The sequence below is a fragment of the Rhipicephalus sanguineus genome, chromosome 10 (genome assembly GCF_013339695.2).
Source record: "Rhipicephalus sanguineus isolate Rsan-2018 chromosome 10, BIME_Rsan_1.4, whole genome shotgun sequence".
Lineage (NCBI taxonomy): Eukaryota > Metazoa > Arthropoda > Arachnida > Ixodida > Ixodidae > Rhipicephalus > Rhipicephalus sanguineus.
This window is the reverse complement of record NC_051185.1, coordinates 14930353-15070605: the sequence shown is the minus strand read 5'-3', so window position 1 is coordinate 15070605 and position 140253 is coordinate 14930353. Positions and strand designations below refer to the sequence as shown.

At 47.0% G+C, this 140253-nt stretch overlaps 2 protein-coding genes across 4 annotated transcripts; one reads left to right on the top strand and one right to left on the bottom strand.

The window, feature by feature from the left end:
- The first annotated feature begins 21088 nt into the window (after positions 1–21088).
- Positions 21089–117300, top strand: LOC119407095 (galactosylceramide sulfotransferase). 3 transcript variants are annotated; one of them, XM_037673931.2, is made up of 5 exons: positions 21089–21641; positions 106899–107002; positions 107986–108333; positions 111269–111604; positions 112532–117300. In XM_037673931.2, the coding sequence occupies exons 2-5, from the start codon at positions 106917–106919 to the stop codon at positions 113004–113006; spliced, it is 1245 nt and encodes a 414-aa protein (XP_037529859.1). In that variant the 5' UTR covers positions 21089–21641; positions 106899–106916; the 3' UTR covers positions 113007–117300. The 3 variants fall into 3 exon arrangements, with proteins under 3 accessions (XP_037529859.1, XP_037529860.1, XP_037529858.1); XM_037673932.2 differs by having other exon boundaries at positions 21089–21645; XM_037673930.2 differs by lacking the exon at positions 21089–21641 and adding an exon at positions 77471–78004.
- A 7449-nt stretch (positions 117301–124749) lies between these two features.
- Positions 124750–139535, bottom strand: LOC119372364 (uncharacterized). The gene is made up of 11 exons (XM_049419879.1): positions 139467–139535; positions 136569–136743; positions 135731–135836; positions 135105–135109; positions 134656–134752; positions 132944–133162; positions 132033–132206; positions 131563–131676; positions 127042–127179; positions 126812–126940; positions 124750–125778 (listed from the first exon to the last, which is right to left on the bottom strand). Exons 2-11 carry the CDS (start codon positions 136724–136726, stop codon positions 125236–125238), a joined length of 1683 nt encoding a protein of 560 aa, XP_049275836.1. The 5' UTR covers positions 136727–136743; positions 139467–139535; the 3' UTR covers positions 124750–125235.
- Between the last annotated feature and the right edge of the window lie 718 nt (positions 139536–140253).

The following is a 140253-nucleotide window of genomic DNA, read 5'->3' as shown; positions in this document are numbered from 1 at the left end:
GACATCATGCGTCATTCTGCGGAGAAGCGAGGTACCATGTGTAAGGCATTATGCGCACTTTGTTGATGCGACGGTTGATGACGATGAAGAATTATGGCTGAGCCCTTTAATTGTAATGGGTTGGAAGCTTTAAACGACCCACTAGTTACGTAATTCACATTGTGTGACACGTAGTCGTTATTTAATTCTCCAACGACGCTTTATAACACGTTAACGCGAGAAAGAGAGAGAGGGAATTAACTTTATTGAGACCCTGAGGAAATGGATAATGGGAACATTATGGGATTCCTTGGCAACTAATAAAAGTGCACTTGCGAGGAACCCAAGCGGCGCAAGAAGGGTGTTTTTAGGGGCGAAACTCCTCTTAGTCTAACCTTGTCACGTCTCCGTTGTCCGGCGTAACCACCTTTGCAAACTGCTCACTACTTCGTCTTTGCAAACATCCCACTATGACCCATCACCGATCCCTTGCAAACTGTCCACTACTTCGCATTTGCAAACATCCCACTACGATCCATCACCGATCCATTACTTCACCATACATGGCTCTGTTCGATGCAATATATAAATTTTCATTATATCAGCAGAAGCACTGCTGTATAAACATGCTAAATATTAATTCTTATCTTACTGCTTTGCTCGAATATCTTATTTACACTGACGTGTTTAGAACCTGGGCCTTCAGCCCAGTCAAACTGTTGCTAACACTTCAGCCACCGAGCAATTGTATCCTATTGTGTTCTCGAAGATTGTAGTGAATGTACTACATAAATAAATGTTAGCTTTTTCTTTTCACATCCTTTGATTGGTAGCCGACGCAAAGCACAGTGAATGGGAACAGCGCAGGTACCGAAGGCTAACAGGCACACAGAAGACAAACGCAGCTCTGACTTTCAACAAAGTGGTTATTTCGCTTGTGCACAGCAATTCATACGGCACACTTCACAAAAAAAAAAAAAAAAAGTTATCGTAGCTGCGCACAGCTTCTTCTCAAGTCGCTATCGCCCTGGTATACCTTATCAAGGAAGCTCAGCCCTTTTTCCCACACGGCTACACTGACAGGCAGCTAATGCAGTTCTAACCCATATGTAATATGGCCGGTGCATCGATGATTTATCTTGTAAGAGTTGACTGAGATCGAGACAAAATCTTGCAGATAATATTTTATCTCGGTGTAAGTCAACTCCTCAAGTCATCAGATGATGTAAGCTTACATGTAACTTCATCGAGGCAGCCGCTGTATGAATGATTGATGGGAGAAATTGCAATGAAAAGTAGCGTTGGCGCTGAGCAATGATTGGCATTTATTCATCGTGCGTGGCCTCGATATCTATTATGTTGCACTTACCTAAGCAGAACACCGTGCATATGTTTACTGGAGTCATGAGCGACTGAAGGAAGCGTATGTGCCATGTAACAAGATTTATATCTCGGACTTCCAATATAATAAGTCAGGCGTTTATACAACAAGATAGGAAAGAGGAAGGGTGTAAAACATAGTGAATGAAAACACAACGCATAAGTTCCCCACCTCCCTGCCCCCCCCCCCCCCCCCCCCCCCCCCCCCCCGAAGGAACTCACTTTTCGTGGCTGCCACCCCCCTCCCCCCCCCCCAGTAAAAAAATCCTGGCGCCGCCCCTGGTTGAGCATTACCTAGCCGTCAACTGTCCTGAGAGTCGGCACCGATTTGACCTGGACCCATTGTGTCGTTCATAATCGATCGCATACCGGGATCGATGCTGCAGGCACCTGCTATATATAACGTTTCCGCAAGCTATGTGTTTACAAAGTTCTGTCATTCTTAGGGCAGGTGTCGGAGATCTTACCAGAAAAAAAAGAAATAAATTGTGATGTCGATCAGAATTTCGCGCAGGCAAACAAAAAATACGGATCAAATCGAACGTACGCAAGGCCGCACAACGGCAGGCCTACCATACCATACTTAGTTCCGGAGTGTTATTCTGGACATTACTACAACATTACCAAATTCCGCCATGTTGTCAAATTCCTCCATTGTTCAACCCTGATTGGCCCAGAGGGCTTATACGGCCTCTCTCATTGGCTTAAAATGCCGCCATTGCAAAATTTGACAAGATGGCGGAATAGTGTCCAGAATAGCACCCCTGGTCGGGCATGCTTTTTCATAGGTGGCGCTGCTTCTTGGCACGCATCCGCGCTGGCACTGGGATTTGAGTGAGTCGGCTGAGACCAACGCAACGATGCAGTATCGGTTGCAAAGTCCCGTCTACGAATGTGGTAGACATTAGTGAAACGATGACCGCAATTTCCGCCCCGTTCTGTCTTATTTTTTCCCCACTCCTTTTTTTTTTTTATTTTTCCTCCGGCCATAACGCAGTCATGCGTCCACCCGATCTACAGTCGGATACAACTTAAGAAGTCTGCAGAGAGACTCCGCCCAGACGACTGAAGCGCGGCAGCCGATCGCCTCCGCGACTAAAGAAATAGTCCCTCTCATGAACTCAGCAATGTTCTCCGAAGGCGTGGTCACCGGGCGTCCCGCTCATGACATCATGTTGGAGTGCGCGCCCATTGGTGCAGGCCTGTGCATCCGCCTTTTAGGAGGAAACGCCGCGGACTTCTAAAGCTGTATCCGCACCGCCACAACTCACCACCATCATCATCATCAACGGTATACACAGTTTTCATTGACGTCACCGTGGTCGCCATCTTGGAGTATTAGCTGGTTGAGATGCTGCGTGAACTGTTGCTCGAACACGCGGAGAAAGAAACGGTGACATCAGATTAGCGCTGGTTCCCCTCGCGTTCATTTGGCTGGCGAACAGAAGAAAGCGGGGAGAGCACAAAAGAACGCGGGGACCGAACGACAGTGTGTCCTCCGGCTCCCCCGCACTGACACTCTCTAATGAGATAAAAAGTCACCGGTGGCCGCCATATTGAGGTAACCCAGCGCAGAAACCTGTCTCTGACGTCACGTGAAAACTGTGTATAGCGCGTGTCGTTATGATCTCGCTAGAGAAATTATCATTGCTCTTCTCAGTTTTCCATAATTGCACCTTGACACTTTGATCAAGCACTCTTTTTTTTTTTTAAATCTGAGCAACAGCAGCGTTAGCTGTGCTGCTCCAATCTTTGTTAAAAAGCGTGTTAAAATCTTTGAGTGTTAAAAAGCGTGTTTCCCTGGCAGATAGCAAGAGAGACGGAGAGCTGACACACTCAGAATTATCGCAGTCCCATTGCTGCAGTTTCCGCAACCTCGCAGGTGCACTGTTCTCCTTGACGGCAGCTGGTAACAAGCGCCGGGTAACGTGGTGACGTGATCAAGTGATTGCCTGTATTTTTCTCTTTAAATTAGGTGTGTACGTTGTATATATCTGTCCTTATTGCGACTTCTGCGCTAAAGAAAGTTCGTAGTACGGAATATCAACTAGCCCAAACCAACGCCCTGTCCTCTCTTTCCTTTTACGAAAATATTACTACAAAACCTCGCCATAACGAACATTGACATAGCGCAATACCGTACACAACGAAGTAAACTCGCTTTTAGAAATGATACAGCCTTTACATTTATAACGAACGCTGACAAGTATTGTTGATTGGCCGAGAAGGTGCATAGAGCTGCGGCGGAGGGGGGGGGGAATCTACGACAATTGAGTTCCTTCGTGAGGAGGGCAGGGAGGCGGGGGGAACTTATGCGTTGTGTTTTGACTGTTAATATGCTCTTGGATGGGCAAGGGGGGGAGGAGGGCAGTCCCCTCCGTGGTCGCCCCCTACTGGCGCTGCTTCTGACACAGGCACGGAAACGCGGCGCTCGGAGTCTCACAACGAAGTGTGTCGCTGCTCTCCGACAATTAACCGACTGCCTTCGCCCGCAAAATGGGTTAACGAAGCAACCCGAGAGGGAGCAGCGCAGCTCATCCATCATTCCGCATGGGAGCCAATGCCGCAGCCTCCTGTCTAGTATCGGTATAATGTGTGGCTCAGGCTGTGACAAAGCTTCGGTTCCATTCTTGAAAGCAAGCGCAGAAGACACGGTCGAGCGAGCGGACGACACGAGCACTCATTTCGTGTGCTCGATCACTTAACTGTACGCGTCTTTTGCAGTGTGTTCAAGTACACTGACCTCTCTAAACACCTAAACAAGAGACAAAGAAAGACATCGCGCATCCTTGATGAAATCGAACTAGCGCGAGACACCGTGGGACAAATAGTTAGACAGGACACCGCAAGCGCTCAGCAAAGCATTGTCTACAACTCTCTGCCTCTCTTGTTTCGCGCAACCATCATTTTATCAAGGAACTGCATCAGCTATTATCATTTCCTGCGACTATCATTTCGTCACGGGAGCTGATACTGCAGTGACAACGCACATGATAAGTACCCATGACGCGTCACCTCCAACGCCTTGATTTGTTGGCGATCACGAGAAAATTAAGCCTTCAGGGCGTTCCCAAAAAAGTAAAGTGAGATTTGGTTTTCTTTCTTTTTTGTTTCCATGTTTTCCGATTCGTTTAGATGTTTCAAATGCAATTATATCACTGAACCCTATTGGAAAAAGTCAAATGGTGGACATGGTGGAAACCACCATCCACCATTATAGTGGATTAATGTAGTGGGTGGATGGTGGACGGTGGTGGATGGTGGGTGGATAGTGGACGGTGGTGGATGGTGGACGGTGGTGGGTGGATAGTGGACGGTGGTGGATGGTGGACAAGGTGGGTGGATAGTGGACAGTAATTTAGGTGGGCAGATGGTGGACGGTAGCCTTGGTGGGTAGAAATTATGCTGTGTACAAGGTACGTGGCAGGTACGGAGATGGCGGGCATATTTGTTAATGAACTATTTCCCTTTCAATGCTATTTCCGTTATATTTCAAAACATATTTGCCTGTTACACAAGGCATACAGGTTAACCACAGAAAACCAACTGGTAACTCTCGGCTTTGGTTCCAAATGTGTTATCAGGCAAAACAGGCACAATAATACCATGTTTGCACTAAGCAAAAGACAGACTGGCTCAGTGAATGAGTTTATTCCCTTTTCTACATTTCTTGGCGTTATGCTTACTCCTTTGCCTCGACGAGCAGCTTCTGCAGAAAACCCTCGTAGAAAACCCTCACCACGACATCACGGTAGTTCCTCGGTGGCTATAATTGAAGCGGCTACAAAGAGATGCATTTCTCCAAGCAACCTGAAAAATATTTAAAAAGCATCATTAAAAAATATAAATGATTTGTTTAGAAATCAATATATTGATGCGTCTTACACTGCTCCTTTCAATCAAATAAATAGATACTAAGTGAGTCCTTGTTGCAGGTATGACATGTTCTTGGGCTAGTTAGTTCATAGATACAGCAGACACCTTTAAAATGGGCGAAGACAACCCGTTAGAAGACAGAAATAAACAGACCCACACGAAGCGCACGGTGTGTTTGTTCTCTGCGCTTCGCTCGTCTTCGCGCAGTTTATACGTTTCTGCTGAACTTACGACTAAGTGACTTTTGAATTAATACAGTAAAATTGCACTACAAATCACTACAGCTGGTGAGGTACTACCGGCTGGTATATTATTTTTTCGCGAGTTGCCGTAAGCGAAATAGTGCCGGCATTCCGTGCGGGGACAATTACTTGCCCTCGCAACAGGTCGGCAGCGTTCACGTGATGGTAGCCCTTGAAATAAATCTTATTAAAACCACAAGTGGGTCAGTTCTCGCGGCAATTAATCTATCCCTCGAAAAATGAACGCGCGATTCGCTAGCCCGCGTTGAGAAAGAAAAAAAAGCACACCGAAACCACAGCCTAAATTTTCAAACGTTGCAGCGGCAAAAGAAATCCACATTGGACGATGCCGGCGGCCAGCCAACGGGGATACACAGCCGGCCAGTTGACGCCAGCGCTGCAGTGCCGAACCCCCACCCCTTCCGCCTTCCCCAGAAGCCCACCTGCCACATTATGTCGTCCTTCAGGGGCGGATTCTGAACAAATTCCCGCTATTTCCGAGTAAAACATTATGAGTACACAAGGGTGCTAGCATAATCAGTGTTGTTTATTGCATCACCAAATGAAACTTATCGCGCCTCACCGATTCCCAGTCACAGCACAACCCGGTGGCAGTAGCAATAATTTTTTTAGTTTGGTTATTACAAGTGCAGTGACGATTGTTAAATACCTGTGTAAGACGAGAGCCTTTCTGTCGAAAATTTGATCTATGCTTTCAGTTTTACGGCGGGTAGTGCGCCCGTCTCACATATCCAAGCACTTTGTAACAGTAGCGATTAAGCTGTCCACAAACGTCGGGCGGGAGCAGCTTCAACACAACTGCAAAGACATTCAGCACCACCGTATTCAATATCCCTTGGCAATACGCATACAGCTATAATAATGCATAATGTGCACAGAGTAGCACTCACAGCCACCTACCTTTCGCAAGAGAACATGCTGGCAGCGTACACGTTGCGACGTCCGCCGGTCTTCAGGTGATGTAACGAGTCGGCGTTGGCTGACCACCCCGTTTGCAGGCATCCGTCGGTCTAGAGGCAATATGGTGAGTTCCCATGTGCACGAACTGTCACGTCGATTCTCCATGCCACAGCGCGCGTTGCGAGAAACTATTCCGGCACTCTTCATCGATGATGATCGCCAACAAAGGAATCGTACTTGGGAAGCTGGCGCCTGCAGCTCACTTAGTGTGCCGTGTACCGCGCATCATACTGATTCAAGATGTTCCGCCTAAGTCAATGACCGCAACATAAAACACAAAGCACGGGCACGCACGAAAATCAACCGCATCAGCACAAACACAATCACCACGCCATGACCACGTTGACCACGTTGTAAGCAGCGCGCCGCCATGTCAGGAAAGAAAAATCTGGGAGGACGACAGCGGCGACGCCAGTGGCCACGGCCTAAACGAATTTCACTTCCGACGCTGTCGGACGTGACGTCACCGCCGCCATTGAGACAGCGCTTATGGCGAACACGGCCTCAGAGATGGGCAGTAGACATTAATCTCGGAGGCTAGGTTGTAAGGCGCTACCAGCGCAGCGAGGAGGAGGGAGCTGGGAAGCAGCTGCTCGGCTCAGATAATAATAACTGCTGGGGTTTGACGACGTCCCAAAAGCACGATATGATTTTGAGAGACGCCGTAGTGTGGGGTCTCCGGAAATTTCGACCACTTGGGGCTCTTTACATGCGCCAAAATCTAAGTATACGGCTGTGCTTTGCACCTTGCCCCCGTCTAAATGAGGTTCTCGGCTCAAGCCGCAAATTGTTTTTGCAATACAGTACATTGTCAATCTGTTTACGCGAGGTGATTCGGTTGCAGCATGCATTTCACGGACCTTTTTCTCAACGTTTACATCCGTAGCGCACATGATGTTGATGTTTGCTTCCAGCCTTATCAAAAATGTGAGCGAGCAGCAAATTCAGCGCGAATGTTAAAGCGCAATAGGCGTGGTCTCAGGTAGTTACATCCCACGGAAGTCCAAAAATTAACTGCTATCCAGTGATCACTAATTTTGCTTTTTCTTCGTGCTCGAACCAACATTCTCAGCCAAGAAAATCGTATTAAAATTTACTAATAATCAGGCAATGCACTCCTGAGCATTTTTTCGCGATCAATACAATAGGTACTGCAAAGAAATGTGGCATTGAAAACGAAAGCTCAAGGGGCTCGACCACTCACCACAAAAATATAGATTTATTTCATGTCAATCAATAAGAAATAAAGAAAAGGCATGCTCACAAGGGGTGTATTACAAATACAAAACAAGTTCGATCCTGTCTATTGAGTTTTACATTGCTCCATTAGGCATTACCAACTCGCCCAAAATGCTGTTCGTTTGCACTGCAATGATATGTCACATTATACTCATCATAGATGCCACTGCTTTCGAGTATAATGACGGTGTTTGGCGCAGCTTCTCCAGCATGGTGCAGCATGGTACACCATCATTTTCGTCACCCACCATTCCCTCGCTGCTTTCCACCATTCGCGCCATAGTGGGCGCTGTCTCCTACCCCTACCCAGTATTTTGCTGCTACTCTCCACCATCGTCCACCATCCTTTCCACCTTACCCAGCTAACGTACACCATGCCACCCACCACTGTCCACTATAAACACCATGATTTCCAGCATACCCAGCATTATTTCCACTATATCCACCACCTTTTCCAGTATCCACCATGGTAGTTTTTCCGATAGGGAAAAGGATTAATTTCAGCCAGGGGCGTATAGCCAGAAAATTTTTTCGGGGTGGGGAGGGGGGTCAACCACCCTTCATGCATGTTCGTGCGTGTGTTTGTATGTAACATGCACACATTTGTAGGTAACATACACATGTAAAATAAAAAAAATAGTTCGGCCGGCTTAAACCCCCCTCCGTCTAGCCAGTAATTTCAGCACACATGAAAAATTGGTAAATTATTGCTGCGATTAAAGCGTCTTCTGCAATACTAAGTCACTAGACTGATTCACGGCGCCCATGAATAAGCTGCAGGTATTTTATACCTTCATAAGCTCTATAATTGTGACATAAAAAACGAAAAAAAAACGCCGGGCGGTTCAATATGGCGCTTGGTTATGCACAGTACGGCGGTCGGCTCTGTAGAGTAAGCTTCGTCGCATTACAGTAATGCTATGCGGTAAAACATAAAAACTTTATTTCAGTGAAGCGCATAAAGAGTGGAAGGGGGCGCGGTCACAGGGCCGTAACATAACCTAGTTATAAGCAGTTGTGGACGGGTGACTGCGATGTATAGTTTGTAGGGGTGTGCGAATATCACATTTTTCGAATACGAATCGAATACGAATATCCACCTTCGAATATCGAATCGAATATCAAAGGAAAAATGCCGCCACAGTAACGATATTTTATTTAACATGTAGCTATTTGAAGAAAAAAAAACATTAACAGCCTGACTGGCAACACAGCATACACTCCAGAACACAATGTCCAGGCTAGCACCATGCACATCACAACACAAGCAAATATCAAGGCACAATGAAAGTAATGACTAGATGTTATCATGAAGAAATATGAGTTGCTCCACATGATCAGGCAGCAGGCGCTCCCTTCTAATAGAGACACTCCCCCCTGCCACTGAAAAGGCACGTTCGCTTGGAACAGAAATGGCTGGTATAGGGAGTTACATGGGGCAAAGCTTTGACAGACTTTGGTATCTGAAGGTGCCTATACAGTCCGCCACCAGTCCCGTGGGTCACTGTCTTTCTTCAGAAGTGGTCCCGAATAGTGAACGAGTGGTAGTGTGGCACGTTACGGCCGCATAATATTGAAAATGTACGGTTACATGATCGCCAACAGCGCTGCACGTGGGAGATGCACCAGCAATAAATCATACGTATTGGGGCGCTCGTCGCAGGCAGATATCGTGCCTCCGCGTACTTACGATGTTTATCGCTCCTCTCGGCAACGTTTTTAGCGATACGAACACAGCAGAAATGCGGAAGACGAGTTATTTTATGCATGATAGTCGAATCGCATATTCGAATTTTTCGAATATTTGAAGTTATGGAATATTCGAAACTTTTCGAATACACGATTTTCGAATCGAATACGAATATTTCGAATGTAATATTCGACGAATATTCGAAACATTCGAATATTCGCACACCCCTAATAGTTTGACGTAGCTTTTGATATAGAAGCCAAAGAAATAGAGATGAGGATGTGCTTATTATTCATAATAAAAACACCTGTGCGTGTGGAGCAAGTTCTGCAGCAGGCAAGGAGGGAGGACTTGACATTTTTATTTTTGCGCTACGAAAGACGAACACAAGAGAGAAGAGACAGGACGGACGCTACTAGCAACCGGTTTATTGCAAAGGTTGCAATGAAATACATAGCACTGAGATGCGCAGACGTACTGAACGCATATCAAAACAACACTTATCAGGCTAAAGACATGTGACGTCAAAAAAAAAAAAAACTATAATCTCGCTCTTATACAGGCAGATGGGCGTATCGCTAACACAATGAGTTCCTTTTTTTCTTCACGTGATACGCCTCCCAGAGTTCTCGGGCTGATTTGTTCCGGCTTCTACCTATAGAATCTTGGCCTCAAGATATCTCGGCTCACACGTGCATTATGCGCAAAATCTAAAGGTAGACGGTGCCCATCTTTCGTCCCACTGCCGAAAATGCACGTGTGCGCCGATATTTCGTGAGGCCAAGATTCTAGATAGAAGCCGGAACAAATCAGCCCGTGAACTCTGGGAGGCGTATCACATTAAGAAAACTCATTGTGTTAGCGATACGCCCATCTGCCTGTATATGAGCGAGATTGGGTTTTTCGATGTCACATGCCCTTAGCCTGATAAGTGTTGTCTTGATATGCGCTCGGTGCGTCTGCGCATCACAGTGCTATTTATTCCATTGCAACCTTTGCGATAAACCAGTTGCTAGCAGCGCCTGTCCTGTCTCTTCCCTCGTGTGTTCGTCGTTGGTAGCGCAAAAATCAAGATGCTAAGTACTCACGAACTCGCCCAACAACAAGTTATTAAGGAGTTATGAGGTGACCTTTAGGCGCAAAAAAAGGATAAAAAATGCACTGAATTTCCCTGAAGATTATTTCATCACATTATCATCGGAGCGGATAGCCAAAAGGAGCCAACAATTCGCCAGGGTTAGCCGAAACCTGATACTAAACGATACATCGATGTTTCAAGTACATATGATTGGCTGCACAAGCCAGGCTGCCGGCAAACTCACACACTTTATCTGTTAATACAGATTTCAGCTTGATTACAGCTTTACACGATAGTCCTTATTCCCTGATTCACATCACTAGAGGATTATTTCTCAAATTTCATCTTGTAAAACAGTTTTCTGAAGCTGACCAAAAAAAAAAAAAGGCTGTCCAAAGAAATCCCAGCTTACTTCCTCTTATAAGATGCTTCACGTTAACAGGCAAGTCGTACGTCATGTCAGTGCACTCCATGAAAATGTTTACCCCCTTGAGGGTGTTCAGTCGTCTCACAGGTCGACGGAACACCCTCAAGGGAGTGTTCCGTCGACCCTTATCTTTATGGATAAAGGAAAATTTTATTGCACTGAAACATCGAGTTTAACAACATGTACGATGAGAAAAGGCGTTGTTAAGAACTTTGCACTATTTGTGACCACCAGGTATGCATGGAAGCATCTGACACGAGAATTAGGCATGTGAAGCTAAGAAAATTTATTTATTGCACGCTTCTCCTCATTTATTGCATACATCACGATATTGATGTGCAATGAAAATGCGGCGAACTAAAGACTTGTATTAGTTTTTATCTACGATTTGATCTTATACTCAATTATTGTGAGGGTGTTACACTCTTAAGAAAAAATCGAGTATGTGGGAAGTATTTCTGCCATGCTACACTCTAAGAAAAAAGCGAGTATTTGGGGAGTATTTCTGCTACACAACAACAATCGTCATCTGGCTTGCTCGTGTTTCCTTTCTTGAAAACCCGGCTCTCGTCACTTTCCTATCAGGAATGCTATGTCACGTTGAAAACGCGCGCGACGTTCGTGACCGGCAAGTGCCGGGACCGCGGTGATAACGCGAGGAAAGTACGCGAGGTGGATGACGATTATTGTTGTGTAGCAGAAATACTCCCCAAATACTCGATTTTTTCTTAGAGTGCAGTATAATCACCACCTACCTCGCATACTTTCCATGCGTTATTACCGCGGTCCCGGCTCTTCCCGACCACGTACGGCGTGCGCGCCATCAGCATGACACAGCATTCTTGATAAGAGAGTGGCGAGAGCCGGGTTTTTAAGAAAGGAAACGCGAGCAAGCCAAATGATGATTATAGTTGTGTGGCAGAAATACTACCGAAATACTCGATCTTTCTTAGAGTGTAGCCATGGAACGGCCAGACGCCCTTTTTACACCAATAGGGTTGTAAATTTTTTGCCGTGTAATTGCTTCAAATCTCACATGGCCCCCGAGGATCGGGCGGTGCGCGGAAGTCCATGACCCGCATATCTCTATTCTAGATCCGGCCCCGACAGAAGCAGGTGCCGTTTGCCACAGCGTCTGTCGATCAGAAATCGGTCGGCTTTGACGCCACGTCCGCGATGAAACAATGCAGCGAACCGCTCACAACGGACGAACGCGTGACAGCGAAAGAGACCGAGTGAACAAAGTAAGACAGGCCTGCGGTATATATAGGAAAAGAAAGGGTAGTGACCCGAACGCGTGATGAGGATGCCATGTCGACGAACTCTTAGGCGGACATGCGTTGGATGTGTGTAAACGGCAGACGGCTGGGCGTCGCCTGCTGACGTCACAGGGAGCTTCCCAAGATTAAATTATTGTAGCCCATGCAGCTGTGATCTTCCAGTTACGGGGGTTATATATACCTTTGACGCCGACGTACGTCATATTGTTGCACGGTTTGCGGCTTCGACGGTGCTAAGTCTATTAGACGGTGTTCTCGGAGACAAGCAGATCGAGATAAAGCAAGCTCACCCCCCCCCCCCCCGGCACCCATTCGTGCTCCTTCGCCCGACGAAGCCGGCCGGCACGTTATAATCTCTGTTTCAACCGCACCAATCTGCAGCCTTCGCAAGCTTTCACACCCGCATATATAGAACATATACGATGCGCGGGGCGATGTTGTCGATTTGGACGTTATACGGAACATGACGGCGACGGCAGGATTGAGCCTCGAGTGTCTATATAAATGCTATCGCAATAAAGTTACGGACGAACCAAAGAACACAAGAACAAATGCAGCGATAACGATCAGACCTTCGCCTTCTTTCCCTATGCAACTGACTTCTCACAACGGTATAGATTACATTTACAAACATCGATCCACGCCACTACATCACACCATGTTCCGAAGCAGCTCACACTGCCCATCACTACATTGTACCGGGGCCCTTTACTGCGCAAACGAGCAGTCATCACGCACACTGCAGTGGCGTGATATATCGTTGAGCAATCCGTGGCGTCATTACTCTATAGGCTTGGGCTTTGCCTACGGACGCCACGGAAGCCGAAGTACGCAGTGAGGCACGTTGCAGGGCGTGAATTGTTTGTTTTCTTGGCCGCTTCGTAAATAAAAACCGCGCCGACGACGTCGATCTGGTTTTTAAGTGTCTGTCGACACGCGAATGGCTTCTGTCCTGTGGGTCTATACGAACGTTTCTATTTGCGGTTCACGCACGCGCTGTAATGACCGCGGAACGGTCCGGCCCAGTACGCCAATCGACCTGAACGCGAAGGCAACCGTAAACACAGGCCGGCGCGGACCCAACTCACTCCACGCACGACAGCGGCTGCGGGACTTTATTGAGTATGCAAATTGAGTCGTGGTTGCTTTGTCGCCGCCCCAACTGGTGCACCTGCGGAGATTGCCGAGTCCTCGGGCCCTAGTCGCTACTACTATATAGAACAAACTTATACAGCGGACAACGCCGTACTGTTTCAGTCATCGAGAGCTTATGAAAGATTCAGCAGGCGAATATAGCTGCGACGAATGAGAGGGGACGTGTCAAGTCGCACGTGTATTGTGTGCCGTTGTCGTCATCGTAAACGACGGCGTTATAATGAGGGCGACAACTTACGGTGGACCTAACGACGCGACGTCTCACCTGACTTACGGTAAGTGTGGACTTTTTACTCGTCACGTCGAGGTCCTGAGCTGCGTGGTTATGAATGTAATTAAAGCAGTTTGCTAGAACGCGCCCCCACATGCGGAGGCGTATAGGCAGGATTTTGTCTTGTGGGGTGCAAACCCGCGTTGCATCGCGGTGGGGAAGGAGGGGGGGGGGACGAGCGCTGGCGTGGCTTCTAGGGGGAGGGATGTACAGTACCCCTTTTGTACCCACTCTGCCGACGCCCACATGGCTGAGAGAGAAATTCGTGAGGGACCAGCAACTTATTAGACAGCTAAGAACTCTCTTCGCGTACATGTGGTGGCCACTCCTTTGTCTTGTGATCTGTAGTCGTCGCATTTTCCGGGCAAGCTATGCAAAGTTTCCTCAAACGTCGACTTTGTCGCCATATACATACTTATGCGGCAAGCCTGGCCGGCAACTGCTCCATCTCTGCAACACCCTACAACACGACTAAAGGTTACTCACGGGTTGCTGGGCGGTCACGGGTTGCTCACGGGTTACGTCCACGTGCCTCTCCAGGAGGAAAGCCGCCAGGAGACCCTGCAGTAGGAATTATCTTTGTTATAATTCTTATCGCTGGGGGTCTCTGTCATAACATCATCTGGTAAAATATCATCTGGGATAATTAAACCTCCTGTTTCCCTCACTGTTGTAACATTTGAATCATCTGGCCCTGTCTCTGCCATATTTACGGCCACAGCTGACCGACAGATGTAGTCGCGCACTAGAGTTATGGAGCGACCACAATGATCCTCTCTTCAATCAATCAATCAATCAATCAATCAATCAATCAATCAATCAATCAATCAATCAATCAATCAATCAATCAATCAATCAATCAATCAATCAATCAATCAATCGCAGCGTTCGCCTCGGTGGAACAGTCGTTACGGTGCTCGGCTGCTGACCCGATGGTCGCGCGTATGATCCCGGCTGCGGCGGTCGCATTTCGATGGAGGCGAAATGCTCGAGGCTCGTGTACTCTGCGACGTCAGTGCACGTTAAAAAACACCAGACGGTCGATATTTCCAGAGCAAGGGCGTCCGCAGAACTTTTTCCAGGGGGGTGCATCATCAAAGGGTGGGGGAGGGGGAGGGGGCATACAGCATAGGTAGCTTTTGTTTCATTGCCGTGACATGACCGGCAAGATTCGTCCATAGCAGTAGGTAACGTGCAAAGTTGGCTGGTAATCCTGAATGACGTTTCACGCGGATATGCGGGACTGGAGTGTGCTAATCAAGCTGTGTAGCTTACTGCTACTGCACAGAAAATTATTATCCAAAATTCCAAGGGGGGGCAGCTGCCCCCCCTTGCACCCCCCTCCGGACGCCCATGTTCCAGAGCCCTCCACTACGGCGTGCCTCATAATCATATCGCGGTTTTGGCACGCAAAACCCCCGATATTATTATATTAATTATCAATCGCAGCGTAAACACTTCCAAAAGAAAAAGAAAAGGCTTGGTCGAGGGTTGTGCGTTACCAACGTCATTGCGTGAACACGGAACTTATCTAGGGGGTGGGTTAGTGCCCCCTCCCCCTCCGAATTTTCAATTTTGCATGTGTATATACACACGCACACATCCAAACGCATGCACGAACATACATAAGGATGGCCCAATGGTGGACTTGAATGAGTTGAGCGCATATGAGGACACGGACAGAAGGAAGAGACGTATACACACTGGCGCTACCGTGGCAAGGATGGCGACAGTGCGGCTAGGATCTTGAAACACATATAAGAAAGGGCCCGAAGAACGAGAAATGAAGTCGACGAGGGTGGCGATGCGGGCTTGTTGGTTGGTCATACTTGAATGAGTTGAGCGCATATGAGGACACGGACAGAAGGAAGAGACGTACACACACTGGCGCTACCGTGGCAAGCATGGCGACAGTGCGGCTAGGATCTTGAAACACATATAACCCCCTCCCCCGCCCCCATCACGGAAAAAAATTCTGGCTACGCCCCCGGCGCAACTATATGTCCAATTATTTTATTTACTGGGTGTGCTTTGAGGACACCGCGAACGTCGCCTTTAGGGTACACTGTGAGATCCCAACGTGGACACTATAGTTTCAACGGGCGCTGATTAATTGAATCCAGAGGTATATAGCAGCGAGATGTCTCGACATGACTTCGCGATGCGCGTGTTATTCGCTATAAAGGGGGCGTTACATCGCGTGAATGAAAAGGGGGGGGGGCGATTCGTGAAAGTGGTGAATCCACAACACACTATACATACAGTCTAACTGACATGGCCCACTTAAGAGGCATCGACTACGTTTCACTCGTTTCAACATAATTACCAAGCCAGTTCTTATAGACCAGGGGCCTCAAACTCACCTCAGATAGCGGGTCGCAGTCACAAAATTTAGTCCCGCGCGGGCCGGGACAGTGAAGAAGGTAGAAGCGGAAAAGGGGGGGGGGGGGGGGGGGAGGGGCTTGAACAGAAGGTCACCTAACGCTGCCATTTGAAGAAACGCGTTTTCCGTATCTCATATATGGACCATTTCTAAAGGGGACATGTCGATAGGATTCGAGAAACATATCGGAACTGCTCCCCAGAATGACTCAAACCTGGACGACGATTCAGAAATACAGCGATTTTGTTCCGCGGTTATGTTTCAACGCACGGTGACTGCATGGGGTGACAGGAAAATGATGTTTGAGACCTGTCCCATCTCTGTAGCTTTAACCCGAACAAAGCACTGTTAATCGCGATAGGCGAGTAAATATTACAATGCGCACAAACATTTTATTTCTCGTGAAGCCGCGAACCGCTAGCGGAGAGAGGTATCGCCTCCTTTCTGGACTCTTCACACAGTCTCGGCAGTATACATTTCTGGGGGTACGCGCATATTAGCAACAGCCCAGAAAGGATCATGGCGGCGCTCAGGGAGCCTTCATGCGCGAGCGCTCTATCAATCGACAGCACTTTGCAGGGCGCGAATAACACCCTTCGGAGTATATATGGTTTGAGCACTCAACGCGCGTCAAGCTGGCCACCAAATTGCTGCCTGCAGCCTGCAGAACAACAGCGCTTAGTAGTTTAGCGCGGTTCGGTGTTCCATGCAACCTGCGCCGGTTGTAGTATTTGCGTCGCGTCTCTCTCTCTCTCTTTCAGTGTGTGTGTGTGTGTGTGTGTGTGTGTGTGTGTGTGTGTGTGTGTGTGTGTGTGTGTGTGTGTGTGTGTGTGTGTGTGTGTGTGTGTGTGTGTGTGTGTGTGTGTGTGTGTGTGTGTGTGTGTGTGTGTGTGTGTGTGTGTGTGTGTGTGTGCACGCAACTCGGCCAACTAGCGTGAGCGTGATCCGCGTGCGGAGCCGCTCGCTCACTCACGCGTATACCCGTATACCCCTGCGGCATTCTCAACACGTTGCTCGTTCGGCTCCACGCTACGCCAGCCCGATACGGAGCGCTGCTGCATGGTGATGAAAAGAAACGACTGAAAAGAACAGCGTGAATCCATTCGCGCACTAAACATACAGAGGCAAAGAGAGCGCGAAGGAGAGCCTCGAGTGCGGCGTTCACGTGAAGAGAGAGCGTTCTCGTGAAGAGAGAGATAGTTCTCGTGACGTCACGTGAAAGGAGGTGACAAAAGGGAGCGTTCACGTGAAGAGAGAGCGCTCTCGTGACATAACGTGTAGGCAGGTGACGAAAGGGAGCGTTCATGTGGAGAGAGCGTTCTCGTGACGTAACGTGCAGGCAGTTGACGAAAGGGAGCGTTCACGTGAAGAGAGAGCATTCTAGTGACGTCACGAGCGCGATGGAGAGACTCGAGTCGGGCGCTCGCGTGGCGAAACAGAGAGAGAGAGAGCGTTCTCGTGACGTCACGTGAAGAGAGAGAGAGAGAGCGTTCATATTTCTGTCCTAGAGTTACTGTATATGTTCCCTTTGCTACCGTAGAAAGCGTATACTCTATCGTGTCCTATTCATAACTTGCCCAGCGCTGCTGGAGATAAGTGCACCCAAATAAAATGTCTTCACGTTTCCTACGGCACGACGTCATGGCAGTTGCGATGACTTCGGTGTACGCTTATGAGGTCGTCGTCTGTGGCTTACCCTCAGAACTGCGCTCTTCGGTGAAACAGCAATATTATGACCACACTGCACTGATATAATTAATTACTGAGTTAAAGACGGACTACAGTTTACGCTAAAAAACATTTAGCTTACGATAATGGAGGCCCAGATACCGCGAGAACGCATCCAAATTAGTGACGTAACACTGACGTGTACAGGTGTTGGGGTTTCGGCGGGAGATTCAAGAAATCAAAGCTGGGTAATCATTTCTGATTCTTGATGCAGTACAGTCGATCTCTTGCCGCATTATGATGAAAAACGAAACTATAGCACTTTATCTAGTAATTCAGCGCTCTGTTTGGCATTAAACTGCTAAAACTCACGTAAACTGCAAAGTTGCAGTACAACCTGTTCATATCCATTTATTCCGTGTTTCTTGTGTGTGCGTTTATCTCTGGTAGTCATATTTAATGTCTGTATTACAAGTTTGAGTTATATTTCATGTTTTAGATATATGTCATGCTTTCCTGTGAACTGTTATTAGTATAGTTGTACATCGAGCGCTAGTGTCGTATTTTGTGTGTGTGTGTGTGTGTGTGTGTGTGTGTGTGTGTGTGTGTGTGTGTGTGTGTGTGTGTGTGTGTGTGTGTGTGTGTGTGTGTGTGTGTGTGTGTGTGTGTGTGTGTGTGTGTGTGTGTGTGTGTATCGATGTCCCCCTCCACTACGCCCATGTAATGCAGTAACCTCGCATGAGGGTCTATCAAACAAACAAACAAACAAACAAACAAACAAACAAACAAACAAACAAACAAACTAACTAACTAACTAACTAACTAACTAACTAACTAACTAACTAAATAAATAAATAATGACGATTATTGTTTGGCGACAAGAAGGCAAGATCCCCAAAGGATGCAAAATTTATTCGCTAACGTTATAATTATTATTTAGCATGCGGTGCCGTGGACATTCTAGCGTGCTTTCTTGACCCGAAAGACCGAAACACTGTGGCACTGTACGGGCTGTTCCGCATCGCCGGTTGTTACCAAGAGCGCAGGAAGGCCACGTCGGGAGACTGACACGCCCTTTACGCTTTTATCGGAAAGCCGCCGAGGGTTGTTTATGCGTTCTTCATACGCCGACGTAAGGACTAATGCCGGGCCTGACAAGTAATCTGATAAGTTCAACGTTCTCAGCAAATTCCAAGATCGTCCCGTTAACGCTGTCGAAGCGCAAAGGCTACAACCTGAACAGTGAAGCGTTGATATGGCGAGCTGACGTCATTTCATCCAATGAACTGTCAAGGTTTTATGAAGGGCCCCATCACGCTGCACACTAATACACACAACGGCGAAGATTTAAACAGATATTCGTTGCTTTCTAGGCACATATTTTGGTTCTATCCCTGATGACGACGGGCGCACATTGGGGAAAAGCCGTGTCGGTGTCGATATATAAGGATTTGATGATATCTCGTAATGACTCTCGCAGTATCGGTCATTGGAGTTATGTTCGAGGACCTATAGGGTATATAACTTAATATCTATTACTATGTGGAATGTTTTCCTCTAGCTGTACAAAAATTTAAAAATTTCGAAGGCATCACGATGATAGTGATGCCATTCCAATCTCCAGATTGATAACCTCTATAGACAGAGTAATTTACATATATTCGAGAGCAATTAAGGCAGCTTCAATATTGGTTTTAGTATTGATATTGATATTACATGGTTAAAGCGAATGGGTAGATTAGAGCTCACTTACGAAATGATCGAGCTTAGCCAAGAAGTTTCGTTCAAAGACACTCTCTTTGTAGTGTCGCCATAGAGTATTCTCCTCTTCCATTCTTTCCCACCCCCTTTCCCCTTCCCAAGTACAGGGTGGCCAGCCGGAGATTTCCTCTGGTTAACCCCACAGTCTTTCCCTAACATGTATGTGTGTGTGCGTGCGTGCGTGCGGGCGCGCGCGCGCGCGCGCGCGCGCGCGTGTGTGTGTGTGTGTGTGTGTGTGTGTGTGTGTGTGTGTGTGTGTGTGTGTGTGTGTGTGTGTGTGTGTGTGTGTGTGTGTGTGTCGGCTTCGGAGGAAAGCCAAACCGACATCCAGTATTACAGTGTTTTAGCAAGTAACGGAAATACACGGCACGCAAATACGGTAAGGCAGTACGGTACCGCTCCTCCTTCCCCGGTCGTTGAGCGGCCAAAGCAGAACCAGCGGGAAAGGAGGAACGCTACCGTACTGCCTTACCGTATTTGCATACCGCATTTGCGTAACTTGCTAAAAGACTCTGTTGTTACACCCGGCGTATTTACACATTACAATGCCTTTTGGTGGAGTGAAGGGTTACTGCGGATTTCCATCATGGTGGTAGCATTGGGAATGGAGAAGTCGTCTTGATCGGTACCATCTGACAGAATAATGAGGTTTGTTGCCTTAAAAAGTTATATCCGCCTGTAGGAAGCGGATCTTTCACTTACCCAGTCAAGTTTTCTATGAAAGCATTCACAGAACATTGCCCTGTAGATAGCGTCCAAGATTAAGCACCCCACTGATCCCTCCGAGAGGACGGTCACGGCCAAGTCGCCAAGAGGTAATAGAGGGTAATAAGGGGCTCCCAAGCAATAAGAGCCCCCACGCCTTCGCGTGCTTGTGTACTCGCTTTGCTTTCTTATGTTCTCCAGTTGTTGTTCTTGCTACCTTTTCTTGCTTCTGAGTTGCTATGCGCAACAGCCGACATGCGAAACGATACATAGACCAAATGGGGGTAGGGGTGGGGGGGGGGGGTCTCTAAGCTTCGCGTGACGCCGTTTTCCATCGCCTGTAGCCACGGTCCGCCCACTGAGCCGAGCGAAAACCATCAACACCCCTCCGGCGGTGGGAAAGTAGGATGTGATACAAACTTGCCACGCGAACCCCAGAACCATCGCCCGACACGTGATCCCCGTGTGAGATAGTAGGCAAGGAGGAAAGGAAAACACCGGGAGAGAGTGAGAGTGAGAGAAACATACAGAGAAACACACACACGCGCGCGCATGCACGCACGAAATGTGAGGTACGACTAGAATGGCGGCATGTTAAAGTTGCGCGAGCGGTTCGACAAGTTGCCTAACTTTTGTCCAATAGTGGAGAGAAGGGTAGAATGCCAGAGAGAAGGAAAGTGGAGAAGAGAAGGAGAGAGAGAGAGTGTGTATGTGAGAGAGAACGGGCGGATGGCCGACGCGACTTCACTTTTTTTGATCTCGTCTCTCTCCCTTCTACCTCTCTTTACTCCCTGAATAGCCGAGCCAAGCCCAAGCCAAACCGGCGGAGCAGGATGAGAGAGTGAGATAGAGAGAGAGAGAGAGCTGCGGAAGGGCTGTGGGGGAGGGTGCATCGCTTGGATCGGCCGTCGCGCGCGATGCACAAACACTCGTTTTTCCAACACCGCTCACAACGCGACGCGATGATGCCTCCGTCCCGCTGCAGCACGGCGGTGTGTGTGCTGCGCGCGTAGCACGTGTTGCTGTGTTTGATCGAAAACTCGACTCGTAGGGAACTCTTTGCTCAGCTTCGATTACGCGTGATCGACCCGATGGCGAAGAAAAATCCGTGTCTCTCCGTCGAACTGTAAGGCCGCGTGCATCGTATCGTCTCTGGAGAAGCGTGGTAACGAGCCAGCGAGCGTGGCTGTATTTGTGTGTGTACGTCTTGTGCTGCTTGATCGTGGTGTTTCAGCTCGTCACCCTAGTGTCACAGAAGCGGTGGCCACCATTTTTCTTTTTTTGCTTGAAAAAAAGTGTGACGGTTCTCCGAAAGTTGGCGACGAGGGGCGCTCGCGGTTTGCTGCTCGTCTCTGCCGGCACCGTGTAGTAACGTCGGCCAAGCCTTCCACAGCAGAAGCAGCCGTCAAGTGGTCGCCAATTGGGAGCGGCAGCCGAGTGATTGGTGGTGATGGATCGCGTTCACGAGCCGTCAGCCAAGCGGAAGCCCAAATCTACTCGCTAGATCGTCGTCTCATCTCGATGCTGTGAGTACGTGCGCGCTTTTCGGTCGATTTCTCTCAGACTGTACCGATCTATCGGGTGTATCTTACTTGCTACTCGGTCAGACAAGCGAATAAAAGCACCGTTCTTTTTTTCTTTCTTGAGTAGCGGCCGTTAGGATAGGAGGGGCACGTTTTGACCTTCATTGATGTCTGCGCTGTTTATTTGGGAAAAGGGGGCGTGGCATATTTGATATGGCATGCAAGCAGCGCTGTAGACGGGAGTTTATATCGCGAGAATGCATATATATAATATGAAAATTTGGAAAACATGAAAATTTCGGGGGAGGGGGGGAGACGAACCATTGGCAACGCCTAACCGTTCAACAAAGCAACAGTGTGTTGACTCGGCTGGTTGGTGCATCACAATAATAATTGTCGGGGTTTTACGTCCCAAAACCACGATATGATTATGGGGGACGCCTCGAGAGCGTCGGAAATTTCGACCACCTGCGGTTCTTTAACGTGCACCTAAATAAAAGTACACGGGCCGCAAGCATTTTCGCCTCCATCGAAATGCGACCTTCACAACGGCCGGGATCGAACCCGTGTCCTTTGTGTCAGCAGCCGAGCAGTGTAACCACTGCAACACAGCGGTGGCTTTGGACAAGACGACAGACACGGCTGCGTGTCTGTAGTCTTCACTTAATCCTGCCCAATTGTTCCCTTTCAACGAAGCAGTACTTACATTTATGGGTGAGCTAGCGTTTAACGGGTGCGCCGGTGCTCCTCACTGTCTTGCTTATATTTCTTTTCTTTTTTTTTCTTCTAGAGATCTAAATGACTATTGAAATACCTCTGTTCCCTGACATCTAAAGCGTCTGACGCTGTCTTATCGGTGGCTAAGACTGCTTTATCGTTTACAACTTCATTCGCAGGATAAACACGTACGGTCATTTGCGCAGCTTGTTAAGAGCTCAAGGAAAAGGTGCAGTCGCCTTCTGATAAGGAAGTGATGGTCAGGACAATTGCATTACGGCCAGGGGCGCGGCCAGCTTTTGTTAATTTGTTTTTTTTTTGTCTTTTTTGGTCGTTGTTTGGAGGGGGGGCGCTGTCAGCCACCCCTTATGCATGTTAGTGCGTGTGTTTTTATGTGTATTTACACACATGCAATGTATTTACACGCATGCAAAATTTAAAGATACCGCGGAGGTTTGAACCCCCCCCCCCCCGCCCTCCCTTCATGGCTACGCCAATGGCGACGTTACTCATGACCAATTCGTTTACTTTGCCAGTGGAAAATTTTCACTTGTCACGCGTGTAACAAATTTCTCGGCTCACCAAAAGATATAAAGAGACGCTTGAAAGAAGAAAGAAAGAAACCTGCTAGTGTTTTAGCGAACAAAAAGTTGCCAACTGAGGATGTGCTGCAAGTCAGCAGTAGGATTAGAGAACATGAACAGAGACAGTTGCTTTTAAAATGTAGTTGTGGGTTCATCATTACGGCATTACCGCTTGTGTTGTCCTTTTGTTTTCGTGTTCCTCGTTTCACCCGATGTGCGCTGCCACATGGCGTAAGGAACAGTTGAACACGTGAATTTCCTGCTGAAGCAGTGTATCCGCAGTTGCTTCATAAAAGCGCTCTGCTAACAGAAAGCTTGATAATTGGGAACAGCTTTGCGTACGCAATCATATTTACAAGAAAATATTGGGTTGTCACCAGTGCGCATGCGGCAAACTCAATGGCGTAACCAGAAATTTTTTCCGGAAGGGTGGGGGTTTCAAAAACTTTCTGAAGGGTTTTGAACGCTCCTCAACCCCATGCTTCCGCCAGTCGTCAAACTGTAGCTGCGCTACGGGTAAATGCATTGGCCCCTGTTTTTTCGAAAATAATGTTCGCATACTAAAAAAAAAAAAAAAAACTCAGGGCCCAAGTACCCATTTCTAAAGCTCTCTTGTGTCTCCGTGAGCAAATTTCACTGTCTACGTTACGCATTCCACGTAACGCTTTTAAATTTACCACCGCACTGCGCATGCGCCGTTGCTGGGCAGCGAAATATCGCGTCGAAACGAACAGAAACTGCTGAATTCACGGATTTCCTGCTGAAGTAAACCATTACGCTACATTTGATACATCTATAGTGCAAGCCAATACGGCGTTATCAGTCAACGCCCGACACGACGTTTTGATTCCGCGTTTAACGGATGCGTGTCGGTTTATCCCTTCACGGCAGGATGCCAGAAGCGGCTCCGGAATTACGGCTCTTCGTGGAATCTCCATCCGCCGCGGTTTCGCGTAAAAGCCGTCGTACCTTCCGTCCGGGAAACTCAAGTGCGCGCACAGAACAGTCTATCTCTTCTTCTTCTTCGTATGTTATCCGCGTTCTAACTTCTTTTTTTACTGATAACGTCACTCTGTCGTCATGTTACGGCTTTGTCAGCGCTCCATCCATTATCGTATCAGTCGTGCTTAGCGCTAGTCTTCTGCGCTGCGTTGACGCATGCAAAAGCAACAGATTGTACCATCACTTTTCAGACCATACGAAACCAGTAGCGTAGCCAGATTTTTTTTTTTTTTTGGGGGGGGGGGGGGTGAAGGGGGTTCAATCATGTTTTGTGTATGTTTGTGCGTGTGTACAGCCTGACCCGTTTATAAGAGACACTGTGTGACAGACAATTGGGTGTAAGAGACATCGTGTGCCTACATCGAAATAGATGTTGATAAGAAAATGCAAATGCGGCACCAAAAGACACCTCATATAAAAGACAAGAATTGCTCCCCGTGGTATGTCGCTTATAAATGGGTTCTACTGTATATACAGTGTATATACACATGCAAAACTGAAAAAAAAAATCAGGGGAGGGCCCCCATCACCCCCACTGGTTACGCCAGTGTATGAACAGTTAGCGTTAATTCTGATTTAAAGGGCCAACTTGAACGAAACTCTGGGCCACGCGATGACTCAGTTTACGGTAGTGTAGCTATACACCTTTTCACAGAAGGCTCGCTTGGCGCCGCCATAATCCACTCTGGGCTGTGGTAAGCAGGCATAGTAATAATTAATACACTCGTTGTCAGTCGATAGATGCATAGACATGAGAAAGGTAAAGCTTAAATATCACCCCCCCCCCCCTGCGGCTCTTGTGCCTAAAAGCCACGAGTACCACAGCACAGGCACAACCATAGGCGTGCGCACAGGGGGGGGGGGGGGGCAGGGCAGGCGGCCCCCCCCCCCCCTAATCACCTAAGAGGGGGGGCGCAAAATCTGCCCACGTACATTGGCCTTTCCAGTCACCTAAGAGGGGGGGGGGGCGCAAAATCTGCCCCATACATTGACTTAGTTGGATGAGGGGGGAAGCGCTGCGATGAACCTTCGCCCCCCCCCCCCCCCTATGATGGGGAACCCTGCGCACGCCTATGGCCACAACGCTTTATGTATGCCTGCCGTCGACACAGGAGTCGGGTGCTAAGACGCCTTGCATGGTTGTCACCTGCAGCTAGATTCCTTGGCCCAGGTGAGAGCAGATGATAACCTAAAGTGCAGTGCTCACGGATTGAAAGGCGACACCATTTTTTTTAAAGGAGAAGGCCTTAGACGCCTCACCAAATGCGAAAATTCACCGTCGGCGGCGTCAACATGAGTGCTGCAAAAAAAAAAATCCAGTGATGACGTCACCACATGACGTTATCATGACGGCTGTCTTCTTCATGGGGCGAGGGGTATTCTTTAAGAGCGTAGCTTGGATCTCCGTCCATTGACAACGGACTGTTGGCCGTCCTGTCCGGCAGCTATTTCACAGGGGACACTCTATGACCGCTTCTTTTTCCTTTTAGGCTTTTAAAGTTTGCATCAGGGCCAAACATTCAGTGGAAAATCGCCCTCAATCGGATTTGTAGGTGCAGAATATGTTGTGTTAGCTATAGCAAGTTAAAAGAAATCTTGAACATTGTAGCGACTGGTTTTCAGAAAACAAAAGTGCTTCGGAGAATACACAGCATCTCCGACACAGTCATTTAGTGAATGCTTTCGCACAGATCCTTGCTCGTCAATAAAAAAGTGTAATTTCTTGGTTGTATCAAATGGGTATACCTTTCGACATGCCTGCCTATAAAGGTGCCAAGAAAAGATGGCACGCGTTTTTTTATTTATCAGTACAGGGTTTTGCTATCAGTTCGGTCACCGAGGAGCAACTCAATTACTCGTCCAGAAAACAACCTCTGGCGGAAAAATTCGTAACCGCAGCTTCGCACAAGGTGTAGTGGTAGCAAATGGTATTTGCTACGATATGAGAATTATTTTTCGCCATCTTAAATTGAATTCACTGGCATAATTAAAACTTTCTGTGCCAGCATTAGCCCAATCTCCTGTCTCTTAGGTGCCGGCACCGCGTTATCATAATGAAGATCTCTAGTGGGAGACTCCATATTTATTTTTCAGTTTGCACAAAGACGTCGATCTACCTCTTAACGCTTGGCTCAAAGCAAAAAAAAAACAAAGTAAGCAATGCATGACAATAAAAAAACTCGGCCGATCTCACGCGTTGTGAGATTCGATTTCATACGAAGCAGTCGTCGAGTAGCAGTCGATGCGGCATTTTTTTTTTTTTTTTTTGCTTTGAGCCAAGCGTTAAGAGGTAGATCGACGTCTTTGTGCAAACTGAAAAATAAATCTGCAGTCTCCCACTAGAGATCTTCATTATGATACTGCGGTGCCGGCACCTAAGAGATCAAAGTTATATTAACTTCTTTAATTTGGAAGTCGGACTTTCTACCTTTCTCTTTACACCACACAAACACACACACACGGGCCCCCTCCGGGATAATGAAAACTCTCCGCCTACGGTCCGCTTCACCTTTTTGTCACGCGAATCTGTTCGGCCGCTTCAGGAGCGGCAGCGCTTGCAACGTGCACTACAGCCGAGTGACTAGCAAACACATACGAGATTTCGATTCACGCGGGCAGACACTGATGTTTACGGCCGCTGCAAATGGGCACTCTCGGCATCGACAGAAGGGAACCAATCGATCTGTGAGCACGCCGATCGATCACCAAACGGCGCAAAGAATTGGGTGACCAAGTGAATGTTTCATGAGAATCTGTATCCGCGCGACTGTCTGTCTTCTTTTAATCTTTCCCTAGCACGACTACGCGTGCAGAAGCGATGCCATGCACTTCACTTGCACGTAATAACGAAATCTTTCTTTCAAGCGAAGCTTTAATAACTCGCACATTTCGGTGGCGGCGTCGTACGCGAAAAAGAAAAAAAGAAAGAGAGAGAGAGGAGAGAGAGAGAGAGAGAGAGAGAGAGAGAGAAAGAAAGAAAGAAGAAAGAAAGATAGATAGATAGATAGATAGATAGATAGATAGATAGATAGATAGATAGATAGATAGATAGATAGATAGATAGATAGATAGATAGATAGATAGATAGAAAGAAAGAAAGAAAGAAAGAAAGAAAGAAAGAAAGAAAGAAAGAAAGAAAGAAAGAAAGAAAGGTCATGCACGCACGCGCCATGCTTCACTTGCCCCCATTTTCCCGAGAGGGCAAAGGCGCTGCTGTTTTTTTTTTTTTTTTTCTCGCAATATTTCCTTCCTCGTCAATATTTTAAGGCGCATTTGTCGCGTTGCACAATCTAATGGCGCATTCTACTGGCCACTTACGAGCACGTTATAGAGCACTCTCGCAGTGCAGTGCGCTACACCCGGCTGTTCGAAATCCACGTGTACTCGGGGTCGACTGAGTCGGGAACACATTCGATTGGTTTATTCAGAGCATTGTGCACCAACTCAGAGCATGCTTGTCATAAGTCTTATAAGTTCCAGCTTGTAAGATGATATCCTTTTAATGCTGATTCAAGAACTGCTTCTAAAACTCCGGTCAAATTCACATATAGCGCCTTTAATTAAATTAAAACGAAGACCGGACATGGTACCTTAGCAGGTAACGTGTCGCCCTGTTAAGCTCGAGGACGCAGTTTCGATTCCCGGCCGCGGCGGCCTCGTTTCGGCGGGGACGAAATGCGAGAACATCCGTGTACTTAAATTTAGGAGAACGTTTAAGAAATCCAAGGGGTCGAAATTAATCCAAAGTGCCTCGCTACACGGCGGGACTCGTGATTAGATAGTGGTTTTGCCACGCATAAAACCCCATAAACAGTAAAGGAAAAAATGGCTGCCTATACCGTAGTCAAAAGTAGATGTAAGCAATGGCTACCGGCAAAGCAGATGCGCCGAACGCAGCGTGGCGCTAAAACCCGCGTCGCGAAACTCTTTGAAGTGGTTACCCGTATGTTATTGCACGGTTCCCGCAACGATGCCCGGATGTTCTCGTTTGAGTGCCCGGATGACGGCTCTGGCTTTTGGCTCAAGGTCACTTGAAAGTCGCCGGCAACGGGAGCTCAAACTTTTCATGCTTAAAACAAAGAAATATGCACAACTTTGCTGGATCGTCTTTTTTTTTTTTTCACGGGATGTTGCTTGAAAGACACATTCGTGAGTCACAGAACACGTGCGCGCCCGACAAGAGCAGTATTGGTTAGCACGCCGGCTCTAGCTTAACTCTTGTTTACCAGAACTCGTACGAGAGGAAGTCGACACTTGGATACTTTTAACAGGCTCCAGCTAGTGCGCTGTGTTCACAGCTGCGCACTCGACGTATAGACGCGCTTGCAAAATAATATTCAGCGCTTCACACATATGGTACAGGCACGGAATCTCGCTACCTGCCGTTCCGTGCCCATTACGATTACGCATAGCGATATCTTCGAAGCAGTCACGTTTGTTTCGTGCATTTACACTGAAAACCAACATCACCTGATATCCGATGGCACTGTTTTTCAACGAGTCGTTCACGTATTAACGTATGTGTTGCCGGGTGATATGTTCATTTCACTGAGTCCAGTATATATATATATATATATATATATATATATATAATATATATATATATATATATATATATATATATATATATATATATATATATATATATATATATAGACGATTTTACGTAGGACGCATGGGCGCCGCCACCTTGGGCTGTTTAACGAACGTTTGCTTATTTTTGGATATCGCGACGTGAATTAATAGGGTCACGAAACGTCGAATGTACGAACGCAACCGTTTTCATGCGTATGCGTCTACTGTAGCACTGTTCGTTTGGTGTTAACGCCAAGTCTGCAACAATACGCCGACAGCGAAACCCACCCGCGAAACAGTCTATATAGACCGCCTGCGTGTCTATTAGTTCGAACAGACTTTTTTTTTTTCTTCAATATGGCCTGTGAAGCATCGCGCACTTCGTTTCATTCGAGTGCGATATATAATTGCAATGACTCACTAATTTTATCCCAGATTTAAATTACCACTTAGCTGATTCAATTATGCAGCAGTAGACTTCAATTAATGAGTACACGTTGAAAGTGCGAAGTTATAATCAAAACGTGCTGAAGTCTATCCCTACCAGAAGCTACGTTACTATAGGATTTATTTAAACATAAGTACTATATCATAAAACGTGCTAAACTATGCGTTGGCGTTGCTCTCATTATGTCAAACTGAGTTGGAAAACGTTTAGAGCTGCTATTTTTTTTTGAAATTGTTTAAATGAACGCCGATATTCTTCCAGCACATATGTTGAAGATGCGGGTTTCAATACTGGTGCTAATTTTAGAATTTACTCTAAGCAAGCGTCATTTCACAGTTGCTAAATTTCACGATATCAACTTCTATAGGTCAAGCCCAGCGAGCAGCCCGTGCCGGTGGAGCTCTGGAGACCTTCCTTTCTGTCATTTCCCACATTCAGTAAAGCTTTCCCACGGCCACCACCAAAGTTTATTCTAGTCAACTGAAATGTTCATTCGTGAAAATGTTCTGTCATATATCTACCTCGAGACTGCAATATATCGTACAACCTATGCGTCCGCCTCGTTAAAAGACCCACCTGAACGAGAAAAATCGCGCTTTCAAGAGTACAGCCAGACCTCGTCATACCGAAGTAACGTCGGGACCACAAGCTAGTTCGTTATATTCGACATTCAGTATAGCGGTGGAGATAACATTCGGCTCTATAGGAAATCGGCTATCTGGCTCGCGCTAAAACTTTATATACAAGAACGTAGGCATTATTCTTGGCTTCAAACCCATACTGTAAACGAGGTGTAATGTTTAGCTGTCTCCTTTTAGCATTTCAAACTTCGGTTAATATGGTGGCAAAACCAGTCAAATTCGCTTTTTTTTTCGGCGCTGTATGACCGAAATTTCCGCAACTTTCTCAAAGGAATGAAAAAAATATGGTGTTCTGATTTGTCTTTCAATATTTATTTTGCTTTTTGTGCTACCTTTCGAATTTTGAGCGTCACGCGAAGCAAATATCTCTTCCGTCACAGCCGATATCACGGCGGTTCTCGCGTTTTTAGTTTCCTTGTAAAAACACTAGGCCACTGAAATGAAGTTTCAGCAACCAAAGTTCGTAGATAGTTCGTTATAACCGACAATTCGCTATATCAGTGTTTGTTATAATGAGGTTCCTCTGTAGTTATCAATCAATCAATCAATCAATCAATCAATCAATCAATCAATCAATCAATCAATCAATCAATCAATCAATCAATCAATCAATGCTTATTCAAACAATGAATAAAAAATGGTTACAAGACTATTTGGACCGTTAGTCTGTGTGGCTAGTTATCGCTCCGCTCTAGTACCTAAGTTTTCTATGTATACATGTTAGGAGCAGAGGTGTGGTTAAAATATGATTATGGATGTGTATGCAAATCAATATATTCACGATAATTATAATTAATTAGCAAATAATTAGTTGATTATAATGCACGGCCTGCAGTTAACGCGCCTTGAGCTTGATATACGGCTTGACGTGCGAGGAAAGCGGTACAATATACCGACAAGAGAGAAGAACGCGGTATTCCCCATATCCGGTTGCCCGTTGAGCAATCTCTTTTTATTTTTTGTTTTTTTTTTTCGCGCCACGAACGTGGTTTACCTGTATCAAGAGCACGTATTCCCAGCACTCACCTGGGGCCCTACCTTTCATCTGCCGATTTTGCCCTAAGTGGCCGTAATATTTATGGCCGGAAGACAGCAAGGACCTGTGCTAGCTAGCTCAGCAAGTATACTATACTAATATACTCCCCTCCCGTGTGCGCCATCTTTTTGTCTGTTTTTCAAGTACTGTATCTCTCGCATATGAAGAAGGAAAAATCAGGAAGGAGCATCGCGCAATAAAATTGCAAGAAAAGAAAAAAAACAAGAAAAACGAAACGACTATTGGCAGGACACGTGATCACCTCGTCATTGCGTGGCTGCAGGCATGAACACACGAGACTTTGTTGGTGCAGTGCAAGCAGAGCGCAGCCGAATAAAGATTATCAGCCAATCGACGTTGCGTCTTAGTTGTCATGTGTTGCACGGGCGGCCGCCTTCCAATATCATCGCTTTGCTCCCCCCCCCTCCCCCCTCGTACAATGTAGGAACATCCTGGCATCTTTCGCTAAATCCCGGCGGCGCCGGGAGGGGGCGGGGGAGGGGAGGTTGAATCTTATCGCCACAGGACGAGGGAAAACAAGCTCTATTAGGCCATCATGACCATATAGGTCGGCAAACTCACTCATGAGTCGACTCACTCAGACTCACTCAGGCTCAGATCGAGCCGTGAGCCTGAGTGAGTCAGGGTGAGTAATATTTTGGTGGGCTTGAGTCCGAGTGAGTCCGGTTGAGGAAAATTTTGGTGAGTCTGAGTTTGAATGAGCCCTAAGCGCAAAATATACTTCTTGAGTGAGTCTGAGTGAGCTCCACACTTTTTTGCCGACATATCATTCTATCTACACAACTTCAGCATTACTGTCAGCCTTATGTCGGCTCACGTTTATAGTCCCGTCGACTCACACATAATTCAAAGCACTAGCGTTCGTACGCCAGCTCAAGATTTGTTAATGAGGGCGTGAGTTACGGAGAAAGGGGGGGGGGCAGATTGAACTCCCCCCTCAATATCATTCACAGGAAGTTCTTGATAAAAATATCTCTTGTGAGTCACCACTTTCAATAAAAATGTCATTTGTATTGCTACCCCTTACAACTCATATTTGAAGATACGAGATCAAAAGGCGCCAAGTAGAGCACCATTTATGCGAGATATTGGTGTAAAAGAGCATTGACACCAAGTTCGAAAAAGGAAAGAAGATGACTTTTAAGGGCTCGTTTTACTTTGTTAAACACAATAATAATGAGAACTAACAGACAATAATGCCAAGGAAAGTATAGGGGATGTCATTTGTAGTAATTAGGATATAAATGTGAAGAAAGTAAAGTGGACGAAAAGACAACTTTCCGCCGGTAGGGACCGAACCTGCGACCTTCGAATAACGCGTCCGATGCTCTACCACTGAGCTGCGGCGGCGGTCATCCTCCCGTCCACTTTATGGGTATATATGTGCATTTTAAACCTGGGAGCGTTAGTCAGCGCCGAGCGCAGCCATGGCGGCGAGTGTGGAACACTCTTTTTCTGCCTTTTTTGGCGCCCCGTACCACGTGATCTTTTTATGAGCTATACCCATAAAGTGGACGGGAGGATGACCGCCGCCGTAGCTAAGTGGTAGAGCATCGGACGCGTTATTCGAAGGTCGCAGGTTCGGTCCCTACCGGCGGAAAGTTGTCTTTTCGTCCACTTTACTTTCTTCACATTTATATCCTAATTACTACAAATGACATCCCCTATACTTTCCTTGGCATTATTGTCTGTTAGTTCTCATTATTATTGTGTTTAACAAGTCTGAGTCGACTCACTCAGACTCAGATAGAGCCGTGAGTCTGAGTCCGGATGAGTATTTTTTTGGAGAGTTTGAATCCAAGTGAGTCTGGCTGAGAAAAATGCCAGTGAGCCTCACTCCGAGTGAGTCCGGTTGAGGAAAATTTTGGTAAGTCTGAGTCCGAGTGAGCTCTAAGGGCAAAATATATTTCATGGGTGAGTCTGAGTGAGTTCCACATTTTTTGCCGACCTATGATCATGACTAACCCTTCAATCCCCGTTCACGATGGCACAGTAAAATGAAATACATTTGTGTACAATGACAGTTCAATTTAATTCAATTCAGTGTTATTGCTTTTCAAAGAAGTATTACAAGATCACAGATATGCAGGCGAGGTTACCAAGGTAATAAAAATGTAATGGGACCCTCTGTTAATTATGCAAACATGGATCCATACATTGTACAATGAAAACTGGTTTCGTTTTTGAAAGGGGGGAAAGTAGTGCATATTTAACACAACGTTTTCAATATAGAGTTATTAGATAGTGCGCGTGCACTTTGATTCCAAATTTGGTATTTAGTTCGTGCTCTTGGACATGACGTCAACGCACGCCATATGATTTACAGCTTGCACTTCTTGAGATAAATAGATAAGGCGTAGGTATAGCTCTTCACTGCGCGTGCTGCACAACAAAATGGCAGGATCTATGACGTCACTGCGTACCTCGTATAGTTTATATTTCCCTATTCATGGTCTCTCAGAAGGCGATATCCGGTACACCGAACCGGCGTCATTTCGATAACGTCGCTTCGTGTTTGCGTTTATAGTCCCGAAAGCGTAATTACTTCCCTGCTCCCGAAGAAGAGGGCACGTGCACGACGTTGAACGCAGATGCTCGCTCGTCGCCGACTGACAGCTGTTCGTGCGGCCAAGCCGTCACTGGCGAGGAATTCGTCGCGACCCAATGCTCGCTCGCGTGGCTTATTATAGGTCTGGGCGTGCGTGTTTTAGTACGCAGTTTCACAGATGCACACGATCGCTTCCATCACAGTTTTCCTGAGCGAAGACTGTATTCGCGTCAGAACCTAAAAAAAAAAAAAAGTCAGGAGCCCTACCGGGAAAATGGGGGCAAAAAGTGCTTGGTGTCTGCGTGCCTGACGTACCACATCTTTCTTTCTTTCTTTCTTTCTTTCTTTCTTTCTTTCTTTCTTTCTTTCTTTCTTTCTTTCTTTCTTTCTTTCTTTCTTTCTTTCTTTCTTTCTTTCTTTCTTTCTTTCTCAATGCCCCCTCCTAACTGCTTCATTCCTCCATGCCGGGAATTCCATGCCTTAAAGGGACAATAAAGAGAAACAATGAATTGGTTTAGATTGAGAAATTGTACTTTCATAACTATAATGTCGTTAATTTCACCATCATAGGTGCATTAATAAAGGAGAAAATGAAGTTCAAAGTTTCATTTTTAAATTTCGCGCCATAATCTCCATGCGTAACGTCACGGATTTCAAAGTGTACTTATCGTATTTTGGCGCCATTGGCTCAACAAAATTAGCTCAAACTTGGTATGTTAACTCTTTCTTTTTATTTAACTTATGCCGTAGGGCATACTGGCGCCAATAAAAAAAAAGAACTCTATGGCCCCCTCAGGAGGGCAGTGTACTTCATTTTTACCGTTTAGGAACTACGCAGGCCCTAGTGGGCGCCATTAAAATATGTGACGTCACGGCGAATGGTGCGGAAACTTCAAGGTGGTGTCGCCACCCACATTTTCGTTTTACGCGATTTCTCGCTTACTAAGCGTCTTCTCGCAGCAAGCGTGGTGTTTTAAATGCGAAGCATTTCTTAGCGAACTTCTGCGAGTTTGAGCGTATCTATCTATCTATCTATCTATCTATCTATCTATCTATCTATCTATCTATCTATCTATCTATCTATCTATCTATCTATCTATCTATCTATCTATCTATCTATCTATCTATCTATCTATCTATCTATCTATCTATCTATCTATCTATCTATCTATCTATCTATCTATCTATCTATCTATCTATCTATCTATCTATCTATCTATCTATCTATCTATCTATCTATCTATCTATCTATCTATCTAGCCGCCTACGACTTTGTGCTCTCCTGGCCGTTTCGTTAATCGGATGTATACCAAAATTGGTATGGAATAACAAGACCGTATTACGAACATAAATGACAGGTCATAACAGGAAAATCATGACACGCATGTCATGAACAGCATGATTTACATTCCACGGCCTTGGGGCTCTTGCGGCCATTCCGTTAATTTCATATATACCAAAACTGGTATGACGTGACAAGAGTTCATGGCGAACATAATGACAGGTCCTAACGTGCAAATCATGACACGCATGTCATGTGCGGCATGATTTACATGACATGGTCTCAGGGCGCTCGCGGCCCTTTAAATGAATGGATATATACGAAAACTTGTATGACAAGACATTTCGACATGACGAACATAACTGACACGTGGTAACATGAAAATCATGACACGCGTGTCATGCACGTCATGATTTACATGCCACGCTCATGACGCACTCGCGGCCGTTTCGCTAGGTTGATATACACCAATTGGTATTGTGCGATGTGACTGTATGACGAACATAAATGATAGGTCCTAACATGCCAATTATGTTATGCATGTCATGTACGGTATGATTTACATGACACTGTTATGGTGCGCTTCCGGCCGTTATGTTAACTGGATATATAGCAAAATTGGTATGGCATGACACGAGTGCGTGATGAACATAAATGACCGGTCATGCTGTGTATACACCAGAATATACGTTTCATTGGCATGGTATATACCACATTGTGCATGCACGCGTGCATGGCAAACATGCGATATATGGTGAACTAGATGGCATGTCCTGAATGATTTCATTTGGCTCAAAGACAAACAAGGCGATGTATGCAGCTCTTGCTGGCTGCTTCGCATTACATCGATTCCCACGGTGCATGGGATCTTTACTAACACGAGAAAAATCGTTTTGCTCTTTAGTGTCCCTTTAATCCGCGTTCGTAGCAGCGCTACAGTTCATGCTGCTACGGGCAACGACGACGGTCGTGCGTTCATATCCAGGCAACAATGAAATGTGGCAACGTGAAAACGACAAGTCACCTCGACAAAAGATGAGACAGCAATATCAGAAACGGGTGATCACCGACAACCTCACGATCGAGACAGCATCAATTATTGAAAAACGAGGCATACAAACACGCGTGGGACCGGCGAACCTTCGAGGGCCGCCGGCGCCGGGTTTTTCTTGTACAACGCCGCCACCGGTATCTGCGAGTTATAGAAGATTCGCTCGAAAAACATGTGCACCAGCGCACGCCTGTCAGTAACCTCTTTAACAGAGTTGCGCCAGCTGGTTATGTACGAAGCTCAAGTGCATTATTTCTGCTGACGTAAATACGATATTCACATTTGAAAAACAGAAGTTCACCGTTTGTACCTCAAATGTTATGTTTGGCTGAAAACTAATGTCAGAATTTCTAAACAAAAATGCCGGAACGTTGAAGTTCCCGACGCAAGAACCAGCGGCACATGCAGATATCTGTACGGCAAACTTAACTCTCTCAAAACCGAACAAACGCTTGGCGCCATGAAAACCGAAGCTAACGTAACTGGAAGTAAGATGCTTTAGTTAACGTGTTTGTTGTATAGTTGCTTGGTAGCGTAGAGTGTATTACCGCAGTCTGCATAAAGTTTTGCGTCTAGCGCTTGTGCAAGTTACACTGACGCAATTTATATGCATTCACTTTATAAGCGTCTCTAGCGCTTGCGTGTACCGGTTCAATAAACTTTCCTTTGTGAATGTAGCACTTATGGAAATTATCATTGGTTGAAACAGCAACGCTTGTGGGCGGAGCTTATATTCGTTCCTAAGTTGTAACCGACGATATGAACGGAACTGTGGCGCTAACGATCGTTAAGCTGCACCGAAAGATGGCTCCAGGGCGACATAAATTTGTTTAATTTCCGTGCTTGTGGCTTATTATGGCGATCATGACTATCGCCCCGGCAGTTTTGATATATACCTTCGGGTTATATACGACGGTTTATTGGTCAGCTACCAGCACGTAAAGAGATCACGCGACGTGACGCCAGCTGGCAAAAAAAAACAAACAAAAAAAAAAAGCCAGACTGTTCCACATTCGCCGTCAGGGCTAAGAGAGGCACCGGCTAACACTCCCAGGATAACACGCACAGAAGTACCCAATAAAGTGGACGGGAAGACGACCGCCGCCGTAGCTCAACTGGTAAAGCATCGGACGCGTTATCCGAAGGTTGTAGGTTCGGTCCTTACCGATGGCAAGTTGTCTTTTCATCCACCTAAATTTCTTTACATGTATGTCATAGTTACTAATTTACAGTTAAAGAGTACAAATAGTGTCCCGCATAACTTCCTTTGCTCCAATGTCTGTTGGTTTGATTAGGGCGGTTGTGTCTATCAAAGAAAACAAGCTCTTGATACATGCTCATGTTTTTCGTTCATCATGACTGCCCGTATTTTATGAATATGCGCGTGTAATGAGCATGTTTAATACTGCAAATAAGGCGAAAAATATTGCGACTACCTATTACTATAATAATAATAATTGTTGTGGTTTAACGTCCCAAAACCACGATTTGATTATGAGAGACGCTGTAGTGGAGGGCTCCGGAAATTTTGACCATCTGGCGTTCTTGAACGTGCACCTAAATCTATAAAGTACACGGGCCTCAAGCATTCTCGCCTCCATCAAAAATGCGGCCGCCGCGGCTGGGATTCGATCCCGCAACCTGCGGGTGAGCAGTCGAGCACCATAACCACTATAGACCACCGTGGCGGGTGCGATTACCTGTTATTGTATGGATGAATTCACAGCAATTACACTGTTAAAAGTAAACAGTATGCGTTAAACTTTTCGTCGAGTCTTGACATGCCACGCATTTGACTCTCTTTAAAGAGTCACGTTTACACCCTTTTAGGCCCCATGACTCTTAGGCGAGAGTATAACGATCTCCAAAGAGAGCTCACGTGTCTCCTTAAAGAGAGTCATGTACGTGACACGTCGGGATTCACAAAAAGAGTCAAAGGACTCTGTTTTTCTTTCTTTTTTCTTGAGTACTCGTGTCCGCGCGTACTATCAGGTCATTCAGGTGTAACCTTCGGCGTGCCATCGCCCTAATGTGAGTAATGCCAGCATTTTACATATGTGGATTCAACCTCTAACACGGTTACACGTATTGCGACACGGCAAAATACCTTGCGTTGCAATCTCGACATTTTTTTTCTCTCTTGTATTTGTGAGTGTGCGCGTTTTCCACAGCTGTTTCCGCCAGAGCTCGAGCCGAGATTCGTTCACAGGTTGCAGGATCCGGTTCATGAAAGTAACGAACGTGTAGAACGATAGATATATAAGAACAGATGTTTAAACGCGGTCCATGTGACAGACTATATGTACGTTTGCGGCAATGACATTACTCTGGCTCCGGATGCGCATGACTCGTAGCAGACAGCATACGATTTAAGTTCGTATTGCACAATATATTTTGCTAACCATGGTACGAAATCTGGTCCACCAGCCGTAACGTTAGCGAATGTACTGTGCAGTACTAACCAACGTTGGGTTCACGGGCGTCGGCAGGATTTTGTCTTTGGGGTTGCAATAGCGGCGGGGGGCAAATGCCCACTTTGCACCCCCTGCCGACGCCCACAATTGTGTCAACTTGTGCATGCGTGTTTGTGCATGCGTGTATAGATAGATAGATAGATAGATAGATAGATAGATAGATAGATAGATAGATAGATAGATAGATAGATAGATAGATAGATAGATAGATAGATAGATAGATAGATAGATAGATAGATAGATAGATAGATAGATAGATAGATAGATAGATAGATAGATAGATAGATAGATAGATAGATAGATAGATAGATAGATAGATAGATAGATAGATAGATAGATAGATAGATAGATACCTGCTCTATTGACATGAATATCTGTACAGAACTTTTATCAGTTCTGCCGTTATTATGCCACATGAGAACAGACACTTTTTTATGAGTGAGCGTGCCTTACGGTGTTTCGAGACGTGATTTTTATATGTGATCTCCACGCACATGTGTATGGTGAATATGGGGATCATGTGGCAGGTGTGAACTATGGTGATACGGCTACTGTATAGCATCATCATTCATCTTTCTAAATGATGAATATGGGGATCACAAGAGATTTTTCATACGATATATGGAAACATGTTTTTATGTGGGACCTTCGTATATGTTTACGTGGTGAATATGGGGATCAACATGGGATATGATGAATATGGGGTAACATGGCGGCATGCATACACTCCGCGTGGTATACGCTTGTTGTTGTGGTATAGTTTGCATGCGGGATAGTGCCATGTATGTTCATACAGAATTCTTGGACTTCAGCCGAGAGTTCTTTGATCTGGAAGCAGCGTACCAAAGGACGAGAAAGATAGTAACGCCAATGATAATCACCATCAATCATATGATTATTGATTCACCTGATAGACAGGATCCTGACACGGTCATACGAGAGATAACGCTAGTCCGGTCTTCTTTTCTTCACACTACTTTGTTTGCGTGCAGCTTACAAACGACATACCATTTCTACAGCTTCACTGCCCGCTTAACAGTCCTTCTGTACAGTTCACGCGTAGGCTTCCCAACGCTGCACAGATCTACGGAGGCTAGTGACACGGCTCTACACTAAGCTTCTCGAATGTTACGCACACCGGAGTGTGTCACCTGTAGCGCGTGATCCCATGCAGTACGGTGAACCCAGGATATTAAATCCGCATGACGCGGGCGGATGGGGCTGATCTCGATGAAAAATACAGCATCCACAGGTACACAGCGACAACTGCTGCGTTCGCTGTCCGTCGTGGCGTACATACATTAATTTATTTCGGCGCCGATGTCTAGCTCTGGGAGTGGAAATCTCGGCACAGTCACTGAGTAGTTGCACGCATGAAGAGCGCCGACCAAGGCTGCAAAAGCTACGTCGCCCCCTTCATCTTTATTCTCCCTCAAGGTTGTTGTGAGCAGTGAGGCGATTTAAGAAAAATCGGCGCACCGTTAACTCAGCCGCGACGTCTGCGTGTACCAGGACGGGACTGCACCGCCGTGTACACGTCATCCAGGTGAATTAATATGTAATCTTCCTTGCAATGTGTCTGAAACTGTGGTGCAATGCTTGTCTCTATATGTATGTAGGTACGCTCCGTATATGAAGGTGACTGCCTCCGCCCTGGCTTAAGTACATGCATAGGTCTGTAGATGTACACATAGAAGGCGTATGTATACGCGACAACCTCGTCTGACGCTTTCAAGCTGTATACGGATTCCAAGGAATGTCTCACTTTAGTCCTGACTATACAGCTAACCTGCGCAAAGTATATTTTTTCTAATTCCGCGCACTCAGAAGAAAAGCTAATAATAATAATAATATCTGGGGTTTTACGTCCCAAAACCAAGATATGATTATGAGAGACGCCGTAGTGGAGGGCTCCGGAAATTTCGACCATCTGGTGTTCTTTAACGTGCAACCTTCAAAAGAAAAGCTGAAAAAAAGAATTAAACAGAGCAGTTATCTCAGCATAGACGAAATAATCCGACGTTGCTGAACAAGCGTAACAACTTTTCTATTGAATATTTTTCGGTAGAGTTCAGAACAAGTGCATTTCAGAACAAGTGCTATAAGTTTTGTATTGAAGATTTTTCGCTACAGTTACTAGTTAATGTGATAATTAAGCAATCTTTGTTAATTACCCAGCTTGGCGGATTGGAAGAAAGTATTCTGACGGGTTGCGTACGGCTCAGAACAATTAATACTGGACCAATTCGACACACGTAGCGCGTGCGTTTCTTTTTTTTTTAAATACGAGGCGCAAGTTAGCTGCAGCGCGCCCTGTATAAAACCTGGTTAATAGCAGATGGCGCATAAAAAAAAAAAAAAGAAAAAAATCGTACATGACTTAGTATATTCCGGCATAGAAACCGGATTTTAAGATAAGACAGGTGTTTCGAACCCATACTGTGGAAATTTCCTGGAGATAACGGTTTGTCCAGCGCAAGCGGTAACGATTGGCCGCAGCAAGCGTTCTCGGATTATGCGAATGTCACAAAAGGTGCCTATACTTTAGTTTCTAGCATAACCTATAATTAAAGCAGCAGGACTTGACATCTGCAGCTTTCAGAGAACTATTTTTCTTAATCAGTCAGATTCATCGAAGAGGGAAACTTTATTACATGATTAGGAAAATTCGTTTCAGGAACCGTTGGACCGATAGCCTATAGATGGCTGATGACCGGTCTAATACGATTTTTTTTTAAGTTTTGTACAAACTGGTGCTGGTACATAATACGATGATTATTTGTATCAGACTTGCGCTTGTATTTCATACAGTGATAATTCTCGTTCTTTTTTAAGGACGAAAACGGGAATTGACGTTACTAGATTAACTGAACCAAGTCTATATAGTAACGTTAGCTTAAACAACTTCGCTGTTAAAAGCTGCCGCTTGCGCATGAGCAGCAGGGTTGGCGGTAATATATAGCAGAAAACGAACATAACCTGTTGAACACGTGAAGTTTCTGCTGAAGTATTATTTCCGCAGTTAATAAATGTGCTCTGCTAACAGAAAGCTTGGGAATTCAGAGCGCAATTAATTGCGCTCTTAGAGCATTGCGGACACAATCGGCATGGGTTGTCGTCAATGCGCATGCGTCAAAGTCAAGCTACGTTTTGTGTTAGCGTTTCGGTTCCTGTATTTTGCGGAAATGTGCGTGTCCAAGAAACTCGGGTACACAATTCTAAAACTCTCTAGTGTCTTTGTGAGCGAAGTTCAGTGTCTGAATACATTTCACGACGCACACTTTGAATTACCACTGCGCATGCGCTGTTGCTGGGCAGCAATATGTCGCGTCGAAACGACTAGCAACTGCCGAATTCACGGATTTTCTGCTTAAGCTAACTTTTTCACCACATTTGATACATCTATTGCAAAATCTGTACGGCGTTATCAGTCAATGCCCGACACGACGTTCGATTCAGCGTTTAGCGGATGCGTGCCATTTTATCACTTCAAGACAGTCAGAAGCGGCTCTGGAATTACGGCTGTTCGCGGAACCTCCATATATATGTTTCGTGGTTTTTTTCCATCCGGGAAAGTCACGTGCGCGCACTGGACATCTCGTTTTGCTGTCTCTTCTTTTTCTTATACGTTATCCGCGTTCTAAACTCCTTTTTACTAACGACATTATTCTGTCGTCATATTACAGCTTTGTCAGCGTTCCATTCTCGTATCAGTGGTGCTCAACGGTAGTTTTCTGCGCTATGCAGGCTCATGCAAAAGCAATAGATTGTACAGTCCCTTTTCAGGCCACTACGGCGGAACCAGTAGCATAGCCAGAACTGTTTTTCGAGTGGGGGTGGGGGGAGAGGTGGGGGAGGAGGTAGTTATACTTTATGTATGTTCGTGCGTGCGTTTGTATGTGTGCATTTATACAGACGAACCCGTTTATAAAAGACCGTCACATCGAAATTAGGGTTGATAAGAAAATGCAAATGTGCTACCTTGCTTAATAATTTTGGGGTTTAACGTCCCAAAACGATGATATTGTAGCGGGGTTGCAGCTATGACTGTGGGGAGGTGTGCGAAGAAGAGGCAGACGACCGCCATCTTGACTGCTGGACAATTCCATATTGTAAATAAGTTAAATATATTCGTAACAATATGATTATGAGAGATGCCATGGTGAAGGGCTCCGGAAATTTCGACCACCCGGGGTTCTTTAACGTGCACCTAAATCTAAGTACACGGGTCTCAAGCATTTTCGCCTCCATCGAAAATGCAGCCGCCACGGCCAGGATTCGATCCCGCGACCTGCGGGTCAGCAGTCAAGCCCCATAACCACTAGACCACCGCGACGGGTGTGGTACCCTGCTGGACGCTGGAAACAAAAGTACGTGCATTACATAGGCCTAAATTTTGCACGTTTCTATCCGTGACTACTGCACATATCACTCACTCGTTTTTCAGTATACCAAAGCAATATTATTACCATCTGCTTCACCTTTTTGTCACGCGAATCTGTTCGACCGCGTCAGAAGCTGTAGCACTGGCAACGTATACTGCAGCCGAGTGACTAGCAAACACATATATAGAGCTTTCGATTCACGCGGGCAGACATTGCTGTTTGCGGCCGCTGCAAATGGGCACTCTCGGCATCGACAGAAGGGAACCCATCGATCTGAAAGCTCGCCGATCGATCATAAAGCGGCACAAGGAACTGGGTGACCAAGTGAATGTTTCACGAGAATCTGTGTCCGCGACTGTCCCTCTTGTTTAAGGGTTTCTTTCTCCAGAACTCTGCGCGCGTAGAAGCGAAACTACATGGGTCGCAGGCGTAGGCGAGCGCATGCCAAGTAATGCTTCTAAAACCCCAGCCAAATTCACATATCGCGATTTTAATTAAAAAAACACAAGCACCCGCCGTGATAGGTTAGCAGGTATGACGTGTCGCGCTCCAAACATCGAGGACGTGGGTTCGATTCCCGGCCGTGGCGGCCGCTTTTAGATAGGGACGAAATGCAAGAACACCCGCGTGTAGTATAGCACGGGTAATTGGGCTAGTTGGTACTTGTTCATATTCGACAGAATATAGCGCGCACGCAACACACGGGCAAAGGAAACGAAGGAACGACACAATAGAACAACACAAGTGCTTAAAGGGACACTAAAGAGAAACAATGAATTGGTTTAGATTGATAAAGTGCGCTCATAAAACTGTTGTGTAGTTTATTTCAGCACCATATGTTTATTATTAGAGGAGAAAACCAAGTTCAAAGTTTCATTTTTAAATTTCGCGCCGAACTTTGTAATTCGCGACGTAAAAGATTTCAAAGAGCATTTAACGTATTTTGGCGCCACTGGCTCGACGAAATTTTCACAAACTCGTTATGTCAAGTCTCTGGCCCCCTCAGAGGACAATGTACTTCGATTTAACGGATTAGGAACTACGTAGGCCCAAGCAGGCGCCGTCGAAAATATGTGACGTCACGGCAAATGGTGCCGCAATTCCAAGGTGGCGTCGCCACCTGTATTATCTTTTTTGCGCGTTTTCTCGATTATTAAGCGTCTTCTCGCAGCAAGCGTGGTGTTTTGGTATCGTGGAAGACTGCTTTACTAATGCGAGAAAAATCGTTTTGCTCTTTAGTGTCCCTTTAAATTTAGGAGCACGTTAAGAAGCCCAGGTGGTCCAGAATAATCCAAAGCGCCCCACTAGGGACTGCCTCATAATTGCATCGTCGTTTTGGCACGTATGAGCAGTATGGAGGAGGCTATGGTGTGGGACTCTATAAAAAAGAATAAAAGGAAAATGGCTGCCTCCCCCGTAATCTAGAGCAATGGCTGCCGGCAAAGCAGCTGCGACGCACGAAGCGTGGCGCCATCTCTTGAAGGAGAAGCAAATCCCGCACCGCGAAACTATCTGGCATGGAGTTAGTAGAGACTCTAGAGGAAACGTTCCCCATACGGCCATAGAGTTAATGTACTGACTCTAGAGGAAAAGCTTCCCATAGGGCCTATGCATTGAGCCCGCTATAACCGCACGAGTTCCGCCATGATTATCTAGTTCACTATAGCCACGATGGAACAAAACGAATGTTGCCAGATACTGAGACGCTCGCTATATTTGACGGTAGTAATCAGTGTTAACCTGCCAACCTAAGCCAGCTACGTTTGCTGCTTTTGCACGCTGTGTCAGGGACACGGTGGTCAGGGAACATCTGCAGCGTTTTGATGCGTGAAGCCGTGTGCTAGTGTAGTGTTGTCTGTGCAGCTGGCCGGAATGATAACAGTTAAAATTTCCAACTGTCTGTGCATGCAGGCACGCCCTACCAGTAATTCATAGCGAATGGAGTTTCTTCGTTCGCTGAAACAAGCGTCACTCGACGGATTCGCAGCTCGAAACGAAGAGCGTATGGCCGTGGTCGCGCGGTGCTTCGACTCGCAATGATGTGACAACTGTATCCACATTCTTTTCGGCTCATTTAGTAAGTCATAAAGTAAGTCATAAAGCAGAAAAATATCGATTGCAGCGTGCAGGGGGTGAATGTGAGTAAGACATCACCCGAAAGCTTCAATTAAAACTAAGGTTACACGGCACAGGAAGTTTTATCGCAGTTAAAAAGACTAAAAAAAAAAAAAACTTCGGTTGCGATAACTTCCAGTGCTTGTCTCATCTCTTCTTTGTGGTCCGGCCTGGTTTGCACTGAAGTTTTCAGCTTGAAAGAAAAAAGGCTGTCACATGAAGTCGAGTTGTTGGTACGTGGTGACAGAAAACGCACACGGCGAGACGCTGCAATATGCAAGGCGTACAAATCGGCGCAATCGGCTGCAAGTCCACACTCGCGCACTCGAGTGTTATTGATGTGGTGGCGCCATCAAATAAACCGGCCTGCAAACGCTCCTGTCTGCGCACAGTAAAATGCATAAATAGCCAATGTATCTTTCCTAAAAGTGTTCGAAATAAACACGAAACAATGTCCGCACGTTTTTAATACGTATGAAGATGTCGGCGCCGCCGACATCGTGCAAAAGGCTTTTGTGGTTATTGCCATGGTTACCGGTTTACCGGCCCAGCTTTTCCTTTAGAGTCAGTAGCTCTATGCAACCCCTAAATGGACAAACAAGATGGCGATTGCACGATCTTCTAAAAAGCTAGTGCATCACGCTCGAAAAGCTAGCGATTTCATAGCTCCGCCGCCAGCGGCGCTGTCATCAGCAACGAGTACTTTCGCTGGTCACTGATGGCGTATCGTACATCTTTACACTGTCGGACACCGCGGAAATACGCCACTTGCTTCTGTAGACATTGCATTGTCGTATTTATCGTTTTTTCCCCACATTCTTTATTTCGCGGTCATTTCCCACTGCGCCCCTTAGAACCGCAGCGCCCTCGGGCGCACTTAGCGGAAGATTGCACAAGCCCCTCTCTCCGGCCGAGAGCCATGTTCAGCGAGCTTCAAAGCTCAACTCATTTCATTCGCAATCTATAAAGCTCACGAGAGAGGAGGCGCCTGTACACTGACGCGAATGGCGGTGTATTATACTGTAGTCATTTTTCAGGGGCTGTTGTTTTGACTGGTTTTCCGGATGTCCTGGTTTTATGCCCGGATAACGGCTCTAGTTTTTAGGTCAAGATCACGTGAAGGTCGCCGACAACGTGAACTGAAAGCATTTCATGTTTAAGAGATAACAAACAAAAGTGCGCCACTTTTCTGGATTGTTTTCTTTTTTCGGGCTGTGCGTGCAAAGCATGTTCGCGAGTCACAGAACGTGCGCACATCCACAAAGAACAGTATACAGTAGCTTAACTCTTGTTTAACCAGAATCTGCTTGCAAAACATACTTCGTCAGTGTTTCACACGTGGTAGACACCGAATCGCGCTACCCGACCTTTCGTGCCGATTACGCATACCGGTATCTCCGAAGCAGTCACGTACGTTCGTGCTTTTTACACAGCAAAACCACCGTCATCTGATCGCACCGTTTCTTAACGAGTGCTGCGTGCACGTGTTATCGGGCGAGATGTTCATTTCACTGAGTCCAGTACACAGTCCAACATAAGCTGCTTGCGTGCCTATGTTCTATTCTTTGGTCTGAACAGATTTTTTTTTTCGAAAGTCGGCTGCGACGCATCGCGCACTTTGTTTCACCGAGTGGTATATATAATAAGGACTTTACTTTGACGACAGACTGAAAATACCATTTAGCTGATTCAATTACGTAGCAATAAACTTCAACAAGTAAATACATACCCAAAATGCGAGGTTACAACCAAACCTTACTGAAGTCTTTGCCTATCAGAAATTATGAGACATTCGTTTCAAACGATATACATTCGTTACCAAAATGTGCTAAACTATGCGCTGGAGTTTCTGAATTCTTATTCGCAACTGAGGTAGAAAACGTTTAGAGCTGCTAAACTTTACTTTTAATTATAAAGAGGAATATTCTGATATCCTTCTAGTACATATTGAAGGTAGGTGCTATTAATTCTTAGGATTTCCACTAAGCAGGCGCGATTTAACAGTTGCTCAGTTTAATAATAATATCTGGGGTTTAACGTCTCAAAACCACGATATGATTATGAGGGACGCCGTAATGGAGGGCTCCGGAAATTTCGACCATCTGGCATTCTTCAACGAGCACTGACATCGCACAGTACACGGGCCTCTAGCGTTTCGCCTCCATCGAAATGCGACTGCCGCGGCCGGCCGGATCGAACCCGCGACCTTCAGGTCAGCAGCCGAGCACCGTAACCGCTACACCACCGCGGCAGACTGTGGCTCAGTTTCACGACGTCAACTTCTAGACCAAGCCCAGCGAGCAGACCGCGCCGATGGAGCTCTGGACGAATGGCTCCAGGCTCAGAGAGGCATTTTCTTACTGGCCTTTTACATCGTCAATAAAGTTTTCTCACCGCAAACATTTTAAGTGAAATGTTCATTTGTGAAAATTTTCGGTAATATCCACCATGCAGGAGTCCACTCGGCGGACTTAATGCCCTTAATGCGAGTGTTTTTCGGTCAGCTGCTACTTGGTGCTGAAGATCACGTGCCACGTGGCACTCTGACAAAAAGAGTGTTCCACACTATAGCCGCCTTGACTACGAGTGGCGCTGGTTAACAATCCTAGGGATTACACGCACATAAATGCCCAAGAAAGCGGACGGCGAAGCGCTATCCGTCGCAGCTCAACTGGTATAGAGCATCGGACGCGTAATTCGAAGGTCGTGTGTTCGGGCCCCACCGACGGAAAGGGTCAAACCGCAAAATAAAGCGTTTCTGAAAGCTAGAAGCTCATATCTCTGATGAGACATTCTACCACCTCCAATACTCTCCAAACACTATGAAACGTAGTGAAATCGCAGAATAAGGCATTTCTAAAGGCTAGAAGCTCATGTCTAATCAAAAATTCAACCACCTCCAATACTCTCCAAACACTATAAAATGCCGTCAAACCGCAAAATAAGCCTTTCTGACGCCACCTATGAAGAACTGTCTGTAAATGCGTCAAATTGACACAACATTATTTCAAGGCACTCACCAACATTATTTCCGAGCGCTCACCTGTGGATACTCTTTTAATCCTCCGTTTTGCGCAAAGCGGCCTCAATATTTATGGCCGGAAGACAGTACGAACCAACAAGCTGAGCAATTTAAAATGGTATCAAATTGAGCTGGTTGGCATGGCTTCGTCACAGGAAACAGCGCGGGCATGCACTGGACAGAAAAGACAGACAGGACTTTGCGCTGATGGATAGCGCAAAGTCCTGTCTGTCTTTCCTGTCCCGTGTGCCCGCGCTGTTTCGAAGCGCCGGGCAACACAAGCGCCAGTGAAAAAAGAAAAGAAAAAGAGTATCGGCTGAACACGTGATCAGCACGTCAGAGTGAGCGTGCAGTCAATCAAAACATTTGTCGGCGAAGTGCAAGGAAAGCGCAGCCGAACAAACATATATATATATATATATATATACGCTGCGTCTTAGTTGTCAAGTGTTGCAGGGCACGGAGGGCGGGGCCAGCCTCCTGAAAACTTCCGTCTGCCCCCCCCCCCCCCCCCACCAAAGAAAAAGAGCATAGTCAAAACACAGCGCAAAAGTTCCCCGTCTCACGGCACCACCACCGAAGGAACTCACTTGGAACTCAAATATGATGTTTCAAAAATAAATCTCATTAGAGGGAGACTTGCAAGGGGCGTCCCTCCCAGCCTGAACAAAAGGGGGGCGGGGCCGTAGCCAGGAATTTTTTTCGGGGTGGGGGGGGGGGGCACTTGCTGAAAGCCTTGACTATTTGAGAAAAACGCCTATTTTCATTATTTATTTTCGGTAAAACACCATGTATCATAAATATTTCGGGGGGGGGGGGGGGCTCCCGGGCCCCCCCCCCTGGCTACGAGCCTGAAGGGGAGTCATGCCTTGATAACGATGTCGTGGTACGTGCCTTGATAACGATGTCGTACCGGCAGAAGGGGACCAGTGGACTACGCGGGTGGCAGGAGGAGGTGGGCGAAGAGATTTCGGTCTATCTTCGGGGTTTGTTCCAGTTTTGTAATAAAGGCGCGAATAAGCTTCTCGACGCTTACTCGTTGTATGCGTATGGTTCGAGGTAAAGTTATACCACCCGGCACGGAATTCGTAACTGTCATTTTTCAAGTCAGATGTATCGTCAAGTGAATATGGTTTGCCGCACACCTTTGTGCATTGGACCTATGCTATTCCTGCACATTCCAAAGCTGTTGCGGCAGTTATCACGTAGCTCTCGCGCCATATTGGGCGCGAGCACATACCGTGGCTCCGCTGTGCGGAGGCGGCCGTGTGACGTGCAACGTTGGATTGCTCCGCCAGCCCTCTCCCGCTCAGCCCGGAGCCGCTTTCGCGTCTTCATTTTTTATTATTATTGTTGCACTCCACTTTGACGAAGTCAGCAAAATACTGCTGTGGCTTCGTCACTGACTGTACGAAATGCGAAATAAGTGTTCCGAAAAATATAATATGTTCCTCAAAATGACTTGGACACCACCTTGACTGTCGGCGTCGTCTGCTACGGCCACCGATATGGAAGCCACTGGGGCCCCAGCGCGCTGCTTTTGTAAGAAGTAAAGAACCATTTTGTGTCGAATTGAAACTAAGCACGTAATGGGCATTAGCGTGTGCTTGAAGCAAAAAAAAAAGAAACATATTTTAGCTGCAAGAAATGCGCGCCACGTGACCACTGTGTAACTTCATTCATTTAGGTTCTCATCTAAAGACGGGTCGCGGTTGACACGAGAAAGAATGGCACGAGCAAATTTACATTCCTCTTTAGTGCGCACAGACTTATAAAGCACGATGCAAGCGGTTTCTCCGCTTTGTGGGATGAAGCCCAATATGCTTAGCGCTGGATGCAGCCGCAACCTTTCTCAAATTATTGGAGGCAAACGCGCAAGAGCTGTATGCACGCGCGCGCCTTATTCAGAGTTGTAGCTATAGATAACATTTTGCACGAGCAAAAGTTTGTCTGAGGTACGATTTTAATAGTCCTGTTTTTCGGGCGAGTTGGAAATCCATTCTAAAAAGGGTATAGCGCTGGTAAACACGGACTAAAGGTAGGCACACGGACACGCAGACAGATGCGCATCCGTCTGTGTGTCCTTGTGCCTTCCTTTAGTCCGTGTTTACCAGCGCTACCCTTTTTAGAACGATTTTAATATTTATCTCTTGCTCCTTATTGGCGGCGAGATCGACCTATAGGTGGCAGCATCGCCCCTACGTTTGTGTGGATCGTCGGCCGTGCGCTCTGTGTAAGTGTACGGGGCTGCTGTTGCTGTGTCGGCATTCTGCGCTCCGTAAGTGTCGAAAACGTTTCATTTTCCAAGCGGAAGTATTGTTCCGTTCCGCACTGCCACACATAATGCACAGAGCCAGAGATAAGCCTTCATTCCTACTTCGGCGACGCGCAACAACACCGAGAGCGGTTTGTCAGGCGTCGAAACGGCAAAGCGCTTTGCGATGGTGCGTAGCACTTCGATCACGGTGGGTTGAAGCTTTCGCTGACGAAAAGTGTTGATGCTCAGTCAAATACGCTAACGCATTTCTCACTATCACTCTGTGCTATGTGCATTCATGCTTGCTGTATGCGTAATTTCTACGCGCCACGTGCGTGAACACTGTTGCAGTCCACAAAAGATCGTGGCGGCTTGGCTAGGGCGGACAGTCATGATTTACTTGCGCTTTTGCGTACTTCCGCAAATAAATGAATTGATTCTCCAAGTATGCAATGCGGCCTACATCCTCCGTGCGGAACATTTACAGTGAATGCAAGGTTTGCTCACGCTAGCTGCGAGTCCTTATAAGCGAGCGTCACCAAGCCTTACCTACTGCTTGCGCGTTTTCCGTCGCGCTTACTTAACTACGAGAAGCGTTCTCAGTGTTCCGAAGTAGAAATATATAAGCGCCGAAACTTCGCCACCTTCAAGGTGGCGACGCCATCTTGAAGTTTCCGCACTATTTGCCGTGACGTCGCATATTTTGACGGCGCCTACTAGGGCCTACGTAGTTCCTTAACGGTAAAAATGAAGTACACTGTCCTCTGAGAGGGCCATAGAGTTAACATACCAAGTTCGAGGAAATTTCGTTGAGCCAATGGCGCCAAATTACGATAAATACACTTTGAAATCCGTGACGTCACGCGTGGAGATTTTGGCGCGAAATTTAAAGATGGAACTTTGAACTTCATTTTCTCCTTTATTAATGCACCTATGATGGTGAAATTAACGACATTATGATCCTCAAAGTACAATTTATCAATCCATACCGATTCACTGTTTCTAGTGCAAGCCCGGCCCGACGCGAGCCCGCCACCTCGAACCCGGGCCCGACCCTAGGCCCTGAGCTTCAGGCCCGAGTCCCGGGTTTTCGGGTAGGCCCGAGCCCGTGCAGTGCTGTAGTGGGAACACTTTCACTTGAAATTTTTTTTTTGTTACTGCGCTTACAAATGCTGGCGGAATGGCGTAACGCTTTTTCACGTGGCGTCAACGCACACCGTTCTGTCGTAGGATTCGCAGCTTCCACTTACCGAGATAACAGATGAGAGATAAAGTGTATAGCTCTTCACTACGCTCGCCGTATATAAAATTTCGGGATCTATGACGTCACTGCATGCCCCGTATGGTTTATTTTTCTTTCTACGTGGTCTCTCAGAAAGTGATATCCCGCATAGTTTCGTAATGCTACAATAGAGGGAAATCTGACACTAGTGTCTATGGGGGCTGCAATGCAAGGCGCTTCAGCCAGCATAGGAATGATTCGAGCAGGGGCGTAGCCAAGGGGCGGGGGGGGGGGGGGTTGGAGGGGTTCAACTACCCCGGATTTTTTAAATTTTGCTTGCGCATATATACACGCACACGAATATAAATAAAGTATGGTTGAACCCCCCCCCCCCCCCCCCCCCGTCCGAAAAAAAATTTCTGGCTACGCCCCTGGATTCAAGTTTCAAGTTGAAGCATCGGTTCATGCATGGGCACGATGGATAGCACATAAGTTTGTTTGTCTAAGCTTCGTTCTTTCGGCTTCATGTGGCTCCGTGCGTTCTGCAGCCGCTTTGTCGCAAGACGAAGTTCGGCAAATTTCGGCATTAACACTTCACCTCCTTGACTCTTTTAAGCTGACCAGTTCAAATCAGCTCACGAAGTTCACAACGAGTCATTCTTTTATTCGAAACCAAAGCCTCAACACAACAATAAACAAAGCCACAAGTGCGTTCAAAGCCGTAAGCACGAATACAGCGGGGGACAGACGGTCCGATTTTCCATGCGATCCGACGGCCGACGCGGCGGTGGGGGAGAGGGAATGGTGGCTGTACGATGCTATGAAAGGTCACCATTCCGGTTTCCCCTCCGCCGTGTCGGACGTCGAATCGCATAGAAAATCGTACCGTCTGTCTCGCCCTTACTAAGACAACGTTACGGATGAGTTTCGGTGCCGCCATATTGAGCTGTTAACCTCGCCGTTTTGTACCTTTAACAACGAAACGAACAGCGCAACGGTAGACGCATACGCATGAAAACGGTTGGGTTGGTTGATGCATTCGAAGTTTCATGACTTTGTTAATTCACGTCGCGATATACAAAAATAGCGGAACACTCGTTCAACGCCAAAGGTGCTACCTATCATTCCTATGGTAGCTGAATGATCGCAGCGCCACAGTTCCCTCTAGTAGATATCGTCGATATCGTAGGAAACTGGGGTATCCGATACATTAAACCGGCGTTGTTCAGATAACGTCGCTTCGTGTCTGCGTCACGAGCGTTTATATACCAAATGCGTAATTAGTTTCCTGCTCCCGAACAAGAGTGTACGTGCATGAGGTTGAACGCAGATGCGCACTCGTCGCCGACTGACAGCTGCTCGTGCGGCCAAGCCGTGACTGGCGAGGAATTCGGCGCGACCCAATGTATAGGGGCTCGCTCGCGTGGCTTATGGGTTCGGGCATGCATGTTATAGTGCGCAGTTTCGCAGATGCACGCTATAGCTTCCGTCGCAGTTTTCCTGCGCGAAGACTGTAGGCTTGAATATTTCCTAAAAGTCTTCTAAATGAACATTAAACACTGTCCACACGTTTCTATTTCGTCGAAATTCACGTGTCTGATGTGTATTGCAAGTATTAGTAACATTAAATAGAGCTACTTTTAGCCGACCTGAAAATAAACACAAAGGCAACAATGACAATGGTATACGGTAATGGCGGTGTTCTTGTGGCCGGCGCTCTTTCGGCCCAGCTTTTCCTCTAGAGTTTGTACAAACTCTATGCTATTTCGACTGAAGTCCCTGACAAACAAAGTAGCGCCAACTGCGTCCCTTCGTCTCTGCCTCTGCTTCCGGCCCTTCTAAGTGCTCCGCACTTAGAAGGGCCGGAAGCGTCTTGAGCTCTCGTTGAACTTTTAATAGAACAGTTTGTCTAGTGTAAGTGGTAACGTTCGGCCGCAGCAAGCGTTCTCGGATCATATGAATGTCACAAAGGGTGCACATGCTTTAGTCCCTATAGCATGGCGTATAATTAGGCAAGCAGAAAGATTCCAATGCACCCGATCATGGAGGCCGTGCAAATCCACGTTACGTGCAGTCGATTCCGCAGTCTTAGATAGGTTCATAGATGAGAAAATGGAGGCCAGAATTTTATATTTAGGTCTTGTGCCGATATCTCAGCAGCTGAATGTCACTGTGATGCCACGGATTTAAAAATGTTATTATTATTTTTTTATCGCATTTTGGCCACATTGGCACACGATTTTCAACGTCTTGCCACGTGGTGTCTCTGAGAGATACCTAAAAACGCGTTTTATTTTTGCCGATACAGAATTATGTAGGCCCCAGCAGAGGCCGCGGAAATCTATGACGTCACGGCGAGTTGTTGCGCAGATTTGACGACAGCGTCACCACCTGCATTTCTTTTCCTGCGCTTATTTCGCTTACCAATCGTCTTCTCGCCACAAGAGTAGTGCTTTCAGTATTGCGAAAGGGCAGTTTAAGAATACGGGAGAAATCGCTTTTCTTCCCTCCATAGCGTACCTTGAAAGGAATACTGACACGGATTTTAAATAATTAAGGATCGTCGCACTAAATGAAAATTCTGGTGTCGATAACCCTAAAGAGGGTGTTGTGGTGCCTGGGAATGCAACGAATATATTTTTAACGCTACGTTAAAAAAACACTTTCGGTTTCGATATCGAGGGGGCGGCTTCTCCAACCCCAACCGGCAACCCTAACAAGAGGGCTCACCCGCTAGCGCGTGAACTAGCTACCCGCGGCGGTGACCGGCCATCTCAGACGGGACGGGAACGGGGATGCATGTACTTCAAGGATCCATTAATATCATTCCACGAGATCACCTCAGCTCGCAAACTAGGGCGCAGGCTCTTCCCCCCTCCACACCCTAAATAGAATAAAGCGCAAGCGGTCACACTACAACTACAGACAAAAACGTACATCACTCCAGCCATGCTAAACAGAATCGATGCAGACTTTTCACCTCACTGTCGGCACTGTAATCACGAGCACTGCAATTTCGAACATATGCTCTGGCTGTGCCCCTTTAATTCGGGGTCAGATTATCAGACAAACCCTCCTGGGAGGCTGCCATGCGCAGCATGGAACTCAACAACCAACTCCTGGCAGTCCATGGGGGCCCGGGACATCGCCGAGAGGCTCCAGCTTCCGGCACCTTCCTGGGTTGGAGCCACCTGGCTGAGCTAGCGGGACCTCCAGTCGCGTTCAGCTTCTGCCACTTTTGGACCACAATAAAGTTCTCACTCACTCACACTCTCAGCGACGTGTCATCGAAGGGTGACGTCACGGGGAGACAGCAATTCGCCGCGTACTAGCGGCAGATCTGCTGAGTGAATTGTCGTCCAGCGACCCCGACAGTGATTTCTGCGATTTAGGCTGCATGCAGGACGCAGAGTTCGCAAACTCAGTGGAGCTGTGTTGACTCGTCCAGATAATGTCCATTGCGGTGGGAATGTCTTGCAGATGCTCAGCGACAAAAACTTTAAAGTCAAGGCGGAATATTTTATACGTGCTGTCTGACTCCGCGATGTGTGGAGAGCGTTAACACTTCATACCAAGGAAACGAAAGACGTCCCTTTTACGATGCCTCAAAATCGTGTCAGTACTCTTTTAATCTGTGCCCTTTGACATTGGCTGGCGGTGTAGTGTACCCCTCATTTGGGCAGGTTTTCATGCAGTGCGTTTCGACACACTGACGTACACGGCTCGCTTCAACAGGTTTCCAGCAGTTGTGAAAAAAAAAAAAAACAGTTGTGTCTATATTTGTGCAACGGTGCTGTGCGCACGCCTGAATGACCTACAGAGTACCGAGTTCATTTGTCACTTGCCCACACGCAGGGATGGCTGACAGAGTGTTTCGTTCTTTCTTTTTTTTTCGTTTTCCTTTAAGTTCCGCTTCGTTGCGCTTCGTTTGCGAGATGCATGATGCGAAGCACAGCACTATTCCCTTCCCACCATTTTTTTCTCTCTCTCTTTTCTTGCGTGCATCAAAAAGTTGCACGCTTGTCTCCGAAGCAGTTGCGCAAAATCAACCGACCGAGCAACAGTATAACAAGAGGCCGAATCCGTGAATATTTTCGCTGTTGTTAAGCGGCTTAGCTTGAGAATTTTTGTGCGAATGCACGATCATCCTAATAATAATCTTCGGGGTTTTACGTCTCAAAACCACGATATGTTTATGAGGGACGCCGTACTGGATGGCTCCGGAAATTTGGACCGTCTGGTGTACTTTAACGTGCACTGACATCGCACATCACGAGCCTCTAGCATTTCGCCTCCATCGAAATGCGGCCGCCGCGGCCGGCATTCGTTCGCGCGACCTTCGGGTCAGCATGTCGAGCACCAAACCACCACCGGGGCGTGTCCACGATCATCATGTTGTTACGTATATCATGAGCCGCACATAGCTATATGGTACTTTTTTTTTATAGTGACAACAATTATATGGACATCCGAGGCGCATTTTTTGCCGTCGCCGTGATGTTCTGTATAAAGCCCAAGTCGATAACATCGCCTTGCGCGTCGTGTGTTCTATGTGCGAGTCTATCCACCCTAGTGCGAGTGAAAGCGTGTGAAGGTTGCCGACGGGCGCGACTCAAGCAGACATGAAACGCGCCGCCGGCTCCGTCGCGCGAAGAAGCATGAAGGGGTGCCGAGGAGGGGGGGAAGGCTGCGTCGCTTGGGCAGACACTGCGAACATTAGACAATTTTAGTTTAGCGTTAGCGTGATAGCGAGAGTTAAGGTAATAGCGTTACCGTGCCGCAAACGTTCGTTGCGGATAGCGCACTTTAGTATAGCGGGATAGCGTTTACTTACCCAAGCTGTGACGGCGGCGTCACCTAGCGGAGGATGGATGCGTTAAAAAAAGAACATACTGAAAATGATCGCGTTTATCCCCGCATGTAGCAATATTACAACTTTTTTTAGCAATAATAAAAATAAATGTGAGCTACTCCCCAAAAGCGAAAATTTATATGTTGCAGATTTGTTTACACCGATCTTTTTGTTAGGCCTAGAAACGTTCGAAATGGGAAGCGATCTTCATAACTCAGTTACGCCAGATCGAATCCTAATGGAGTTATCTGCTAGCCTTACTTCGTATAACATTCCAACTTGTTGCTATCGCTATCATTACTTCGCCCTTGCGGCGAAACTGCGACCTCTTTTTATCTGTCATTGTATATGAAATCCACGATCTGAGCATCTAGCGATAACGAGCGAACTCGGAGTTATTCATAGTGTTACGAAGGGTGCTGTTATCAAATGTTATCAAGCTGCCCGCGGTAGCTGGGCGGCTGACCACGAACGTATCGTTTTGACACGCCCTTGATTGCTCAACGTGCGCAACTTCCAAGACGGAAGCACTTGGACACTTCTGGATGGTCTGCGCCCCGAAGACTACAGGCGAGCTCAATTCAGCCTGTAGCTATCGAGGAGATGAACCGAGAAGCGGCGTGTTCAGTATGACGTCACATTCGGAACATCTGCAGCGGTGTCGACTCTTGCTCCGTTTTCCGCTTCACGTTCAGGTTCCGGTGTCACTAACCCTGCAATAAAGATTGCGACTGACTGACCGACCGACCTACCGACCGACTGACTGACTGACGTGCTTGAAGTGATTGACTGCCTGAAGTGAATGAGTGCTTGACCGACCAGGCTAGTGAAGACCCTCACGGTAACAGCAACAAGAGACACGAGCTCTGTTCGATGTTTCGACCGGAGATTGGACTCCGGTCGAAACGTTGAATTAGCTTTTCTTCCTCTCTCGTTGCTGTTACCGATAGGGTCTTTTACTCAATTCTGTCTGCTACGCCTTCGGCCCCTTCGTCATTTTCTCATATATCTTTTTCTTTTCTTCATCATAGCGTATAAGCGGGCCGCCGTGTTCGTCGTCGTCGGTGGGTGTGCACGGGTGACGCGCCCCAACCATCCGGCCTCGCGCTATCTGGAATTCCTTCCGCTTCTGCTGACGAGGAAGGAGGCGAAGGCGCGCTTACACCGGATGCTAAAAGGCGGCGACGGCGGACCTGGAGAAAGAAAGTGTTGATAGGCAAGAGGATGAAATCATTGCGCCGTGCTAAGAAAATGCGCACACTGCGACACGCATGCGCGCGCAGACCGTTGGCGTGTGCACGCCTGTGCACGTAGACGGCCGGAATGCACAAACAAGCCCGTTACTGCAAACGGCGCCGAAAAAGAAAGAAAAGTATTGGGGGATGCATGGAGGTGAAGTCAGGCATGCGTGCAGTGAAGGTTGTCACACCTCCGAGTACGCCTTGCGCACCGCTGCATGTATAAACGGTGTGCAGAGTGCTCTTTTAATGGTGCCGCACTGAAACCATACCGTAGGGAAAACCATATTTGGTTTAGGCATGCAAGATAACCACGTAACAGGTGTACCAGTCGAAGTAGTAATAGCACGTAATTGATTATTACGTGCTACACACCTACCTGCACAGGCATTTAGCTATTGAAGCAAGAAGACCACATAACAGCTGGCTGACGTGTGTAGTAGTAGTAGTAGTAGTAGTAATTGGCTGTTTATATAAAAAGAAACGTGACACGGCAACCTGCGCAAGCATTTACTCAATTCTCAGCCGACAGAATATATACATGCGAATTTGCGCTGCCGATGCACAAGAAATCAATTTTTTAGCTTCGCCAATCCCACGCATTGGATGAACTGCCTTCACCGGGAAAACAAAACGAGCAACAACGCAAATCAGACAGATGGAATGTGCGCCGCACAGGTAAATGAGTTCAGAGCCGAATGAATCACCGAATCTTTATCATAGTTTTTTCGTATACCGTGTTATCACTTGCACAAATGGGGGGATTGCACAACAGGGGCGACATCCTTTGAACGCTGACGTCGTGTTGTGGCACACAAACAAGGACAATGGGTTGAACGCAGGAAATGCACGGACCCAGTATACCGCGCAACGCCGCACGGGTTCAGGACGGTGGAGTGCGCGGCTCACTGTATAATGTCGCTTCGTTATAACTGCCACAATGAAGTCACTTCCCCTTCCTGACAACCACGACGGCTTGTATGGTGAGCAGCTACCCTGAGCGCAGCTTTCAATATTCATGGCGTCGCATGTATATGACGTGTAAAAGGCATACTATACGTTCGGTGATGGAATGCTCCCCGAATAACGCGCATTTTGGCGTCAACAATGCGCGCAGGTGTCGAAAGGACATACTTCGAGAACCGACGATGACGCAGACTATGCCGAAATAGTTGGGCCGAAGCCTTTATTGCTGTACCGAGCCTGTGGCAATATGCGTATATGGAGCGCTGTGTATGGAGGCGAAACGTATAGGCAACTTTGCGTCCCTGATTCGTGTGTAATTAAAGTTTTCGTCCGTATCGGTGGTACGGTGGTTACGGTGCTCGGCTGCTGACCCGAAGGTCACACCGCCCAAGACCGAAGACACAGAGGCCCTCAAGATTCAAGAAAGCGGCGCGCTTTCCCTGGGTCTGGAGAGGAGTCCCTCCAGAAAAGGGCAAGGAGGGAAAACGGGGCATCTCGACTTCGGCCAGGGAGCAGGGCGCGAAAGGCTGCGGGAGCGGCACAATGCCTTCTCCCACGCAACCCCTCTCGCCACTGCGCGTACAAACGTAGCGCGAAGCCGAGGTGCCGCCGCGTTGAAGGCAATGGGTTGCGTGTGCAACCCCACAATATATATATATATATATATATATATATATATATATATATATATATATATATATATATATATATCTCACCCGCCACGGTGGTCTAGTGGTTATGGTGCTAGACTGCTCACCCGAAGGTCGCGGGATCGAATCCCGGCGGCGGCGGCGGCAGCATTTTCGACGGAGGCCAAAATGCTTGAGGCCCGCGTACTTATTTAGGTGCACGTTAAGGAACCCTAGGTGGTCGAAATTTCCGTAGCCCTCCACTGCGGCGTTCCTCATAATCATATCGGGGTTTTCGGACGTTAAACCCCGACAATTATTAATTACTTCATTTCAGCAAAGAGAAAGGGGGTGGCGGGAAAAACCCGGTTCCTCGATTGTCTTTCGCTTCGCCATCCTCGCAAATCCATGCAGGATGTGGACCTTACTATCTTTTTTTTTCTTTTGTATGCGACTGGGCTCTTATGGGAGTAGAACTGTGCGAATCGCGGCGATCATTACGTGACGCGTATGGAGGAGGTTATCCGTGCTGTCGAAAGCGGCGCATCCGTCGCGATTGACGCAACAGGCTCCGCAGCAGCGCCGATATACGCGGCCTGGGGAGATTACGCAATGTATATACACTCGCATACTATACGCCCGCAACTAAACGCCCATGGAGGTTATACAGCCAAGGTCGTTACTTACGTTCGTACAGGAAAACTTCTTTTTTTCGTTTTTTTTTTGTTTTGCTGCCTCATGACTGACGTTTGCCGCCTCTGGAACCAACAGCCGAGCTAGTGTTCGGACTCCCGAGGAAGAAGCTGCCCTCCAAAGCCGCTGTCCCTGCGCCGCTTTAACGACATGGGCATGGCGAGAACATGTCACGTGACTAGTGTTACGTCATTTCTGCGGGGACATGTCACGTGACACTAGTCACGTGATTTTACGCCACGTGATTTTGACGGGGAAATGTCACGTGACTAGTGGTACGTGATTTTACGCCACTTGACTATAGTGGTACGTGATTTTGGCGGGTAGATGTCCCGCGACTAGTGGTACGTGACTATACGTCACGTGACCAGTGTTACGCGAATTTGGCGGGAACATGTAAGGTGTCTAATGTAACGCGATTTTGGTGGGAACACGTCACGTGACTAGTGTTACGTGATTTTGCGTCACGTTTTTCTCTTCTTTCTTTTTCCTGTTTTTCTATCTATTTCTCGCTTCCCCTTTCTATCTCTCTATTTCTTTCTTTCTTTACCTTTCTATATCTTTTCTCTTTTTCCCCTTTCTTTATCTCTATGTCTAGCTCTCTATTTTTATCTATTTCTTTCTCTCTCTCTCTCTCTCTCTGTACTCGTTATCTTACCCATCCGAGTTATTAATGAGAACTAACAGACAATAATGCCAAGGAAAGTATAGGGGCTGTTTTTAGTAATAAATGTAAGATAATTGTGAAGAAGGAAAAGTGGACGAAAAGATAGCTTGCCGCGGGCAGGGACCGAACCTGCGACCTTCGAATAACGCGTCCGATGCTCTACCAACTGAGCTACCGCGGCGGCCATCCCCCCGTCCACTTTATAGGGTATATGTGTGCATTTAAACGTGGGAGCGTCAGTCAGCGCCGCCAGTAGCCATGACGGCGAGTGTGGAACACTCTTTTTCTGCCTTGTTGGCGTCACGTAGCACGTGAACTTATTACGAGCTGGCAGCTGACCAATAATCCCTCGCATACTACCTGAAAGCATCAAGTCTGCCAGAACGAGGGTCCCGTTCTGGCAGACCTTACATTTATTACCTTACATTTATTACTAAAAACATCCCCTATACTTTCCTTGGCATTATTGTCTGTTAGTTCTCATTAATATTGTGTATAACAAAGAAAACGAGCCCTTGAAATTAACACTTCTTTCCTCCATCCGAGTTATTGTATCTCGCGCGGGACAAGGCGGCTCAGCAGGAAAGCACGCGCCGGGCGCACGTGTTCGGGTATCGAAGCAGAAGAGGACGAAGAAAGCGCGCGCCGGCATGATGATGGTAGCCTTTGGCGAACGCTACACGGGGGTTTGCCGATCATAAACAGCTATACGCTGTTAGAAAAAAAAAAAAAAGGAGATCTCTATGCGAGTGTAAAGTAACAGCCTTGATAACCACCATCGGCGTCACCACCGCTAACGCCCGCGCGCGATGAGGCGGCGACGACGACCACTGCAGCAGTCGATGACTCTGTCATCCCATCGCAACTGAAACTGCGGGGATCGAACGATATCTGACGAGATTACAACATGCTGAATTGATACAAGTAGGCCGATAGGAGAGGCGGGTGAGGGCGGGGGAGCAGTGACGGATTGAGTTGCGACAGGTTCCGTCTTTCGCGGATACGAATTGAGCGTTGCGTGAAGTGCGGTGGCCGCTGTGACAGGCGGCTCGTCTAGCGGTTGCGCGCGACTGCGAGTATCTTTCTCTTTTCCAACTACCGCAGCAGTGCACCGTATTGCCGCCCAGAAGCACGGCGCCGCCTTGGAAAGATGTCACGTATACTATGCAGCGTAGCGTAGTGCACTGAAGAGGCAACGGTCACTTTACATCGGTGTAGTGGTCTAAGTCCAGCGCTGACAGTGGATAACTTAGTCCATAAGGCTCTGCCCCCGACACTGGGTGAGTTGACGCCACATTGTTTTTAAATGCGAAGCATTTCTTAGCGAACTTCTGCGACTTTGAGCGTATCTATCTATCTATCTATCTATCTATCTATCTATCTATCTATCTATCTATCTATCTATCTATCTATCTATCTATCTATCTATCTATCTATCTATCTATCTAGCCGCCTACGACTTTGTGCTCTCCTCGTCGCTTGGTTAATCGAATGTACACCAAAATTGGTATGGCGTAACATGACTGTATGGCGAACATAAACGACAAGTCATAACACGAAAATCATGACACGCATGTCATGTACAGCATAATTTACATGCCACGCTCATGGTGCGCTGGCGGCCGTTTCGCTAGCTTTATATGCACCAAAATTGGTATCTTGCGACGTGACTGTGTGACGAAAATAGATGACATGAATTAACATGAAAATCATGACACGCATGTCATGTACAGCATGATTTACGTGTCACGCTCATGGTGTGCTGGCGGCCGTTTCGCTAGCTTGATCTACCCCGAAATTGGTATTGCGTGACATGACTGTGTGACAAACATAAATAACACACGAGTTAACATGAAAATCATGACACGCATGTCATGTACAGCATGACTTACGTGCCACGCTCATGGTGCGCCGGTGGCCGTTTCGCTAGATTTATATACACCAAAATTGGTATCTTGCAACGTGACTGTGTAACGAACATAAATGACGCGAGTTAACATGAAAATCATGACACGCATGTCATGTGCAGCATGACTTACGTACCACGCTCATGGGGCGCTGGCGGCCGTTTCGCTAGCTTGAGCTACCCCGAAATTGGTATTTCGCGACGTGACTGTGTGACGAACATAAAAACACGAGTTAACATAAAAATCATGACACGCATGTCATGTACAGCATGACTTACGTGCCACGCTCATGGGGCGCTGGCGGCCGTTTCGCTAGCTTGAGCTACCCCGAAATTGGTATTTCGCGACGTGACTGTGTGACGAACATAAAAACACGAGCTAACATAAAAATCATGACACGCATGTCATGTACAGCATGACTTACGTGCCACGCTCATGGTGCGCCGGTGGCCGTTTCGCTAGCTTTATATACACCAAAATTGGTATCTTGCAACGTGACTGTGTAACGAACATAAATAACGCGAGTTAACATGAAAATCATGAACGCATGTCATGTGCAGCATGACTTACGTGCCACGCTCATGGTGCGCCGGTGGCCGTTTCGCTAGCTTTATATACACCAAAATTGGTATCTTGCAACGTGACTGTGTAACGAACATAAATAACGCGAGTTAACATGAAAATCATGAACGCATGTCATGTGCAGCATGACTTACGTGCCACGCTCATGGTGCGCTGGCGGCCGTTTCGCTAGCTTGATCTACCACGAAATTGGTATTTCGCGACGTGACTGTGTGACGAACATAAAAACACGAGTTAACATAAAAATCATGACACGCATGTCATGTACAGCATGACTTACGTGCCACGCTCATGGGGCGCTGGTGGCCGTTTCGCTAGCTTGATCTATCCCGAAATTGGTATTGTGCGACGTGACTCTGTGACGAACAAAAAACACGAGTTAACATGAAAATCATGACACGCATGTCATGTACAGCATGACTTACGTGCCACGCTCATGGTGCGCTGGCGGCCGTTTCGCTAGCTTGATCTAACCCGGAATTGGTATTGCGCGACGTGACTGTGTGACGAACATAAAAAAACAGGAGTTAACATGAAAATCACGACACGTATGTCATGTACAGCATGACTTACGTGCCACGCTCATGGTGCGCCGGTGGCCGTTTCGCTAGCTTTATATACACCAAAATTGGTATCTTCCAACGTGACTGTGTAACGAACATAAATAACGCGAGTTAACTGAAAATCATGACACGCATGTCATGTGCAGCATGACTTACGTGCCACGCTCATGGTGCGCTGGCGGCCGTTTCGCTAGCTTGATCTACCCCGAAATTGGTATTTCACGACGTGACTGTGTGACGAACATAAAAACACGAGTTAACATGAAAATCATGACATGCATGTCATGTGCAGCATGACTTACGTGCCACGCTCATGGGGCGCTGGTGGCCGTTTCGCTAGCTTGATCTATCCCGAAATTGGTATTGTGCGACGTGACTCTGTGACGAACATAAAACACGAGTTAAAATGAAAATCATGGCACGCATGTCATGTACAGCGTGACTTACGTGCCACGCTCATGGCGCGCTGGCGGCCGTTTCGCTAGCTTGATCTACCCCGAAATTGGTATTTCACGACGTGACTGTGTGACGAACATAAAAACACGAGTTAACATGAAAATCATGACATGCATGTCATGTGCAGCATGACTTACGTGCCACGCTCATGGGGCGCTGGTGGCCGTTTCGCTAGCTTGATCTATCCCGAAATTGGTATTGTGCGACGTGACTCTGTGACGAACATAAAAACACGAGTTAACATGAAAATCATGGCACGCATGTCATGTACAGCGTGACTTACGTGCCACGCTCATGGCGCGCTGGCGGCCGTTTCGCTAGCTTGATATACACCAAAATTGGTATTTCGCGACGTGACTGTGTGACGAACATAAAAACACGAGTTAACATGAAAATCATGACATGCATGTCATGTGCAGCATGACTTACGTGCCACGCTCATGGGGCGCTGGTGGCCGTTTCGCTAGCTTGATCTATCCCGAAATTGGTATTGTGCGACGTGACTCTGTGACGAACATAAAAACACGAGTTAACATGAAAATCATGGCACGCATGTCATGTACAGCGTGACTTACGTGCCACGCTCATGGCGCGCTGGCGGCCGTTTCGCTAGCTTGATCTATCCCGAAATTGGTATTGTGCGACGTGACTCTGTGACGAACATAAAACACGAGTTAACATGAAAATCATGGCACGCATGTCATGTACAGCGTGACTTACGTGCCACGCTCATGGCGCGCTGGCGGCCGTTTCGCTAGCTTGATATACACCAAAATTGGTATTTCGCGACGTGACTGTGTGACGAACATAAATAGCACGAGTTAACATGAAAATCATGACACGCATGTCATGTACAGCGTGACTTACGTGCCACGCTCATGGGGCGCTGGTGGCCGTTTCGCTAGCTTGATCTATCCCGAAATTGGTATTTCACGACGTGACTGTGTGACGAACATAAAAACACGAGTTAACATGAAAATCATGGCACGCATGTCATGTACAGCGTGACTTACGTGCCACGCTCATGGCGCGCTGGCGGCCGTTTCGCTAGCTTGATATACACCAAAATTGGTATTTCGCGACGTGACTGTGTGACGAACATAAATAGCACGAGTTAACATGAAAATCATGACACGCATGTCATGTACAGCGTGAATTACGTGCCACGCTCATGGCGCGCTGGCGGCCGTTTCGCTAGCTTGATATACACCAAAATTGGTATTTCGCGACGTGACTGTGTGACGAACATAAAAACACGAGTTAACATGAAAATCATGACATGCATGTCATGTGCAGCATGACTTACGTGCCACGCTCATGGGGCGCTGGTGGCCGTTTCGCTAGCTTGATCTATCCCGAAATTGGTATTGTGCGACGTGACTCTGTGACGAACATAAAAACACGAGTTAACATGAAAATCATGGCACGCATGTCATGTACAGCGTGACTTACGTGCCACGCTCATGGCGCGCTGGCGGCCGTTTCGCTAGCTTGATCTATCCCGAAATTGGTATTGTGCGACGTGACTCTGTGACGAACATAAAAACACGAGTTAACATGAAAATCATGGCACGCATGTCATGTACAGCGTGACTTACGTGCCACGCTCATGGCGCGCTGGCGGCCGTTTCGCTAGCTTGATATACACCAAAATTGGTATTTCGCGACGTGACTGTGTGACGAACATAAATAGCACGAGTTAACATGAAAATCATGACACGCATGTCATGTACAGCGTGACTTACGTGCCACGCTCATGGGGCGCTGGTGGCCGTTTCGCTAGCTTGATCTATCCCGAAATTGGTATTTCACGACGTGACTGTGTGACGAACATAAAAACACGAGTTAACATGAAAATCATGACATGCATGTCATGTGCAGCATGACTTACGTGCCACGCTCATGGGGCGCTGGTGGCCGTTTCGCTAGCTTGATCTATCCCGAAATTGGTATTGTGCGACGTGACTCTGTGACGAACATAAAAACACGAGTTAACATGAAAATCATGGCACGCATGTCATGTACAGCGTGACTTACGTGCCACGCTCATGGCGCGCTGGCGGCCGTTTCGCTAGCTTGATATACACCAAAATTGGTATTTCGCGACGTGACTGTGTGACGAACATAAATAGCACGAGTTAACATGAAAATCATGACACGCATGTCATGTACAGCGTGAATTACGTGCCACGCTCATGGGGCGCTGGTGGCCGTTTGGCTAGCTTGATCTACCCGAAATTTGTATTTCGCGACGTGACTGTGTGACGAACATAAAAACACGAGTTAACATGAAAATCATGACATGCATGTCATGTGCAGCATGACTTACGTGCCACGCTCATGGGGCGCTGGTGGCCGTTTCGCTAGCTTGATCTATCCCGAAATTGGTATTGTGCGACGTGACTCTGTGACGAACATAAAAACACGAGTTAACATGAAAATCATGGCACGCATGTCATGTACAGCATGACTTACGTGCCACGCTCATGGTGCGCCGGTGGCCGTTTCGCTAGCTTTATATACACCAAAATTGGTATCTTCCAACGTGACTGTGTAACGAACATAACTAACGCGAGTTAACTGAAAATCATGACACGCATGTCATGTGCAGCATGACTTACGTGCCACGCTCATGGTGCGCTGGCGGCCGTTTCGCTAGCTTGATCTACCCCGAAATTGGTATTTCACGACGTGACTGTGTGACGAACATAAAAACACGAGTTAACATGAAAATCATGACATGCATGTCATGTGCAGCATGACTTACGTGCCACGCTCATGGGGCGCTGGTGGCCGTTTCGCTAGCTTGATCTATCCCGAAATTGGTATTGTGCGACGTGACTCTGTGACGAACATAAAAACACGAGTTAAAATGAAAATCATGGCACGCATGTCATGTACAGCGTGACTTACGTGCCACGCTCATGGCGCGCTGGCGGCCGTTTCGCTAGCTTGATCTATCCCGAAATTGGTATTTCACGACGTGACTGTGTGACGAACATAAAAACACGAGTTAACATGAAAATCATGACATGCATGTCATGTGCAGCATGACTTACGTGCCACGCTCATGGGGCGCTGGTGGCCGTTTCGCTAGCTTGATCTATCCCGAAATTGGTATTGTGCGACGTGACTCTGTGACGAACATAAAAACACGAGTTAACATGAAAATCATGGCACGCATGTCATGTACAGCGTGACTTACGTGCCACGCTCATGGCGCGCTGGCGGCCGTTTCGCTAGCTTGATATACACCAAAATTGGTATTTCGCGACGTGACTGTGTGACGAACATAAAAACACGAGTTAACATGAAAATCATGACATGCATGTCATGTTCAGCATGACTTACGTGCCACGCTCATGGGGCGCTGGTGGCCGTTTCGCTAGCTTGATCTATCCCGAAATTGGTATTGTGCGACGTGACTCTGTGACGAACATAAAAACACGAGTTAACATGAAAATCATGGCACGCATGTCATGTACAGCGTGACTTACGTGCCACGCTCATGGCGCGCTGGCGGCCGTTTCGCTAGCTTGATCTATCCCGAAATTGGTATTGTGCGACGTGACTCTGTGACGAACATAAAAACACGAGTTAACATGAAAATCATGGCACGCATGTCATGTACAGCGTGACTTACGTGCCACGCTCATGGCGCGCTGGCGGCCGTTTCGCTAGCTTGATATACACCAAAATTGGTATTTCGCGACGTGACTGTGTGACGAACATAAATAGCACGAGTTAACATGAAAATCATGACACGCATGTCATGTACAGCGTGACTTACGTGCCACGCTCATGGGGCGCTGGTGGCCGTTTCGCTAGCTTGATCTATCCCGAAATTGGTATTTCACGACGTGACTGTGTGACGAACATAAAAACACGAGTTAACATGAAAATCATGGCACGCATGTCATGTACAGCGTGACTTACGTGCCACGCTCATGGTGCGCCGGTGGCCGTTTCGCTAGCTTTATATACACCAAAATTGGTATCTTCCAACGTGACTGTGTAACGAACATAAATAACGCGAGTTAACTGAAAATCATGACACGCATGTCATGTGCAGCATGACTTACGTGCCACGCTCATGGTGCGCTGGCGGCCGTTTCGCTAGCTTGATCTACCCCGAAATTGGTATTTCACGACGTGACTGTGTGACGAACATAAAAACACGAGTTAACATGAAAATCATGACATGCATGTCATGTGCAGCATGACTTACGTGCCACGCTCATGGGGCGCTGGTGGCCGTTTCGCTAGCTTGATCTATCCCGAAATTGGTATTGTGCGACGTGACTCTGTGACGAACATAAAAACACGAGTTAACATGAAAATCATGGCACGCATGTCATGTACAGCGTGACTTACGTGCCACGCTCATGGCGCGCTGGCGGCCGTTTCGCTAGCTTGATCTATCCCGAAATTGGTATTGTGCGACGTGACTCTGTGACGAACATAAAAACACGAGTTAACATGAAAATCATGGCACGCATGTCATGTACAGCGTGACTTACGTGCCACGCTCATGGCGCGCTGGCGGCCGTTTCGCTAGCTTGATATACACCAAAATTGGTATTTCGCGACGTGACTGTGTGACGAACATAAATAGCACGAGTTAACATGAAAATCATGACACGCATGTCATGTACAGCGTGACTTACGTGCCACGCTCATGGGGCGCTGGTGGCCGTTTCGCTAGCTTGATCTATCCCGAAATTGGTATTTCACGACGTGACTGTGTGACGAACATAAAAACACGAGTTAACATGAAAATCATGACATGCATGTCATGTGCAGCATGACTTACGTGCCACGCTCATGGGGCGCTGGTGGCCGTTTCGCTAGCTTGATCTATCCCGAAATTGGTATTGTGCGACGTGACTCTGTGACGAACATAAAAACACGAGTTAACATGAAAATCATGGCACGCATGTCATGTACAGCGTGACTTACGTGCCACGCTCATGGCGCGCTGGCGGCCGTTTCGCTAGCTTGATATACACCAAAATTGGTATTTCGCGACGTGACTGTGTGACGAACATAAATAGCACGAGTTAACATGAAAATCATGACACGCATGTCATGTACAGCGTGAATTACGTGCCACGCTCATGGGGCGCTGGTGGCCGTTTGGCTAGCTTGATCTACCCGAAATTTGTATTTCGCGACGTGACTGTGTGACGAACATAAAAACACGAGTTAACATGAAAATCATGACATGCATGTCATGTGCAGCATGACTTACGTGCCACGCTCATGGGGCGCTGGTGGCCGTTTCGCTAGCTTGATCTATCCCGAAATTGGTATTGTGCGACGTGACTCTGTGACGAACATAAAAACACGAGTTAACATGAAAATCATGGCACGCATGTCATGTACAGCATGACTTACGTGCCACGCTCATGGTGCGCCGGTGGCCGTTTCGCTAGCTTTATATACACCAAAATTGGTATCTTCCAACGTGACTGTGTAACGAACATAACTAACGCGAGTTAACTGAAAATCATGACACGCATGTCATGTGTAGCATGACTTACGTGCCACGCTCATGGTGCGCTGGCGGCCGTTTCGCTAGCTTGATCTACCCCGAAATTGGTATTTCACGACGTGACTGTGTGACGAACATAAAAACACGAGTTAACATGAAAATCATGACATGCATGTCATGTGCAGCATGACTTACGTGCCACGCTCATGGGGCGCTGGTGGCCGTTTCGCTAGCTTGATCTATCCCGAAATTGGTATTGTGCGACGTGACTCTGTGACGAACATAAAAACACGAGTTAACATGAAAATCATGGCACGCATGTCATGTACAGCGTGACTTACGTGCCACGCTCATGGCGCGCTGGCGGCCGTTTCGCTAGCTTGATATACACCAAAATTGGTATTTCGCGACGTGACTGTGTGACGAACATAAATAGCACGAGTTAACATGAAAATCATGACACGCATGTCATGTACAGCGTGAATTACGTGCCACGCTCATGGGGCGCTGGTGGCCGTTTGGCTAGCTTGATCTACCCGAAATTTGTATTTCGCGACGTGACTGTGTGACGAACATAAAAACACGAGTTAACATAAAAATCATGACACGCATGTCATGTACAGCATGACTTACGTGCCACGCTCATGGTGCGCCGGTGGCCGTTTCGCTAGCTTTATATACACCAAAATTGGTATTGCGCGACTTTACTGTGTGACGAACATAAATAGTAGGAGTTAACATGAAAACCATGACACGCATTTTCCTTAGTGACATACAAGACGATGTATGCAGATCTTTGCTGGTTGCTTCGCATTACATCGATTCCCACAATGCGTGGGATCTGCCGGCTTTTTTTTTTTATTACAATGTATAGCCGCGTACTCACCCAACTGTATGCTCAAACAGTTTTGGACTGCGGAGTTCATGCGGCTGGCTTGCGTACCCAAGAATTAAGTCAATGCCTGTGGAGTTCACGAAAAAAGCTGCTATATGGGTTCCAGCATTTGTACTCGTGGCTATAAATACTGCTATACACTGCGATTTGGAGAGCCGTTACATAAATCTCGAAACCCCCTGCCGTACACGAAAAGCGTATGCGGTGAGCCGACCATCTTCAAATTCAGTTTTATTTTCGCAACAGCAAAAGCGTCCCGAGTTTCTAAAATTATTTTTAATGCGAAGCATTTCGCAAGAAGCAAATCAGGGTTTCAGAAGCACTTTGTCGGTCAGTTTATACGTCAGCACGAAAGAAAAAAAGGAAAACATTATCCGAGCTAAAATAAAGAACAAGGAATCTAGTAATGCAAAGCGGGACGTACAAGTTATCCAATTAAACTATAACCAAGACGAAACATGCATTAAAACATCATTCATTTTTCTTTTTTGTTGATATACTTTGGTTCGTGCAAGCTATTGCCGTCTTTGCTCGCCTAGTACCCGCACACGCTAATGTCGGCTACAACATAATGCACGCGTGCTGCCTCACTTCCGACGTCAGTGTCCTTAGAGCCATTCGAGTGACATTTAATGGAGTGGAAAAGGTGGGTCCGGTGCGGAAAACAAGGCAGATGCTCAGTATAGTTGGCGCATATGATTCGAGTCTAACTCCGAATTTATTCTTCACCATCTTGAGTTTTGTTCAAACGCGCGCGTAAGTGTCTGTATGCGCGCACGCACACGAACACACGTACGCGTTGCAGCTCGTATACGTGTGTTCAGGCCTTTAGTTTTAGTGCCGCGGGAACCACAAGTGGCTTACGCACGCACGCACACTCTTGCGTTCCATTGTACCGCACCCATTGGGAATACAAAAAACGCAAGGGCTCACGTACGCAAGCGGCTCTGGGGCCTCGGCACTAAAAAATTAAAACTTTCTATTGAAGATGGCAGAAAAGCAACTTTACTAAATTAAAAAAAAGAAGCAGAGAAAAACTCCAACTAGTATTTATTTTGGATACCGACGTTTCGGAACCCGACCGTCTCCGGCCTTGTTATTCAGAGGTGAGATGACGTGAGGCGCATAGCAGTGCTTAGAGACACGTTTCTTGGTCCCTTGACAGGCGCGCAGACAGGGAAACACTTCCCGCCGTTAGCTCTCAAGGTCCATTATATACGAATGGTGCCTGCCAGCCTATCTGCGTGGCTGTCAAATCGCCTGTCAAAGCACCAAAAGCGTATTCACCTTGTCAACGAAGGCTTCGTGGGCGCCTCCATAATCTTTTCCGGTTGTTAATGTGCGTGACCCACCGAAAAACGCACTGCCGAGGCCATGACGTCAGCTTTTGTACTTCCGTGCAACAGTCCAGAAAGGGGGTGATCCTTCTTTCCCTCGCGCCACCTCACCCCTGAAGAAGGAGCCGGTCAAGTCGGGGTTAAAAGTCAGTTTTGGTTTGTTTTTCTTTTTCTTTAATTCAGCCGTCCCCGACCGGGCAGATGCCTACCGAATGATTACCATTAAAAACCATGCTGCGCTCTACTTATCCATACATTGCAATTAGGATGTGCCAAGCGAAAAAAAGAATTAAAGAAAATATAAGTCCGAGTGTGTGTGATGACGATCGGTTGTTTGTAGCTTCTAACGTCCGTGGAAGCTTATATAGCGGCTAAACGCGAGGACACGGGTTCGATTCCTGGCCACGACGTGAGTACTTATTACGACGGGAATGAAACCTAGAAATGTTCCTGTGCTTAGGTTTATAGGTCAACGTTTAGGAACACCGGGTAGTCGTAATCGATCGGATTCCCTCAACTACAGCTTGTCTCATATTCATAACTTGGTGTTGGCACATAAAATCCCATAATTTAATTACCGTATTCTGTCGTATAATACGAGCAATACCTATCGTTAGCTATGAAATAAGGTTACTGAAAATGAGAGGTACTTGCAACTGTACAGACGTAATTAGTGGCAATGGCGAGAAAATGAACGCATGTATCGCGCATATTTAGCCCTAATTTGCCACTGCTTTTATTACGCATATTACGTCAAACGCGTCAGTTTGCCCTAATCGCTGGCAACATCTCGTATTGCTCAACAATTAAGTAAACGATTGTTTATTACCGTTTTTTTTTTTTTGGGGGGGGGGGAGGTCATGGGCTTCAGCAGGGGGTGCAAAAAGGCCACTGGTCCCTCTCAAGCCACACCAGCGTCCAACCCCCCCCCCCCCGCCCCCTCTTCCCGCGAGACAAAATCATGCTCGTGCTGCCCTCGGTGTGGCTGGGAGTAGAGCACTGCACGGGCCGATTTTTCCGGCCCGGGCCCGGCCCGGCCCGAAAACGCCATGCTCCGGCCCGCCCGAGCCCGGCCCGGTGTTCCTGAATGTGGCCCGTACCCGGCCCGGGCCCGAAAGGTTTGGGCCCGGCCCGGCCCGGCCCTGCCCGTTTCAGCTAGTTATGCCTTGAGCATAAATGAGGCACTGTCCAGTCTTCGGTTATTGTGAAGATACCTGCCGCACACAAGATATTTTCTAGATTGTTTTAGGAACTTCTTTCAGTGTCACGACTTTCACTGGTACTGTGTATACTTTCGGTGAATTACGCGCGTAACACTCTTGCGAAATGATTGCAGGGCAATATAAAATATAATTGGAGTCATAGCTGGCTCTTTCATGTACGCACGCAGTGCTAACCACGCAATCTCATTTTTGCATTTCAAAGAACAACTACAAAATATAATACCTGCATAAAGTGGAGAAAAAAGCATGGCAGACATTTTTAAATTGAGTCTACATCAACTGCATACGAGCTAGGGCTTTTGAGTAAGTAGCAAGTCTCCTGCAAACCTCATCTATGGCACAATGCAATGGGGATAAAAACGTGCTCTATCTGCTTCTGGGAGGAATACGCCAGGCTGGGCAGCGTTACATAAATTAAAGCTGTCGTGTTGACTCCTCGGCAGGCAACTACACCCAACCTACACTACGTTTTCGTGTTCAAAACAACAAGGTTCTTTGTCCCACCCTTCTTCCCCGAGTCACCGCCACCGTCACCGCCACTCGGGGAAACGAGTGTCTCTATGGTCTGGCGCATCGCCACTAGTAATGGGAAAATTAACAACGGCGTTTGCCCTGGGATAAGAGTCGCTCCGCATCTTGCACTTAAAATCAGTGTTGGCGGTAACGCGTTACAAGTAACGGCGTTACCGGTAACGCGTTACTTTTTTCGGTAACTTAGTAACGTACTCGTTACTATTTAGGAACTGTAACGGGTAACGTACTTACGTTAACATTTTTCGGTAACGTGAGGTGTCACGTTACTCGTTACTTTTTTTCTCAATTATCCCGGAAGTTTCACACAAATTTCCCTCGTCTCATAGGCGCCACTATTGCAGAGCTCGCCCCGACGTTCTATTGTCACAGCGGCGTACTCATGCCAGCCCGCCAGGCGTTAATTGAATAGACTGTTGACGAGTTGGTAATTCATGATGAATGAAAATAGTGCGAAAAAACGTAGGACGAGACGAAGAAGGCTACAGCGCATGCGCTTGTGCTTTAGCCTTCCTCGTCTCGTCCTACGTTTTTTCGCGCTATTTTCATTAATCAGGCGTTGAGAGTACCACCCAATGCGTCCTTCGAGTGCCTATTCAGGGTAGGTGTGGACGTATTGATTATGAGAGAGGCAATCTGTCCGATGACAGCGTTCAAATTCAGCTGTTGCTTTATTTCTACAAGAAGCTGTAGTTATTGGAAAATTCTCCTTGCAATAATCTAGCGATGGTTATCAAATTTGTTTTCAAAATGAAAGTTGCTTCTTTCTATCGGCAACTGCGGGTACACGTTTCTATAGTTACCCAATTTTTCAGCGAACGAGGGTGACCTTGAACACCTTCACATAAACGCTCGCAATTTTTTTAGTCAGGTATACAGATTATTAAAGGGGAGAAATACATATGTGAAAAAATCTCCCCCCCCCCCGAAACTATGCCGTTTAAGAATTTCTTTATGACTATTTGATCTTCTGCCTTGTTAGTAGAAGCGCACTATCAGAATTACTGTAAATTTGTTGACAGTTGTGGTGTTTTCTTTAAGGAGAGCGTTGATGATAAGATGTAATTTGTGTTTAACGTCACACTGAGAAAATGGATTTACCATGTGCCACAGAGTTAGCAGCCATCACGTGTAACTGTATAGGCGACTTTAGGTCACTCCACTATTGCGAAGCACTGTCGTTGCCGGGGGGGGGGGGGGGTAGGTTGAGGGTTTCAACCCTCCTCTACCCCCTGCCCCGAAATCTTTCAATTTTCCATGTGTATATGTACAGGCACACATACAAACGAACGCACAACCATACATAAAGTATGGCTGAACGCTCCCCGCCCCAGCCCTGAAAAAAATTGCTGGCTACGCTACTGTTGCCATGGTACGACACATTTGTGCAACGTATTCTCGTTAAATCGGTACTTCGCGCAAAAAATGTTAGTGATGGAAATTTTGTGTGAATTATAAATATCACCTTTCTAAAACTGTTATTTGGGGTTCCTACAGTGTAAATGCGGTGAATAAAATTTCTGACTATAGAGTAACGGCAGAAGTAACGTCCGTTACTTTTTTAGGGTAACTGTAACGGTAACGCGTTACCTTTTTAAGAGGCAACGTAGGGCGGTAACGCATTACTTTTTCGTTAGCGTAACGAGTAACGTATTTAGTTACTTTTTTTCGGTAACGCCTACAACACTGCTTAAAATGCACGAAAAACAGCTCCTGAGATATTAATGACCCACAAGTCGCGTTGGCCAGTCTACGGGCATGCGAGCGTAGCTGCATACTCGAAATGTTTCCCTAGATACAAACGCGCACATCTTATACACACTAATCTAGGCAGCTTACCGTTGTTTTCCTTACACGGTACCCAAGAACGTCTTTCACTCACTATAATGGCGGAAACTTATATTAGGCCTTTCTTGAAATCCCATGTAGCATACCGATGGAGCAAAATTGTAGACGTCTTGTACTGTGCAATTTCTATGCACGCCAATGCACTCCAGGTGGTTTAAATTACCCGGAGCCCTCAACGACGGCGTCTCATATAGCCTGGGTCGCTTCGGGAAGTTAAACCCCATAAAACAACGAAAACAAAGCCACACAACGTACACACGCAATTATACCTATACGTATGAGACCCGGGCCTACTACGGGCCTGGCTCAGGCCCGAGCCCGACCCGAGCCCGAAGACCAAGGGCCCGAGCCCGGCCCGGGCCCGATCCAAGAACGCCTTACCCGGCCCGGCCCGCGGGCCGGGCCGGGCCCGGGCTTTCGGGCCGGCCCGGGCCCGTGCAGTGCTCTGGCTGGGAGTCGAACCCGCTACTTCGTCGGGCTCGGCAGTCAGGAGAAGGCCTGGGGGACGATGACACGATGGGGCGTTGTGTAGCACGGCAGAAGGCAAGGCCATGGCGTCGTCTTTCCTCCCTGCGATTGCTCCAGCGTGCCGGAACAGGCTCCGTATCTTCGTGGAGTGTCGGCCATACACTTTTTTTACGACGCGGGCCCTATCTCGTCCTTTTAGGTGGTCATTCCGCTGACCGCCCATCACCGGCGCAACGCCGTTATCTGGGCCGACCTCAACTCCTGTATGCGTGATGAGCCGTCGGGCGCGCCTTTGGTCGTGCTTCGTTAAAAAATATATATATATAAAATAAAAAGTAAACAAGCAGTTCACAGGGTTAAGATTTAATGAAGACAAGAGTATAGCCGACATTATTCAACATTTTGCACTAGGGGAATAGCCAGAAATTTTTTACGAGGGGTTGGCGGGTCAGCCACCCTTTAAACATATATATATATATATATATATATATATATATATATATATATATATTATATATATATATATATATATATATATATGTATATATATATTATATATATATATATATATATATATATATATATATATATATATATATATATATATATATATATATGCAAAATCGAAAAATATAGGGGGGTGGGTGCGGTGGTTCAACGCTTCCCCTTTGGTTGCGCCAGTGTTTTGCACTGCGCTGGTTCGACTGCCAGCCAAGGCGGTCGCATTTCGCAGGAGGCGAAATGCAAAACACACATACACCAATGCACTTAGGTTTAGGTGCGCATTAAAAAAAAAAACCCGGGTGGTCCAAAATTAATCCGGTGTCCTCCACCACGTCGTGTCTGACAATCATGTCGCGGCTTTGACTGGGACATTAAGACCATCAACTTCTTCAACTGTGTTTTCAAACACAACTGAAGGTAACGTTTGTATTTGATGTCAGTTCACTGCGTTTTGTAATCTAGTGTAGCAAGATCCGACACCGGAGCGCGCGCTGTCTATCTGGTCTTTTGCAGCGCTGTACGTAGTTACGTGCAACGCGGTAAGACCAACTTTCCACGCTCTCTACCGCATCCGGCACAACATCGAGCCTCCTCGAAGGCGCACAAACACAACCGCCTCGTGACTTTATACCGAGTCCCTTTCGGCACACTGATACGGCACGCGTGTTGTATCGTTTCTTTTTCTTTCTAATTTTTTTCCCTCGTCATAACCACCACGCAGCCTGAAAAAGCTCCTTCGGAAAAAAAAAGAAAGCGTCTCGCATCCAAATTTCGACATCGTTGTGCCATCGCGCGCGTAGCTCGGCGGTTTCGTCATGACTAACGCCATTTCCGCCCCCCCCCCCCTCACCCCCACCCCCTGCCTTACGGTTCCCCTTCGTCCGGTATGGCCCATGACCCCCCTCAAAGACCCAGTGGGGGTTCTGTGAGAGGTCTGGTCTGTGTACCGCCGTCGTCAACAGGGCGAAACCAGCTGCCGATAGCGCGTCGCCTCCTCTCCCAAATGTCTCTTTCTTGAGAAAGGGCAGAGGCGCCTCTCTTACGCTCCCCCACCCCTCTGAAGATGGTGGGAGGAGGGGGGGGCGCTTCGTCTGCTCGTTTTCGCCTGTCTCCGACGGGACTTCTCAGAAGGCGACCATGAAAAGCGAAAAAAAAAAAACACAAACACAAATAAACACAGAAAATCGCCTCTCTGCCCCCGCTTCTTCGTAAAATGATCGCCGCAGCGAGCCGCTCGCTCCGTTGTGCTGTGCCCCTCCCTCAACCCCCTTTCCAACGTCCCCTCCCCCACGCAACGCTTTCTCCCTTCTGTCGAGGTGCTGGTGGTTTGGTGGTAGCGGTGACTCGGTCAAGATGGAACGCGCCGCGCCTGTCCTCCCTCCTCGCCCACACAACACTCTTTCCTCCTCTTCTTCTCTCTCCCATCTCGGTCCGTACCGCGTGTTTTCAAAACGCTGAATTGCCTGCTCTGGGCGCGGCCTCCGAAAGTTCGTCCGAAGAAGCTTGCCTCCTATTTTCGCGTGTTTTGTATTCTGCGGAACTGCCCAGCCTACGAACGACTTCAGATGCTACGCAAGCGCTGGCACTCTTCGAGAAGAATCAGGCGAGTCTGCCGGGCCGGCCACTTCGCATTGCACACTTCTATGCACTTCTTACCCGGGCCTGCGAAGTGGGAACGGTTCTAAATTTAAACCCCGACGCCGGGCGCCGAATCCGCCTCCCCAGATTCCCGAGCTCGCCACACGAGTCGAAAACCGACCGACCCTGCAGTGACGGACAAGCCGCATCTTCTAGTACGTACAAGCTGACTGAAGCAGTAGCATTCCTGTCTCGACTTGCCCTCTTCACGTCTAATTGTCGCCGTTCCCATCCTGGAAAACGTCAAAAGCGACGACGGACGGCTTTTCCCCGTGCTGCACGGAATTGTCTGCCGTCCTGCCACGGAATAGGCCTTCCAGTGAATCGTTGTTCCGCCTCATCTCGTGAGGTGGTTGGTTTTAGTTCCCGACACCGAGGCTAAAAGAGAGAAGATTGACGCCTGTGCTATCTTCGAGGGTGGTGCTTGTTATGTGCCTGCCAGGAAGCCGTGGATACTCGTGCCGTGGTCTACTGCGCGCTTGCTTGGGTGTGCGGGTGAGTGAACGAAGTTTAGGAGGATTTCTTGGGATAGTTGGTGCTTCTTAACAAAAAAGAAATACAGCTTAACAAAATTCATTGCGGGGCTAGTTGGTTCATAGTCTCAAATACAGGATAGCGCGTACTCGACACAGGACAAAGAAAGAGCACTGATGCACAGGACAAGCGCACAGGACACAGCGCTTGTCCTGTGCTTCAGTGTTCCTTCTTTCTTTGTCCTGTGTCGAATCCGCGTTTTCCAGTATTCAAGAAAAAGGAATACGCTGCGCAACCTGACACTCACATAGACCAGACGAGCGCAGACTGTGCGGAATAAAAGTTAGTCGCAAGTCTGCGCTCGTGTGCTGGCCTATGTGACTGTCAAGTTGCGCAGCGTATTCCTTTTTCTTGAGTGGGTGAAGCTTTATTAATGTATACGTATACATAAAAAGAGCGTATCTCTTGCTTCTTTCGTGTTTAGTTTGTTCTGAGCTGTTCGTCACAAGAAAAAAATGTGTAAATGTATACTAACTAGCTGGGCAGGCCATCCTTATTATGAAGTAAAACAAGCGAAAAATGTATCCTGTCTGCTGGCTCCATTGGAAGGCGGATTAACGGTGCTTCTGGATGAGGCACGTCCGGCGAGCCGAATTCCGATAAAACGAGGTCAACGACCAGGTTCAGGTTGACGATGTCAGGACGTATGTCACAGCTGGCTTATTGCGCAGCGCACCATGCGAGCGTCTATATCGAGCGATTTCGTTTGCGGCGTGTCAGACACACTAGTGTTTTAGCAGTGCCCGATTGGATGAATGGATGCAACACTTTCATTGAAAGTCCTGAGGTGCCGGTTAACCGTAAGAAAATACTCGGACCGTCGTGTTCGGCACGTAGCTTTCTTTAAAACCCTTTTTTAGCCTCGCGAGTTGCTCATTACGTACGGCAACGTGATGAGGTTACCGAATTGGCTAATAGAGGACTTGCAGACTAAAAACTACGTGCCGACTACGACGGTATGCTATATCCGTACTTTAATATGTGTCTTAGATGTGCGCCGTGCATGAAGTGAGGCGGTGTCTTGTGGAATCTGTTGTCATGTATCCAGCGGTCATAACAGGTCGTGTCACTTTAGAGAAGACCGGCTCGCAGGAGGTGACCGGAGCGTTCCGATTGCAACTCTTGGCATGCCCATATAAGATGGTATGCATCTGCTTGCATCACTGGAACAGAGCAGTATACGGACACGCAGCACTCAGCGGTAAATGCGACCAGTTCCCCCTTGAGACGACAGCCGGTGTAAGGGCCACCCCTGCCCGAAGCATCCTAAGCATGACTTCCCCCAAGGGGGACCGTACGTTAAACCGGCACTGCTAAAAGATCTTTAACTGCCACAAGTATATGTGTTTGCTAAAGTGGATGCTTAGGCGAATCAGCACGATGTACTTGTAATAAAAAAAAGCGCAGTATGTAGGCGGGAAACCAGTAAAAGTAGAGACTCAAACAATAGCGTTATAGTATGCGTCCTTCCTCCTTTAGTGATATAACGCCTTATGCGCAGCTGTCAATTCGAAGCATATGCGTGATCGCGCAATACGAGCAGGCGTTCGAATGTTCAGTGGCTAGCGGTTTCGCCCTGCCGATTTCGAGGTTGGCTGTTCGAATCCCGGGACGCATTCCAATGATCGCAGAATGTGACTGAAAACACTTGTTCGGGAAAGGGAGTTTGAACAATATGTGAGCTAACGTTGCCATTTGAAAGAAGGCATTTTCCCTTATCTAGTACATGGGTCATTTCTGAAGGGCATTTGATGACAGGATTCGAGGGACACATCGATACTGGTCCCAAGAATGACTGAAATTCGGACGCCGATTCTCAACTATAGACTTTTTTTTTTTCCCACAGGTTTTAACTAATGGTGACCACAAGGGGTGCCTCGCGAAAAAAGAAAAACGCTTGAGACCAGCCACGTCTGTGTAGCTCATGAACATACTTATTAAGAATAAAAAAGTGTGACGACAGGCACGTGCGGGTCGGGACGCGTGTTTGATACACCTGGTAGTATACAATGATCACATATACGCACAAATAATACGTACAGACACGCGTACGCAGATACAATCGAGTGTAATCAGCGAATGAGAGAGCGCAGACAAACCTTTCCGGTAGCCATGTAAGAACTATACATATAGGGTCGTTGCTGTGTACATGCCCCTCTCACGTGTACACGCACGCTCATCCACCCGTGCGCGCGCACGCAGCTTTCAGTTTAGTGTCGTTCACTGCCATCACATTACACCTAAAGGAAAGTGCCCACTACTTCCTTATCATTATGATCTTTGTTATCTGCTAGAGCTTACGTATCCTCCCTTCGCTATACTCAGAAACGGTGGACGCGTCGAGCGGTAAAATCTTGCCACAGTTAATTCTGGGGGTTTTTACGTGCCAAAACCACGATACGATTACGACGCAGGCAGCAGTTGAAGACTCTCCGGATAAATTTTGACCACCTGAAGAGCTTTAACGTGCACCTAAAATCTAAGTATGCACGGGCGCTATTGCATTTCGCCCCATCGAAGTGCGGCCGGAAATCGAACCCGCGATCTCGACCTTAGCTGCGTGACTTTGAATCTATTGCAGCCTAGAGCATCCTGGCTATCTCATTCTGATTGTCTTTTTCTTCACTCGAGCCGTCTATTACTCAATTGTACTGTTATAACGTACCTCTGTATATAACGACTCGGGTTAGGTCATTTTTCACGCCAATACACTAACCTTGTCCCTTGCATATCTCAACAGCTGACCGGTTAATGGTACTTCAAGTCCAGTTTCTCTCAGAGCCTCTGAATGTCCTGACAATCCAATTCTGGCTGAATGTCCTGACAATCCATTACAACGTGCTGAGTAGTTTTACGCTCCTTTATTGCAGCAGGCGCCGCGTCTTGTTGTGAATACTTCTACTGGTGCCATATTTTCTTTATACATTCTTTAATTTTTAAGCGGAGTTCTTATAACTCACGGATTTCGGTGGCGGCGTCGTGCGTGAAAAACCGGGTTGTACTGTCTCTACGACTCGCTAGCTCTAGTCGTGAAACATCCAAAGGTGAGACAGAGCCGGTGATTAAAACAAAACGAACTTATTTACTGGTACACCAAAATAGGAAACGTCCACGCAGCTCAAAAGGTTCGCTGGCGACTGATGTGTTCCCGAGTCCTCCGGGCTCTCTTCCTTGCCCCCCCCCCCCCCCCCACACACACAAAAACAACCGCTGACACTGGTGCATGTGTCCCCCGTTTTATGGCCCACTTCGGAGGGGAGAACAGTAGCAGTTTCAGTCAGGCGCGCTTTCAATGTTCCACGGACACGGGGGCCGTATACTAGACGCGTGGCTCTTCCCAGCACTCGAAACTCCAAAAGAACTGTCCACGACACGGGTGCTGGCGAGCGCACTAGAAATGCGGCCCTCGAAGGTACGTATTTGTATGCGCCGTTTTCTAATAATTGGTGCGCTCCCGGTCGTGGTCTTGTCGGCGATCAGCCGTTTCTGATACGGTGCCTTTTGTCGAGGTGAATTATCGTTTCACGTTGCCACGTTTCATTGTTGCCTGGATATATGGACGCATGACCGTTGTTGTTGTTGCCTGTGGCAACTGAAGTGCTGCGTTACTAAGCACGTGGGTGAAGGTCCAATTCCCGGCATAAGGAAACAGTTAGGAGGGAGCATTGCGTAACGCAATAGAAGGAAAGAAAGAAAGAAAGAAAGAAAGAAAGAACGAAAGAAAGAAAGAAACGAACGAAAGAAAGAACGAAAGAAAGAAAGAACGAAAGAAAAAGAACGAAAGAAAGAAAAAGAAAGAAAGAAAGAAGGAAAGAAAGAAAGAAAGAAACGAACGAAAGAAAGAAAGAAAGAAAGAAAGAAAGAAAGAAAGAAAGAAAGAAAGGAAGAACGAACGAACGAACGAAAGAAAGAACGAAAGAAAGAACGAAAGAACGAAAGAAAGAAAGAGAGAAAGAAAGAAAGAAAGAAAGAAAGAAAGAAAGAAAGAAAGAAAGAAAGAAAGAAAGAAAGAAGCAGTACGTCAGGCATTTCGCTTGCAGCCATTTTCCCGATAGGGAAAGGGCTCCTTCATTACGTGTTATACGTGTCATTTTCCTCGTCTGGTCTGTTGTTTACGTCGGCGCTGTTTTGCTGCGCATTTTTTACTGCTTCTGTCCTTTGCAGGGTCGCGTTGTCGGTACCGTTATTGAAGCCGCGCCTGTCATTTCCCCGGTTAAGTCTCGTTGACAGCGCATTTGCTATAAAAAGGCGATTCCGTCAGAAACAATTAGGAAATTCTTTTCGAAATAGCGCGGAACGGAGGTTGCCAAGGGGAAGACCGGGGGGTGGGGGGGGGGGGGGGGGCTGGGACCGTGTACGACTCGGCGCACGTCAAAAGCACTTATAGCGTGCTCACGTGCCTCCGAAATTTAACGAAAAACGAAAGCTTGCTTTTCAAAATGCGTGGTGTAAATCACGTGCGTCGGAAACACGGCAACCTTGTATAGCCACGGTAGCCGGCAACTTAATCGGGAAAAATCGACTCAACTCCGGCGCGCATATACGTCGGACATGCCACCCCAAGACTTGTGCTTACTTCGATACGAAAAATAAAATAAAGGAACAAAAAACTTTCCGTGAGATTTTTTTTTTTTTTCTAAGCCAGAACAGGTCAAATTTCGCTTCCTGCTTCGCGTGGCGTGTCTTTGAGATATTATTCATATTGTAATGAAAAGAACAAACACAAGAAACAAATGGTAAAAAATGGCGACTCGACAGCCTCCGGCTACATGCAGCAGCTTTCGTGCTGTTTCCATTTTTTTTTATACGGAAACAGCGCAACCTACAATGTAGGGTATGAAGTTTGGATGTTAGCTTTACTATAGCAGACACAGTCATTACCGTAGGCGTTATTTATCACATTCTATGAACATCGGTAAGTAGGCTAAGCCGCTATTTGGTGTCACCATGGTGTCGACCACAATGGTGTCAAGATGTCATCTTGTCGTGATGTACTACAGTACTCAAGGATTCAAACGCAACGTCAATTTTCTTTTTTTTTTTGTATAACGACTGGTATGCGCAATCGCTCGTGATAACCATGTCATGTCGCGACGAATCTCGTCCCTAAAGATAATGTTGGGTCTGATCTACGCGTTCGAGTCGAAATTACGCTGATATATGATCCGAACTGAAGACGGTGGACACGAAAGTATGTATACGTTAGTTACTTAGCCCTAAATTGTCCCGTTTCAATCCGTGAGCACTGCACATGACATGAACATCATGCTATTCATGTCATGCCGATTTTGTTTATGTATACCAAGATAACGAAACTACCGATAGCGCACAAATACGTATATATGCGGCTATAGACATACAGATGGATGGATAACAATAACTGTTCGGGTTTTAGGCCTCAAAATCACGATATAATTCTTAGGGACGCGGGGCTCCGGAAATTGCGACCACCTAGGGTCTTTAAAGGGACACTAAAGAGCAAAACTATTTTTCTCGCAACCACGATATAGTCTCCCACCATACCAAAAACACCACGCTTTCTGCACGAAGACGCTTAATAAGCGAGAAAACGCGCAAAAAGAAAATACAGCTGGCGACGCCACCTTGGAATTCCCGCACCATTTGCCGTGACGTCACATATTTTTGACGGCGCCTGCTTGGGCCTACGTAGTTCCTAATTGGTTAAATCAATGTAAATTGCCCTCTGAGGGGGCCAGAGACTTGACATAACGAGTTTGTGGAAATTTCGGCGAGCCAGTAGCGCCAAAATATGTTAAATGCTCTTTGAAGTCTTTTACGTCACGAATTACAAAGGTCGGCGCGAAACTTAAAAATGAAACTGTGAACTTGGTTTTCTCCTCTAATAATAAACCTATGGTGGTGAAATAAACTACACAAGAGTTCTCCGAGCACACTTTATCAATCTAAACCAATTCATTGTTTCTCTTTAGTGTCCCTTTAAGGTGGACCCAAATCTAAGTAAACGGGCCTTTATAGCATTCCGCCTCCAGCGAAATGCGAACGCCGCGGCCGGGATTCGATCCCGCGACCTTCGGGTCAACAGTCAAAGATGGATGGATAGAATAATGGAATGAATACGCTCACAGTGCCTTTGGTAAGGCATGAAATGCTTCGCACTTAATATCGAACTGTTCAATAATCAAGGTGGTTGCTTTGCGCGGACTCGACCGTTTCTGTATGCAGCAGCTTTCGATCATGCATGCCGTAGCTGTCGTACCTTTTTTTCCTTTTTTTTTTCTTGATGCGGAAACGGCGCACCTGCCCTGCCCCGGTTTTCAGTAACCTATCGAAGACTGTCACCCACGTGGAATATCTGCACTGTCGCTGCAGTTCAACGATCCGTCGTGAGGCCACGTACAGTAGAGGCACGCAACAAAACGATCACACGTCTCTCTACCAGTTGGCATACATCGAAACGAACCGCCGCTCCAAGAGGTATTTCGCAAAAGTCTGTGAGGTGTTTATTATTTCGTTCACTAGAAGTTTTCCTCAGTTATAGTTTACCAACGCTTCGGCGACACTAATCGCTGGAATCGGTATGTACAGGAAGCCGTATTTGCTCATGGGCGACTTAAACCGTGACCGGCGGGTCGCCCACGTGTTGTGACGCCCGCTGTGGCTTGAAAGTGTACGGTTATATGAAGCAGCTTACGCCGAAATGATAACGTGCCGCGTATAAGGGTTGAGAGGGACGTTAGGCAGGGCTTGAGTAAAAGTGCGCCTATACGCATCAGCTTTCTTTGATTCCTGAAGTTAGGGGAAACTTTGATCTATATCGGAGTCATACACGGGGTGTTCTCAAAAAAAAAAAAAGGAAAGAAAAGAAAACAAAGATCTTTTATAAAATACTATAACCGCGATGTGCCCCTGTCGTCTTCCCACACGAGTTCTTTTTTATCAACTGTTCCCCTCGGCGCTGGTTACGACCGGTGCTCCGCTACTGACCCGAAGGTCGCGGGTTCGATCCCGGCCGCGGCGGTCGCATTTCTATGGAGCCGAAATGATAAAGTCCCGCGTACTGTGCGATGTCAGAGGCAGTTAAAGAACACCAGGTAGTCGAAATTTATTTATTTATTTATTTATTTATTTATTTATTTATTTATTTATTTATTTATTTATTTATTTATTTATTTATTTATTTATTTATTTACAAAACCCCCACAGGCTCCAGCAGGAGTATTGTGTGAGGGGGGGATTATACAGTGTATAAGATCACATAAGTAAAGCATTAAAACGATACATGTTATGCTAGATAAAGCTATGAAACAACGTTATATAATTGTTAGCGAGAGCAAGCGTGACATACCACTAATAAACAAAAATGCAGAGATACTCATTTGTAAGGATACACCACTTGACAACAACCAATTATACAATAATTAGTGAAGAGCATGTATATGATTTAATGGAAGGAAGAAGCCACTAGTCATGAAAAAATGGTGGTTACTTCGTGACGAAACAATATAGGGTCATGAATGTTGACAACGTTATCGGGAAGACCATTCCATAATTGAAGTGCTACTGGCAGTGCTGATGAGTTGAATGCGTTAGTGCGTCCGAAAATGCGTTTGAAGGAACGATTATTGTGCAAACGGCGGGACGTTCGTGTCGGTTGGGAAAGAGGGAGGGTGGTTACGTGTTTACCGGATGCTATTTTATGAAATAAGCAGATCAAAGCGATCTTTCGGCGGGAATCTAAGGAAGGCAATGACAGCGAAGATTTAATGTGAGTGATGCTGGCATGTCGGCTGTAATTTTTAGCAATGAAGCGCGCGGCGCGGTTTTGTACACGTTCAAGGACGTCGATTAGGTAGGCCTGATGAGGTGACCAACTGGATGAGGCAAATTCAAGTTGAGGACGAACGAATGCTAGATATGCGAGTGATTTGGTCGATGTTGGAGCGTCGTTAAGGTTACGTTTAAGGTAGCCGAGAGTGCGAGATGCCTGTGCTGAAATTTTATCTATATGCGTGATCCATGATAGTGTGGGTGATAGATGCACGCCAAGGTATTTGTAAGATGATGTGCGTGTTACATGACAGTTATTAAGGGTTATTATTAAGGGTGACAGTTATTAAGTTATTAATTTTCGGAGCCTTACACAACGGCGGGCCTCATAATCAAATCGCGGTTTTGGCAATACCCCTCGCCGACACACATGAACGCAAAGAAAGAAAGAAAGAAAGAAAGAAAGAAAGAAAGAAAGAAAGAAAGAAAGAAAGAAAGAAAGAAAGAAAGAAAGAAAGAAAGAAGGCACGCACACACCAGGCTTCGCTTGCCCCCATTTTCCCGACAAGGCAAGGGCTCCTGAATGTTCTTCCTTTTTTTTTCACTCTTGCACTCGCACTTCCTGACATGTGCCCGTGGGCGTCACCGTGCCGCTTCCTTCGCGGCAAAAGCGGTTCGAATGCGCATGTTGCGTTCACACGCATGCGTTAAGGTGTACCGGTCAATACGCAAGACCGGACTGTATACATTTAACGTGAGCGCGTGCACGTGTTCGAAGCGACTCCTTTTTTGGCGACTGTGTCGAACAATCTCGCCATATACGCTTCGGCTACGAATCGTTCTCGCTTTTTGCTGCGCAAATCGATGCGCCGTCCGTTCGATCCGACGCGCTTCTGTCACGACCCAGGCATCGAAGCATAGCTGGCTCATCCGCCGTGGTATCCTAGTGGCTGCTAGGGTCTTGGATTTGGATGCGATAGCGATGAAGTGAAAAACAAAACAAAAAACAAAGCCCACCTTGCACTAAGCCGAGCAAGACTAGGTCAAAACAGAGCTGGTGGGCACCCAGCTCATCCTGACTTGGCTGGGCTTTTATCCTCTCACCTGTCTCTTCCCCACCACTTGCTTTACTATACTATACTATACTATACTATACTACGCTTTCCCTCTTTATCTTTTCTTTAGTCTGTGTCTTCCTACATCTTTCTTTCTATGCCTGTAGGCAAACCTCGACCATAACATCTCTGCTGTAAATCTCCTAGTCAAAAAACGTCGTAGTCAGCACCAAGCTTTTTTTTTTTAACTTTCTGGCCGCGCGAGTTCCTTATTGCGTACGGCAACTTGATGGCTTGCTCAAAGTGGTTGATAAAGGTCTCGAAGGCTAAGAAAGCTACGTGCCGACCCCGACGGTACGGTAATAGCCGTACCGTATATATGGTTCATTTCTGAAGGCGATTTGACGTCAGGTTTCGAAAACATGACGATACTGATTTCCACAATGACTAAAATCTGGACGTCGATTCTGAAATATGGAGTTTCGTTCCACGGTGACGTTTCGACTTATAGAGACCGTGCATGGGGTGAGTCACGGAAAAAAAAAAAAAACAAATGCTCGAGACCAGTCATGCACCTTTGTAGCTTACCCGCTATTCATTGCAATATAGGCGATAAAATAATGCGAATACTATTCAGCAAAATCACAACTTTATTCCGTGTGAAGCCGGGGGTCTTTAATTAGCAAAAGGTCCGCAGACCGCGTAAACGAGACCCCTGGCCTATGCTAAAATACCCAAATCAGCAACCGAAGCGTATGCTGCTGCATGCATCGAAGATACAAACGTGCAGATAACGCCGAATGGGCGGGCACACCTTCGCTTCCGATGATGCACGCATCATCGCCAACCGACAGGTTCGTCACGTTGTGGCGGCGTAATTCATCGGAACGAGTTGGGTCAGGTGTGCTGTCAGGCGTTGCGCATCCGTCCTCGGCTTCACGCCTCCGCAGCTGCCGATTTGCCACTCGGCGCTCCCTCGTCAATATCGCGCGTAATGACTTAACAGAGTTGCGAGGAGCCTCCTCAGGTGGAGGAACACTTGATGATGGTTACAATATCTAGATACTTTTGTGTTATGCATATACTACAAGGTATGTTCGCGAAGCGACGAGATGGGGTCTGGTAAAAAGAATTTGTTCATCCCATAGGTACGTATTATTTGAATTCTTCGGGATAGTTTTCTTGGGCGTCGATGCACCGAGCACAACGCGATTCCCCACGGCACAGGCTCCCAGAAAATCAGCTGACGTGACCTCATTCAGAGTCTCTGTTACAGTCCGTTGGAAGTCAGGAACACCGTCGAAACGGTGACCGTTGGCCTCTCTTGAACTTTGGGGACAGGAAAAAGTCATCAGGGCTGTATCAGAGCTGCATCAGGCCTGGTGACTTTTTCCTGTCCCTAAAGGTTCAAGAGAAGCCGGAAAGGTAACCGTTTCGACGATACTGTTTCCTGTATCAGGTTGACGTGATGGATGTGCAATGTAGGCGTTTCTCCAATGCGTGTGCCTTCTGAATAAAACAAAAGAGAAGAGATGAACGGAAGAGAAAGAGACAGAGAAAGAAACAGACAAGAACAGAGATGAGTTTGCTAATTAAGCTCACACTAATTAAGGTATTGCTAATTAGGGTCTTGTTAATTAAGACCGCGTTAATTAACATCATGCTAAATAAGACTTTGCTAATAATCTAGGTCGGCCACAAGCTACGCTGTTAGTCCAGCCTTGCATCACTAGTGTAACCTGCCCACATTTTTTACGAGATACAGTCTCATTACTAACAGAGGCCTGTACGTTTATGTGTTATGTATATATGCGGGCTTGTGTGAAGGGGAGTGTGAGCCTACGTACGTTCATGCGTGCGCGCGTGATTGCTTGTTTCACTTTTCCCGTCATTTCTGTGGCGTCCCTTCTCCTGCGCTTCATTCGCGAGATTCAGAGCCGGAATGTCCAACGAGACGGAATGTACAACGAGACTGAATGTCCAATGGGTCACGTGACCGGCGAGACTGAATGTCCAACGAGACGGAATGTCCAACCGAGACTGAATGTCCATCGAGACTGAATGTCCAACGAGACTGAACGTCCAACCGAGACGGAATGTCCAACGAGACGGAATGTCCAACGAGACGGAATGTACAACCGAGACGGAATGTCCAACGAGACTGAATGTCCAACGAGACGGAATGTCCAATTTAGAAGAGATAAACGTGCCCTCGTTTGAAATTTCTCAGACAACTGATTCATTGGGTTAAGATAGCCTAACGGAAGATCGCATTTTTTTGTGTGTTTTGCAAATATTGACTGTCTGTGGCGTCGGGCGTCGTATTTTTGTTTCCGTACTCGCTTTACTGCATTTATCATAATTTCAAGTTTTGTTAGTTTTATTTCTATTTTGTATTTTTAGTTTTATATGTATGTTGAATATGTTACTTTATTGCTTTATTTTGTTTGTTTGCATACTTCGCTGTTCCTGTTTATCTTTGTTATAAAACGGACATCACAGCCCCTTAAAGGAGTACTGACATGAATTTTAAAAATTTTCGGGTTGTTGCTCTTAATGAAAGCACGAGTGTCGAGAACCCTAAAAAGATTGTCGTGGTGCCTGGGGATGCATTGCATATATTTTCAATACCGCTTCTTTCAACCAGCAGTTTCGGTCGAACGTGGTTCATGATGAGTAAACTGTCGTCCAGTGCCTCCGACAGCGATTTCTGTGATTTAGGCTGCATGCAGAACCCAGATTTCGCAAACCAAGTGAGCTGACTTGAAACGTCATAGGGCTCTCCATGCGGTGAAGCTGCCTTGCAGATGCTGGGTGATGAAAACTTTAAAATCAAGCTTAAATATTTATACGTGTTTCCCGGATGCGGTGTGGGGCGAGCGTTAACACTACATGCCAAGGAAACCAAAAACGTCCGTTTTGCTGCACTTAAAAATCGTGTCAGTACTCCTTTAAAAGATTACGAGAGAGGGCGCTCCCTCGTCCACTCTGTGCAGTATCTATCTGCGTTTAATTCCTGAGAGTGTTACCAGCGCCACTCGTAGCTAAAGCGGCGAGTGTGAAACACTATTTTTGCCAGAAAGCGTTACGAGGCAGGACGAAGCCCTTGCTATGAAAGTGCGAAAGAAGAATAGTTCGAGAGACTCAGTTATTTGTTAGAAAACCAACAGCCAATTAAGCCCAATGAAACATTGGGGACATTATTTGTTGTTTTTTTTAACTGCGATGTAATAATTATAACCCATATTCAAAGGAATCCAAGTAGACGAAAAAACATTCTTTCCATCGGTGGGATCCGAACCCGCAACCTTATAATTACGGCGACGATTTGCGCTTGCTAACACTCCCAGGGATCAAGCTCACGTAAATACCCAACAAAGTGGACGAAGGAGCGCCCTCCATCGTAGCTTAATTGTTAGAGCATCAGACGCGTTATGCGAAAGTTGTGGGTTCGAAACCCACCGAAAGAAAGTGTACTTTATCGTGCCATTTAAGTCCTTTCAATTTAGGTCATATTCGTTACACTACATTTAAAACCATCAACAAATAGCGTACTGCCTATGCTTTCCTTGGCTTGATTGTTGGCTTTCTACGAGCCCCTAGAACAATCCTTCTTTCCTCTTAAAGAATGCGGATCGAAGAAGCTAGGGAGGAAATTTTCCTTTAAAATTAAATTCTTGGGTTTTACGCGCCAGAACCACGAAATGATTATGAAGCATGTTGAGTGTGGGACATTAGTTTTAGTTTTGACTACCTTGAGGGAAACATGTCATGGCATTTCGGCTGCAAGAGAACTGCAGGCCGGTCTAGGAAAGACCGTGCCGTTAAAGAGGTGGTGTCACCAAATTTTGAGGCGATAAAAAGCCTGCTGTAGGCTTTCTCTGTAAGCAAGGACGCTCAGCACGAAGTATTGCACGCAGCAAACGTTTAGAATATATTTTAATTCACTTCCAAAGTCTGTATAAATGCTCATTCTCGCGATCGAGACCCATCGCTAGCGCGACTGACACCGACGTCACTGTGTAGGAAGCGTAACGAAAGTTTTAGTGACGTAACACCACATTAGAGTGACGTGCAATGAGCGGTGACCTACAGCTCCGCTGCACCGGGCCAGTCGAGAGAGCATCAGGCCATCCGCTGCGAACTGCTCATTTTTTCTGAGCTTATTGCCGAAGTAGCCAATCTTGCTCGCGTTTTGCAAAGTGCTTCGCGTGAATAATTTTTCATTACAACACATAGCATAGAGGTAATCGTTGGCGACAATAAAATCGTTTTTATGATGTTTAAAATCATTTGAGTATTTTTCAGAACCGGCCTGAACACGAGCTTTTCTATTACTCTTCCAATGACGTCGATATTAGTGTTGTGAAGCTCAAGTGAAAAAAAAAAAACTGGGTCGGGAACAGACTTACAGTGAAAGAGCGTCAGCGATTACAATTACTTAAAAAAAAAAGCTAGCGGATTACGGAGAAAAAACTGAAAGCTAATCGATTACAAGGTGAGGTACTGGGCTATTTGGTTTTGCATAATTGTTAAACTGTGCTAAAGTTACAGGTACATATTTTTCGGGAGGATGCGCATAACAAAGGCATGATAAGCGCAAAGTTTCAACTCGATTTGTTGAAAAGGCATCAACTTATACGAACACGAGCAAACGAGTGCAAAAGGGAGTTCTTTAAATATTTTTTTTCTTATTTTTAAATACTTCTTGTTTTCGTCTTGTGTCCTTATTTTATTCCCTCGTGTGTTTGCGCTTTCTCTCTCTCTCTATATATATATATATATCTATATATATATATATACATCCCTGCCATTTGTACAAGACTGGGTATCGAGCAGTATTACGCGCCGTGCGTAATACGCAGCCTCAGCGCCACGTCCTATCACGACGAAACGAATTTTCACGCACGTCGCAAATGTTAGGGCACATTCGGAAAATTTTCACAGCAAATATTGGGATGTGTGGAACGAAAACGGAAAAGCGAAATTTGTGACCGGGACGGAATGTCCAACGAGACGGAATGTCCAACCGAGACTGAATGTCCAACGAGACTGTATGTCCAACGAGACGCAATGTCCAACCGAGACGGAATGTCCAACGAGACTGTATGTCCAACGAGACTGAATGTCCAACCGAGACGGAATGTCCAACGAGACGAAATGTCCAACGAGACTGAATGTCCACTATTGGACATTCAGTCTCGTTGTACATTCCGTCTCGTTGGACATTCAGGCCGCAAGCGCATTCGCGAGTGGACGAGGTGCTGCGTAGTAGTCAAACGTGCAAGCCACCCACCCCCCCTGCCCCATCCCCTTTCATGCGGAGCGAACGTTTGTTTCTACCGGCTGGGGACGTCACTCACGATGCTATCTCGTCCTGTACAGCTGTTGTTGATGCCATGTGTGTTTGTGCGATCGCGGCGGCGATCTCTCTCTCTCTCTCTCGCGTTGTCTCCCCCTCACCCCGCCCCTTTCGTGATTTCAACGCCGCGAAATGGACTGAATGAGAGCGGACAGCAAGGAGCTCCGCTATGGACAATTTTACTTGGTTCAGGTAGGCGCAGCCCCTGTCTTGGCAATAACAAATTCTTAGTTTTGTGCGAAGTGATGTCAACATGAACGCTGCTGAGATACCAAACCAAGAGGAGATACAACTTTTCTGCAAGAGATGGGGCGTCACCGCGGTGGTTATGGTGCTGGGCTGCTGAACGGAAAGGCGCGGGTTCGACCCCGGCTCCGGCGGTCGTGTTTCGATGCAGACCAAATGCTAGAGAGAGGCCCGTGTACTCTGCGATGTCAGTGCACTTTAAAGAGCACCAGATGGTCGACATTATTCGGAGCTTCTTGATATTCTTTATCGCCTCCCCCCTTCTCATGAGGCAAGTAAGACTTTCGCATTAAAAAGCAACAAGGCTATTACAGTGCACGTAAAATAACACATAAAAACTACATCATGAAACTGCAGTCAAGACTGACGCTACAAGATTGAGAGGAAAGAAAGGGGACGTGATCAAGGAATCGTTTCCCTTGTTAGACGCAACCTAATGGAACCAACAGATGTTAGTTTCATTAGATTGTGACTATACAATATGGAGTGTGTTTATCCGAGGCCTCGGCACAATACTAGCTCCGGCTAGTATGTTGGCTACGGGTGGCTAATGCCTGCTAATACCGCATATCCGCTGTTATAACACCACTATTGCCTCCACTGAATTTCAACCGAGTTGTCTGCCTTTTCTTTTTGTTTCCACATTTCTCCAAAATAAGTCGCCCTCACCGTTCGACAACAGGGCATCTGACGGCCACCGAATTGTCAAAAGCACAACAGACAGTTTCTGAATGGGACATCACCTGTGCCTTCAATCCCGACTATACGGCCTTTACCATCTCTATAGCTATGCTTCCCGCATACACAATACGGCGCGGCAGTGGACAGGCCGTTTCACGTAAGAGGAAGCCGCTGCTAATTGCGTGGCGTGCGTTTTGTGACAATACAGAGGAAGAGGGACCTCGCTCGCCGGACAATTGCGCGCATGCGCGTAAGCGGACCGTACTGTCACGCGAGCTGTAAGCCGTCGGCGGGAATACGACGCATTAAAAGACGAAAAAAAAAAAAACGCAGCCATCAGCGATATATCTCTGTATTTGCCGTAAGTACATCGTCAAGCACCACTGTTCAAACATGGCGGCTACATGGAGGATGTGCCGAGAAAGAAAGAAAGAAGAATTGTTATACAACAAACAGCACAGTGTGTTCAGCGTCGAAGCAATGTTAATGCACTTTTCTTTTCTTTTTCTTTTTCAAGTTTGTACCTACGGCTAGACGATTGTTGTACTAGAACTTCCCTTACGCAGCTGCGCCCAGAAAGTTCGTCCGCAATATCGGCTATTTGAAACTTTTTTTTTCTCTCGTTCTCCGGGAATCTCTGTCGTTTCATCAGTCACCGAGTCCACATCATGATCATCGTCAGCTGAGTAAAGCCCCACTGCAGTTCAAAGACCTTTCCAAATGCTGTTCGATTACACCTTTTCGGAACGACAGCGAAAAAAAAAAACAACACCACAACTTTGGTCTCAGCAGTTAAGCTCCATGGCTCCTGACATTTACGAAAATATGTGTTCCGTAAGCTCGGAGATACACTAAAGTGAACGTTCCAACAATTTATACGTATGTCCGTGCACTTGTGCGTATATACCTATATCCACATGAAGAATTCAAGAATTTCGGGGGGGGGGGGGTCCAACCCTTAACCCCCCGTACTCCCCCTTGTCTACGTGAATGGTGCGTTTACTTTTACTTGTACTCGTGTAGCTTGTCCGCGCGTGCGCACTGCTTGCTTGTCAATGCGTTGTTATACGTTTAGTCAATTGTTTGTTCGAAAGAAGGCAGCGTACCGTTAGCACTTATTCGCCTCCGATGAACCGTGCCTAACAAACAGCGGTCTTCGTGAAAAAAGGATAAGAAAGCAAAGAAACGAACCGGCGACCTTGCGTGGTAGCCAGGGTGTCACACTATCTACCGTTTCCGCGCTTTTGTTCAAGCGCGCACGCCTCGTCCTCATACGCTCCAACTGACCACTTCTTCAGTTACTTCCCCGTCCTCGAGACAACAGCAGCGAGCGTGTGCCGTCTATCAGCTTCTCGCCTCGCTGGCGCTGCGGAGTTTGTTCATTTCATTCAACCTCTTTCATTTTACTTCTTAGCGACGTCCCGTCGTTAGCTCCGGCAAGGAGTCCCTTCTCACTCCGCATCATTTATGGTGCTGCTGGCGGGGGTCGACGCGAGAAAGGATGCCTGATTGGTTCGTCCTTGATAAACGCCGAGTCGTATTTTCCCGCCCATCTCGCGCGACGGGAATAACAGGCACTTATACACAAACACACACACACACACACACACACACACACACACACACACACACACACACACACACACACACACACACACACACACACACACACACACACACACACACACACACACACACACACACACACACACACACACACACACACACACACACACACACACATATATATATATATATATATATACGCATACGTTTTGTCACCATGCACTTCCGTGCAGTGCGGCGAAGGCTACAGACGACTTGCACTGACGTCATCGAAGCCGCCAACACGCCACGGTGGTCATGTGGTTACGGAGCTCGGCTGCTGACCCGAAGGTCGCTGTATCGAATACCGGCCGCGGTGGTCGCATTTCTACGGAGGCGAAATGCCCGTGTACCTATAGATTTCGGCGCACGTGAAGGAACCTCAGGTGGTCGAAATTTTCGGAGGCCATCACTACGGCGTCTCTCATAATCATATCGTGGTTTTGGGACGTAAAACCCGAACAATTGTCGACGAAGCCGCAATCTTGTACCAGAGTGGTGGGAAGCTGCAGGTTCGTGGGGTAGCGTGAATGTTATCGGTATATCGCACCCGAACTCGGCGCGTTACTCGGATACAGTGTCCAATAACGTGCTATCCGCCTGCTCATCAGCAGGTTAATCGTATAGCAGCGAACACCCTGTGTTGCTCATAGGTAAAGCAGTACAAGCGTAACAAGACACAAATAAGACACAGAGCAGAGTGCTGTGTCTTCTGTCTGAGGCGGCACTCTGTCCTGTGTCTTCTCTGTGCCTTGTTAAATTTGAGCTGTTATACCTATAAGCTATGCATCACCACCTAGCCTGCCAGCAAATGTTACACGGCGTTGACAACCATGGAAATACGATTCTGCCTGAACTTTTATTTTTCTGGTTGGCCTGACACAATCGACAGGCTTCGACGTACTGCACGAAATTGGCGAGGTGACGTGCGTATCTCCTTTCGCAGCCAACCCGGGAACGCGATTAAATAGACGGAAGGGAGCTTGGGAGTGGTTGTCGCATTGATGAAGTGGCGCTTTAAACGAAGTGGCCTCGCCAAATGCAACTATGCTGCGCAGCTCCGACGCAGAAAAATAACGCGTACGAGTGAGGCACGGAGGCGCTGTTGGCTGCCTCGTGGCTTAAGAAGTTTTGTTGTAGGCGTTAAGCCCGCCCCTTGGGAGACGAACCCGTGACACTGTGATCTTGCGAAAGGCAGAGCGCTACTGACTATTACGCATCACCGCGGGCAAGACCAAAGAAGTGGAGCTCATGGAGGCCAAACCCCCATATGCGCCAAAACCCACGCGACGAAACGGGCCGTTCGCGCTACGTGTTGCCGTCCCTTTCCCCTAAGTAGGGTAGCAAACCGGACGCGCATCTGGTTGACCGCCCTCCCTTTCTTTCTTCCTCGTCCTCCTTGTTCGAAATCGCTCGATCTATCGGTTTTGGAATTGTAGGACCTGTCGCTCATGAGTTGTGTTTTGACTTTCAAGGCGAAAGCCTTAGAAGCCTCATCAAACGCGAAAATTGGCCTCCATCGAAAATGCGCGCACCGCGATCGGGATTCGATCCCGCGACTTTCGGGTCAGCAGTGGAGCACCATAAGAAGTAGACCACCTCGGCGCGTGTACGTGCGAATGGAAGAAAACGCTACCAGTGTCGAGCGGCGACCAAGAGGGAAGCCCCGTTCACGAACGACGAAGAATAAGGAAAATGTGCTTTCAAAAAAAGTGTGTGCGCATTTCCTCGCTCTCCTGTCTCTGAATCATAAGCTGCCAAATGCGTACGCAGCTTTCCTTGGCCCGTTTTCCGCATGGGTGGCGCGCTTGCAGCTATAGCGCTCGTGTTCGTTCATTGTGTAAGGTCGTGGATCTCTAAATTAATTCCCTGCAGATGCAAGGTCAAAGTCTCTCTCATTACAAGAACACTTTTGTAAAGTGCACCGCCTTTTACTGACATTTTAAAAGAAACCTTTTGTTTTTAGTGCATTGTAGAACAAAGGCGGCACTTCGCTTATAATGACAATATCATTGAGCGCAATAAAGGACGGGACAAAGGAAGCGAATTAAGCTTACAGTACCAGCGCTCACCAGCTATTAAATAAGTTTTTTTTTATTATAGCGGCAACTGTAAAACACTACACCCTGCTCCTGCGTAGTAGTTGTTCGTTGTGTGCGTGTGTGTGTGTGTGTGTGTGTGTGTGTGTGTGTGTGTGTGTGTGTGTGTGTGTGTGTGTGTGTGTGTGTGTGTGTGTGTTGTCCGCCGCGGTGGAGCAGTGGTTATGGTGCTCGACTGCTGACCCGAAGGTCACGGGTTCGATCCCGGCCGCGGCGGTCGCATTTCGATGGAGGCGAAATGCCAGAAGCCCGTGTACTGTGCGATGTTACGGTGTACTGTGAACGTTAAAAAACCCCAAGCGGTCGAAATTTCCGGATCCCTCCACAACGGCATCTCTCATAATCATACCGTGGTTTTGGGACGTAGAACCCTAGATATTTTTTTGTGTGTGTTTGTGCGTGTGTGTGTGGGGTGGGGGGGGGTGTTATGTTTCTCGCTCTAATGAAAATTTTCTATTTGATGGTCAGCGCTCGTGCTGTAAGCTTCGCTTTGTGTCTTGTCCTTACTTTAAAAAGCTCAGTAATGTTATCGCTATGCACCATGCACCTATAGGGCCACAAAAAGTCATTTTTGAACATCGGTTAGTTTTATCTTGTACGTCCCTTCTATGCTCGTACTTTGCTTATGCGTAGTATTATAGCGTTGCTTGTCGGATAGATTTGACTGAGACGCCGATGCGAACATCCTCATGCAGTTTTGTAGCGCAGGCAACTGAACGCGTGTCGACTTCTGAATGTCGACACGTCTCGGGACCCCTCTGTCTGCTGCGATCTGCCTGCCCAATGAGTCTGCGTCACTTCGTTTCGATTTAAGAGTCTGTTTTGGTTTCTCCGTGAAGAATAAAGGGCGGGGGGGTTGAATATGTGAACACTCAGTGCACGCGCTTTTTAAGCTATCAATTCTACACGTTGCGCGTTACGAAATGGATAGCCCGGCAAGCACGCGTCATTTGATCGATCATATTTTCTTGAACTTCTGCGACCTGCGTGCGTATGGTGTCTTTTCGCCGCTTCCATTCGTGTGCATGACAGACAGCCCACACACACTTATAACTAGAGTCACGTGTAGTATGCGGCTCCCCAAGGGAGCCAGAGTTGCGCAGGTGGCCGCCATCGCAGATGGCCGCCACACACACACACACATATATATATATATATATATATATATATATATATATATATATATATATATATATATATATATATATATATATATATGGAAACTTGAACATTATACGCTTTGAAGCTGCAGCTTCAAAGCGTACGTATCATCAATTTTTTAGTTTCCCTGCGGAACCACGGCCATGTACTCCATGGCCACCCGCGTATTTGGGTTGGTTTAGTGGTTTGCAGTTGCCTGGGAAACAGCGCCAAAAACAGGGCATAAGAAGGGAGAGACAAACCGCAGCGCTGTGTTTTGTCCCCTCCTCGGCAACTCCATCTGGTGAAAATTAACCCAGTGTTCCTCACGTCGGCGTGACTAACAGTCGTACGGTGGTTTTCCGCACGTAAAACCCCAGAGTAAAGAAACAACACTTGAGGTGTCGAAGGCCGTATACAAGCTTCCGTGCAAGGAGCGGTACATATACGCGTGTGACGCATTCAAATGAGCTGCATAGCTCCGCTGTCCCACTCCACTTAATCTCATCGCGCGGCAAGCTAGACATGCTGCTCGCTGCAAAGGTAACCCGTTATACAGCTCATTCGTGTTGTCGCTTCTGCATCCTGTATTACACGCGTGAGCAAGCGGTGTCTAGCTGCGGCCAAAGTCGTCAGCGATTCCTTCGTCTTCTGTCGCAGGCGGCGCAGTCGCGAAGTTTTTCTTTCTTGCAGCGAAGCTGTCTTAATCTACCCTGTGCCGTCGTCGTTATTATTATTATTATTATTATTATTATTATTATTATTATTATTATTATTATTATTATTATTATTAGTACTAGTAGTAGTAGTAGTAGTAGTAGTAGTAGTAGTGGTAGTAGTAATAGTAATAGCAGTAGGCGTCGCAGGTCACCTGACCAGAGGGGGGGGGGGAACTCAGTACAGAAATTCAACGAGATGATGATGATGATGATAATGATGATGATATGATGCAAGTGATCTCACAGCCCAAACACATGGACTAACGCGCTTACACCTTCGCTATCTGGAACTAGCTGCATTTTTTTTTCTTTTAACCATTTGCGTTGTGCAGTGCATGCTCTAATTTTGGCTGGTCGGTGTATCCGCGGACCTGGCCGGGCCAAACTGGAGGATATAATAATAATTATTGTGGGGGTTTTACGTCCCACGACCGCGATATGAACTTGGGGGTCACCGTACAGTGGAGGGCTTCGTAAATTTCGACCACATGAGGTTCCTTAACATGCACCTAAATCTAAGTACACGGTCCTCTAGCATTTCACCTCCATCGAAATGCGGCCGCCGCAGCCGGGATTCGCTCCCGAGACCTTCGGGTGGGGGCCGAACTGAGAGAGCCACTCTCTGCACTCGAGTGAGGAGATCGCACCGTGCTGACCACCGGGGTGGCGTAGCGGCTCTTCGACGTTGCGCTGTCAACGGGACACTAACGTTAAATCAGTCCGGGCTGGTAAACTACTCTTTCAGAACTCTACTGTCATCAATTTCGCCGCCACAGAGTAATTATTAGAAGAGGATATGGTCGAAAATTCATTCTAAGCGAAGCTTTGAAAACGCACGTATTTCGGTGGCGGCGTGGTACGCGAAAACCCCGACGCTGGCGATTGGGTAGGGGGGATCAATACATCGACTGAGCAGAACAATAATATGAGTTGTGCCTTCGAGTCATCTTAGGCGAAATCATATAAGGAACCCCGTGATATTTCTCTCTCTTTTTAATGCTATTCGGCTAGAGGTGGGATGAATTCGGCCTTGAGATGTCTGCGCGCACTGCCTCTCCAGTCATAGTTCACTCTTTCCGTGCGTTGCTTCGGAAGGCGATAAACATTACGGAAATTGTACCGTAAGAGCTGACGCACCCCCCCCCCCTTTTTTTTTTCTTGTTACTGACCAGACTCTCTGCTCAGCGCTCGCCGTGCCAACAGGCCCATGTCGGCACATGACCAGCAACGAGAATAGGACCACCGCGCGACTAGAACTGGGCGGTCGTCCATCTGTCAGCATGGGCTGCTGCTGCTTCTTTTCGCTGCCAAGCTGCGTTATTGCCCTTAGTTACGTGCAACAAGGCGTTTATGGAGTGTGGCAGTTTCAGTCGCGGCGTCCAACATTCGTTTTTCCCCGACGTTGTGTGGAGGTGTGTACAGATTTTAATATAAGGGGAAACATTTGTTGTAAGCGGTATTCGTTATATGAGGTTGATTCACGTTAACGCATCGCCCAAGGGAAAAGATACAGGTATGCCTCGTTTTTTTTTTCGAATGTCAAAAGTCGTCGCACTGAGTATGTGATACTGCTGTGGAATCTTACAACTGAGAATACAATACATCGTATTGGGCGATACGGTCACATGCAAATCCCTGGCGTAGCCAAGAAGGGTGGGGTCATGTGGGCGTGTTCAAACTCCCCCGAAACTTTTCAATTTCGCATATATATATATATATATATACACACACACGCACACAAAAACACTCACGAACATATACACAAAGGGTGGTTTGCGCTGATATGCGCTCTTAATCGTATAAACTTTACTGTGTTGCTTCGTTGCTCCCACAGGAGTGGGAAAAACCCACTATGCGTTAATTGATGTCGTTTCCCACGCATCTGCAATAGCATGTAGTACTCACGGATTGAAACAGGACCATTTTAGGGCTAAGTAACGCAAACTCTTTCGTTTCCACCGTCTTGAGTTCGGGTCACATCGGCGTAATTTCGACTCGAACGCGTAGATCAGACCCAATATTACTTTCAGAGATCAGATTCGTCGCGACATGACATGGTTATCGAAGAATTGCGCATACCAGTGGTTATAATAATAAAAAAATTACTTCACGTTTGAATCCGTGAGTACTGTACGCAAAGCATGGTCGTAACGGCTTCACTATACAGCGAATGTGAGCGTGCCTGTTCCTGAGGTGTTCCGCAAACCGCGCCTGCGTGAAGGTGTGGCTTCTGAAAATGACAACTTGAGCTTGTCTGAGATAACATCATCATTTGCAGAAATAAATATGAACTATATACACTATCGGTCGTTTAGACAGCCAGCCGGGAGGTTGGACGGTAGATCAAGAAGTACAGACGATTTTACGTGACACGTGGGCGCCGCCATCTTGGGCTGTTGCACGAATGTTTTTTTTTCTTTTTTTGTATATCGTGACGTCAATTAATCAGGTCACGAAACGTCGAATGCACCAACTGTTTCCATGCGTATGCGTCTACCGTAGCACTGTTCGTTCGGTTAAAGATACAAAATGGCAAGCCTACAGTTCAAAATGGCGGCACCGAAACCCATCCGTGAAGTAATCTATAGAGACAATAGGGCATTGAGACATCTTGAAAGCCCATCTTTTGTTGTAAAGTCTATTTTGCTGTGTTTTTTTTTTAAATCTGGAATGCTAACTGTCCATACTATGACATACAAACACAACACATTTCTTACCAAAACTGCACTACCGTCAAGTAAGGACTACGGTATACAACCGGCATGCATTGCGGCAGCGGTGGCTTAGTGAAGCTCGTCGCGACATCGGTCTACGCGTTCGGACGGCATCTCCTGCTGCACTCAATTAAGAGGTTATAAAGGGTGCCGCATGCGATCCACCGGCAAAAAAAAAAAAAGAGGCTTAGCTGCAACACAGAGCACACTTTCGATCGTGGCTGCTTTGGTATGGGCGTCGCGTTGTTGCCTCTGGACACACGGAGGCCGAGAGTGCGACCCGTGTGGATTGCGTGCGGAGTCGCGGCTTCGGGATGCGCGCTCATCCGAAGCAGCGGCGAGATTGCGGGCCGCAAACCCAAATAGCAAGTCTCGCACCAGAATGACAAGAGCAAAATGGTGGTCGGCCGGGCACGTCTCGGCAGAAGCACCGGAAATGGAACACCCATAAGAAAGAGAGCCAGAGGGAGAGGAGGTGGTATCTGAATTCGTCATGCCTGGACGGAGGTCGCTATCTCGCCTACATATATGAAGCGCTAAGATATTGCCGCGCCCTCTGGCATACAGATCCTTTACACATGTGCACCTGGCCTTGTGCCGGTTACGGTGTCTGATTGATATGACAGCTGGATTGATTCGTTATGTTGCCCTCTGTATATCTACGATACTGTTACCACGGATGGTACCTGAATTCGTCATGCTTTCGGGGAGGTCGCTATCTCGGCGTCATATATGAAGCGTGACGGCGTTAGAAGATTGCTGCGCCCTCTGGCATACAGATGCTTAAGCCACCTCGCCTTGTGCCGGTCATGGTGCCTGATTGATACGACAGCTATTTGATTTGTTTTGTTGCCTTCGGGTATCTACGATACTGTTACCATATCTGACACTGCTACAAGCTCGATTCGTCAGGCCTTCTGTTTTGAGACACGCCGTTTCAAAACTGTGACACAAATCAGTCATGCTTTCGAGGACTTCAGAGCTCCCGCTCCACGGTGACCAATCGGGTCGTGGCCCGCAGTTACGTCACTGGTTATGATTATTAGCGGACATAACTTCCGGCATCACTCAGAAGCGGACGCTTGCGAGTTGCAGAGGGTGACTGAACGTCGCTTGTCCCTTAGTATTTAGAAGTGTGCTTGGCGTGGCTGGTTTCACGATATCGTCTTCATCCGCACGCGCGCTTCTGGGCTTGCGGCATCGTCAGTAGCAGTGGTCTTCGTGGTGCATGTGCCCGAACTCTTCTGGAAACTCCCGAGTTGCGTGTACAGCGTGGTGATCCAGCGACCGTCGCCTGGGATAGAGTCGGCAAGGGCTTTCACGCACAAATGCCTTCGCTGCACAAAGGACCACGCTTTCTGCTGGAGTTGAAGTCGGTTATTGCACGTTGGTCTGGGGTTGGCACTCTGAGGCAACGATGACTTTCGACTAACGTTTCGACTTCGTTGTTACGGTACTGCAGGTTGGTCAGACGTTTCCGTATGTCTCGTGCTTATCAACATTAATGCCGTTTGTATGAGATGCGAAGTACAGCGCGCCGATCCAAACTGTTGACGTGATCGCTAACGATGGCCGGCTAATCGCTGCAGTTATCTGACCAATCAACGACTTGTAGGCAGCGAAGAATGAACGTCGGGTGTTCGAGGTTAACTCTAATCCTTTAACGGTCATTGATTGATTGATTGATTGATTGATTGATTGATTGATTGATTGATTGATTGATTGATTGATTGATTGATTGATTGATGTGGTTATACGTCCCGAAGCAGCACAAGATGTCAGCAGAGACGCTACTGCAGGCTTGCTCCTTAATCTACCCGGAATTTGTTATCGCGCTGATGCACTAGCGTTTTTGCAATCTGTCCCGCTGTGCGGTGATTGCGTACACAACTCGAACTTACGACCTCGTGCTTCTGCAATAGATTGCCGTAGCCAATGGGTAGCCGCCGGCTGGTCTGACATACTGCGAGTTGCTACAGAACGAATGACATGTCTTTAAATAATGATCACGCGGTGTATGTATATTTCCATATTCAGAAGCGTTTCTACGACCGTCGTGGCGTTTTTTTCCTAATTTTGTTTTGTTTTAGCCGCAGTGCAATGCTAGAAAAACACGAATGAAGTTGTCGCCGTGAAACATATTGATCCATAACATACAGTGCAGAACAGCATTTCCGTGAATATTGCGGTCATATGCTGATTATTACAACTGAAAACAAAGGTCAAAGTATCCCGTTTAAGTTTCGCGCCAGAATCTCGTAGCGCATGCGCAGTAGTGTGACGCATTGGACATTATACAGTTTTATTTGGGTCGTTGTGATTGAGTAAAAAGTGCTTAAAACTTGCATGCTTTCGGTCTTATAGAATACAATGTGTTCTGTGTTCAACGATAAAAAAGAAAGCGAGTTGAGCTCGGTAACACCACGTCAAAATCTATGAAATTCAAAAGGCGATGACGCCACCCGTCTCTTTTTACGGTCTTTTCTATGATATTGCAGTTAGTCATATCTGCTGAGTTGCTGTGATACATCGTTTTGTCCCTTATCATATGGTTAGACTATCCATGTAATTAGCCCTTATCACCGTAATAGTGAGTGTCCATACCCACGGCTTGACGACAGCGCCCTCTGGACAAGATTACACATATCTTGAGTTCATTCATCGTTTCGCTTGTCACATGCGGTGGAACTTAGAAGCGATAGCGGAAGCCAGAACTACGTCATAAACGTCATCCTTTGGACACCACTAATGCAGCTAGTCCCTGTAGCAGCTCTGCCTGTGACATTGTCCCACAAGCAACCCCCCCCCCCTGGAACACGAGCTGATACTTGGGACAATCACACATTGTATCAATGAAACTCTACGATTCAGACGTCGGCTGAGCACGCCTTTGAAATCTCGATCTGACGACGCGTTCCAGACAGAACTCTCCCCCCCCCCCTTCAACGATCCGTATACGCTGCAGTCGATATATGCAGCCGTATGCATTATTAATAACGGCCGCTTTAGGCAAGTGACCGGATGTTTTGCGTCGCGTCGCATTGCTAGCTAAAAACGCGGGAGGTCGCTTAACGATTTTCCAATTGATTCAGCCGGACTTCAGAGACCCACGAGACGACTCGCAATGACATTTCTGCGAGAAGCTTCTAGAAGGTGGCTGTATCTTGAGTGCGGCTTCACTTCGGCACTGCGCAGAGTCCGGGATGAGAAGCAGTGCGTGGATATGCCTAAAGCCTCGTCTTTGCGACTGCAATAAGGTATATCGTTTTAAGTTAACGTATATGGCGTACGAAATGCAATTGTGCTTGCGCACAGAAGCTTACTGATTTGATGCGTTTAGAACAGCGGTCTCAAACTCGCCTCAGCCAGCGGGCCGCATGTCACTAATGCAGTCCCGCAAGGTCCGGGGAAGTGGAGAAGTTTGGTACGGAAGGGGGGTGGAGTAGGGGCTTGAACAATGTTATCTGACGTTGCCATTTGAAAGGAGGCATTTCTCATATCTAATATATGGGTCATTTCTGGAGGGGATTCGAAGTGAGGATTCGAGAAACATCGATGCCGATCACCAGAATGACTGAATTCTGGACGCCGATACTCGTATATATATATATAGTTTTCGTTCCGCGGTTATGTTGGTTATGTTTCGACACATGGTGAGCGCGTGGGATGCCACACGAAAAGTGTGCTTGAGACCGTTCGTGTCTGCGTAGCTAATGAACGTACTTACTAAGAAAATAAGATGTGCTGCGAAGACAGTCATGTGCGGGCCGCTAGCGAAAGGCCCGCGGGCCGCGTGTTTGACACACCTGGTTTAGAAAGAGCAACTGCTGGCCATAGGTCGGCGAACTCACTCATGAGCCGACTCACTCAGACTCAGATGAAGCCTTTAGTCTGAGCCTGAGTGAGTCCGGGTGAGTAATATTTTGGTGAGTTGGAGTCCGAGTGGTCCGGTTGAAGAAAATTTTAGTGAGTCTTGAGTACGAGTGAGTCCAGTTGAACAAAATATTGGTGAGCCTGAGTCCGAGTGAGCCCTATAAGTACAAAATATATTTCTTGAGTGAGTCCGAGTAAGCTCCACCTTTTGTTGCCGACTTATGATCCTATCTACTCATCTTCAGCATTACTATCTGTCTTATAACGGCTTACGTTTATACTCAGGTCTATTCACACATATCTCAGCACACTAGCATTCATGCGCCACCTCAATATTTATTGATCAGAGGCGTGAGTCAGGGGAAGGGGTGCCATGACCCCCCCCCCCCCACAAACTCTTTCATGGGAAGTTCTTGATAAAAATATCTCGTGTGAGTCGTGTATTTCGTAAAAAATGTCCTTACTGGATCGATACATGATATATGATATATAGCTCGTATATGAAGGTACAAGATCAAAAGGCGTATCGTAGAGCACTGATTATGTGAGATAATGGCGTTAAAGAGCACTGACATCGTCAAAAAGCAAATTTTACGCCAACGGACTTATGAGTCGCCTCATTCAGGCTCACTCAGACTCCGATGAAGCTGTGAGTCTGAGTCTGAGTGAGTCCGGCTAAGAAAAATGTTGGTGAGTCTGAGTCCGAGTGACCCCTCAGGGCAAAATATACTTCTTGAATGAGTCTGAGTGAGCTTCAATTGTTTTGCCGACCTATGCTGCTGGCTGACAAATTTTGCTGGTAAGCAGCGCGCCGTGCTCTTGCCGAGTACTAATACAATATGGTTTACCGTTGATACCGCAAACGTCGGCACATGGGCAATTTTTCAACTGCACGTCAATCACAGACAAAAAGGAAAAGCTTATCACCGATGACGCAGTTGCAATAGTCGAATATGCCTCGTGTATATACCGATGAGAGCCCTCAAAGTCACGTGGTAAAAACCTAAAGTTCCGGATTCATCCACCAAACTTGCACTTAGCCTGGAATTAACGAAGGTTTAAACACAATTGCAGATTGCTGGGTGCCACTAGAGCCTGCGGAGAGTCTCCTAAACTGTGTTTCTGTAAAGGTTTGAGCATGCGTAAATTTATGCAGGCTTTAGTGAGCTTCGAGGGTTCGGATGTTGCCAGAGATTGCATTTGTTCATCCTTGCAGGTCCTTAGAGGTCCACCGACGCTACTCTTGGCGCATGCGTACTTTGCATGCAAATCTGCAGTTTATTACTTTTACAGCAAGTAGCAGAGGTTTTCTAGACTAAGACCAACTACCTCTGGAGGGCAAGGACAGTGCTCTTTCATACAGTAAACATTTCATTCATTCATTCATTCATTCATTCATTCATTCATTCATTCATTCATTCATTCATTCATTCCAAAAGTGCAGATAGTTGGGCTGGTTGGTTGTACCTACTTCAAGGAATAGCGCAAAAAACGTCAGAACCGCCTTCTGTATGTCCTATCGTTTTCTTTTTTTCGCTGTTCCCTGAAGTATGTTCATTCATTCATTTCCTTAAACATCTCTTAACAACACTGCATCCACTGTTCTGCGCAGTTTTCCGGTCCGGTCGCGATGCTTCGCTACTTTCATCGAGCGCTGGTCACCTGCATGGTGTTCCTGTGCTTGTCTCTTCTCGGAATCGTGTTCGTCACCACCAGGTACGTATTTGGCACCGAACGATCACGCAGCATTTGTTGTTAGTTGCAACCACACGTACGCTATTAATAAGTTAACAGAGGAGTGGCGCTACGCCTTTTGTTTATTATTGCGATAGCAATTATATGGACAGTCTCGACGGGTTTTTGCAGTTGCCGTTGCCGTCGCCGTTACCGTCGCCGTCATGTCCTTCCGGTATGAAGTGCAAATTGATAAAATGCCTCCCCCCCCCCCGCGCATTGTATGTTCTACTGCGGGTAAAAGTGCGCGAGCAGGGGCGACGAATGCCTCCGAAGCAGAGTTCAAACGAGTCGGACCATTTCCGTCGCTCGGAGGGTACATGCGATAACATCACCCCGCTCGGGAGGCCTGCCGTCGAAGCAGAAAGGAAACGCCCCGCCCGTCTTTAACGAGCCTTAAAAGACGCGAGGGGGAGGGGGAGTGTCGCGCCAGCAGCAGCTTTGAACTTTGAATCTAAGCGCGCGGTCGCGATCGCTGGCGAGCGCGCTATCTCGAAAGCCATCACAGCGGCCGGCTCGTATACCCTTCTACGCGCTGCGCTCTCTACGCGAAGTGACTCTGCGGAGAGCATCGCTCCCTGGTGCGGCCGTACTCTCTTAAACCAGCGTTTTGTAGTTAAGCGAGATCGGTAAAAAAGTTAGCGGCCAGCCTCACTTTGTGTAACACTAAAATTTTTTGCTATCGCATTCACTGCTTCGCCCTTGCGGTGAAACTGACTGTTTTTATAGCAACAGAGACAAAGAAGCAGGGGGAACGTGTATTTTCGACGACGTTCGAATATACACGTTTCCAAAAGACTTGCAAATTAGTGCGACTGACATAGAGAGGTTATTCTTAGGTCGTAAACGACTATAGTATATTGTAGGAAACTCCATGATTTCGGGTAGGCGGCGGGGACCATTCATTTGTCTTTTCACGAACCGTAGCTCTCCTACACCTCTCACCGCGCGCTTTATATTTGCAGATCGCGTTTGCAGATGTACGCACCTGAGGCGCTGCTCGCCGCTAACGCCTCCGAGTCGTGCGTGCCGCGCAAGAACATCGTCTTCCTGAAGACCCACAAGTGCGCCAGCTCGACGGTGATGAACATCTTCCTGCGGTATGGCACCGAGCACGGACTGAACTTCGTGCTGCCCAAGTCTCGCTTCACGCACTACATCGGCCACCCGGAGTTTTTCAGCCGCCGACTGGTGGCCGACATCAGCCCGTACAACATGACGTACAACATCCTCACGCACCACACGCGCTACAACGACCAGGAGGTGCACGCCCTCATGCCGCCGGACAGCCTCTACGTCACCATCATGCGAAGGTAACTTTAGAGGGCTTGCACAAGAATTGACAGTTGGCTATAGTTTTTAATATCGTTCTTGAAAACAGCACAAATGACGACACGGACAAGAGGAAGTTGAAGGACCATAGCAACTCTTTATGCGGCTGTTCACGTGGCAGTGCCTGGAATTTTTATGCTTGGTCTTTTTAGGATTCAGAATGTGCGAATTGCTCACATCGGTGACAGGTGGTCAGTATATAAGTGTGCTTGCAGTATCAAATCAGCGCTGTGGTGCGTACTTCAACCTCCTCTTGTATGTGTCGTAATTTGCACGGTTTTCGATATACTCAATCATAGAAAGCTTTATCGCGCATTCCGGTTTACGCAAATGAGCTTGCTGAATATTGGTCTTCTTAAAAGGCCCCTAAACCACCTCCGATAGTTTTCATTCGGTCGCCCGAGGTCTCACTTACCGGTCGATCCCCGGAACCTCCCAAGTTACCGAACTTACAAAAAGAAGTGAGGATATGCTCGCATGTCATGAAATCGTAGCACACTACAGGCTGAATCGGCAAGTATACCCAGGTGCGGACAGATCGCTCGGTAAGAAGGACGAGGTTATGTGGCGAAAGTTGGAGACAGGGGTTTTTACAAACCCCGTACTTTACAGCAAGTGGCACCCAGTTTTCCGGTCCCAGTGCAAATTTTGTGATGAGGCAGCGAATTTGGTTCACATGGTGTGGACATGTCCGAGTCAGAACGATGGTTCCCACACTCTAGAATCCTGGGAGGCCCTGCTCCGCAGCCCAGACCCCAACGTCCAGCGGGACATCATCAGTCAAGCCCTTGCTGCTGCCGTGTCTCAAGGGATTCCGGCCGACGGCTAGGGGCGACGATCAATGCCTGACGTGTTTGACTGATTTTTAAAATAGTTTTCTCTATCTCTCTCACTTAACATTCCAAGTATAAGCGCGCATCGAGTTCAGAGTGCCGTGATGATGAACAGTGCTAAGCGAGGCATCGCTACGTGGCACGGACGCGAGAAAAAAAAAGCGTGCTTCTTTCCGGGTCTTTCGGTATCCCCAGCGTTGTGGTGACGTCGCCAGGAGAATCTGGTCATGTCGGCAGCAGAAAAAAAGAACATGTTTGTCTGCCTACGGGTACGCTTTCCCTGCTTATCCTCCTGCGAGGAACACTCTGCGAGGAGGAGAGACGAGCCAACGAACGTAGCGAAGGAAAGAGCGAAACGAGCGAGGGCCGCATTTCGATCATCAAACACGTGTAACTCCGCTATTGCGGAACCATTTCGAGAATTCTCGCGGCTACGTGTTCCTTGTAGACTCGATCGTGCACAACTGCGACACCACAAGAAAATTTCGACCCCTGGGTGGTTTCGAGGCATGTTAACTCCCGTAGCGGTATCTTGTGACGCTTCGCCTAACGATAATTTTTATATACTCGTTCTTGTGTGTGTGTTTGACAAGTGCCCTTGCTGAAAAAAAATTCTAAATGGCTACATGCTCCCGATTACACCGCTGCCGAAAATATACACCGACTGCGAAGTAGAAAGACTTCATTACTGAATCTACCGACAATCCCTACCAACTATGTCCACTTTATGTCATTCCAAATTAGCTATGTATTTGTCTGGTTGAGTTTCGAGCCGTCAGGCGGCGCCATCACTCCGGCCGCTCACGTTTGCGCCATCGGTGATCCGCAACAGCCGCAAAGTTTGCGGACACACTCTACGAGCAAACTCTCCGTAAAGTTCGCGGACAGACTTTCTGGACAGACTCTACGTATAGTTTACGGGCAAACTCTCTGAACAGACTCTCCTTAAACTGTGGGGACACACCGTCCTTGAAATGTCCGGACAAAATCTCCGTAAAGACTGCGGACAAACACTCTGGCAAAGATTGGCGACGAACACTCCGGGCAAACTCTACGGACAAATTTCCCGTAAAGTTTGCGAGCGACCACTCAAGGCAAACTCTACGGACAAACTCTCCGTAAAGTTTGCGAACGAACACTTGGAGCAAACGCTTTCGTAAAGTTTGTGGACAAACGCTCTAGGCAAACTCTCCGGACAAACCGGAAAGGGTAAGTGTGAGCGGCTGCAGGATGGTGGTGCCACACAGTGACAGTGTTCAACCAACAACGCAGCCATTATTACTTCAGAGCTGTGAGAGGAACACTTGGTCGATTTGTGGCGTTCATCTGCGAGCAGGAAAAAAACCACATGACCTTCTCCGATGAAGCGGGGACGCTATGTCACGTCATCGGCTGACGTCGTCGATTTCGGAGGCTTTGTAGAAGTGAAGTCTCGTTTCGGCGCGTCAGTCGAGCCTAGGCGCTGTGTTGGCGCAGTTATGGTGGCTAGACCCTAGCGCAGTAGTGCGTTGCAAACAGAAAGAAAAGCAGCACGTCCGGCACGCCCACGCCAAGCTTCGGATGCCCGAATTTCCCCAACAAAGTAAACAGGGCCGTAGCCAGAAATTTTTTTCGGGGGGGGGGGGGGGTTAACCATACTTTATGTATGCTCGTGCGTGCTTTTTTAGTGTGCGTGCCTATATACGCAAGCAAAACTGAAAAATTTCGGGGGGGGGGTTGAACCCCCCCCCAACCCCCCCCAACCCCTCCCCCCCTTGGCTACACCCCTGAAAGTAAAGGCTCCTGATTTTTTTTTGCTACGTGACCATAAGTGCCAGCGTAGTCGATGTGCATGGGTATGCCCACGATGTAGACGCAACCATTCCATTTACACAAACATGTTTATGCAGCTCGTAACGCTGGGCTCAAAGCCAGAAAATGCAGCATAGGCAGCTACTCGCTGACTGCTTCGCATGAAACCGGTTCCTACAATGCGTGGGGTTTTTGCAATAACGAAGTGTTTCATTGCTGGTGTAAATTTTCAGCAGTGGCGTCATCTTATATTTGCGTAACACTACAGCCCACCAATCGTTCAACCCCGCAGGCCAGACTCCCTCTTCGAGTCCCTGTACTCGTACTGCAATCTCGGCAGGACATTCAAGAGGAACCTGACGATGTTCGCGCGGGACCGCAACTTGACGGGCTACCTGTCCCGACACCGCGTGATCGAGAAACGCATCGGGCTGAACCAGATGTCTTTCGACCTGGGCTTCAAAGGGCCCTTTGACTCCGAGCAGGCGGTCGCCAAGTTCGTGAAGAAGATCGCATCGGTATTCCACTTGGTCATGCTCGCCGACAGGTTGGACGAGTCCCTAATCCTCCTCAAGCACCTGCTCTGCTGGAACATCACGGACGTGGCGGCGCTGAAGGTCAACGCGAGGTATGTGTCCATGATTGGTTGGATAGTTTTCGTTTTGTGTACTATGTGTGAGCAGAATGGTTGCGCTGCTGATAAAAACAAGCAGGACAGGGTGAAACGAGACATGCGCACACGCTTATTTCACTTTGTCGACCCTTTATGATAATCCAGAGAAATAGAACATTGCTCGGGCGGAACGACATAGATAGATGGGCGGATCGACAGATGGCCTTCTTTTCCGCCATAGTGCGACCCTTCGACTGACAATAGGAATTTGTGCTCAAACGCTTCTCTTGTGTCCGTGGTTTTCGTGCCTACTTTTTTCTGCGGTGAATTCTTTTGATTTTTTTTTTCCTTCGCGAACCGTCCCCCACTTTACCTCGCGGACTTTCGTAGAATTGATCTGCCACGTCGGTTAAAGGGGTACTGACACCAATTTTCGAATCTGAGCTTATTGCGTCAAAGAAATCTCCTGTAAACAGAGACAGCTCTGAGCAAGTGCTAAGCTCACAAAATGCTGATATTTCAATTCGATATTAGTCAATTTTCTCATGGCGCACTTACATCGGCACAATCGTGACGTTAAGGTACACTGTCAATTCTGGTGACTTTACGCACCAGTATGACTAGTTGTGATGGCGTCAGATACCAAAATGGCCGCTTGTGCGTCACCAACGCAGCCGCGCCGCGGAACGGCCGTGGAAACATCACGATATCTTGCGCGAGCACGTGACGAGAAGCTCATACCGTGTCGTGGCGTGCAGTAGGAGCCGAAACTAGCTTTTAGGAACATGTTGCAATTAAATTTTGAGAGTGCACTCACGCTTACCAGTACATTTTCTATAGGCTCTCGAGGACTTGGTCTTTCATTTGATGAAAAAAAAAAACAGCTAAAAATTTTCGTTTCAGTACCTCTTTAAAGGTCACCTGGCCCGCTTGTTTTTGCAGGTACAGTGCCTTCAAGGAACACCTTTCGAACGAGACGAAGGAACAGCTGCTCCGGCTCAACTCCGCCGACTGGCAGCTGTACCAGTACTTCGCCAAGGTGTTCGACGAGAAGGTCAAGGCCTTCGGCGTCGACCGAATGGCCGCCGAGGTCAAGGAACTACGAGCCAAGCAGAAGGAATACTACGACCGCTGCGTGATGGCCGAAGGGTCGACCGAGAAGCTCTCCCCGTACTACAAGCGCAAGGACGTCGTCGCCTTCAAGTCCAAGGACAAGAGCAAGCTCTGTCGCAGCCTCACCCTGACCGAACTCGAGTTTCACGAGGAGGTAAAGAAGATCCAGGAGGCGAGGATCCGGCAATACCTCGCGAGCCACAAGCGGCCTCAGTCGTCGTCGGCGCCGTCGTTCAAGCGCGTCGCTAAGGACGTCGCGTCTCGCGCCCCGCCGTCTCAGCCGAAGGCGCCCAATGGAAGGTGACTTCCGTGAAGACGTCTATTTATAAAGTGCCTGCGGGGCTAACCCGCGGCTCAAGAACTTCTAAGTGGAAGCGCCGAACCATTCGGACACGTTGGACTTTGACGGTCTTATGGTTCCTGAGATGGCGTGCCGTGGCAGCCAGTGGTGTTCCAGTTTTCGACTCCGCTCCAGCTGCAAGATAGTCGACCGCAGAACCGCGTTACTTGTGTGGTGCCTCGTTGGAACACGCCAGTGGAGGACGAATTATTCTCTATTCATGAGCAAGTGTTTTATGTGTCAGTGTGCGTTCTCCGTGTGTTCGCAGCTAGCAGAGTCGGTACAGTAGACGTTGAACGCAATGCAAGATTGGTGTTCCATTGACTCATGGATACCTGCGAACGAAAGGTGTGTGTGCCTTGTGGTGGACTGGAGTGCTAGAAGACGTTCTTATTTTGTGCTTGTGGCTTCGGTCTGCATATTCGTCTACACTGTACATGTGAACATTTCTGTTAAATGCTGCGGCAAGTGGTTCTGTGGGAAGATTTCCGAAGTCGGTGAGACTTCTGCGACGTACGTTCGCCCGCAAGACACGCGGTACGGCTTCCGCGAACCTCGCCTCCAGCCAAAGCTCGTCGTTGCCTGGTTTGTCGCCACCATCAGTGAGAACAGTCGATGCCTTTTACTGATCGTCTCTGGACCGACTCGATCGTCGTGCAGTGTTCCGCGCTGGCTGCGGAACATTTGCATGTGGGGCCTTGAAGACGATAGTGATGCTGATATATATAGAGCGAATGGTTCGCACCTACAACGCTTCTGGTCCGAAGAGTTACTAAGTGCGCACGCTCTTCTTGTGATAATCGATGTGATAACAGGCCCTTATAGGCATTATCGAAACAGTCAAATATCGTACGGACAATGTGCGACATATTCTACTCGCTAGTTCATATTTTTTAGCCGTAACTATCACTATATCGTTCTTTATTACTGCGAATGTTTGTCCTATAGATTCCTATACGCTCACGCGTGCCTATTAGCTGTGTTATTTTTTTTTTTTCGAGGTATGTCCAGACGCTTCCTGTCATGCTTTCTTCGTAGGTGTACTTATTGATTTTTGAGAGCAGCGCTGAAATCGTATGGAATGGACGTCACGTGACGTCATCTCCTGGCAAAGCGCGCACATAGCGGGAAAGGTGATCGTACCAAGCTTCGCCGTCACCGATAGACAGTTTTTATACAAGCATAGGCTGTAGATTGGCCCTTCCGGATGACGTCATGTGACGTGATGTCGTGCCATGCCGTTACGTAGTCATGCCGGACACAACCGCTTGCTCCTCTATGATGTGATGTATGCCGTGTGTTTTAAAGCCCAAAGTGGATGCAACCTTCCTGGTATGTTGTGTGGTTTCGTAACGAGACTCTCTTCGTAGACAGGTATGTGCAATCGCTGCTGAACAGCAGTAGAGGAGGAGACTAGCGACGGTGCGGGAGATAACTCAACGCGTCACGTGATGGGTCACGAGGTTACCTAAAGTGCTAGCATCTATAGGTAATTCGGTTCATGGAATGAGAAGCTATAGCGGGCCTTACCCTCTGCTCATCTCTTTTTATTGAGGTAATACGGCATACAGTTACCGTTACCGAATAATCGGTTTCCTTTTAAATCTTTAACTGGTCATTAAGACTGTACAATAACACAGCACTGTGTTCTTGCCCACTCTTTCTTGTGTTATTTGCGTTGCAGCCTTAATCATGTTGAACCAACTAGCCCAATCTTCAACCCTACTATTTAACTGGTGATTTGATCGTAAGGCCAGCTTTAGAAATTCGAGAAGTCGATTTAACCTTGCAGTGAAATATGCTAATAAGTATGGACAGTGGCGCGGAGTGCCTGTTGTAGTGCTTATTTCGTGGTCGATAGGGCGCTGCAGGCAGTGCAATTTCACCAGTGCGCTCGCCGAACACTTAGGCTCCCTCAAATCTGAAGGTCGTGACCATGGCATGTTATTCAAATCCTAAAACTGTAGCGCGCTTACATTGGAAACTCGACCGTTGCCACGTGTCCCACTAAGGCTTCCTAGATGAAAGGCGTATAGCAGCGAATGACAACCGTCTCAATATAAATGCGAGGAACAAACGCGTCATATACGAAACGTCACGTGCGAGATATGATTCCAGGTCTGCGAGCTTGGAGCCATTGGACAGGTTAACAGTGTGAGCGCACCTTAGAAGGACGCGAGGAAATGACGACTAACGCCTACTGCCTTCTTTATTTTTTTTTTTTTTTTGTAGACAGCCAAGCACTTTGTCGTGTATAAGCATCGGATCACTACAATGACGTCACGTCTGTCAGCTCGTTTGGCCTGTTTACCTGAGAGACATCGCTGACACGTTGGTCGATACTCACAGGAGTACGGCGTTGAGTCGGTTGCACTGCCGCCTGCGCTGTGAGCGGTGTGTAATAGTACAAGCGATTGTGTTATTTCTGATATGCTTTAAATTCTACTTTTTTTTTTCATTTTTGGGTGTGTGCGCGATGAGTGTTAGTGACTCGCAACTGCCAAGTACGTATTCGACAAAGTGAGGTTAGTCCGTATACACAGTCTGAAGGTCTTACCATATCCCGTGAACGCCCATAGTTTCTCCGCTACGGTGTCCATTTTAGCGGAGGTGCAATAAAAACGATAAGCTTTTCGCGTAGGCAATGAGAGGTACAGAACGTACCATGGGCGTCTTTACCTTATCGTTCAAGTTATATAGTTGTCACTGCGGACCCTACTGACGCACCTAGGTGTTAGGCGGCGGCACTTACACCCCACTAAAATTTTTCACTCCACTTAAAGCGTAATTTCGTGAACGTTGCAATAATTGTCGTTATTATCACACGGAATTCCAGTCAAGAAAGTGGGAGGAGCACATCGTTACATTTTAATAAAAAGTCGTGCATGATTTGATGGCGCTTGTTACGAAATTACACGTTACGATTTATTCCGTATTTACCGGCAGAGAACAAAGCCAGTGCTTGCAGTTTCTTTTGTTGTTGTTGTTCTTGTTGCGAGAGTAACCCATCCGCGTTAGGCTCCCTTTTATGTCGGGGTGGGGAGGGGAGTACGAGAACTCCGTTTCAGGGGAGTTATCTGTGCTCCGAATCGGGCGGAGTAAACAAAGGGGTGTAAGGCTTTTCCTTAATGGAGTGCGATACTCCCACGGGAGTACCCATCACACCTTTTTGGTGGCTAGCTTGCATCATTAGCTACACTGCATCGTTTATTTCGCTCTACTCCGTTCACGTAGTTATCACGGCTCAATCCGGTCTGTGCATGGTTACATTAGCCGATAACCACGTGATCGTTCCACAGTTTATTATACTACGCGATATGTGGTACAAAGCCATGGGCATTAGTTTTTCATCTTTCCTGCACAATAGACCGGGGTTTTATTGTGCTGGGCGATATCTGTGAATACTATGTACGGTGGCTGCGACACGGATTTATCTTAAGGAACTTGCGCTGTCGAGCACGAGCTGTGACCAAAGAGTCTGGTGCCTTAGTTTACCGTAGGAAACCTAGTCAGATCAAGCTGTAGTGATCAAAGCGAGCTTTACTGCGCATCGGAACAATCAAACTCAAGCACAAATGCACGGATACCGCACTTTTGAGTACACCACTCCACTATACGCGCGTAAAATGCATCAGCCCTGTCGCGCTCTTCGTGAACAGTTCCTGCGTTCTTATTAAAGCCACATTACGCTGTTTTCGTTCAAGAAGGCGATTTACGATGAAGCGGAGGTTTAAATGCAACGAAAGTAAATCATTCCTGTCCGTGTAGTCATTACCTGCCAATTCGGACTGGCTCAAGTCCTGGGCGCATGCGCGGAGCATATCATACTTCTGTTATCTGGCTCTATAGACTTCCCAGGTTAAAGGTACGCTGCGTAGTTGCTGAAGGGACCTTTGATGTTTTAGTACTGTGCATTGATTTTTATTTTTTTGTCTTCGTAGGAAGTGTGCATTTATACGTTTTAGTGTCACCGCGATCGGCTTTTCTTACTCTGTGCGCGTAGACACATTACGCATGTATATTCCATGTTCCACGAATTCACCTGTATGTTTGGTTTTAACTTCTCTTGATGATAGGTGTGTCTGCATGTTCTCAGCGTTGATGATGATGCGTCTTTTATTTTGTTATTTTTTCTTCGCATCGCTCCACGTCGCCTTCTGCAAGCTTTCTGCAAGCTTACGAGCTTAGAGTGCCTTTGTCCGAGCGATCTCAAACAAAATGAAAAAGTTGAAACAATAAAAGTCTTTTTTTTTTTTTCCAGAGGTGTCGCGTTTGTTGATAAACGGCGTGCAAGCTGGACGCTGCACTTCGAGAAGTGAAATGTTTGCCTCGTTCATCAACGCTCTCATATTACACACCTTGTTCAACTCCCGCCAGGCCTCCCGCCAGGTGGCGCCACCCCAAGAAGTTGGGGTGGCGCCACCTGGCGGGAGGCCTAGACGACGTCACGGCACGGGCTCTTAGACGCACGCCGTGGCGCGCCTACATAACGTGCGCTCGCTTTGTACGCTGTTCCACTGTTCGCGTTTGGTTTTTGCTTTTCTCAAGCTTCAGGCGAATGGCGAGAACAGCATCGATAATGTTCCTAGTGAAAGAAGAAAAAGCTATAGATTTTTTTCTGTACAGTCGCCAACGGAGCCCGCGCTGCGTCATGCATGCACACCTTGAAAGGTGGGATCAGATTGTGTTGTTGCGTCGCGCTGCTAACCTCGAGGACGAGTTTGATTCCGACGGGGGTGAACGGCAAGGACATCCCTGTGATTATAGGAGCACGTTAAAGAATTCGAGGTGGTCAAAACTATTCAGCAGCGTGCCTCACATTCGTGTCGTGGTTTTCGCGGGTTGCGTTGTTCACGGGCGATTCCTTCGAAAAATATGATGGTTTCGCCTCCACAAGTGTTATTTGCATTGAGCGCATCCGAGATATGCGGACAGCATTTTGGCCGGTGTGCCAAGCCCCGCGCGCGGTTACGAAAACGCGTGCAGTACACGTGTGGCAGAAGTTCGGCGCCACCGCCGGCCAGCGGCTGCGACGAGTTTCGCACACGCGCAGTGAGCCCCGTGCCCGGTGATCCTTCGTCGCGTGAACGGTTCGCTTCGCGACGATTCGAAGCGCAGATATACAGACGTCAGCGGGCGAAGAAAGAGCACGACTCACAGCGCGCAGTGCGCCTGCGCGAAACTCGTTGCAGCCCCTGGCCGGCGGTGGCGCCGAGCTGCCGCCACACGCTCCGATGTTCCCTTTAATAGTGGACCGCTGTGTACCACGTGGTTCAACAGCGCAAGCCTTCGCGAACGACTGCCGCGTTATGCAGTGAAAACGTCTGATCTAACCCATAAGTATTTGTAATGCGGTACACTTGGGTAGACTTCAGGTTAAGTTTCGGTCGTCGACTTGCGTACCTTCAGTGTACACAGACAATCCACTAGGGCCGGCTTATTCACCGTCGTCCACTTCAATGAGAACACTCTAGCGGGTATGTGCCATCGTGATGGCACATGCCCACAAGAAAGCAACCTGCTCTCTCAATGAACTCATTCAATTACAAAATATAACAGCACGAAGGACGGGACTGAAGACACAAAAACCACAGGACGAGTGCTGACTACCAACTGTCAGCTGGCAGTCAGCACTCGTCCTGTGGTTTTTGTGTCTTCAGTCCCGTCCTTCGTGCTGTTATATTTTGCAATGTCGCACCAACTTGCCCAGACAAAGCCTCTGCTAAGTTATTCAATTACCTTTCATTAATTACCCTGACAGTCAGTTGGCCGTTATGTTTGCTAAAGTTGTGCTCTGACATCATATATGTGTAATATTAGCACACTTCTACAGGAGATCTGTTACGCCTTAGGTTTGAGAGTGTCGTAGAAGGAAAACTATCATCATGAAACGGCAGGAGCCGTCTTCGTCCTCTTCTGCCTCGCTCCCAGAACACGGGCGCCGATTTGTCTGGCGTGGGATACACTAACTCCGGGCGAGAGAGAGAGAAAGAAGGAGCTGGAAAGAACGAGGAAGCGAACGAGCGCAGAGAGAGCGAGAAAGAAAGAGGGAGCGAAATTCTTGGCGAGACGAGATTCGAACACGCGTACCCACGAACCGAAGACGAGCGTCGTAAACACTCGGCTATCCAGGCACGCTAGCAGGCCATAGCATAGCCTTGTATAGTATAGTATAGCAAGGGGGTGGGAGAGGGAAGTGAGGGTGAGTAGAGATATGAGGATGAGAGAAAGGAGGAGGGGAGAACAGAGAGAGAGAAGAGAGAAATAAAAAGATAGAAGGTGAGAGAACGACTAGAGAGAGAAATAGAAAGGAAAAGAAAAATAGAGTGAAAGATAGGGAACAAAGAGAGAAAAAGTAAAGATACAGAGAAAATAGAGAGAGAAAGATGGAAACATAAAATAAGATAGAAAAGAGAGCAAACATGGCCATGTATAGAATACTATAGCAAAGGATGGAAAAGAGAGAGGGTGAAAGCCTAGCTGAGCCAGGACCAACGGTACCAACCAGCTTTGCGCAACTTAGTGCAAGCTGCACTAATTTTTTATATCAGCTTTTTTTTAAATTTTATAGGGGTTTTCATAATATACAAGAAAATGCTCAACTTCCGTTTGGATGGGTGCGAATTCTGGTGAGATCTTTCAAAAACATAATGTCGCCGGGTGCTATAGCGTCATGCCAGCGGGTGGCGCCGGCATCGAGGCTTTACTGAGAGGCTTTACACGAGACCATATGTGACGATATGTGAAGACTCTATGCGAGGATATATGCGAGGAGTGCTCGCAGCGCCACCACCACCTTCATTCGGTGGTGGAGATGAGCGCTCTGCCGCTCTGGCTAAAACTTAGTTTGTTTTATATTAAAGGGTCTCTGCAACAATTTTCGAAGTAACCACCAAACGGCTTCACTAAAGGAGTATATTGCCTCACGAATCGTCCACCGCAAAAAATTTTAAAATCAGTCAAGTACGAGCGGAGTTACAGATACTTGTCGCACGTTGTAATTGCTTTCTCTCTTCTCTCGTCCCGACGAGCGCGCTGGAAGCTAAGCAGGGAGGGATGGCACGGTGGAAAGAAGTTACGCCACGGGCGCGTCATGACCTTGAGCACTTTTTCTTTTTTTTTTCTTCGAACGCGCGGCTTACTTTCAGTGTGATCGCGAGCGAGCGCGCGGGCACGTGGCGGCCTCCCGTGGTGGCCGCAGTAACTATGCAGCCCACGATGCTCAAATCAGCCAATGACCGTGAATGTGGGTATATGACGCGGTCATTTGGGTATATGGCATCACTTGTAGAAGGAAGAGCGAATGATTCCCAGCTGACTTTGAGAATTAGTTGTAAATTCCAGGCCGCGTGCGGCGCTGTAGTATTTGGCTCGCGCGTTCTCAGGAGCCTCGACTACCGATCGATCGGCAGCGTTTTCTGACCACGCTGAAAAAGTGTTGGAGGGCTCCTTAAAGGGATACTAAAGGCAAATATTAAGTCGACGTTGATTGTTGAAATAACAGTCCAGAAACCTCGCAGTGCTACTTTTCTGCCAAGGATGTGCCTATTTTGAAATGAAATCACGTTTTAGTGGTCCACATCGCCTTAGCGCACTTCAAATCACCCGCCTGAAAGCGGTGCTTCTCACGTCACTGCTGCCGTGCCCAACGTTTCCCGCCTTTACTGCGCGGCGGCGTGCAATGGCGGCCTGCGCCATTCGGGCATCCAGCAACATCACATGCATTTCGTCGAACTTTCTGTCAGAGCGACTTTCACGAGCACGCAAAACACACGCGGCAGTACGCGATACCGAAACTACCACTGAGACGCCACTGCGTGAGCGAAGCAGGGTGATAGGTGAAGCGCAGTTCGGCGAAAACGGAACTTTTTAACCACGTGCGCCGTTTCCCATGGTAACGCCAAAGAGGTTCTTTTTTCCATGAATCAAACAGAAACGAACAAGCAGCATTTTATTACGTCACTTGATGGAAGGTTCTTTTTTTTATTGCAGCTAGTTTGATTACGAGTGATTAATTGTAGTCGAACTCTCACGTCATCGGGATCATTTCCAAAATGTGTCGCTCGTGGCGCTCATCGTGTGATACATTTAGCCTAATTTCTCAGAAAGTAGGGCACTGCTGCTGATAATATTGCCGTTTTAGACGTTGTCATACATTGAGCTTGCACTCTGACATAAATTGTTATTTGCCTTTAGTGTCCCTTTAATGATGTTTGAATGTTCGAAGTTCCCCATTGACGGCTATCTTCCAACTTGCTCACGGCAGCTTCCTCATTGGAGTTTCCCATTGCCGTCAATGGGGAAATTCAAAAATTATTTTCTTCCTTTAAAAAATGTAATGACAAAACTTGCCATATCAGAACTATTTATTTGCTTTCGATTGAGGTATCAAGCTAATTTTTAATTAGAGCACCATGTGGTGTAAATTGCGTCTCAATGCGAACCAAAATGAAGATTTTTTTTCAAATTCGCGATTTTCTCTCGTAAGATTTTGTTACAAACTTCAGTGATGTGAAAATATTTTTAACTCAGAATATACCTTCCGTAAAGTAAGCATTTACTGAAACATTCATAATATAGCACAATACTACAAGAGGGAAAATGCCAACTCGAAGATTTTGGCAAGGTTTCTGGAGGCGTATTTGGCAGAAAAATTGCAGTAATATTATTGAGCTTCTAAAACCTTGTACAAACGCCTTTGCCTAATATGTAAAGCAAATTTGGTATAGAAACTAAAACGATACATCTCGGAACAAATTTTCTGACAAACATGACTCAGACGAAATTAAGCAAAATTGAGAAGATGACAAAAAATTTTATTCTCTTCGAAATATTCCAGCAATTTACTGTTTTTAATGCCGTAAATCAGCAGGATTTTTTTTCTCCAATACGTTTGAGATGGTGGCCAAAATGCCTGGGGCACTCGGCGTGTAGTGACCCTGCTGAACACCTACGCAAATCTTGCAGTCGTGCGCGTCAAAGAGAGTAATTGCAATGCGGATCGCGAAGCAAGAGGGCACTTTCTCAAGCGCCCTCTTTATGCAGAGGCAGTGCGTGCTTACTCTCTCCGGAGCTGCTGGCGCCAGCTCTTCTTTCGTCATAGAGCAGATTGTTGCTATTGGCCGACAGCTGGCCAGGGGCGTAGCCAAGGGGGGGTTGGGGGGGTTCAAACCCCCCCCCCCGAAATTTTTCAGTTTTGCTTGTGTATATAGGCACGCACACATACAAACGGACGCACGAACATACATAAAACATGGGTGAACCCCCCCCGAAAAAAATTTCTGGCTACGCCCCTGCAGCTGGCATAAATCAGGAGCGGCGTTTGTGACGGCAGGAAACCAGCGCCCTCAAATACTACAAACAACCGTTTTGCCTGTTGTCCGTTGCGAGAGAAAGCGTTCCGCAGTTTGGCAAGGGTACAGATCGGGCGCCAACGATATGCGTGCAATTTCGCTGGGATTCATTCCGTTCGATAGTGCGCCGCAATCATCCATATCTCACGGCCGACTGTAATTATTGATAACGCGGCAGGTGTTCTGATTACGGCCTTACTCTGTAAAACCAAGCGGTGCATTTCTTAGGCCGGGGAGTGGCAGATAGGGCGATGCGTTTTTTCTTTTTGCATTTTTTCCTTGATACTGTCTACCTCATAGGAAGCCTGTTTGAGGGCGCTGGTTCCCGACGCGCGCAACAGTCTAGTCACGTGCACTTTTCATATTTCGCGGGCTTTCTTGATCAAGCGGAAAAAATGAACGCGCAATTAGCACGTTGTTGAAAGTAGCGCAGTTAGATGCCATTTGAACATGCCTACATACGCCTCATTGACATTCTGATAATTAAGTGAGTACTTGTCGAGTTACAAATATAGTTATGACTAATTAATCAAACCTCATTAACGAAAAAAATAGCAGTGGCTACTCCAGTGTACTAGGAGCAATATGCAGTACGTTTGCTTCGCGTAACGCCGTTCCTCTTTTTAAATCGCGCTGCGTGGTAGCTGGGACACCCTGTATATATATATGTGTACAATTTCAGCGTCTAGAATTCTATCACACATTTAGACAGATCTCTGTCACAGAGGTTCACATAAAAAAAACTTTTACTGTCTATGTGTAACTAAAGGCAAAACAATGTGAAGGGTGGAGCAGCGCTTAGCCCGCCAGTAATGTTGTTGATTTTGACATGACACTACGTTGACTGTTGGAGCGACACCGAGGATCACGTCGACGAAGCAGAGTATCTCAGAAGCAATGTGATGGCGGACAGTTGATACCAATCAACTCGAGCCGACAGCCCAACTGCTTGCTGCATCTTGCTTACGGGCACGCAAGCCTCGACGTAGATGGGAGCAGTGTTGAAATGTTGACGTAGATGGAGGTGTATGGCCTTGGGTGAATCCCTGTTGGTTTGGGTCTGAAATGTGACTGCCTGTTTTCAATGCCTGTACCAACCTCACTTCCAGTGCATCGTGGTTAATCCTGGTTGGTCTTCTAACTCTGCGGTCATCTGGAATTATTCCTATTTTCAGTTATTTCTTGCGCCTGTTGTCTATGTGGCTGTTTCTTCTTCCTCACTGCCTACTATTAAATTATTGACTAGTCTTCCTCATCGCCTAATCTTAGATCTAGAGGACGCATGCGCACGGACTCTGCTTCCTCAACTTCAGCTTGGTGGGTCAAATCTAGAGACACGAGGCTGGCGATCTTATTGGTGGCTTTTGGCTGATAATTCTGAGCATGCTTTCATGTATTTGGCTGATAGTGAAGCTGCGGCATGCCTGCCAATGTTCGGTAAAAATGACCTCAACATCGATTTGGAAGAGGGCGAGGGTACCGGCTCAGTGGCGTAGGCAGAAATTTCTTTCCGGCGGGGGTTACCTCCTTGATCCGACATTGGGTCTGGGCAGATAAGTGGGGTAGAGTGTCATTGTGTGCTCTGTATCCCATGGGAAAAAAAAATTTCGGGGAGGGGCACGGGCCTGGCGTGCCCCCCCCCACCTGGCTACGCCACTGTACCGGCCGCTTCCTCGGCGTGCAGGCGATTGTTTTGAGGGATCGATATGCTACTCCGATGTTCTTTATTAAAGGGGTCATGAACCACTTTTCCAAGTAATGATCTAATGGCCTCAGTATCGGAGTGTACTGCCTCCCGAATCGATTGCCGCAAAAATTTCTCGAATCCGTCAAGAATCAGCGGAGTTACGGGGGTTTGGCGCACGCTCCCAGCGCTTTCTCTCTTTTCTCGTGCCGGCGAGCGCACTGGAAGCTAGACAGGGAGGGATGGCATGGGGGAAAGAAGTTACGCCAGCGCGCGTCATGAAACGCGATCGCTCTCCCGCTGTGATTCGCTTGCGCGAGTGCGGCTACCGTGTACTGAGGAGTGCGGCGCCGGCAAGTGGTGGCACCCCGCGGCAAGAAGCGCATCTGATCCGAACGCCGCTCTCGATTTACGTCGGCTATCGGCCAATAAGCATGCTATGTCTCTTGCTACGTACAGCGGACAGACGCCCCGCCCACCGACGAGAGTGAGAACCGGCCTCTGTTTGAAAAGAGGGTGCCTGGGGAAACGGCAACTTCGCGCTCCGCTTGTGGCCATTACGCGGCGCGCACGACTGTAATATTTGGCAGAGCAGTTCATAGCCGTGTCAGCTTTCCGCAGGTTGTGTTTTTTCAATCAGCCCAAGGGGTGCTTCATGACCCCTTTAATGATTACAGCGGCTGCTCGTCTGGGGTAAGACGCCGCATCCATTTAGGCTGTCGAGGTTTCACAACCATATCGCTTGTGAACGGACCTGGCCTTCCTTCTGTGCTTATGGTGCATGTTGTGAAGTAAGGGCAGGACGGTGATGTTACTGCAAATGGCATGGGGTAGGCTTATAGTCTGTAGAAGTGGGTGGTTAAGAGGGGCAGAGAGACTCCGATGTAAGAGCATGGACCTGTCCGTTTCTTAGACTGCCAGCCATGTTTGCTGGCTGGAGAGATGTGCCTCGATCAGGCCCTCAGCTGTACTGTGCACCCATAGCCGTAGGAAAAGTTTTGTTGAAGTACTGACTGGTAGACCCACGGACACAATGATCAGAAAGGCATACAAGCAGGCAATTTTATTCATCTCTATCATGTTGACTACTGCGTATGGTACGGCATGTTATTCGAGAAACGACGAAGGCTTGGACAAGCTGAAGCGTGTCCGCCTCTCATATGCTTTTTGTCTTTGTTGTTAGCAGTATCATACGAGTAACTTGGGCTGCTGTGTTATCTTCAGCTTGTTCAGTAGCATTGTGTCGGCGTGATCCAAGTGGAAAATCAATCCTAGTATCTTTACGCTTCGACATGGAACGATGGTGTGTCCCTCCAGCCATATATTTAGATGACGAGTTTACACGGGGACTGCAGGTTTTTTTGTCGTGACGCAATCGACAATGCTGATGACAACGATGGCATCGACAAAACATTTCACACACTTCAGTGGCTGGCAAAGACGAAATCAGGAATAGGTCACAGACATTTTTCATCACTGGTAGGAGGGAATCCACTTGGATCTTTGGTGGTTTTGCAGGGAAAAACTTGAGCACTCTATCGGGCTTCTTGGCCACAGCATTCAGAATATTGTGAAGCCGACCAGCTATGTTAGACCTCGTCGCACGCGACATGTCTGGGATCAAGCTCACATTATTATCGAAGACAGAACGAATGCCTGGCCCAGAAGGATTGATGACATCATGAAGCCTCATAAGGACCTGCGCATGACAAGTGTGCAAAAAAATTTATTAAGAAGGAGTTTGACAAACATAACAAAGTACAATCCTTTACACAGCACAAGAAACCTGCAAGCAACTTTTCGATACCATGCGCTTTTCCAGTAACCACACTACTGGATTTCATGGTTGGGAGAAAGAAGAACACTATGTGTGCTCACTTTGTATCAAAGCAGCTGTATTCTTAGTATTCTTTCTAAGCAAGCATCTAAAAAAGACTTCATATGAAGAAAAGTATCACAATACTGACTATCACTGGATGTTTTTCACTGGAATCACACTCGTATATTTACTCGAACACATAGCAAAAAAAAAGATAAATGCAAAAGAAACAGGCAATAAAATGTATATATCAATGTCGGAAGCTTGCAATGCATTCGTCTAAAGCAACACACATTTACCAGAATTGTTTATGAAAAATTATTCGATCTTAGATAACATGCTCCCAACCTTTCAAAAAGAAACAAAGGAAAAAACATTCAGCGTATCTAATTTTTGTGTTTACAAAATGATAAAACAATAGGGTTTAATTCCAAAGGAATGGAAATTTATGTAACTAATGCTATCACCATTGCTTTATGACAGCTCTTTATCATTGGCTGTACACAACGATATGTCAGCCTCCACATGTAATCCACTGCATGTAATGTACCACTTTTCCTCACAGGGGCCTAGCCAGGAGTTTTGGGAAGGGATATTATGTATGTTGTGCATGTTTCTATGGGTTCATGTATGTGTGTGTGTACACACACACACATACATGCAAACTAAAAATTTCAGAGGGGGTTGATACCCCTACCTTCTGGCTATGCCTATGCATTTTGAGTACGGCCTGGAACATGCGGGTTCATTTGGTGATCATGTGGTTGGAGCTCGGCTATACTTCCTTGGGTACTAACCTGTTACATAGGCTGGCTAGTCTTTCGCTAATTAGAGAATTCCTGTTCAGTTTTGGGACTAGCCAAAGTGTTTCTACTTGAACACTTTTAGTTAAAGAAGACTCAAACCCACTTACGTGAATGAACACAGTCCACTGGTTCTTATTGTCCCAGTGTGCTCTCTCTTGTTTTTGCAGCATGTGGTGCACCACCAGGGACTTCATGGAGTACGAAGAAAGGGGCCACTGTTGCTTTTCCCTCAGAGCCTGCAATGCAGTAGGCACACTTACACCACTGTACACACTCATATAGGTTTAGTGCACATCGAGCATGATGGACAAAAGCTAGCCCCCTGTACCAGACTCACTTTCATCAGTCGAATTGTAGGCTTCATGCATCCCCTGTCTTTCATTAACTTCTTCTCGACTTCTGGGAAGTTGATGCGCCAGAGGGTGCTGTCATCTTCGTGTGCCTTCGGAACCATGACCCACTTTCCGTCATGCTGCTGCAAAAGAGGGCAAAGAATGACACTTATGTACACATGTGCAAGCGTGTGCTAAAGGGCAAGCCTACTACATGCGACCTTTATTTAATGACGCAGTTAAAACTCGATCTAACAAAACCCGATTTTATGAAGTTCTCAATCTAATGAGAAAATTTCAATTCCCCAGCAAATACCAGTATCGATCGCCTGTCATTGCTTCACGTAACCCTCTTTTTGGCCTGCGTCGCCCGGACATGGTGCCCCCTATGTCTGGGCGACATGGGAGCCTCCATGTCAGGGCTGCCCTTGGGCAGCCCTCGCGGACTTTTCACATGCGCAAAAGTAGATTGGAGGCAAAAGCAATGACCTGGTAGCTTTTAACTGCGCTACATTACAATTTTCGATTTCAAAGAGCCAAAAAATTTTTTCTTTATTTTACGAACTTTCCAATTTAACGAAGTAATTCGAGCGTCCTCATCACTTCATTAGATCGAGTTTCAACTGTATAATTGAACATTGAACTTCGGCTATTTATTTTGCATCTGTTCGGTGAGGAACGCAGATAAAAAGCCACATATCGGCTTGACAAGGTCTGTGTCCCTCACTGGCAACAGACGTGCAAAAACAAAAATGCTACACATGAACAGGTGCATGTACACAGAAAAAAAAACGTGCATCTAAAAACGTGGGTAAAAAATAACCTACACGAATTCAAAGTATTATGCTTCATTCAACTTTCAGAAAAAGAAAAACCAGTAAAACTGAGATAGTGCAAAAGGACTAGTGCCTTAAACATCGCACTCACGAGGATACAAAGTTTGGAATGCATCACCATGCACTTTCAACTTAAAATGCATGTTCATCAAAAACACAAGGCACATGATTAAGAGAATGAATGGCTGGTACACGCACATCCTTAGAGAGTAAATATCAATCAATCAATCAATCAATCAATCAATCAATCAATCTCAATTTTATCGATAAATCCAAAGAAATGATTACCAACTATCTGGACCATTAGCCTACATTGGCTATTGGTCGTTCCATATTAGAGTACGCCAAACAGATTAGCAGAGCATATATATTTACACGCAGTTATACACACACACACACACACACACACACACACACACACACACACACACACACACACACACACACACACACACACATGCACGCACACATATACAGTATAACCTCGTTACAACGGATCTGTTTACAACAGACATTCGGATATTGCATACCAATTTGCGGCGTTATGCCGACCTCCGTATTAGTTCCATTGATTGAGCTTCGTTTACAACGGATTCTGGTACAGCGGACATTCGGATATAATTGACTGAAATTTCAGGCCAGCAAGGTGGTCAGGACTCCTTTAGAGCGGACTTTTCTACCACGGTCATTAACTTCCGACTTCAAACATCGCTTAGCATACTTTCGGGATGGGAGCAGCGCACCGCGGATATCGACGTACCAATTTGAGAACGAAGGCCGCCGATCCCCGGTCTGTCAATGATCAGCTATGCCTATAGCTGTAGCGACAAAAAAAAAAAAACGGCGCGCAGCGTGCTTGGTGTTTCGTTTGGGACGCTGACACGCGACATTGCGAGCCGCTGCCACCGCTTCTCCGCGCGGTCGCTGCGCGGCGAGCTTGGCCGAGGGGTCCGCTGCCGATGCGCAGAATGCCCATCCGCGGTTCTGGGGAGCCAGCGGGCAATGCCATTCGTTGCTTGAGACGAAGGGCATTACGGCTTCTTCGCTTTCACATGTCCGCTAGCGCGATGTTCTTGCCCGCAAAGTTCGGATTTGGCTCGTACATCGGCACCGTGAACCGAGTTAGGCCTAACCACGACATCTAGTAGAAAGCTCGGTTGCGATGTGCGTGGCCGCGGTGCCCGATGTTTCAAAGTACGTCATGCTCGATTGCGAGTACAAGGAGTTGTCCCGCGGTGGTCTTCGTCATAAGCTTCGAAGTGCTGATAAGAAGAACCTCGAACAGCGGGTCCAACGAGTCAACGCTATTAGTCTCACGTCTGCGATGTTCGCGACGAGTGCGGCGCGCTATCGTAATCTGATGATTGAGCTTCGCTTGCAGCTGCCCAACTAAAGCGTTCCATATTATCGTCGACCCGTAAACACAGAACGAGTGCGAACGCGTCACTAAGTAGCGCAATTTTCGACAGCCACGACCTCGCGACGCACAAGCAGCAGACGACGATCCCGAAGCGAGCATTAACACGTTTTGGCTGCTTCTGCGGTATTACCGCAGAAGCAGCCAAAACTTGTTTTTCGTACGTTTGTTACTGAATGGAGGCGCAAGCTGAAACGGAGAACTTGAACGCGGAGAAATGCTCTTTACGACGAGCCTAAAATGGTTGCGCCCAGTTGCGCCGTTGCCGAGCTATAATTTTGGAAAACGCTTTTTTTATATTTCCGCAATTTTCGCCAAGTCGGCAGACGCAAAACAAATTTTTTATAGCACTTCTGCGTAGTTTTCATTGAAGATATTTTGGAATCAGATAGAAATGGGCTACAGAAACTGAAAATGCGATTTTCCAAAAATCGCATTTTTTTGGTCCCCCGTTAAAAATGAGACCATGTTTGTGACTCGTAATTCTCTCCGGTTATAACAGACCCATTCAGTGTATACATGAAAGTCTGTTGTAACAGTACTTGGATTTTACATACTCCCTTTACAACAGACCAAAATCCTCTTCACTATGAAGGTCTGTTGTAATGAGGTTATACTGTATTCCCATTCACGTATGCACATAGATACATACACAGATAAACGCATATACATATCTACATAAGCAAAAATATGATAAAGACATGTAACAAGTCATGTTCACAACCGCATCCTTACAGCATACACAAGAGGTAAATGAATAGAATACACCGACGAGCGCAAGAGAAAAGAAAGGACTATTTACAAGTCTTGATGCTGCAAACAAAATATTTTCGCACTATGCTTAAAGCTTTGTGCATAGACGGTTCCAAATTTTTGTCCCATGAAATTCCAATAAACATTTTCCATATAAGTTATAGCTTGCAGGTAAGATAAAATTGCCATTGGAATTGTGTCTAGTGTTTCCCGATGGTATGGTGAACTGAGAGGAGGAGAGGGGCAAGCTGGTACGTAATGCCATCATAATGATCCCCAGCCTATTTAATATCCATTGCAGGATAAAGGCTCCCAACGCCCAATGATTTTCGACTGACCCTATCTGGTATGAGCCGCTTCCACTTTATTCCTGCAAACTTTATGACCACATCGCCCCACCTAACTCGCTGCCATCCTCAACTGCATCTCCCATCTCCTGGTATCCATCCCGTGGTTTTTGACTGGCCTCCAGATATCTGCCCTTCGCAGTGCATGGCCCTCCGAGGTCCCTTTTCTCTCACTTAATATCAAGTAGAGTATCGCCAGCATGCTTCAGTCGACTAATCCATTCTGCTGCCTTTCAAGCTCATAGTGTTAGGCCTGGCATTTCTGTTCCATCATACACTACATGGACCTTATCTTTTTCTCGAGAATATTTGTGCCGCATGTGCTACAGCCTATCATTTCGCTTTGGTGAAATTCCTTTTCATGAGTAAGCTTCCTTATTAGCAACTAGATACACATACTCTTGCACAAACTTTGAACACTGGGCGCTAAGCTTGAACTTTTGTTCTTTTGTCAGGCTATTGAGTGTTATCTTTGTCTTCAGCAGATTGATTTTTAGCCCTACGTTAAAGGGGTCATGAACCGCCCCGGCACTTGGCGAAAAAACACAGCGAAAAGCAGATGCTGCTGTGAACAGCTAAGTTCTGCGTGGCAAGGAGTGTTTACAGGCAGAGCACAAAGTTACCACTTCGTCAAGTACGCTCTCTTCATACAGAGGCCTGTCCTAACTCTTAACGGTGGGCAGGGTGCCACCTGTAAGTCGTCATACAGCAGATTGATGCTATTTGCCAACAGCTGACGTGAGCCAAAAGTGGCATTTGGATCAGATGCGCTCCTTCCCACGGGGTGCAATCATGTTGCGGCACTGCACTCCATATTCTGCAAACATTACATAGTACTGAGTGGAAGCGTGGCTAGCTATGTACAACAGGAGTGGATACTAGTATCCACACTATGTACAAGTGTGGATACTATGTGCTATGTCCCAACGGGAGAGAGTGATTTAGTTTCAACGCGCACGCTCAAGGTTATGATGCGTGCTGACGTAACTTCTTTCCCCAGAGCCATCTCTATCTGTGAAGCTTCCATTGCGCTCGTCGGGACGAGAGAAAGCACTTAAAATGTGCCACAAATCCCTGTAATTGTTGATACTGGGTGCTTCCTCAGTCCTTTATGGTATACAGCAGCTTCTCAGCATGATGCAATTTGCAAACTTGTTTCGCTTCAAGGCTTACCCGGGATGTGTTGTTTTCTGGCGTGCCCGCTGGGTGGCAGGTGCCCATTCGTGCTTGGCAGCAACATTCGGAGATTTCTTTGTGCTTGTCAGCAACATTCGCCTGGAGTATCTCCTATAAGGAGATTCCTTTGTGCTTGCCAGCAACATTCACACGGAGTATCTCCTCTAAGGAGATTCCTGCACAAAGACAACACAAATATATTGCAGTTAGATTTTCATGTCAGCAGAGCTTAGAACCAGGGCTGGTACTGTGTAGCGATGCCTTTTCTGATGTTAATTCTTGTGCTTTTCGCACCTGGCCATTGGTCAGAGCAACAGTAATTCGACCATATCAATGAAATCAGCAGGCCACGAGTGGCAAACAATATGACAGGCTACGATATAATGGCCCAGAATAAGGTTTGCTCTATGGAAAACACTGTGTTAAACGCCACACATGCAGTGCCAATACACCCATGCTTGCAGTACAAGCCAAGGTGTTACCTGACTAAGAAGTTCGTTGAACCACTCGTGAGAAGGCACGTCTGCAGGAAGCTGGTGGAAACTGTGTTCCAAGACAGGCACCAAGTCTATGTCTATGTGGCTCTCATCGGGAAGCTCCAGATGCAGCGTCCTGGCAGGACCACTCTCCCGCTGCCGCAACTGTCACAGACGCATGCAAGCACCCATTAGATTTCCACACGCTGTTCTAGAAGTCTCTTCAGATGTGCTGCCATTGCAGGCAGTATGTGTAAAAGCCAACCATATCATAGATAGTTTAACAGCAAACAGGCTAGGGATAACAAAAAATGCATTATTTTGCTCATTATGTGATGCCAATGCCATACTCGCTCGTACAGTCTGCAGAAGACAAACGCCAGCTTCAGAAATCAGATATGCACCAGTACAAACTGCGTTCCCAAACAGTTTATAGTTTATATCACCTAATAATTGTTGGGGTTTAACATCCCAAAACCATGATATGATTGAAAATGCGGTCTATATCATTTGTCCATATTTACTGTGTGGTTTGTTCTTAGCGTGGACTCATAAAAAGTGCTCGCCTCCCACCTCGGTGCATTCTTCATTTGTGGGTCGCAAATGAACGAGCTTCATTGCAATCAGCAATGTAAGGAACAGCCAGGTTCTTAATTGCCAGCTGTACTACCTTGTGCAATTAATACTGAGAAGTTTTGCAAAGACGGCCAGTTCCAGATTTTAAAGAAAGGAAAATTCACATAGGGCCTATGCTTGCATGTTCACATGATTTCAGAGAACACTGAACAATTTCAAGCCTATCGATATATGTTTTTAAGTTTGACCACCACAGTTTCAGTATCCTCTCTATGAATAAGTGTTCCTTGGGCAAGAATTTTCAATAGCAGTATCAAAGCACTTACCTTGAAAGAAGGTGGCTTATAGCTTGCCAGGGCCTTGTCCAGGACAGACTGAAACCACCTCCGCCAAGCTACGGGATTCAACTTGAGATCTTTGGTGAGCAAACGTTGCAAGCGTTTAAACAAAGAACGCAATTCTTGCCCTTCCATGTCCTGCTCTAGGCGCTCCTTGCAGGCCACTGTTAGTGTGTAGCTCACATAACCAGGTCTTTCGGCAACGATCTGGAACAGCACAGCAAACCAAGGCTTCACCCAGGGTTATATAGCAAAATTTTCCTGGAATTTTGGCATATCTGTTAAGCACATGTAGAGGAAAGTTCATGAATACAATATTTTCTCGAATTTCGCATGAAAACACCATGACACGATTATGAGACATGCCGCAGTGAGGGACAGCAGATTATTTTTACTACTTGGGGTTTCCGGACCTCCACCTAGATTTAAGCACACCAATGTTCTCACATTTTACACCTGTCGAAACGCAGTCGATAGGGGCGAGAAAACTCAGCTTCGGGCAATGAATGAGTAAATTACTCTAATTACATTTAAAGTGTTAGTTTACATGGTTGTCCTAAATCAGGAGTCACAACCTGGAAATCTTGACATAATAATGTACACACGAGCAAGGTTCAGTGACTCACGGAGCTAGACATTTTACGAGTGCATGAAACCGATAATAGTCATTTTAAGCAAGGGCAGGCTGCATAGATTGACCGCGCATCAACTTGCGTGCTGTATTTTTAGCAGGCGTGCTGTATCATCATGCCTGCTGTACACATGCGGGGGCTTTAGGGCGTCACAACTTAAGTCCCACTTGTGGATCCTTTCAACAGCGGAGCTGTTTAAGCTCGGAGAAAGTCCGTTAGTTGTGAACAACAGTGGTCACCATTATGAACCGGCACGTGCTATCTTCGTCCTCTTCTTCATCTTCTGCTTCACTCGCAGGAAACGTGTGCTGATTTGTCTGGCGTTGGGTGCGGCGACTCTGATGGGCGAGAGCTCGAGTACAGAGAGAGAGGGAAAGAAAGGAAAGAAAAATAGAAAGACATAGAAAGAAATAGAAAGAAACAGACACATAAAGGAGATAGAAAAAAAGAGAAAGCAAGACAAAGAGAGAATCAAAGAAAAAGAGAGGAAGAAATAGAGAGAAAGAAATAACAGAGACAGAAATAAATAAATAAACAGACAATAAAAAGATAGAAAAAAAAAAACAGAGAGGAAGAAAGAAAGAGAAAAATGAAGAGACACAAGGAAGTCCACCTAGCTCCACACTTCCTTCAGGCTTGGCACCACTGGTGCAAAGCCGTCTTAATTTTTTTGTTCTGCCTATCTTGAAATTCCAACAGGTGCAGCTCACATCCTTCCCAAACAAGCCGTGCCACTCAACGACTTTGAACTTCCTGGTAAAAGAGTACGAATGCACTGTGCGGCTAGCAGATTGCCCCTAGCGGCCTCGTAACGGCTGCCACGGGGGTGAATATTTTGGCTGATGCTGGCACTTTGGAAGGGTGGCCGCTTAACGCCTAATTTTCACAACTCTGAAGTTTTGGAAATGTGAATACTGGGTGCTTCCGCAATCCTTCAGGTTATATGCCATAAAGGATTGCTGCTGCTATATACAGCAGCAATTCTTTATACCTCAAGGAAAGCTGCTGTGTATATGGCAGCTTTTCAGCAAGCTGAAATTTGCGAACTTCCTTCGCTTCAAGGCTTACCCGGGATCTTCGGTTTTCTGGCGTGCTCGCAGGGTGGCGAGTGCCGATATGTGCTTGTACGCAACATTTGCATGGAGTATCTCCTTTAGGGAGATTCCTGCACAAAGACAACACAAAGATATTGCAGTTAGATTTTCATGTCAGCAGAGCATAGAGCCAGGGCTGGTACTCTGTCGCGATGCCTCTTCTGATGTTAATGCCTTTTCGTGCTTTTTGCGTCTGGCCATTGTTCAGAGCAACAGTAACCTTGTATCTGATATTTTCAGGCGTGCCCGCTTAGGATAGGGTATAGTTATTTAAGTTACAAATATCACTGTCTTCAAATGGGATTATAAAAACTGAGTTTTTACTAGCAGCATTCAAGAAACAAACAAAAAAAAAACTACACAGCTAAATGTAGGTTATGACTTTTGAAAGCACATGTACTGCTACAAGTTATATCATCTCACCATAACTGAGTTGGTAATTTCCCCAGAATAGGTACATCACATTTTTCCAAATTATGGCAAATCCAACGCATTAGTTGGAAATAACGTTAAGCACTGCTTTCTTCTAATATTCCATGTATAAGCAACACAAAGAGACATTTGATTTATGCATTGTTAGCTTGTTTCCAAGTAAGCTCAAGGAACTGTTCACACTATTCTCCCCATACATAAGCACTGTGATTTGGTTTCACAGTAATGCACACGCAGGTGTTCGCATTCTGTACAACATTTTGCAGCACACTGAAGACGCCTAGCAAGATGCTCTCAAGATGTTTCCACCACATGCCATTTAATACAAAATAGAGCCTACTTTCGGAATGTGCCTCATATGTGTCGTCATGGGGAGTATCCCACAAAGGGATAGTATGGTTTTCCTATGGTGTACTATTCTTGTACAAAAATGAAGTGTACAGTGGGGAGATTAGGCATAAGATTAAGTTGGTTGCTGACACTCAATGATGAAGAACATCATAATGAAATACAAAGCTAAAATGCTGCCTAAATTGTCATTTTTCAAACGTTGAATAACAAGAGAGCTTTGCACTGTAGAGGTAGTTGGTGGAAAAAAGAGAGGAAACAGCTCTTACCTGGAAATCACCTTCCTTCACAGGCAGTTTCATGACCAGATTGACGTCGAACTCGTCCGCTTGATGGATGCGCAGCCCTTCGTACATACTACCAGTGTAAATAAGTCTGAAAAGTTTATATTCACAAATAAATTTAAACTGCTGCAATACAACCCTGGGTCATCTTTGGCTAGCAACATAAAATACTGTAAACAAGGCTTAGTGTTAATACGCCCTGTTCAGCAAGGAAAAGTTGTGGCTCGCGTCAAAAGTCATGCTGATTTACATCATCAAGCTTTTACTTGCAAGGCTCCCCCTAGACTTGAGGCCTCACTTGCTTGTTCTACATATTGTGTCCCACAGATATCATTTCATCCTCTTTCTCACTGCAAGCCTTACAAGAATTTCAAGTGGCAGTGTTCTATTGTCAATTAAGCTCAATGATGAACATCATTGCGAACGCAGTCAAACCCGCATATATCGAACTCACAAAATAACGAGAATAAGTTACATATATCAGATAATTAGATATGCAAGCTTTAATGAATTATTGTATTTTCGATGCGAATTTCGGAGCTCAAGATGGGTTTACAGCATATAATCCGCGAAGCCACCAGGAAATATATATGGATTTCCTGGTGGCTTCGTGCTAAAAATGGGCGGTCGTCAGTTTTCCTTTCTTAACCCATCCGACACCTTGCAGGATTCTACAGAACTGATTTGCATAATCATGCTTTCTTTCTGAATATCCGTAGGCGTACAGCTGCTATACATTCATCACTTGCAGATGGATGCCAATTTTTCATTGCGTCACCCGAACAATGCTCACACTTCTGCCCAACCAATACTTTTACAATACCTGTTAAATAGCCAAGCAAACAAGGGGTCCTTGTTCATCTCTGCACAAAGGCCGTCCAACACTTCGCCAAGAATTTGCTTGTTTCTCTTCGTGATGTCAGGGTCCAAGGACAAAGTTTTGTGAATACGTTGTAGAATGCGTCTCTTTTTCGTCTCCATCGCTATCACGAACCAAACTGAAATGAATGCAATTTACAGAAGCATGTCAGGGTAACCTTACTGCCTCAAACACTCCTACAAATCTGCACACTTCGTGCTGATGACCTACGAATATTACGCCTTGACAAATGCACTTCAATGCTTCACAATGGCACTCATCTACAAAGCCAAAATGTTGAGGAAATGAAAAAATAAAAAGACTTAGAACACCTAAGCAGTGCACAATAGGTAAAAAAAGTAGAAGTTTGCATAAGCTTAAGGATTAGAGAGACAGGACGTCTATGCAAAAATTTCATGTACATTATTGTGGTGGCGTTTAAATATAGGGTACCATTATGAAACATCCAGTGCTTAGTGGCAGTGAGAACGAAATGCAAAATAATATAAAGCAACAGAAGACGCAGGGAACGAATCAGAATGGCCGAAAAAAACGACTCGCTGCCAGCGGGGACTGAACCCACAACTTTGCATCCACACCAGTGACAAGTTGATTAACTGAACATATCCCTAGACCGTGAGGTATAGAAAGTGTACCTACTCTAGCCTTACAAATTTCTTCGTGAACCTCGCTGGACCTTTTTTTTCTTTTTTTGCTCTTTGCACCGGTATACACACACACAAAAAAAATGGCTCGTGCAAATTTATGTTGGCCTTGTTAATAGCTTCGATAAACTGCATAAATAGTGCAGCAGGACAATTAACATGGATACTCTTGGTATCAACAAGTGTTTGAAGGCGTATTTGACGCTAAAAGGACGCACACAGAATGCGAGGACATGGAGGGCACTTCCAACAGAACATATTTGTCAGGCTGTAGAAAAAGGATAAAGACGTGCAGGCGATGTCTGCTCTATAGAAGAATTAGTTGGAACGATGAATGGCTGTCTGTTTTCACCACAGATCACCAGCTTTCTTTACATTTTGGTGCCAAAAACGTCCGTCTGGACACGTCTACTTTACCGCACGACTCAAGGGGACCTTCTACTCGACTGCGTCCCACTGCGGGTGGCGAAGACTGACAACGGATCGTCCGTGATCGGCACGGACCCCAGACCTCGACCTAATGACCTGATCAGATGGATCGCTGAGCTCGATGAGCACAGAATACGATGATTCTGCAGGAATCACTGTCTCTACTGACAGATCCTGCTGTGGCCGAGGCCAAGCTGGCAGATATTTATGACTGTTTATCGGCTAGCAACAGTGAGCTCTCGAAGCTTAACGATGCACTTTAAGAGCACCTCACTGACGATGAGCTCGAAGCGGAGTACGTAACAGCGGCACATTATTGCACGTTGCATGGTCACCAAGCACAGTTTTGCCCAGTCAAGCTCACCCGCTCAGGTTGTCATGGAAGGCACTCATCAAGTATGACCGACCCTAACTGCAGAAAGGAGAAGACTACAGCAGAAACTTTGTTACCAGCAGAGGATCCAGGTAGCGCACAGCAGGGACAGCGTATTCAGTAATGTTGTGCGTCAAGAATTCCACAAACGGTTCTGCGAAAACAGACAGCAGCTGCAGGCTTTTCGTACCTTTGTCATTGATAGTAACAGGTACAGATACATCAGAGGGATTCCAGATAGTGGAAGTCAGATCATTCAGCACAGAGATTTTGCTCAGTTGGCGAAAAATACCGCCGCCATATCCGAGGCCGCAGTCCATCACGCTCAGAATGCTACAAACGGAATCGTACCCATCTCCGCTGATATTTAGCAAATTTATGGACAACATTAAGCCAAACTGCTTCAACTGCATGGAACGACAGTGTACACTCCCACACATGCTCTGGCAATGTTGGGCACTGCATGACGCCTCACTCAACTCATCTGAGGCCTGGCTATCGGCGCTCAGCAGCTCGGACTACGATGTCCAAATTCGGGCTGTCCAGAGGGCCGACAGCTTGGCGGCGGGGCTCGCCCTGCCCGTCCCCACGTGGGCGCGGCCCGCAGCCGAACCTCCCCCTTGAGGGGAATCAGCCCCTCAGGACCTTAATAAAGTTCTTTGACTGACTGACTCACCCTTGCGATGCTGTCTAAAAAGCGTTAAAATATCACTGCAAACCATTCCGCTAAAGCTAATGCTAAGATAATCAACTTGTGCATTGGCCTGCACGCTGCAAATCTCGCAGGTGTGAACCGCGATTTTACAAAATTAAGATTCTTGGTAGGAGCAATCGACAGAAGGCTTGTGGATCTCAGTAGTTGTGTGAAGCGTGAATGAGCGAACCACTGTTAAAACTGCACTCTTCGGAGATTAGATTCGTTGAGCGTTGGTCGCCCTAGCTGTTAAATATGGTCGTGGTTGTAGGCGCAGGCGTTGTTTTTTAGTATATATTCTCTGTATACCGACACAAATATGTTCAGTTGGAAGTGCAGTCCGTGTCGTCATCCTCGTCTTCTGTGCGCGTCCTCTCGGCAGCCTTCAAACACACACCAACTGGGCCAACAAGTTCTCATCAACAGGCGGATTCATGCTAGGAAAGGAAGTGTAGAAAAGAAGAAAAAAGGCGGTAATCGAGAGAATGATGACCAACGACACAATACCGCTGGTTACAAGGCACCATAGTATGAAACTCTAAGCAAGGCACTAACCGGCCAGCAACTTACTGGTGCGTATTTACCAACGTTCGAATTGTCTCCTGCTCGTACGTGCTGCTAATTTTTAGTATGCCAAAGTTCCTACGCTCGTGTATCTAAGTTCTATCGCGCGTAGCAAGTCCTAGTAATGACGGACCAACCTGAACAAATTCAAAAAGACAAGCAAGTATTGTACTCCGTCCAACCAATCCAACACGCACCACTCGAATGACGCCGACGAATTTGGCGCCGAGTTTATATAAACAATTCAAAAAGCGACGGTAGCGCTCTCTAGTTTCTATAAGTCTTACTAATAAAGCAAGCAGTTTTAGTTATTGTTCACATAAAATTAGGTTTAAAAACCACATGCATTGTTTTAATAATTGAAAGCGTCCGAGAAAGTGAAATAATTTCAAAAGCGCAATGGCGCTTTCGAGGCGTTAATATGGAGGCTGGCGTTCTGCATAGCAGACGATGCCATCGTCGTCTGCTTCTGCCTCGCGGCTGACCCCCAATTTTTCTCGTTTGCATAATATATTTTGTGTTCTTCTATACACTCAGAAGTATCCTGCATACTTAGAAGGTTAGCGCTGCCGCATTCATGGCGAGCGAAATCCCAACGCTGATCACACAGACTTGCTGTACGTAAACCGATTCGCTTCAACACATATACCGGTGTATATATGTGCTGTACAGGCATACACGTTTATATGCAAAAAAAAGAGAAAAAAGATGCGCACTACATGTTCGGAGCACGGAAGCTACACAGCACTGAATAAATACATAGATTCACAGGAAGCCGTCGCAAGTGTGATTGAAGTACACACCGCTAAAGTCCCTGCATTTTTGCAGCTGTCGCATCGTTTCGCTCACAGTATTCGGCAAACTGCATCGCGATCGGAACGCAACCGTGTAAATTCTACAGCCTTCAGTGCGGTCGAGACTGCA

Excerpts from the sequence above, each read along its gene's own strand:
- LOC119372364 (XM_049419879.1), bottom strand. The coding sequence starts at position 136,726 with ATGGAGACGAAAAAGAGACGCATTCTACAACGTATTCACAAAACTTTG. Across the intron at positions 127,180-131,562 it reads CAGAAAACAACACATCCCGG|CAGCATGACGGAAAGTGGGT; the intron begins GTAAGCCTTGAA and ends CCTCTTTTGCAG. Across the intron at positions 126,941-127,041 it reads CTACAATTCGACTGATGAAA|GCTCTGAGGGAAAAGCAACA; the intron begins GTGAGTCTGGTA and ends ACTGCATTGCAG.
- LOC119407095 (XM_037673930.2), top strand. The coding sequence starts at position 77,939 with ATGTGCCTGCCAGGAAGCCGTGGATACTCGTGCCGTGGTCTACTGCGC. Across the intron at positions 78,005-106,898 it reads GCGCTTGCTTGGGTGTGCGG|TTTTCCGGTCCGGTCGCGAT; the intron begins GTGAGTGAACGA and ends TGTTCTGCGCAG. Across the intron at positions 107,003-107,985 it reads ATCGTGTTCGTCACCACCAG|ATCGCGTTTGCAGATGTACG; the intron begins GTACGTATTTGG and ends TTATATTTGCAG.